The 144,179-nt window shown below is 40.6% G+C and overlaps 5 protein-coding genes and 3 non-coding genes across 10 annotated transcripts; 4 read left to right on the top strand and 4 right to left on the bottom strand.

The window, feature by feature from the left end:
- The first annotated feature begins 1,463 nt into the window (after positions 1-1,463).
- Positions 1,464-11,870, top strand: paip2b (poly(A) binding protein interacting protein 2B). Of its 2 annotated transcripts, none has more exons than XM_006802438.2 (4): positions 1,464-1,733; positions 10,009-10,175; positions 10,755-10,937; positions 11,026-11,870. In XM_006802438.2, exons 2-4 carry the CDS (start codon positions 10,020-10,022, stop codon positions 11,080-11,082), a joined length of 396 nt encoding a protein of 131 aa, XP_006802501.1. In that variant the 5' UTR covers positions 1,464-1,733; positions 10,009-10,019; the 3' UTR covers positions 11,083-11,870. The 2 variants fall into 2 exon arrangements, with proteins under 2 accessions (XP_006802501.1, XP_006802500.1); XM_006802437.3 differs by lacking the exon at positions 1,464-1,733 and adding an exon at positions 4,703-4,906.
- A 3,135-nt stretch (positions 11,871-15,005) lies between these two features.
- On the bottom strand, positions 15,006-18,674 carry LOC102780349 (uncharacterized). Of its 2 annotated transcripts, none has more exons than XM_006802435.2 (8): positions 18,526-18,674; positions 17,655-17,753; positions 17,269-17,464; positions 17,114-17,173; positions 16,771-16,902; positions 15,714-15,795; positions 15,444-15,618; positions 15,006-15,364 (listed from the first exon to the last, which is right to left on the bottom strand). In XM_006802435.2, exons 1-8 carry the CDS (start codon positions 18,547-18,549, stop codon positions 15,311-15,313), a joined length of 822 nt encoding a protein of 273 aa, XP_006802498.2. In that variant the 5' UTR covers positions 18,550-18,674; the 3' UTR covers positions 15,006-15,310. The 2 variants fall into 2 exon arrangements, with proteins under 2 accessions (XP_006802498.2, XP_006802499.2); XM_006802436.3 differs by lacking the exon at positions 18,526-18,674 and adding an exon at positions 17,927-18,433.
- An 815-nt stretch (positions 18,675-19,489) lies between these two features.
- Positions 19,490-22,186, bottom strand: nagk (N-acetylglucosamine kinase). Its single transcript, XM_006802434.3, has 10 exons — positions 22,134-22,186; positions 21,643-21,727; positions 21,352-21,450; positions 21,118-21,259; positions 20,688-20,798; positions 20,503-20,615; positions 20,335-20,422; positions 20,149-20,246; positions 19,987-20,065; positions 19,490-19,879 (listed from the first exon to the last, which is right to left on the bottom strand). Exons 1-10 carry the CDS (start codon positions 22,160-22,162, stop codon positions 19,677-19,679), a joined length of 1,047 nt encoding a protein of 348 aa, XP_006802497.2. The 5' UTR covers positions 22,163-22,186; the 3' UTR covers positions 19,490-19,676.
- Positions 22,187-24,009: 1,823 nt separating this feature from the next.
- dok1b (docking protein 1b) lies at positions 24,010-38,506 on the top strand. The gene is made up of 5 exons (XM_087837670.1): positions 24,010-24,358; positions 33,722-34,042; positions 35,196-35,295; positions 35,400-35,572; positions 36,174-38,506. Exons 1-5 carry the CDS (start codon positions 24,302-24,304, stop codon positions 37,539-37,541), a joined length of 2,019 nt encoding a protein of 672 aa, XP_087693796.1. The 5' UTR covers positions 24,010-24,301; the 3' UTR covers positions 37,542-38,506.
- An 8,225-nt stretch (positions 38,507-46,731) lies between these two features.
- m1ap (meiosis 1 associated protein) lies at positions 46,732-104,463 on the bottom strand. Its single transcript, XM_087837671.1, has 12 exons — positions 104,228-104,463; positions 101,767-102,030; positions 101,393-101,590; positions 96,691-96,865; positions 59,678-59,833; positions 58,533-58,692; positions 56,170-56,311; positions 53,118-53,187; positions 52,879-53,021; positions 51,105-51,220; positions 50,811-50,865; positions 46,732-49,182 (listed from the first exon to the last, which is right to left on the bottom strand). Exons 2-12 carry the CDS (start codon positions 102,022-102,024, stop codon positions 48,955-48,957), a joined length of 1,701 nt encoding a protein of 566 aa, XP_087693797.1. The 5' UTR covers positions 102,025-102,030; positions 104,228-104,463; the 3' UTR covers positions 46,732-48,954.
- On the top strand, positions 77,568-77,639 carry trnaa-ugc (transfer RNA alanine (anticodon UGC)). The gene has a single exon. It is a non-coding gene; the product is annotated as a tRNA-Ala (tRNA).
- trnaa-ugc (transfer RNA alanine (anticodon UGC)) lies at positions 78,018-78,089 on the bottom strand. The gene has a single exon. It is a non-coding gene; the product is annotated as a tRNA-Ala (tRNA).
- trnaa-cgc (transfer RNA alanine (anticodon CGC)) lies at positions 100,449-100,520 on the top strand. The gene has a single exon. It is a non-coding gene; the product is annotated as a tRNA-Ala (tRNA).
- Positions 104,464-144,179: the final 39,716 nt, after the last annotated feature.

Consider the following 144,179-nt stretch of genomic DNA (forward strand, 5'->3'; position numbering starts at 1 on the left):
GCGATGGCTGCTCTGAATAATCCAAATGGATAAAACATTCATTGCAGCAGCACTGTTTACCTCGTCGCTTTCAACACGCGCATCAGTTATACTGTAAGTGAACACAGGGAAAAAAGTTTTTTAGAAAGTCTATATTTATTATAGACTATAGACAGGGTATTATAGTGTTTACATTTGAATAAATAAGCTGTGTATTCAGTAATATCACACAAAGGAACAATGTTGCTGCGCACGTGTAGACTGACGCAAGCAAGTGACATTTAAAAACACAGCGTTTTCTGACTCACGACAGTCTCAGATCAATGTATTGCGTTCACTATTTTCCATTTCCACACAAAACACAGTTTACTGCTCTGAGGTCATTTCGTCCCTTAAACGTTGACCCCTGCAGAAACACGAATGAGGTCGGGGGTTGTCCTCTCCCCTGAAAAACACGTAAGCCACAGTCGCTCTGTGATTGATCTCTAGTCCTGGACGTGTTTATGAGACAAAGCTCGTGTTCAGACAAAGTTCAAGTTTATGTTTGTAAAGGGATGAAACAGCAGCCACGTTGTTAAATGTTATCTCCACAAGGCCGCATTTTGAGCCCTAAAACTTTTCTTTGTTTTCAGAGTTCACTCAGTTCACTCCAGCTATACACGGGAGTGGACAATTCCCAGTTAATGTCATTACATATGTTAATCTCACGCAATATGATCTGGAGTACAATATTTATTTACATATATATATATATATATATACACACACACACACACATATATAACACAGATAACGTCTGTGCAATATCACTATGTTTATATATATGTTACATCTTATAAATTAAGCCGTGCAATGTAGAAATATAGCTATCAGCTATACACTGACCTTCGTAGGAGGGTGTCACAGTCAATGGACAGCCCGCTGAGCACACTGAAACTCTGCTTCACTCTCAGCTCTGTGCGCAGCAGGCAGTCTGAGTTGAACTGGGAAGGCCGAGTTGGCCCTGATACCTTTGCCCTGTGCGAGGTGTCTCAAAGTGTAACGATTACAACACGGTGCAAAAAATGTAACTGACATTAACAATGACCTTTTTACAAGAGCTGTTGCCGAGAGTGCAGCCGAAATCGCGATAAATATAACATAACAGTTTTATAAAGATATTTTAAACGGACAAACAGGACTGGATCTATTAAAATATAGTCATAATAACATAAAGTCAGAATTACACGTGGAAAACAGGTAATTTCTTTATTTTATACATTATTGAATATATATTATAAATACAGCGAGCTTGTTAATTCAATATTAGGAAATGTTAATTACAAAAACAATGGTGGAAAGAAAATAAAAAAAGCTGTAATGTATTTTCTTTAGTCGCGTGAATGGCGAGGTAGGGGCGGGTGTTTCTACAATTATAGCCAATAGCGTCGTCAGGAGGCCTTGGTTGACGTAAACCTCAACCAATGGCTGAAGCGTGTAGCTGGACGAGCGCGACTACGACACTGTTTGTTTTTTCCTCTCAACGTGTTGGCAGAAAATTTGTGGATTTAACGGGATTTTTTTTCTTTTTTTGGTTAATAACGCAACCAAACCGAGCAAGGGGACAACCGCTGGTTTACCGAGTTGGAGTTTATAGGAAGATTTTCTTTACTGTGTGGTTTTCTTCTCACACCCAGGACCGGAAAAGAGCATTTTACCCCTCAAGACAGCTGGCTTGCGGCCCCCCCGCACCGATTTGCGCTTGAAGTTGAGTGGTGAGTGTTGGTGCGATAAAGGGGAAGCTACCTGTTTGCTTCATATCAAGAAATATAAAAAGAAAGCTAAACATGAAACAATGTTAACCTTACGTGGTTAATTTTTTAAGCTAAATTCTCACTAGGCTGGCACTTCCTGTCTTCATGAGCTTAGTCTAAAAAGGAGTGAGGGGGGTTGTTGTGAAGGTGGTAAAAACAAACTTCCACAGTAGTAACAGTGGCCTAACTACAATGTAGGGCAGCCAAGTTTATGAACATATGCAGTTTTCAAATAATTCTCTTTTTAAATCACGCTAATTGACACAACAGGCCTCATGTTGTCCATTATTAGATTATTTTGAGCCGCATAAAAGTCAGTTAAAGCGTGTCTTCCCGGAGTGAACCGCCAGAAGCGCGTTTCTCTCCGGAGCCACGCAGGCATTTGTCTCTGGGGTTAGTCAGGAGTACAGACAGAGGTGCTGTGACGGAGCTCGAGATGTTTGTGCACATGCTGCATTCAAGTGCTGCCCGATTTTTGATTGCCATCTATACTGTAGCTCTCAATGCTGACTAGCAAAATAGAACTAGCAGGTAGAATCTCAGTGTTGTGTTGCTTTTTTTTAAAATGTAAATCAGACATAGCTCCTCTATCATGTCACAAAGACTCACGTACCTCTGCAGCAACACCACCTTTCATGTCTAATGGAACTAATTCCATGTAGGGTTTATACATTTCCCTAACAAGTGTACTGTGTTTCCCAGGAGAAAACGCGAATCCCTTTTTGGGTTGTATCTGGAAGGGCATCCGGGGTTAAAATAATCTGTAGCTTCTTCTTTATGCTGTTTAACTTGATTAAATTACAGCAGATATTGTTAAAACTGTCTCCCCCAATCAGACTGTTAATGTTTAGATTTTTTTAACGAGTGTAAACTGCATTTGCATATACAGTACTCATTACTTAAAGCTGTGTATCAGTTACTTTTAATTACACACACTGTCAGTTACTTATCCCATTTATAGACTACTTTCAACTGCTCCCTATATCTCCTGTATCCCTTATCTCCTACTCTTCACACTTACATCAGGCTAATTTATTTTAAGTGGGTGCTTAGAAATATAACATCTCCCACATTCCCTTTACTAAATTTAATCAGTTTTTATTTGATTAGATATTTTTACTGCTGTCCACACTGTTAGCAGTTTGAGCCAAACTTTTGTTTCAGCCATTTATTCACTCTGAATTCCTGTTGTCCTTGTGTTTCTATTCCTTGGGCACTTTACATTTAGTTTACCGCTTTTCTCACCTGTTCACCTCTCATTTAAATTGTTACTCCTTAAATGTATAATTTCGGGGAAGCTGACTTCATTTTTACATATATCCTCTGGCTACTGCAAATATCTTCCCAGTGGTGACACTTGTACCTTTTTTCACTGCTTCCTGACAAAATTTTATTAAAAAAAATGTGAATTGAATTTGTTGATAATAAAGGATTTAAATTGCTTTTACAGCATGCCTGTTAATGTTCTGTTCATTGGCAGGCTAAGTGGTTTACACATACTTTTATTAAAAAAAACCACATGCATTTTTTTATTTTTGGAACCATTTTTTAACTGTTGTCAGCTGCTGTCACTCAATTAGCATAACGAACAGCAGGCCAAAGAAGAAAAGATGCCAGAGCTTGTCGTGACACTGGCAGTTCACTCAGTACGATGTGCTGAAAACAAGTCGCCCTTCACATTTGCTTGTTTCATTCTCAGGATTGACAGCAGAGCAGAGAGGCTCCATGATTTACTGTGTATTTCTGCTCAGAGTGAATCCGAGCTGGATTCTGTTCAGTCTTGGCATTCATCCTCTAATCACACACCATTAACCTCTGGGGGGAAAAGGAATGGAAACGCTGTGGTGGAATTTAACCAGATGTTGTAGCTGCTTGGATAGGCGAAGCAATCTGTTTTATTGTATTTCTGCAAATAGTTTTTTGGACGATAAACAAACACCAGTTTTTATGGTGGTGCTTTGTTTTTCTCTCCGCATCCCTGCTTACATTTGTTACTGGTTTCAAATGGAGATCAATTTGTGCTGAATGTCTCAGTTTACTCACTGACGTCAGCACTCAGACCTCTAAAGTTTAGCTGAAGTCATTACCATGGTATTAAAAGATATATTTACTAGCATCATTATAGGTTTTGTTGAAAGCAGTCAGCGGTATTTATGTGTTATGGATTGGAGTGAACCAATGCAATTCCTTTTCTCTCTTTTTTTTAACATAACTTATACAACTACAAAATCCCAATTTTCAAGCTCATGTGCAACATATTTATTGCATTTGCAGATTTATTATGTTGAAAAGTGAAAAGTGGAGCTGCATAAGAATTTAAACATAATCTTGTGATGATTAGTTGTTTTTCAAAGTGGAAAAAAAAGTATTTATCGACTTTTAACTTAAGTAAGATTTATATTCCTATTTAAGAAGCTTAATAGTACACAGGCTGCACCTAAGCAAATTAACTCATGTCAAACGGCACCATTTAGAATCATATACATGAAATTATTGGGTTATAGTTATTGATTTGTTTATGTGTATATATCTTTAATGTTAAAAGCTGTTGATCATTTTAATTAGATTTCTATTGCTCTGTAGCTTGAGCTGTAATAATGCAATTCATTTTCAAAATAATAAGCAACTAAAGCTTCTAAATTAAATAGTATATGGGGTATGAAGTGCAATAATTGCACTCACAATATAGAGTGCATTGAAATACTTAAAGTACAAGTACATTAAAGCTGATTAAAGTAAATGAGCAAATGTACTCATTGTTACATTCCTACTGATCCTATCTGTGCTCTCATCAAGTGGTAAAGAAGATTGCAAGATTAACAGTAGTCAACTCCAATAGCGTTGGTGGTGATGGGATTTACATTATTTACCCCGCCTCAGTTTTTATCTACTAGTTTGTCTGGTGTGAGTACAAATTCCCACATTCCTGGCAGTAGATGAACGCCTCATCAGACCACATAACCGACCCAGCTTTCTAACGTTAGCGAGGTGGCTAACAGGATTTAGCTGACTGGAGCTACGTTGCATCGCAGCGCGGAGAAATCCCCACAGAAGACACGACGAGCTCGCAGTTTACTGACAGTAACTTGGTGTTACCCTACGCGTTGAGACACACAGCAGGAGCACAATGCCAGGTAACGGCGACCCGCGAACGGTTACACGTTAGAGCTTCGTCGTGTGCGCCGCTGCTGTTGTTCCCGGAGCTCAGCCTTGTTTTGTTGACCTGCTTCAGTGATGCTGCCATGCTGTAGCTGCGTGCTAGCTCATAGCGGAGCACACTTTGTTTGGCCTCTAGCATTCAAATAGAGACGGGCTTTGCCCCAGATGCGTGCTTTACGTGTTCTAGTAGCTTATTGTATCTTTTTGTTTAATACGTGGTTCGCATTTAAGCCGTTTTAAGAAACCCACTTAATGACTTTAAAAGAAAAAAAGAGCTTTTCTTCCACCCAGCCTCTCTACCCTTTGTTGTTGGTGGGGTAGCTTTCACCTTAGGCCCGTTCACTGACAGCGCAGCTGTGCGTTTCTGTCTGTTTGCAGCCGCTGGGAACTAGCCACTTCGCATTACCTCGACTGAAACGACCAAATCCTTTAAACCAACTTCCCAGGTATGACCGGACACCTGGTTTAGAGCCGTTAGCAGGCTGTAAGCCACCGCGGCACAGCTCCTGTTACACACGGACTGTCAGGCTACACGGACCGCTATGAAGCGGGTTGTTTTTGCATATCAAAGTCTTCATTGTGCACAGTTGGAGCTGGACATGGCTGTAGGAGCTCCCCCCGCATTTGTCTCCCCGCAGGTTGGATGTCTCTGCTTGACATTCAGAGTTTATTTTTACACTTGCAGGTACACAAAGTATCCATTACAAACGGAGTCAAGAGGACTATTAAGCCAACATTTGGACATTTGAAAGGTTTCAGTGGTTATTTAGTTGCAGTTTCAGGGATCTGAAGGTGAATTTGAACGGCTGTTTCAGCTTGATTTTAAACCACTTTGAAAATGTAAAAATTAGTAACTAAACTTATACTTTTTCAGTTTGTTTTTCCAATTCGTTCCTTGTCTCAAGGGGGAAAAACTACTAAAAGTCTTTTAAATATGTGGAACCAGTAGCTATTGCGTTAATAGAATTTTCCAAAGCCCTTCTTTCCTTCAAAATATCCTAGTTTTACAGATCAGGACAAAAAAATCAAATTCAGTAATAATCTTCTCCTTTTTCTTCTTCTTTTTTTAATGACCTTTTCCCCCTCTGACACAGAACAAGATTTGCTTTGAAAATGTCAAATGGTCACTAATTTTGCATATTCCCACCCACTCAACACAAAGTACATATACAGTTTTCAGACTTAAGTTCTCACTATTACAACAAACAAGCCAGCAAAATGGTTTTTGTTTTGTTTTTTTAGCTCATAGGAAGAGTCAACCCCCCCCCCCCCCCCCTTAAAAAAAACAAAACAAACAACAACAACTTAGAAATATGACATTGAGTTTATCATCCAGTCCAAAAACTTCCATTGCAGCCGATGATGATTGCTGTTCCAAGATAAAGCTGCTTGGATTCAGAAGTCGAACGCTGTCCCCTCAAACTTTCTGTACATTTTTGTTTTTGACCCCTCCCGTGTCGCCGGATTGCAGAACAGCATTTTACATTTCTACAGCTTACCCCTCACCCTCGTAGGCACAGGGGAAGCACTGATCTAGGCTTGCCTAACTAAATATTACATGGTAACCACTACATGGTTATGCAATGTGAACATGTTAAGTGCTATGTGCAGCACATGCTGGCGAGGTCTTTGCACTCTTGTTAGTTATACTTCAGTGGGGGTGGGATGATGTCAGTGACTTGGCAACTTTTGGAAATTAATCTTAGAGGTGTTCTTACAAATTGAACTTTTTGGAGGTTTACATCATGCATTCAGTATACTTTTATAACCATTTGGCGTTTAATCTGAGAAGCTGGAAACATAACTTTCGTTTGATTGTGTGGGAAAAAAAGATCACCTGAGCTCTAACCTCCTGGCTTTTACCTGCTTTTAGCTGTCTGCTTGCATGCTCACACCCCTTCAGCGTCTCAACTGTGTTATTTTAAAGCTTTGGCTGATGGTAAGCCCGATTCATTACACAACACTTTATCGACTGCAGTAAAAGTGAATGTTGGCGGACTGGCACAGGCTTCAAATGTTCTGCAACCTCAGTCTTGTAAATTTTTCCCTTGTGTTTTTTTTTTTTCTTTTTTTTTTTCACCTTGTGCAAGTCGCTGCTCTGCATCGTTAGACGTCTTTATCGTCGCCCACGGTTGGGCAGAAACAGACACACCTCTTCTTCTTAGTCTACTGACCTACTTAGATTATGCTTGTTTGTGTGTGCTCTTCTGAGGAACAGCGTGTCCGTTCTGTCGCTGCGTTCGTTGAACGGCTGGCTGCTGCGGGTCACACTCTGCTTAAACGTGTTTGTTTTGTTGTGCTGAGGGAGACAGGGACTGCAGGCGCGGGTGTTGCAGAAATATTATGGGCTGATTTTTTTTTTTTTTTTTTTTTTTTTTTGAAATGGGTGAAGTTTCTTCGAAGTTGCAACACATTGCAATGAGTGAGTGAGTCTTCATCAGGATGACCTCCGGAGCTGTGAGCAGAGCTCGGTTGAGATCATCATTTTTCTATCCCCCCCTCCCCCCGCTGCAAGGCTGCAGTTGAGTCATGACAAGTCTGTTGCATCTGGCTGGCACTGAGGATTATGTCATGATTGGGCATGTCTCATCATAGTGGCAATCCTGTGTGCGCAGACGCAATCGCACATCATAAATCTCATCAACTCACTGTCTTTTCTTAATAGATTATTGGATACTTGTGATCTTGCCACTGGCTTCAAGCTTAAACAGTGCTTATGACTGCAGAATATTAGGCTTAATTAATGAATTTAATCTCATCTGTTTTAAGTATCCCATGGGAAAGAGGCTACACTCAGACACCCCTGTTGTTTTAGATGCCTGTTCACAGCATAACGGTGAAGCTGCACGTCTGAACCACAGACTACATACATTTTTACTGTTTAAGCAGGATTGCCATGCACAGATACAGATCTCTGTAGGAGCCAAGTAACAGGGAAATAAAATACTAGAGAGAGTCCGTTATGGACTAGAGAAAGATAGCGCTTTGGGAAAACTGTCAAAGTGGTCACACCCATTAACCCCTTTTTATTTTATTTATTTAAATGGTACAGTCTTTATGAAAGGACAGAGTATTAATAGAGTTGTTTTGGTGCCTGACTGTAAATATTGAGACATTGTGCTTTTAAAGCCATCCTTAAGTGGCCACTAGAGGAACTGCTGTTTTCGGCACATCTTCATTGGCTTCATTTTTAAGCCCCGGGTGTTGCCAATTGGTGTGGACACAAATTTAGCATTGTACTCAGTTGTTGTAATGAGAATTGTTTTATTCTGATAAAATTCAGGCCAGGTGTGGATGCCGTGTCCAGTCTCGAGCTTTAGATGTTGAGCTGGAAATTGCGTGGTTATCCAGGGGCTGCCCCTTTTTGAAGGAGAAGTAGGTATTTGGATGGAGGGGGAAAACCTGACGTGATGTCACAGTTTTTACTTTCACTTCCACAGTGCAGGTTTTCCCATTCAGTGAGGAAGAAGTGCACTCCTGCACGTTGAGTCTTTGTAATCATCTGCTAAAGATGTAGCTGGATGCTAGTACGTGTTCAGGGAATAGTTTTATTGCAGAGTATTGGGAAATTATTCTAACCCATTGGGATGTGATGATCAATAATAAAAAAAAAAAAGTATCATTACTTATTGCCAAAGGTGTGTACTGAACACAGATGTTAGCTGTTGTCTTTCTAATGACTCTTAAAGCAGCAGCACGGCTGTGTATTTTTACATTGCAAGATGCGGCCCTGTTACATGTGATGACTCGCTGCGTTTGGCTTGATTGAATCATGCGTAGGCCTTTGCTGACTGCAGAAAAATAACCACACACACGTTTGCGCTTCTTCTCCGATCACGTCACTTGGGTTTGGCTTTGCCTTGTTTATATGGGACTTCTTTAGATACGCTGAGATAGCGGTTTATAAAGTCCTCTCTTCTGTGGATTTGATGGGACAATACTTGCACTGTTTATTTTTGTATTCATTATTTTCTATATTTGCTGTTTGTTAATGATAAAATTTAAGAAAAAAAGAAGTGTTAAGAGTAAAGTTGTGTACTGGTTCCATCCAGGTGGTGGGGGAAGGGGCTTATCTAATCATCCATGACTGTAACCGTGCGTTTATCTTTCTTTTTAGCCCACAAATGCAAGTCTGTTTTAGTTTTCCACAATTGTTGTGAACTGTTGTCACTGTTGCTACTTTGGTGTTGACTGAGTGTAAGACTGGGGGTTAAATGATAGTTTTGAGTCTCATCTCATTACTGCGAAGTTAAAAAACATGCATCAGCATCTCTGAGTAAGGATTAGATGTTGGCACACAGCTGAGTTCTCTGATTCATGTCTCAGTGTTTATTTAACTCCTTTTTTTTTTTTAAGTAACGTTGAGTTTCAAACTTTAGACGTAAACCCTATGTGGCTAGACGTTTTGGTGAACAGCTGTATTTGGTGGGGAAATAGGATTGACTTTAACATTTGGCTGTATTTTCTCTTTCATTGGTCTAAACAAACCTGATTTAAAACTGGGTGTTTGTTTGGCTTGTGATAGTGCTGTATGTCTTACTGATGTCTCTCTGGACCCGTTGTGTGTTTCTGTGGCCTTTCACTGCAGCGCTGTAATTCACCCACCTGGAAAATAACTATTGATCAACGTCATAAAATGTCAAAGACTCTATTAAGCCTTCAGGCTCATTTGGGTGTTTGCAGAAGGATGTTTTAGACATCACCGAGTAGGATTAGTCCAGGCAGGTGTTGCCTTTCAGTCTGTTTCCTACTCATAACATGAGAGATGCAGAATTACTGTTCAATGGCTTTTTTTGTCTTTTCCTCCTTTATAAGCAGAGGGTCTCTAGTTACAGCTGGAAAACTGCTCCTACAATGCTGATTGAGATGCTGATGGTCAATTCGATTTGGAATCCCAGGCTTAAATAATGGAGCCTTGATTTTAAATATGATAATGTAAACTAACAAGAATGAGACCCAGCTGTGGGCTAGCGAACGGGAGTTATGCAGCTTTGCTCGTCTGATTGCGTGCATACTGTAGCAGGATGATCCAGACTGTTCGCTGACAGTCACACCTGTGCCTTCTTGTTTCACACAGAGCCAGCTGAGATGAGCGGTCCAGAGGTGGCTAAGACACCAGGAGGCGGAGCTCCAGAAAAGGAAGGGAAAGAGCCGGTTGCCAATGGCCATGCGGGAGAAAACAATGACGCCAACCCGTTTGCTGAATACATGTGGATGGAGAATGAGGAGGAGTATAACAGACAGGTACATGTGACAAAAACAGATACTTTAACTCCTGAAAGTCCAACTTTTTTTTTTCTTCTTTTCAGTCCATGTCCTGGTTGTTGTTGTTGTTGTTTTTGTTTTTTTGTTTTTTTTTTTGTTTTGTTGTTTTTTTAAACCTCACCATCCTGCAATCCCTCCACTCTTAATTTGAAAGTTTGATTCTGCCCTGAGCTGCTGGTGAAGTTGCTGTTGAGATAACATAATGCTTTATTCACCCTCAGGATGAGAGGCTCACCTGAGAACAGGTGGATTTATTGCCCATTTATTTGTCAACAGTACTTGAAAAACAATGTTTTTGGATGATATGCTAATAAAAGAATTATTAAAGATTAATTTAATGGTTAATTCTTGGCAGACTCGTACCCCTCTCCCCTGCCACCAATGAACTTTGATGCCTATCAGATACAAGGTTTCTTACCGAGAGTTCAGCATTTTTGTCAGCTTGTGGCTTAAGCGTGAACTTGTAACGTCTGAACATTTCCACGCCTTCACTTATTGTTCCACTTTACTGCTTATCTTATTATTTATCATTTCCTTTCCTGTGTCATTGTCTTGCAGGTAGAGGAGGAGCTGTTGGAGCAGGAATTCTTGGAGCGCTGCTTCCAGGAGATGTTGGAGGAGGAGGACCAGGATTGGTTCATCCCTTCGCGCGACCTCAACAACCAGGGGGTGGGGCAGCTGCAGCAGCAGCTCAACGGGCTGTCGGTCAGCGATCACCACAACAACCTGGAGGAAGTGGCGGTGAGTCAGATGCGTCTGATTGCGCTGCACTCACTCTGTCGGTTCTTGATAAAATGAGTAATTTTATTCTGTTTCCTTCTCTCTGCAGAGGAAGAGCATCTTGAATCCTGAAGCAAAGGAGTTTGTCCCGGGGAAGAAATACTAGGAGTCCCCCTCACCCCCATGGAGCCTCAGCACGCACGCACACACACATGCATACACAAACACACTCAGACACATGCACCAGTCCTCTCATATTCTCAGAGACTCTGGCGGCCACGGCCGCACACACACTGATCCCCACACGCAAGCATGCACACGCACACACTTGAAGTCAGTGGCGTGCTGCCAGGCCCGATTGGGGGGTGGGGGGTTTTCTTTTTTTTTTTTTCTTCTTCAATCTTTTTATTTCCTGTTTGTTTCTTGTAAACTGAGGGACATTGGGGATGGGTGGGAGAGGGGGTGTAGTACCAGCTCTGCCCTTCTGTGGGCGCTAGCTCATCATTGCATTTCACACCACGCTGTTGATGTTTACAGAGCATGCAGATCTCAGCAAGAGTCCCTTGAAAAATAGGCAGCTACTTGGGAGTGATGCCAAGACAAAGTCTAAATTCCAAAAGTTTAGTCTTTTTTTGTTTCAGTGTTAATTTGTGTCCAATTGGGTGAAAAAACAAACAAACACATTTCCAGCAGGTTGAAGGTTACTATGTTGCTGAGGTCAGAAGGATGAACATTTCAGGGGACTGCAGCGGGCTTCTGCCGTTGCTCTGTAAAGCCATCACAGTAACCCGTTAACGTTTGCTCCTATGATGTCCTGTGACATCACGGCTCATGTTTATCTAAACGATGGATGGTTATTTGTATCTGCAGCGGCTCTGTTCCAAACCACGTGCAAACCCCTCAGCCCTCCCTCCCTGCCGGTTGAATCGATCTGAACGCTCATGGACGGGTGGCGTCATGTCTTGTTTTCCCAATTTGTGTTGACATCCATGCTTATTTTTCATCAAGTATCCCAATCATGAGTTAAATAAAGGAGTTGAATAAAAATGTCAAACATCAAAGCTTTTTTTTAAATTTTTTTGTTTTTGTTTTTTTTAAATCTTTAAAAACTCAGTCATCTTTTTGTGTGTGCACAGCTTTAGTTCACGGCTCAGTTTTTGTAGGGTGTTCATCCTTCTTATGGGGGCGGGGGGTATTTGGTCTGGAACGCAGCCACTGCCTCTTTCTGTCAGCTTGGTTTGTTTAGGATCAGATCAAGTGTCCATATCCAAATCAGGTTTTTCAAATAGCATCTCATCCTTCCCCTTATTTTTCCTTCACATTTTTTGTTTTTGAGGATGAGGCTCTCTACTGGGTGTAGTAGCCTGTGGTGTCCATTTAGTCCTGTTGGTAGGAGGAAACAAGTAGGGAGAGGTGATCGTATCGCCATGGGGATGGCAGTATGGAGGATGTGGCGGTCAGTATTTAATCCTTGCCGGTCTTGTCCTACCCTAGGAATCTGACTTTTTGTTTTGAGGAAGTTCTACTTTAAATCTTTGTGGTCTAGAGTTCAAAGTGTCCCTGATGCGAGTATAATATCCATTAAAGCGTGAGCCAGTAGGAAAAAGTTATATATGTGACAATACTCTTCAGGAAATCCAGATTCCTATCACCAGTAATTCTGTTTCTTTTTTTCTCTGAATCTCAGCCATTTTGGCTTGAACATGGACGTAGTATTGTCCCAGGAAAAATAAGATCTTGTGTATTTTTGTGGTAAGCAGAGATTATTTACATTGTGTTTCAAAGTATCTGACAGGTAGTGCTTCTGTCCACTCATGCTGCTTTCCGAGGTTTCTGTGAGAGACGGTGAAGCGTGGGTTTAAAGGGGAACTTCCTCAGTGTTGGACCACAGATGTCAAATGACACCCTGGTGACGCCGTTAGGAATGTCCGCCAGGTGGATTGTACAACATGAAATCATTTTTGGTGATTTTCATTTTCTTTTCATTTTTTTTTTTTTTTTTTTTTTTGAGTTGTGTGATAGAAGCCGTTTAAAAAAATGAAAATAAATAAAAGTGTATGAATTTCAAGATAAACAAAAATGATGAAAAAAGTTGAATAAAGCAGCTAAAGACAAATGTTTTGTTTGCTTTTCTTTTTCTTTCCCCCTTTTCTCTTAATCTGTACACACATGTGACTTTTCCTGTGATGATTCTGAACAGTCCAAGAAAAGAAGTTCATTGTAAAGGTTCTTATTTGAAAGGTTCAGGACAATATTCACTTTCTTTTCAAGTCTGAGAGCGTGGAAGTTGGATCATAACACGGATTGATAAGTGAGGTCAACGTACGTGGCCAAGTTAATGGGAATGTGCCGATGAACTAAACACTCGAGAAGTCCGAGCTACAGGGAATACTGAATAAAACCAAGATTATTAAAGTTAGAATAACATTTCAGTGGGAATTCACAGATAGTTATCGCTTCAAATGTCCGCTTCGCTCTTGCTGTGAACTTCCTCAGGACGGCTCTGTGTGAGCTATCGTCCAAGATATTTATGAGTATTCGTATTCCTTCCCTCTGGAGCTTTGGATCATATCACAGGATCTTTTTCAGCACGTTGTTTTCATTATATTTCTGTTTCTAAGTCCAGCTGTAGACGGATACCGCTGAAAATGAGCAGATCCCAAATGTGCAGCGGTTGCTTGGTCAGCCACTATTAGCTTTTAATTGCTTAAAAATGATCATCTATCCAGACTGACTGTTTGGTAACAAATGGCCAGATTTTGGTTACATAAGCACAAACATTTCTACTAAAGCTGAGACGGCTTAAACAGCGCGACGCTCAACTCCAGAATATGTTTCACTGTCACTTACTCTCAATCGTTTAAGCTTGTCTTTTATTTTTTGCACAAAGTACCTTGTCTAAGCATATATTTGTTTTGTTTTCGCATTCGAGGAGGCGGCTCACCATCAGTCTGTTTAGCATCAGCTTGATAAACGGTCATCTGATTGTTGCGTAAAGCTGTGCATGCCATTTGGCCTCACTGGAGAACCTGATCTGCTGCCCTTAAAGCAGACTGTCTGAGATCACCCGGAGATAACCTTTCACTTATAAACACGAGGACGTGGAGAATGCTTGATGCTGACCTTTGGTGGGCAAAACCCATCTCAAATCACTCTGACCCCTGCAGGCGTTAGGCAGGTTTGCAACTAAAGAACAGCACAGAACAGTGATATCCAAGTAAATAAAAAATATAGATGCATAGGACGGTGCTACATTTCATCTTTGAATAAAGGGTTAATTCAACTAAAGTTCACAGTGTGGATCTGAAAGCAGACTGGAGGAGTGACATCAGGATTATGTCTGCAGAAAAAGAGAGGAAGGATTGGTTTTTGGTGACTATCCTGAAAATGAGCTCATGACTGTGTCGGTGCTCATTTCCAAAGCAAAACAGGAACAAAAGGAAGACAATCGAAATGTTAACAGACTAGAGGAGCCTGAAATCCAGAGATGTGAACGGCAAAGACTGCAAATCCCTCGATTTGTGTTCTGATATGAAGGAGCAGAGATATATGGCCCCTGAAGTCACCACACCCTCTACATACAGCACCCAGGTGGAACCAAGGTCATTGCACAGGGACACTACTGCAGCACTACGAGTATGAATCATAAGAATGAAAAAGAGCTTAATTGGACTGTGCAGCTAGTTTTGCACTTCACCTAACAAATCCTCCTCTCCAGACCACTTGAAGCCCCTCTGCTTTAATAAAGTGCGATCAGTGAAAGGAGCTATTTTCTTCACAACTGTCCATTTTTACACGCTCACACAGCAGAGATGGGAATCACTAGACACCCCACAAAATTGCTACAATAATTTACTCATGGAATGATATTACTGTGATGCTGAGCAGCCTTCCAGCTCTACAGGTGGGCCACAGGTTTTCAGGTTTCTTTCAGTTTGGGAATGGTTGCCTTAGGAACCCCAGGAGCTCCAATCAGAATCGTTAAATCTTATTCATCTCAGTAGAGACACTGACGTTAGCATGGGGAATGATGGTTCGAATTTTTGTGGCATTTGTTAACATTTATTTAACTTAAAAAAACTAAAAACTAAGTAAATCATCCACCACAGCCGTGTGAACACTTAAGCCTCTGCCCAGCACGAGGATGCCAGCAAGTTCACAGCTCGCCGTCTTCCTGCCAGCAGATGGTTTACTGCTACGTTGTGACTCAGCTTTTGTGTCCTCGGCGATAACCGAGACTCACGCACAAAAACCTTGACCGCTATCTCACTTTTCTGCGGAGGTGTTTGGACAAAACAGCTCTAAAACATTTCATACTAACATGCTGCACTTTAAGTCTAAATCAAAATACCAAAAATACATTTTTTTCTGAACGATCTGTATTGAGTCAAGATTCAGACTGTAGACCAGTGACAAGGTGGGCGATCGGAGAAGGCATCCTGCTGAGTCTAGGTGGAAATACACAAGACATGAGAACATAAACAGACTAAGCACAGGGCAAAAGCCTGCAAGTGTCAGGCTACTCACACAGAGCTTCCTTTGGCCACTCTGTATCTTAGAGCCATAGTTGAACTGGTACTCAGTTTGCGGCAGCTTCCTCCTAGTCTCTGTGCAGTAAGTTGCTGGCTGTACGTGGGCCTGAGGCAGGGCGCTGCTCTGACAGATGGTTTTCAGCTCAAAGCACTCAGGTCCCCTTGCACAGCTGGGAGTAAGAAGAAAGGGGAGAAAGTGTCTGAAAATAGCACAGAGAGCGTGAGAGGACACGATGAAAAGGTGGAATTTGTGTCTGTGCCTCACCGGCTGCCCTGAGCTAAAGGGTTCTGGACGGAGGAGGCGCTCAAACCCCACAAGAAGGCACTCTTATCACAGTGTTGGTCATCTAAATGGGAAGTTTCAAAGCACATTCATTCAAATACAGCTTCCTCTGCAATTTAGAGACTATATTTCACACCATGACTCAACAACAGTAACAACATTGTACTTCGATTTTGTCTTATTGTCTGCATATATATCATTTACCAGTCTAACTATAATAGCATATATGTAAATCTCTGGTTTTAGACTGGTTTAAAATACTATTTTAAACAGTTTTTTTTACCCTTGGGTATGCATGGTGTCATATAGCCCTGATTTGGTCGTCTCAGCCAAATGACCTGTTTGGGAGGGGCAGCCAATTAGAAGAAAGCTGGCTAAACGAGAGGGTGAAGGGAGATAAACCTTCCTGTTTCACACAGTAGATGAACTGAGAGGTTACATCAAGTCCATCGTAGCATAAAGAATGATCATTAGTAGTGGTGATGGAAAATAGCCTATTAGGCTAATTGTTTGTTTTAAATTGAATTTTGCTTGTACACTTAAGCCCACAAACTAAGTGGGTTATACTCACAAGCTTTCCTAAAAGCCCATGGTCCATATTAAATGACTTAAATATAAGGCACGGGAGCCTGAATCGGGCCGGCAAATACTCCAGTTCGGCCCACTGGATGGCTTTGGAAAATGTAGAGGAGAACATAAGTTTTGGACTTTTAACTGTATTTTCATGCATTTTAGAGCTTTTGCTACAGATACAGTAATAGATTTATGTAATTTTGCACATTTAATAGTTACAATTTGAGCCTAAAAAGTCGTGGTTACAAATTTCTTTCATTTGCTACAGAAGAAATTAATTATCACTTAAAAAAAACGGGGGCATGAAGTTGAAATTGCACTTCTTTACTTATATCGAAACCTCAGAGATTAAATGTGTAGTTAAGCTTCTGTACACTGACACAAAGCGCAGTTTGACTGGCCTGGCACACATAAGATCAAGGTGAGTTTCACATCCCTGATTTATGGTCATAAAAATCTGTTCTACCTTTGTTTGTGTCAACAGCAGACCAGCCTTGAGGAGAGCTGAGCAGGTGCTGCAGTCCACTTTCTCTCAGTAGATTTCTTAGAAAATCATTACAGCTGGGCGGACCATCGGTGGAAGACAGCACAACCACACCTGAATGTGCACAAACAGAGAAAGGTGAGTTTCACTACATTCAGCCACGGATTCGGCTGCAGTTTGAAAACTCTACGAAACACGAACACGTGGGCTATTTTAGAAACCAGAACAACAAAGGCTTTGGTTTGACGGGTTTGTTACCTGGAGCTCAAGCACACAAACACCACACGAATCAAATCAAACAACAACAAAAAAGAAGCAATCTAACCTCCCTTGTAGACAATCTCAGTCTTGGTATCGTTTGCCTCCTGCTGCTGCAACATGTTTGCTGTCAACAGAAGAAAGCTGAGTGTCTCTACACCTGCCGGCTACATGTTGAGTATGCATGCCTGGTTCAGAGAGAAACACACAAACAGTCCTTACCTTTTCCACCACATCTATCACAAACACGGCGCTGCTGACTTTCATCCTCTTGACCAAGGAAGAGCTCAGTCCCCCTGGCAACTCCTGCATCCTGCGTCCAGTGTACCGCCAGGGCAGGGCCAATGCCCTGATTTGCCACGGAAATGGAAGGTGTGAGGATGCCAAATGAAGACATGAAGGCAGAAGAAGGAGTAGGCTGGGGGACAAAGCACAGCACGTGAGGGCCAGTGGTGGTGTTACTGCTAATGGAAGGAGTTTTAAAACCAACGGCCGGCCCACGTGGCTTCAAGGTTATTCTTTCAAAACAACAAACAAAAGAAAATGGACCTGTCGTGTGTTCATACGTGCACAAATTCATGCAACCTGTAGTGAAGGAGCTCGCTCACCTCATCTCTGGAGTTCAGATGTGGGTAGCGCTCCCTGACGGGTCCATAGTCCTTCTTGTAAGTGGTGAGAAATCTCCCTGCACTGTTGAAACCATGAGTCTGGTCAGGGGAAAAAAACAAAACACAAACAGGCATTTTGGGGGGTTTAAATAGGAGTTTAGCTTGTTGTGATGGTCAGTCTGAGTGTATAATGTGAACAAACCTGACATCCTGACAGAAACAAGAGCTTGTTCAGCCACAGTATGCACGCTTCATATTTACTTTTTACTTACATAACCATGATGTCCTGAACTTGATGACCTCCAGGTGTTAAAAGTATTAAATCACCTCATCACTAGAACTGACGTGTGGTATTTTTATAGTATTGCACTGATAACCACTGATGCACTAATGTAGGTAGATGCTGATTTTTATTGTTTGTTTTAAATCATAACTCTGGATGCAACACTCCAAATTCGCCAAAAGATAAAGATAATAATTGTAGTTGCGCTTATATATCTCATAAACCTTATGCCAGCTTGTTTTGTTTTCACAGCTTGTTTGTGCTGCCCCCTGGTGGCCAAATAGCAGGACTGCAAGTGAGGATTTCAATGCGCGTTTCTCAATGTTATGAATTAAAAAACAAGGACAAAGCAGAAGCCTTGGTGGGGTTTTGCCACATTATTTAAAAGAAAAATAACTATTTGTTTGTCTGCTGTTTCCCACTGTTAGACAACTAACAGTGGGAAACTGTTAGGATCTTATTTCAAATTGAAATAAACGTTTTAGTCTAATTCTCCTTTTCTGTTTGACTTTTTTAAACCTGTGAATTTCAGTTGAACAACAACATGTTGCTGCTGCACTCCAACTCCCCATCAAGCTACATATTTACCTTCCGCTGCTCCGATGTAAGCATGCTTGATGGTTTTTTTGGTTCCTCCTCGAGTAATCTTAGCGCTTCATCACTGTATTAAAGCCAAACTGAAGACTAGAGACCGTCCAGCGTGTCTCTGAGTGAAAGCCAGCAAAATGTTTTTAATTGAATTTGTTTATTCCACTGAATTCTACTGTGGAATTACAGCCAATTGGTACAAACAGCTCCCTGCTTCAGGGGCTCAAATGTGAATGTATGTGACTGTAAGAAATTATTATTTGTTTAATACTTACTGTCACGTTTTAGGTCCTGTTTTTTTTAAAACTTTTCTTCTTCTATTGCTACATATTTGTCCTCAGGAGTTGAAATGCAGCTGGAGCTGGTTAAGCTGATCAAATCTGCAGCTCCCTAAAAAGTGGAATGCTCCACCTTTATATTAAAAAATCTTCTGGGTTGCTGTTTTGCATCTGCACTGTCACAAACAGGAACTCTTCCACCCCTGCTGCCTTCAGTGTCTGTGTTTTTTAATACTGCTGAGCTTGTCAATGCGCTTTTAAAAAAAAAAAAAAAAAAAATCAGGATGTACCTGTAACTGTAGGTCTGCCCTCAAAAAATGTTTGTTATTTGTTGGCCTGTTCCACTTTCATTGTGGTAGTTTCAGTTGTTGGTTTATAGCAACAGTTTCAAATTACACACTGGCATCGAAGTGCAGAGTGCAGAGGCCTCTCTGTGGAGCTTGTATGGTCTCCCAGTGTCTGCATGGGTTCTCTTGGGTAGTCAAAGTCTCTTCCAAAGACACCGTTCGGCTGTTGGTTGATGCTAGATTGGCTGTAGGTGAGAATGTGAGTGTGGTTGTTTGCCTCCAAGTGTGACCCGCCTCAGTGTTCTAAATGTGGCACTAAACTAGATGAAATTTAGGTAAACACGATGAAGGAAAGCCCACATCAATCAGTCTAAAATGATCCACAACAATGCAAAGATCTTCTATAAATTCAACCTCATTTTTATTATAAATCACAAATGCAAACGAGCATTAAAAGGTCTTTACACAGTACGATAAAATTAACATGAGCATACTGAGATCTGACTCTTTAGTGTCAAAATCAAGTGCAAAACAATCACATTAAAAAATTAAAAAACTAGCCGGCAAGTCTTCCCGCAACTCATTCTCATGCGCTGCTGCTGAAGGTGTGTTGATAGAAGACTTTGGCATTGGCGGCATAATCCATGGCTATGGTAGCACCTGAATGCTGCGCTCCGAGGCCGGCGCCACCGAGCGCCGAGGACCGCTGCAAAATCAGAAGGCTGTAGCTGCAGAAATGACCCTTGTGCTTGTCAGATGATGCCAGTTTATCCAAGACTTCAGTGAAACCTGGGGAGAGACGGAGAATCTCAGACTTCTTCAGGATAGAAGCTACTCAGGCAGAGGAAGTGGATAAGTTGGAGGGTTTCATGATGAGGGTCCAAGGAGACACTGACCTGGCTTCAGGAGCTCCCAGCTCTTCCACACCGAGCCCACGCACAGGATTGGCAGGCCGAGGTCGCCGCTCAATAGTGGCTGTCAGGAAAATAAAAGAAGACGCGATTCAGAGAAACGTGATCACAAACAGGTGACAGCACGTGACTGTGTGGGTGTGTTACCTCCTGCGCTGCAGGTAAGACTGCTTCTACATGTTTTGCCAGGACTCGTCCAGCTTGAGCAAACACATGCCGACAGAGAGCGTCCCCCGCCTCGGCACCTTCAACACACACACACAAAGTCTGACTTTTACCTTACCGATTAATCTTTCACATTTCAAAGCAGACCAGGGAGTTACACCCTCCTACCTTCAGCCACCTTCTTGCAGAACCCTGCAAAATGAGACTTCTGGAAGTTTCTGTAGAGATGTGGCAGCATACCCATCAGATCTGACACCTACAATAAACAGAGTTTTACCCATTAGACGGTATCGCTGTGCATGTCGACACATCTCTCCGAACTTTTGGGACTCTGACCTGGAAGTACTCCTCCATGGCTTTTCTAACATGCGTGGTGTCGTGAGGAGGAGCGACCAGTTTGTCTTTGCCGTCGAACACCGTCTTCACAGCCAGGTGAGCTATCCAGAAGGCTGGGAAGATGGACGGATAGCTCAGTCTGATCTATAAAGATATGAATGATTCACATATTCCGACATAGTTACCTGATCCTTCATCGCCCATCATGTGACCCCAGCCCCCACAGCCGACCTGCGAGCCATCAGGATTGACTAGTTTGCAGTTTGATCCGGTCCCTGATATCAGGACTATGCCCCCTGAAGACAAAGATCCTGATGATAACGCTGATATGCTGACACCATCAAGCCATAAAGCTCAGGGTCAGACAGTAAAGCTGATACATAGAGCCACACCTAAAACAGTAAAGTATTAAACTGCGACGTGCTGTAACATTTTAGGCTAAGAGCAGCTCTTAAACACAAGTTATGTCAAATATTTAACAATCATACTGCAGGACAGTATCGTAGGACAGTGTCATTGTGTTTGTTACATGAACACATTTATGGTTGGGGCAGCTCTGTCTTCCTGCTGAGGACTGGCTGCTGTATGAAGAGAGAACAGAAAATGGCAGCTTACCTCGATTGCTGGCCGTGGCCATGGCACCGATAGCGTCTGTGGTGATGAAGTAACGTTCGCTGAGGCTGGGGAACCGCTCCTTCATGAGAGCGATGAGTCTGTCGATGGCATCCTTCTGCTCGCCTCCGCTCAGAGACATGCCCTGCGTACGCAGATGCACACAAATCAGATGTTAGGGCTTACATTATTTCAATCAGCCATCAGCAACCTGCACCGGCACACAGCCAGACTGACCAGGGAGTATAACCGCGTGCCTGGATCCAGCCCCGCCTCGACCTTGGCTCTTTGGACCATGTCGTCGATCGTTGAGATACACTTGTCCACGCCGACCAGCTGTGAGAGACAAAAAGTGTTGCAAAATAACTGGAACTTGCTACAGTATAACACAATGTAACAATGTATTCACTCATAAGACAACTATAAAGACAGTCTATTTAATGTGCAAACCCCTCATCCGGCCACCATCTGCCCTCTCTTTCCCCTTTCCAAATTTCTCCACCTGCCTCCATCAGCACTTCCGCTCACCCAGTGGTTGGTGGATGGTCCCGACGTCTCTGCCAACACCTTCCCATCCGCTGACAACAACACTGCTTTGGAGTGCGTCCCTCCCCTAATAAGGAAGTGACAAATACATGAACGGAGCTGCCAACCACCAAAGCAACTAGACATCACTACAAGACCACTGTATGCATCTTCCCTGATAGAAACACACACACACACACAATTTAAATAGATGCACAAAAAAAGACCCCACAAAACTCATTTAGACAAATACGTATTTATAGCATACTTTAAAAAAAAACTAAATGATGACATTTTAACTGACAGAAACAGCCCACAAAAGAGGAGAAGTGATCACGAGACACACATACTCGCGCACAGCCGTTAAGAAAACTCTTCACTTTCTAAATGACCTAAAAACTTGAATAAATGCCTGTAATACACAGAAGCCTTGCGTGACACTTCATCACAATAAACTTGGAAGAGTTTTGCTGCTTATTTTAATTGATTCTCACCCCTCAACTCCGCCGAACACTCGCTCCATGTCTCAATTCCTGTTTTGGTCCGGGCAACTGCGTAGATATCGCGAGAGCAGAGGGTGAACGCCTCCAACCTGTAATTATGACTAATGACCAGTAGATGGCAGCAATGTCTTTCTATTTGAGAAATTCAGCAGCAGGCTACAATCATGAAACAAACCAGGGGCCTTCAAGGAGACAGATGAGAAAACAATATCAGGTAGAACACGAACAAACACGTGATGTACGCTACAATTAGATTCACTACAGAGACGTTAAAAATAACATTTAGCAACAGCTCTTATCTCCCTTTAACAGTTACACACGAGTGTTTGCATCCTGCAATAACTTACAGGACGGTACTATTAGAGAGAAGCTGCATTGGCCTGATAGTGGCATCATGCCTCTGTAATGGGTGCATAAAGAAAATATGCACTCCGCCAGCATGTGAGGCAGTCTGCTGAAGTTTAAATAATAAGATGCAATGCAGGAGTACAGGTTTTTTTTGACCTGTGAAGGAACACGAGCCAGCAAAAAAACCCATTTTGTGTCTGAGTCATGGTTTAAACATCACGATTGAGAGATTTAGCGCCATTTGGCTGAAAACTGGGGCGCTGTAAGCCAGCAGGAGGCATCTGCAAAGCATTAATTTTGGGGGCCAGCTTCTCCTGCCAGCATAGCCTGCATCACTCACAATTCCTGTGATGTTTATGTAATTTAAAGCTGGGTGGTTTGAAATGAACAGTAACAGTCGCTTGTAAATGTATTTATGAACGTTTTATGGGATTTAATTTTGAACCAAAACCCAAATTTGTGTAATTGCCAAAAAGACTCATCCCAAACTACTCATCTCACCATATGAGTTCATCATATTTTTAATGAGCCACTAAAGCTTTCTTTCACACATGTTACACAAGGTTGAGGAGGTGGGAGGAGAGAAGGAGAGGAGCGGCTCGGTGCGCGTACCACGCGCTGCTCACTCCTTCAGATGAAGGGAGTGAGCTGCGACAAGTATAACGCATTTAATACAATACCGGCTGTTACTTATTATTTCAAAATAAACGTGCGCTACGGGCGAAAAAACTCAGTTTAACAGTAAAACTCATTTTTTCCCCAAGTAAGAAAGCATGTATAAATATTCCCCGTGTTTTTCACACTTCCATGAATAATGATTCTTCATGGGTAATGTTGATCTTCCATGTTCACAATAATCGACTTTTACAGAGAAAGTTCATAAATTGAGAAGTGAAATTTCCTGACTACAGACATTCTAGAGTTTCTTTTTTTGGGAGCTGGTGGATATCACTTTTAGAGGATCCTGGAATAAACATTTCCCCATTCGGCGGTTTCAAATTCACGATCAACATAAAGCACATTGTGAACTGATATGACAGCAAGATTTTCAGTAAAGCCTACTGTCATAGGAATTCAGCTCGTTTGTTTTACTAAAATAAAACTGTTTTAATTTCAGAACAATAATCATTTACACTTCTAATGAAGTATTCAACAAATATCTGATGCACTGCAGTGGGGGGAGCTGATAAGGACACAACTGGGTTCATCAGGCTGTTCTCAAACAATTTTCACACTTTTAATTGCAAAAACAAAGAAATACAAAAAAAAAAAACCAAATGCAAAAAATTCCCCCCACCACCAACAGAAATGGTCTATATTTAATTATCTAAATATCTTTGGAACATTTTCCACCCGCTGGAGAAGCTACACACAACTACAGCAAACTTCTCTTGTGGTTTTTGCAACCATATGCATGAAGTCAAAAGACATTATCCAGCGCTTTTATTGTGAAACCGATACCCGGAAGTGACGCGTTGTCGTATAAGCGCGGCTTTTCATTGGTCCATTTCTACAGGAGGAGTGAGAAGCGACAGATAGTCAAAGCAGCCGACAACATTTGGACATTGTTTAAGTTTGTGAGGACTTCTCGGTGACAGTTTGGAACTTTTTCTTCTTCTGATATCACCATGACACTGTCACCCGCGCGCGAGCGTCGCGATAAACACGGTTTAAGGCCTGTGGAGCGGAAGTGAGAAAAGAGAGAAGTTGTTGAGGGGGTGAAAGAAGAAAAAAAGGTGATTTTCTTCTGTCAAGTTCAAGTCCAGTTTCATCTTTGTGGAGGACGGCGGGCTTTAGCGTTTTTGGGGGGCATGGACACCCACGTTAAGGAGGGACAGCTTTATGTGCAACACCAAAAGTTTGGAAAGGTAAGACCCAGGAATAGAAAAGAAAAGAAAAAAAACGCTGTTTTTATTGATAAAATGTTGCGTTCACAGAAATAAAGGAAGTGCGTGTAGCCACAGCCAGTGTTATATTACAGGCAAATGAAACGAAGTGGTGGTACTTTAAATAGAGCCTGTAATAAACAAGCCATAACTTCTCTCTCTTATCTCAGCAGATAATATCCCATGTAATTTATTCAGGGTCACTAAAAATAATGAGAGATCCGTGCAACCACACAAACGCCACTCTATACCAGTTTTGTGGATAGCTGCTGCTCATTATAGAGAAGCAAATAAAGCCTTTTAGGGGAAGAAAGAGGCACTAAAACTGCTCGTGACAGCATTATGTTGTCATATTTTGATTTTTTAAAAATCACAACTAAGTGATGTTAACTTTGTACTTCCACTAGACAGATCTTTTTTTTGTACCTCGTGGCAAGTAAACAGAGCACTGGTGCAATTACAGGCCAGTGGCTTCAAAGATAATGCTACTGTACCTGCAGAAGGAGGAAGTCAGTGGCTGTGCCTTCAGTGATCTGGCCTTTTTTTGGTGTTGTGGTTTAGAGTAAAGGTGATGTGCATCAGTGTGCATGCAAATTCATCTCTGGGCTAAATGCAAGAACACATGAAACTAAAGTGAACTCAAGCTCCCCGAGTACTGTCAGGAAGGGAAGTTTGGTTGTGTGTGCGTGTTAGTGACAAGCTTTATGTGACTTTCCACAACAACTCATGATAAAAATGTGTTAAACCATTAAAATAGAGTCGGAAACCAAATCTATTTCCTACAAAGATCGCAGTCTTTACTTTCACTTCAGCTCAGCTGTCTGTACTTGCTGTTTACACCATTTAAACTCGCTGTCAGCATGCAGACTTTATGTCATCTCGCAGCCACACACAACCAGCACAGCTACCTGTGTGTGTTTGTGTGCATGCTGGTGTCAGCGCTCGGCCTCAGAGCACCACTGCATAGGAGCTGGGTTACTCTTTAAGATTTGTAAGAGGGTCTTTGTCTCTCCGTCTCTCTGTGGTCATATGACATGGACCAACAAAACATTCTGGCTCCATTTCCTGCCCTGGAATCAACACTTCACAATGCATATTCACACGCCCAAAACATAGTTTCAATGCCTTTTATAGGCTGTTTTCAATAGAGCGTGATCAGACCTAAATCTTTCCATTTTCAAAAGTGAGGCGTTGTCTTTTACAGTGTCGAGGACCGAAGACCAGAAGTACCCCGAAGGGTATAAAGAAAGTATCAAAATTGAGCAGAATAGAACAGGAAGCAAAATGCTGGCTGATCTGAAAGTGTTGAAACTAGTGCGAGGTTTGGTGGGTGAATTATGCAATCGTTCGAGCTGTCAGTGGACAGGGTAGGACGTTCCCACGTGTATGGTCGGAAAATGTGACTTAAGAGTGAAGTGGCAGCGTCCAACCCAAGTTTCTGTTTCGCTCTGTTCTTCTTGTCAAACATGAAGTAGACAGTAGACTGCATTTTATATTTAGCTATCATCTAATCAGCTGTTTATTTCACTGATTAAATTAACTTGTTAATGTTTTTGGCCCATACGGTAAATACGTGCTAGAGATAAAGGATTGAAACAAACAAAGTATTTTTGTTTGAAGCTGACAGATGCTGATAGCTCCTGTTATCATCTGAGGGGTTTTTTCTGTCAACTTCAGAAAAAAACGTCTTCACAGAGAACAGCTGCTTCCACAGGCTGGCTCCCTGTGATGGGTAAAATTTAATTAGAGATAACTCTGCAGATCTGGCCCACTGTGGGCACTTTTGTTTGACCAGTGTTGTAGATGCTGTGATGGCATCATCTACAACACTCAGCCCCATTTGCTGATCTGGTTGAAACAAAATAGGTCACACAATGATTTTTGTTTGGTATTCATTCATTTTATCATCAGTGCCAAGTCTTTACCGGAAGTAGCCCACATCCACAAGATAACCAGAATGTGCATCATCCTTCTATAACTTACCCACAAGACAAATATTTCTGCGTTTCCTTTGATGCCACTCTGTGTCACAGCGGTATTCATAGGATCCAAAATATGACATATTGCTCTGTTTTAACCAATCAGAAGCACATTTGAGCAACGCACAGGTGTATAACAGGGCAAATATTTGGGGTGATGCACCTTTATGTACACTGTAAATATGGTTTATTGGAAAACCATGTTTGAGATAAATATTTGGATTTATAAATCTTGGACCTGCAGATTGCAGTCCACTTTCATGCTGGAGCGGCACAAAGCTTTGAGTTTAAAGAGTGCAGGTGTGGGCATGACGGCGCAGCTCTAAAGCCAGGAGCTAGCTGCCACTTGAACAGACGGGGTGTGTCAGAATGAAGTGGAATTACGTGCCCGGAAGCCGCTACATTTATCCAACAGTGATTCATGTCTGAAGGTCCTCGCAGTGGATTAATGGGTTTGTGTGTCAGATTGTCTGTATTTGCAGGTAGCACCTCAGTAGCTACATCACATTTCTCGGAAAAGAAACAACAAATCATTTGTAGTTTGTGGAAGTAGCATACAGGAAAGTGTGCAGTTTTCCTTGAATAGTCTGCAAGAACAGTACAAAGGATCATGATGGCGGTATTGAAAATCCCCATCGATGCATTAGATTTGATATTTTCCCCTCTTTGCATAAGGATTTACTTTCATGTCCTCCTGGTTTTACAAATACCTGATATGTTTGGACCGAACTCTGTAACTGTGAGTATTTTAAAGTGTTAGTTCTGTAAATTTTAGAGAAATTTACAAAACATTTACTGCACTTTACACTGGAAGACAGTGGGAGCAATTTCTTTGCGTACATTTTAATGTTGGCGTTTCCTGTTCTTATCAAGTCCTCGTTCCCATTCAATATCTACAGGCACAACAGTACTTCAGGGACTTTGGTTCATATCTTGGCATAAAAAACCCCAAACTAAAATCTTTTGTCACTCTCCCGATCACTCGGTTAGAACACAGAGAAAAGCTCAACGTCATTATACTGATTTATTTCCGGTGCACTTTTTCCCCTTTGCCGCCTTTAGTCAACAGGTCATCATGCTTCAGTGAGCATTAATACTTCTATACAGGTATCGTGTTACAGCACAGTGACATTTTCAGAATTGTTACCACCCCTAAAAATACGAATACTTGAAAACAGAACTACCCTTTTTGTCTTTTGACTAAAACTACCATTAAAATGAACTTTGTCATGGACTATGATATTACAGTAAAGCTTTTTAACTTTGTAATAAAAGTAAGCTAAACAGTTTACCGTATGAACATTTAGGCACGCACAAATGTGGCACACATTTGGCCCGTTCAAGCTAGCATTTACTAGCTAACATTCTGACTCTACGCATCAGAAATTTGTTACTCTTGCGGCTGGAAATGATTGATCATATTTGACAGACTTCCTCCGACACATAGATTTCAGAAAGTCTTCACATTTCGCAGAATTTGTCATTTGTTAATGTAAAGCCGATGCTGCACGTGCTCGCTGAAACAGAACTGAACATTCAGCGTCTTAATAAGGACCTCAATCGCATGTTTGCACACGCTGGTGATGGTTGAGCTGTCATGAAAGCTGGTAGCCATCCCTGTCAGGAGCGACTTGAGTAACATGTCATCACTGATGCGAAGCATTGAACCACAGACCAAAAAATCCAATGTTTCCAGCTTTCCAGGGAATGCTTGTTGGTTTAAAGTGAAAGTATTTGAGAGTTGTTGTTTTATCTGATTTTTAGTGCTAAGATAATGATGAGTTAACTGGTCACCAGAAATTTGTTAATAATAAGTCCTTTTTTATGCAGCAATTCCAACAAATCCACTGGTTCCAGGATCTTTCGATTTTCTGTTTGATCTTTTTAACTGCTTGTAATATTTCTTGACATTTACAGACCAAATGATGATCATAAAAATTCTCTGAGGATTAATCGGTAGTCAGAGTGCCTGTTCCTATTGGATCTGCTGGTCGATTTGGCTAAACTTAGACCTCAACTTCCACATTTTGCGACGACGTCATTGTTGAAAACCGTGTTGGCGCCGAGAGCGACCTCTTACCCGTGTTACCTGATTTCACAGACATTACTATCGCCCTTAAAATCTCCACTCCACACATAGCTGTTTTTCCATACGGCGTGTGCACAATGGTACCAGCCTCACCGTGTAGTAGCGCAAATATAATTTGAGTCAAATCAGCAGATCGTTTGGGAGCGAGTAACGGAAAGCGTAAATGAACCGAACAGGCAGTTATTGCGGTTTGCTCAAATGTTATTGTCTCACATTAGTTTCACTCAAATCTGAGCTCATTGTGATTCACGTTTGGTTTTTGGGTCGAGAGAATCTGCAAACAGTTGAGAAAAGCTCGAGTTTATAGACACCACAGAGGACTTAGGTTAGGGCAGCAGACCTGTGGTCAGAGCAGTTGGCCATCTCCTTTTCTCTTATAAAACGTCTTCCTCGTTTGTCTACCTTTTACATAAAGACACACATAAACAGAGAGCCCTCTGTTTTCCACCAGATTCCTTTTAGTGCATATTACCAACAACACACGGCATGATACAGACAAACACTTACGCTTAAAGAAACACACACACACACTGGCCCTGCATGTGCCACTGAGGTCTGTCTGCGGCCAGTAAGAGGATGGTGGAGTGGGTTATTACACTGGTTTATTACAGACAAAGAGCATCACGTGTTCATGCAGCGACAGACTGGTTAAATGTATATCTACCTGCCTGAAAGCATCTGTCTGTATGCAAACACTTATTGTAATGACAGTTGGAAGGACAAGCAAATGAAACCCAAAGTTTTGTAATCCTGACTGGAAGCACAGTGGAATCTGTGGCATATAAACAAACAAAGAGTTGAATATGTGTAAGAAGTGCAAAATTCATAATTTTTTTCCACCATTATGTTGAGTGCACAGCTACCTGAAGGAAAGAAGAAGAATTATATTATTATTATATTTCTTATACTACCCTAAAGTGGTAGTCAGTTGTGAAAATGCTAAAAAAAGGGGAAATCTTTTCAGTGAATGTGAAGGGGAATGATACCTTGCGAGTTTAGTGCGTCTTATTCATGACATGCAGATAAATATGGGCCATGTGCTTCTCTTCGATTCTTCCAACTCTTGCAAACAGACAGGACATCACTGAGGAAGTTTCGCTCCTTCGCTCAAATACATCTCTTTTGCATAATTTCCACTCTGTGTAATAGCGGCTGATAACGGCCGGTTGCCTTATATGGAGCAGCTGTTTCACAGACAGACATAATGCGCACACAGTCGCACACCCGCACATGCTTTAAAGTCTCACATCCTTTTCATGTACACCACTGAATTACATCACATTGTAAGAAGGGCTGATCGCGGTCTGTGTGTGTGCATTCGCTTGTATGGTCCACGGCAAACAGTTGGACATTCTCACACAGACCCACACACAAGCAAACACATATATACACTGACACAGACCAGGATTCACATGAAGGAAGCAAAGAGGATCCTGAGTAATGACAATCCCACACATTTCCTGTCTGTTTTGGCAGTTCATTTTAAAGGCTGCAGTGTGTGTCTGTGTGTGTGCGTGAAGGACTTTGGTAAAGCTGTCTTATTTAATGCGGGGACCTCTTTTATGGCTGCATTTGACCGGGATATTAAGACATTTATTATGAACACATTTACCTCAAGGCCTTCAGAGGTTATCCAGCTCAGCTTTAACAGGAAACCTCAGAAAGACCAACTAGGACCCTGTAGGTTGTAGATATACACAAACCCTGTTGCTATAGCTGTATCTGAAGCATCATGCAAATATCATAATTCCACCTTTACATACTGAGTCACACGTTGATGATTTTCATGCAGCGGATGATAATGAAAAAGCTGTCAGGGCTTATTCAGTACGGCAAACCGATGGTTGACAGTAAATACGGGCAGAGCATTTACTGACGTACAGTTTGGAAGTACTTCATTTTACTTGAGGTGCTCTATTTTATTTCTTCTTCTTTATCCTATTAGTCCTTTATTTGTCAGTTGCAGTTAAGTGTACTTCACCGGTATGTTATATACAAATATTTAGATGCAGCACCTACCGTTTTGAGAGCTTTTACTGGTCCTAACAAGCATTTCCACTACATTTCCTTAAGTATAGCATCCAAAGACTGTCTATTACAGTCTAATCAACGAATCCCAAAGAATCCACAAGCTGGAGTTGGCAAATTTCTTAGCTGACATGCAAATGATAGTTGTAATATGAACATTTCAATCTGACTGCTGGGCTAGTCTGCTGGCCTGGGCTCTATAGAGTCGAAATTATAACAATATAAACAATATTTAAATGGAATTTACTAAAATGTTTCTGACGATAAAGAAAAATAATATTTAACAGTGTTTTATTGATGTTTCCAGCTTGCAGGCAGCAAAATCAAATGAAGGACGGCATCCAGCTTGTGTGAGCTGCTGTCTAACTAATTCAAAGCGTGAATCTATTGTAACAAGGTAACAGAAGCTTCAGCGTTAGGGAGCAACAGTAGTGACACAACAGAAGTCAAAAGTAAACTAAAAGTATCTCGGGTCGAGTTTTTTAACCTGCTGATTAAAGTCTTCCTTTTCCTCACTGTGACCACATCAGGAGTTTCCATCCATCGTTTGCTTTTCCTGTCGTATAGAGTGCAGCTAGCAAGCGCTCCAGCGATGTTCAGTTGAGTTAATTACTTTGGCCCACACATCAGCTGGCTCTATATCTCCTCCTTGCATGCCTCCGTAGCCTGTTTGTGCTTGATGGTGACTTTTTGCCTCAATTTGTTGTTTCCGCCTTCAGCTGAAGCAGTTTTCTTGTTGAAGTTAGTTAAAGTAGCTCCTTTATTAGCCTTAGTGTCAGACATATCTGTGCATGCTGCATAAACGTAAACTTATATCATGTAAAACTATACTGGTTTCATTTCAAGACAATATGATATGCTATACCAACTGTTTTAGCAGGTTTTGGATAGCTAGGAGATGTCCAAGCTAACACGTCCTTTTCTTTGTTTGCTAACGCACACAAGTTCAAATTAAAGCTAAATTATCGTCAGAATAGAGCTGATTACATATTTGGCAAATGGAAACTATGTTTTTCCTACTTGCTGCTTGGTCAAGACACTCAGAATATGAGAAGACTAGAAAGAGAAACAATAAATAATAGCTAGCTATAGCGATTTAGCTTTAAAGGTCTTTGATGTGTCAGTAGGAAAAGCAGGTGTTAGTAAAATAGAAGCTGGCTGAATTCCTTTCAATCTCTTTAGCTGCTGGATCCTGTTATAATTCCCGTTGACTCACTCTCACACTTCTATGGAAGACAGCTGAATGGCATGAAGCCACTGTAAATGGTTTTAACCCTTGTGTGTCTCCCAACATGGCAAATGAATGTGCTGTGATAAAGTATTTTTGTTAAGTTGTATATATCATGTCATAATACCACTTTTTTTTAAAGCTTTAACCCTTTTAAACACACTGGGCTGTGGCTGCTGTTCCACTCAGCTTTCAGGTTCTTTGGGCTTTAATTTTCTGATGTACTTAATAATGTTTTCGCTTCTTATCAGTGAAGTAGAACCTTTCCTGCCGTTGTAATATTCATATTTCTCATTTACTTCTGTTCGCTGGATTTTCCCTGCTGGTCGAAGGACTTTAAAAACCCCCTGACCTTCCTGTTACAAACTCAGCTGTCTGTCAGGCCTCGCCGAGTGATTGAAGGGGAAACACATACACGCACTTTTTCAGGAGAAATGTCCACATATGACTAAAGAGTAAAAAGCTTGGAGGAATTTTCTAAATAAAATAAGTTATCAGCTTCATGACAAACACTACTTTAGTCTACACTGTGTTGACTACATGCAGCCGTACATGTCTTCATGTCTATTTTCAGCAGTGAACGCCGGGGCTCTTTTACACCTGCCGAGCTTCTCATTGTTCAGTGTCGGATCGCGTGCCACGTTGTTTGCTGCTGTCCCTGTTTGTGGAGGAAGCGATCATTGTTAGCTGTTGCTTCCTCGCCGCTGGCCTCGGGGTAGAAATGATAAACCTGTCACCAAATTTTGTCCGGGTCATTTTTTTTTATCCCGGGAGATAAAAGATAAAGCAGGCACATTTCTTTACACAGAAGACACGTAAACCCAAAACCTCCTCAATGAGATATTTATTTAATTTTTATCCTAAAGTGATGTACAGATGCAGTCAGAGCGGGAGTAGTTAGGTTAAAACGAACTAACTGTTAAACCTCAAAAACTCATAGAATTATTTTAATATACTAAATTAATCTATGTGTAAACTCAAGATGAGTAAATGCTTTTAAGATGCTTTTTCTGTATGAGCAATGATGACTAATGCTGAGGTCTGCAACTGCTGCTGATTGAATGTAAAGGAAACAATGGCTTGTGCAACAGATTTGAGTTAAACTGCACTGGAGTCATCACCACACGCCTCCTACATTAAGCCTCAGACAGCAGAGCAGTAGAGTAACAGAACAGCCTGGAAATCTCATTTTGACTCAGAATTTCTGAGCCTTAACTTTACTCTTCATCAGTTTTTAATCATTTGTGGACAATTTTGCGTCCCCCTCTACTGCTATCAGATCAAACCACACACTTTTAGCTCGTTCGACAGACATTACCAGGATAATGTAAATCATATCTCGTGTTTCAATTCAAATTCACCCTTTTCTATCCTTTCAGCCGGTCCACCCACTTAGGCAGCTTTCAGATTTAGTTTAAACTCAGCCTACTTGTCTGATCGCTACATGAAAAAACAAACTTGTGTTTCTAAAGACTGTAAAGTGAACAATATCAGTAAAACTTAAAAAATAAAAACTACGACAGAAATGTTCAGAAGAAAGTAAACATTACACACCCTGTACTTGAAATATGACCTAACCTAAGAATGTGTAACCTCCTCACATGTTTTGCAGTGATGATAATTTGCATTTGGAGTCATGCTTCTGTCCACATGGCAATATTTGTCAAAGTTTCCTGTTGCTACTGATTTGGTCTTCACAACTAATGCAAGAAATGCATGGTCAGAGTGTGCAGCAGCCTAATCAGCTGACCTGATTTATTAGTGGGTCAGTATTTTAGACCCATATTTCCCAGTCTGTGTCAGCATTTATAACCATCAGTAAATGAAAATTTAAAAAAGTAAAGAAAAGGCAGGAGAAACACCCTTCAACCATGTTATGAGTTTTTTGTGACATACTCTATCAGAGGGTACTCTGCAGCTTCCTTCTTTGTCACTGCAAATAAACAGGTGAAAGGTGCTAAGACGCTTCTCTCAGTTTTAGCTACAATAATGTTGAATGATTTTTCTCGTTACTTCCACAGAAATGGAAGAAGAACTGGTTCGTCCTCTACCCTGCCAGCCAAAATGGCATCGCCCGCCTCGAGTTCTTCGATGCTCCTGGTGGTGGAGGTGGAGGTGGCGGAGGCTCCGTAGGCGGGTCCAATGAGAAGACCAGGAAGCTGGACAAGAAGATCATTCGCTTGTCCGAGTGCATTTCCATCCTGCCTGCACTGACGGAGAGCTGCCCCAAAGACAACATGGCAGCGTTTTGTGTGGAAACAAACGATAAGACGCACGTGTTTTCAGCAGAAAAGGCTGTTGCCAAGGATTGGATGGATACCATGTGTGACATTGCATTTCAGGTATTTTTATAGTTTTTAAAGACTTGTACACCTGCTAATTAGTACTAAGTAATATACAAATAAAATACTGGACTTGACTAACCATACAGGTGTTATAGTCAAAAGCTCAGTCGTTCCTATAAGTGGCTTTGAAGCCTAGCAGACAGCTAGCAGCTAAAGTCACCTAGCCTCCAACACCTTTTTGTTGCAGGCCTCAAACGTTTCATTTGTCTTAAATGAACTTGGTCATTTTAGCATGGGCGCCTATGGGGGACCGACTCACTTTAGTAACCCATCTCATGTGGACGTTAGAAAGTTGTAGATTTTCGCCGGCTTTATTTTTCAGCGCCGTAGGCTGATGCTCGGTTTGCTATAGGAAGCAGAGTTTGCAGTGTGTGACTAATACCAGGGTGGATGTGTGTGTGTTTTTTAAGGCTTCCTGTGTGTGTGTTTAATGTCTTTATCTCTTGTTGTATCTACAATATGTTTCTTTGCACCTAGCTTCTCTGCTCTGTAGTCAAGCCTAAACATGACGACAAATATTTGCACAAATTTAATGAAAAAGCGGATTTAGTGCAATTCAGTAGCGACTGCAATGTGGACTTTTCTTTTTGTTTGTGCGTGAGTCTTCCAAATTTTCCCACATGCCCTTGGAGTCTCTATGTAGGCCGCAGCTTGCACCATGTGAGCGCCTACACACATATACACAAACATGAACGTAGCAGATATTTGCAGAAAGGAAGCCAGAGGGAGTTTCCAGGAGGAAGACTGCACACTCAGCCTCTCTAACGCTTTACTCTTTTCTCTTCTCACTCTTTTTACTTGGTCCTTCACGTCTGCTGTGTTTTTATGAAATTCCGTTTTATTTATATAGCACCAAATCACAACAATAGTCGCCTCAAGGTGCTTTACATTGTTGGGTAAAAACCAGACAGTCAGACAACTCACTGTGAGCAAGCACTTGGCGACAATAGGAAGAAAAAACTCCCTTTTAACAGGAAGAAACCCTCGGCAGAACCAGGGCAGGCAGGGGCGGCCATCTGCTGTGACCGGTTGAGGTTGATAAGAGGGAAACAGGACAAAATTCAGAGTGCAACACATAGCTTACATATGTTTGTGTGTACATGCTGCGAGTATCCTAATTCAGTGTCTGTTGTGCTTATGTGACCAACAGGGCGGAAGTGGCAGCAGTACCAGCGGTGCTGTAGACTCTAATGGAGGACCCCAGGACCTGCAGATGGCCGAGAACCTCATCTACTACTCCAGAGAGGAGGGTAAGTCACAAAGCAGTCCAGTCTTTTGGGCTCAGGGGTTAATCTAATCCAGACAGATATTTTCTGGAAGATTTATGAAAAAAATTGCTCTTATTTTGTTGCAGTGAACGAGTTCTGGGTAACCATTCAACGGACCGAGGCCTCAGAGCGTTGTGGGCTCGCGGGCAACTACTGGCTGAAAGCTGAAAGCGATGTTTTGATCTTGAAGGAGCCAAAGACCAAGAGGCAGGTTCTGGTGTGGCCCTACAAGCTGCTGAGGAGATACGGCAGGGACAGGGTGAGTGAAATATGTCTCTGATAGGCAGAAAAACGATCAGAGCAACAGAGAAATGGCTAAAATCTCCTCAGGTCATCAAAACATGTTGATCTCTGACAAACTTGGAAAGGATGTGTGTTGTCCTAAGTTTAAACGCACGGCACACGACTGATTATACGTAGGAAGTGAAAACAATGACAGCGCGTATACATGTGGTTTGAGCCTCAGCGTCACCAAATATATTTAAGGTTGGACTCTGTGGTTGTTTTGTGTCACTTAGATGCTTCAAAGCTCAAGATCAGGACTTAAAATTAGCAGATGACCTTTAAAAGAGGCTGTTTACTTTGTCTACTCATGATGTTTATGTTTAAGTATTGATGCCATCGCTGGTGCAGGTTGGAAGGGAAACAGATAATGACTTTCAACTTTCTGCCTCAGTTAGAATTTGGAAGTAAATTTATTATTCAGATCTAATCAGAAAACTTGAAAATGAAGCGAAGTTCACTGGAAAAAGGAAGTGCTGGGACTTCTGTTGCTTCTGTTTCATTTTGAAATTTGTTCAATCCCTTCTGTAACAGACACACTTAACTCTAAATTAACCTTTTTTTTTTTCTTTTTCCAGGTCATGTTTTCATTCGAGGCGGGCCGACGGTGCGACTCAGGCCCTGGCACCTTCACCTTTGAGACCAAACAAGGGAACGAGATCTTCATACTGGTCGACCAGGCGATCCAGTCACAGAAAGCTCTAGCTGAAGAGCGCCGCCTCAGCAGCCCTTTGAACTCTGAATCAGACTGCCCAGCATCGCTTCAACATCTCCGCAATACCATTTCTGCCAGCATGGCGACGGGAAGCGGCGACAGCAGCAGCTGCAGCAGTCGCGAGGCCGACGGGGATTCGGGCGGGAGCAAACCAGGCTCGGCTGACGGCGTGCTCGGAAAGAGAGACGGAGGAGACGGAGGAAGGGTGCAAGGAGGTGGAACGGGACTTAAAGGGAGGAGTTTACCAGAGCCTCCAGGGATGTTGGGGGTGTTGGGAGGTGCAGGGACACCTCCGCGGTCTCCCAAAGGACATGTGGGCAAAGGTGTGTGCTTAGCTGATGAAAGCACAGGCCTTTATTCTGAACCAGCTGATTCAGTCCGTTTGCCTCTGCAAAGCGCTGATTGTCTCTATTCTGACCCGGTGGACAGCATCAAGGGTCAGAACCAAACCAGCAGCCCATCCACAGCCACCGCTCCAGTGCCCACTCCACGCCAACGACCAGTAGGCGACGATTCTGTGGGAGCGGGCGTCCAGGGGGATCACCCGTCAGGCAGTAACCACAGGAAGCACCCAGATCTGTACTCGCATGTGTACGATCAGATCACTATGGATCTGAACGCACTGAGTCTGAACGGGGGTGTAGGGAAAGGACGAGGGGGAGGACGGGCGGTGAACAATAGCAGGCGACCCCCAGGAGGTAACGCAGAAGGAGCTCCGTCACCTCCCGCCTCTTCCCAGGAGCACATATATGACGAACCAGAGGGTTGTGCAAAAGGAAGCATACCCGCTAGCTTAGGAATGCTTTTTTATGACAAAGCTCACACGGAGCCTCACAGCCAGAGGAGACAAGAGGAGACGGTGACCCCGTCAGGACAGGAGGGGAAGCAGCCTCAGAGACAATCCCCTCCCCAGTTTGGCCAGGGCCGTGGCACGCCACAGCCTCCGACGCCGCGGTTCCCCAAGCCCCTTACCGCTCCCAAGCCAGGCAGGGGTGGTTTCGCTCGTAAGGAGCCGGTTCCTCTGCCCCCTGGAAAACATGGAGGTCCCGCCAATAATGTGAACAACAACAACAACATTTGGGGTGGTGGTGATAGTGGAGACAGGGGGAAAGTGGTGTACAGCAAAGTATCAAAATCGAAGGCTCCAGCTACTACTATGTGGTACAGCCAGCACCAACAAGCACGGCTGAGAGCACCCGACATTATTTATGACAACCTGGGAGATATTTGACACGAATCGCTTTTTTCAAAGAGGTAAGATGACGCTGAAAGACACATTTTTGGTCAGTGCCTGCGGGCTTTTCCAAAGGACTGAGTGCATTTCGCATTTCTTCCGGCGGCAGACTGGAATAATGATTTGAGACAGCGGATTAGCTCACAGCCACGAGAAAACCACAACATGGCTGTATTTTTTGAAACATGCTGTGCAGCTATAGCAGGGCCACCCTGCGCTTGTGTGTGTTCCAGAAAGAGAGAGTGAGTGTTTGCCTGGTCAAACCCATAATTGGCGTACCCAAGCCGCAGTGTGGGCAAAGCCAGCCACTTCATTTGAACGAACACACGCACACGCACACATAAAGGAGCCGAATGGATGTGCCAACAAGAGTCTCTGCTTACGGGCTTGACTTGAAGATGCTGGGAGAGTGGCTTGGCTCTTCTTTTCTCAACCGCTGTAGCTGCGAAGTGACCGAAGAACATGTTTTTTTGCACTGCTGCTTTCTCCGTTTCTCTGAAATGCGTGACGGACACAAGTCATTGTTTGACAGTGAGACGAGGGACACACCAAAAGGAACCAGTCATTGTCTGTTTATGTTTTCCGGGCTGATATATTCTCTCAAATCTCACCAAAATGGGAAGATGGATTTTTTCAGGCCAGGACACTAATATGAGATGTGGTCGCACTGGAAGAGCCGCTGTTTAAAAAGGACAAAAAATAGCAGCTGGTTTAGTGAAGCCTGAAAAGTGGAACTGTTAAGACGGCTTCAGAATCACTGAAACAATCTCGTGGCCATTAAATCACAACTTCCTGCACAAGTTTAATATTTGGTAAAATCCTGTATATTTCTGTGTTTTCACAAACTAAATATGAAACTAATCAGTCCTCCGCAGTGTAATAAGTATGTGTGTGTATGTGTCCAAAAAAGCTGTGCTGTCTGTAAATATAACTAATAATAAAAGTGGCTCTACAAATTTAAACGATTTCTTCAAAGTCACTTCTTTAAACAAGTTTCTCAATTACCACCCCGCTCTCGTTGTCCTGCCAGGAGCCAATCAGACGCTTAAAAGACTTTTCTGTTCTGGACCAAAACAGGACAGCGAAGCAGTCTGACCTCATCCTCCGCTTCTCTCCTGCTGCCACGCTCTGTTTTTGTTGTTTCTGTCGGTTTCCAGCCACTTAATCACACCATTAAAGCCCAGCCTAAAAAAAAAAAAACGTAAGAGAAGCACAAAGACGTCCTTTCTTACTTTCTTCCTTCCTTTCTCCATCTCTGCTTTAATTCTGTTGTCCGGTTGCTCTGGTGACAGTTAAAACGGTGGCTGGTTTGTGTCAGACACGCTGTGCATTTTAACTCCTGAGAGATACCGTAAGAGGACGGTGGGCACACGAGATGGGAATGGGAAGATGTGAGGGTTTCTGAGCTGAGGGTGACAAAACAGTCGGGACAAAGAGATTTAAAGACGGAGGGGAAAAAAAGAAACGCTGACATGATGAATGCTGGCTGGGATGAGCCAAGTTGTGTCTGGTTGGCTTGCAAACAGGTACAGGCTGTTCTTTTTGCAGCCACTGCTGCTATTTATCCCCATCATCCCTCTTTATCCCTCTTTTTTTTATTCTCTCACGCTGCTGGAGTAATTGGATTACATATTGAAAGTAAATTTCCCAACTTCTCTAACACTTCTTCTTCTTTCAGACAGAACGAGGGAAGAAAAACAAAGTACAAGAGCGGCAGTGAGCTTCTGTCTTTCTCATTAAACTCTCAGTGAACCAATTGCGAGAAAAAAAATGCTGGGGAAAGGGCACAACACACACACACACACATTACGGCACTGTTTTCATGGAGTCAACATTTTCTTTTATTCGGTTCAGCACTTCCTCTTTGGAATATCCAAAACAAGCTGTTTACACATTTACAGTGTCTGTTTCCAGAGAAGACTTTGCCCAAATTCTGGCCATAAAGCAAACTGCACAAACTTTTATGCTGAGTTCGGTTTCAATGCGTTCTTTATCTCATGTGACTCCACTTGTTCGAGCTTTAAAAAAAGCTACAGTTTTGCACATTTCAGTTTAGCATTTTAGGCGCGCAACTGACTCTTTTTACTTTTTTGAAATACTTTGATACTCAGGCAACCGTGTCATTTACCAAAACAGGAACTGTGATTTAATTTTTTTGTCTGTGTAAATGTGTAGACCACGAGTGACATAAAAAGTTTTGTTTTTCTCTCTTTGCAGTGTCTTGGGTAATAAAGTGACAGACATTTTATTTCTTTCATGTTATTGTCAGTGAGAGATCATTTTTAAAAACAGTCGCATAAAAAGTCCCCGGAGCTAAATGCGAACGATTATGTGGTAAGCAAAGAAATGTGAAGATGTTAGTGTGACCAGATTAAAAACATCCAGTTACACTATGTATTCATTCATTCTTTGTTTAAAACAGAAGACACTGGACTTTTTCATGTAATCCGAGCTAATCCTTTCAGTTACGCCTAAACAAAGACCATCTTTCTCCGTTTTCTCTGTTTCAGTATAATAACAACAACACCAACAACAACATCAGTGTTACTGAGCACAGAGTTATGAGCGTCTCCTGGATAAATGCGCAATCCAAACATCCGGGCCCGGTACTTTGAAACAACTTCAATAAATGCAGGATATCCATCCGTTATCTGGATTCATTCAGGGATTCAGCAGTTACACAAAGCTGGTTATCGACTCACTAAATCAACTCAGAGTTTCCCCTGTGTGTTCACAGGAAAAGGATGGTGTTAGCGGCATCTGGCCAATCACGGATAAGTGCTGCAGCTGGCAACAGACTGGCTAATTAGTATAGTTTAGTATCGCTTTATGTTGCCTGACGATAAATCTATACGGTGGGAAAACTAATACAGATGGAAAGCAACACAATGTGTAAAGGGAAAAGCTCTGCACAATAGTGTAGCACTAAAAGTCCTCAATGAATGTGTCTGTTTAAGCGTTTTGGTCAGTAAAACTGGAAAAGAGCTACTATATTATTAGTATTTAGGCTATTTAAAGTTAGTGAAGATAATCAACATAAATTCAGTGCAAGTTGATAGACTTAGGCTGGTATAGCTCACTGGGTTGAGCAGGTGACCCATATGTCACATGGCCTTGGCCCTATGGAGATGTCAGCCATGCTGTCGTATCTCAAAAGTCTTGAGCCACCCTCTTTATATTTTGCCATGAAAATGGAAAATTGGTGCAGAAATTTGGGGGAAAGCCATCTAATGAATGATAGTGCTCCACTGCTGAATACTTTTACTGCACTGGTGGTGTAATTACTGTCATGCATGCTGTCAATGAAGCCTTTTTTAATCCTACACTTTCCAGATGGTATTGCACGATGGATGAATATCTGATTGTACTTTTGTGTATTCATATTTCCAGTTTTTATGAGATCTCCAACACCACTGGCCAAATTTTAGCCCCAAATCATGGCAAATCATTAGCTGTACTTTTTATGCTTTACTGATTCTCAGGTCAATCATTAACAGAAAAAAACAAACAGAAAAAAACCTCTGAAAATGTCAGGTACAAATGTCCAGACCTTCAGAAAGCCTGGAGAACTATTGTTCAAGACCACTTAATTAAAAAATCTATAAGCAAAATACAAAAAATGGAGGGTTAGGGTTAGCACTGTACTTGTATATCAGCTTTCTTGCATAGACGTGTATCTTATGCATGAAAGCACAATTTCATGCATATATCTCCCTTTCAAATGCTGCTTCAACCAGCAGCCAGTTAACAACTTTGAGCTACCGTCACTTTTGAAGCTCACCCAGTGACGCACTTAAATGCTCAATGTGTTCAAAAAGCAGTGTGCTAAAATATCAGCTTGTGGTTTTACAGGTTTTTATGTGCTGGGCTATTAAGCCTGTTTTGGTCATGTGCATTTCATAAAGTGTGAAGCAGTTGCAGAGCAGCCTCGCAATGAACTCCACGACAAGCTGTAAAGCTAAACTGCCTCTTAACAGGTATGCAGAAGAGGGCTAGGCTATCACAACTAAATCTGCATGTATCCCGCCAACATATGCTCAACAACAAACTGATGGATTTATCCGTTATCACCAGCTAAGATTCAGATCTTATTTCGACGTTACAGAAAGCACCCCGCTCATCTCTCACCTCCTCTTCATTTTTGTTCTTCACACTTTGCTCTTCATCTGTTTGACCTTTCACACATCTGCAACGGGCAAGGTGCACGAACACGTATGAACAACTTGATACTGATGTGTATCAGGGTGTTATTTGCATCTGCATGGATTCCACCATTTGTCCCTTGTTGTGTACATTGTTGTGTCTTGTATGTGTGTGTGTGGTAGCCTCATACTGAAAGGCTTTATCAGACTTCACTTCACAGTTTCAGATCAACTTCTGTCTTTCTCACTGAAAAATGGAGAAAAATGACAAGTTCAAGAGTGAGCACTCTGCTGCAGGTTATGTGACACCAAAAGCATCGAAGTTAAGATGCTGTGAATGATCAACAGCAGAAACATATAGAGGCTTTACTCTACCAGACATGACACCAGTTGTATGTGTGTGGGTGTGTTTGCACCATTTCTAGACACACGAGTCTATCTCTGGCCAGACAGTTTTATCTGCAGCTTTGAGGTCTATGTGTTACTTACTGCATGTCTACACAAACACACAAACTCACACATACTATATTAACTATTATCATGTCAGTCACAGCCTTCCTGTTCTTTTCACTGTCTATTCTCAACACTGCGTGACTGTCTTCTTCCCACCAAGGCCTCCTGCTCGTCCTCTTTAGTCAAAGGTCACGTCAGAGTTTAGTTTCGGAAAGAGAAAAGGACCAGCCCAACAACAAGAGGCACTGAAACTTGTTTTTTCACAAACACGTGCTTCTGTGGAAAGAGAGAAGGAAAAAAAACTCCTTTCCAAAAGGCTTCATATTGAAGGGCAGTAGGTGCTTGGCCAACAGGGCAGTGCCCTATGATACGCAAATGTGCAACCAAATGAATCATAAAAATATGTAATAGATAATATATACATAGCTCACTGTAATGGTTTTTCTCTGTCCCTGTACGACAGAACACAAACCAGCAAAAAGAAATGAAACTGCACTCACATTATCCTAACTTTCCAAAGATGAGAGAAAAACTGAGGAGAGGAAAACATCTGTCCCTGATGTCTGAGAAACAAAACAGAAATCCATCCATCCATAGTTTAGCTAGTTAGCTAGCGCACAGCTAGCATGTTTGCAGTTAGGACACAACAAAGTCAGGATACTTTTCGGTATAGTAACCTCAAATTGATGTAGTCCCTGGGTTCTGTGCCTAATTTAGAATTGTGTATTCTTATTTAATGGGTGGATGGGTTTTATTTCTAGTTGCATTTATGATTGTTCCAGGGGCTTGTGATCCTTTTGGGTTCTGGGTAACGAGGGAAGTGGGAACGGCTGGCGATAAAGGCACACAGGGGGTCATATTAAGATAATCAGAGCAGGGAGGGAAGAAAACACAAGACAGTGTGAACAATGAACTACCAAAATAAGACAAAAAAGCTTTTACTTTTTATGCAATGTCCCTGATTATGCTTTGCCATGACCCTCGTATTTCTTTCCCTGATTACCCTTCTTTGTATAAACGGTCCTGTTGTGTCTGTAGTCTTTGTTGGATTCCCTACTGTGGTGCTTCCCTTGTCTTGTTAATTTTTTTAGATTTCAAACTATGATATAAAGTCTTTCCTACCCTACACACCAGTTAGTTCTTGTTTTCATTCCCCATCCACTTGTCATCTATTCTCAAAGGCCCAGGAGCTGCTGAACAAGGCCTTCCAGACTGAAGCTGCTAGCCTAGCTCATTGCTTCTGAAATATCTGTCCACTTCATTATTAGTCAATTGCTTGGCTATCTGCAAATTGCATAAAACTGTGTGATTGTGGACAGTTGTGGTTACAGATTATCTCACCACCTCCATGCATTAGTACTTAAAGTTTACCTAATTTGCTAAAACGCACAAAACACAATATACAAAGGTCTACATATGGTCTCTACTCTGTGTTAGTGCTGAAGCTTGTGAACTGACTCAACTGCATCAAGTGAAGCTCTAAAAGGAAAATAATGAGCCAAAAGATTTACTGATGCATAGCTAATGACACTATTGATAGTGCAGCTTTGATGTAATCAGAGGAAACTTCATCCGGGAGATTCATCAGGTCAGGAATCCCAATAGCCTCTTAATGATGTAGTTACTCTACTGAATAAATGAATAACAACAGTATTGTCAGGCTATGGCTTCAAATGTTAAGATCTGTGCAAATGCCATTTTTTATGTCAGACATGGCTGCGGTTTTTTTGGTCTTGTGAAAACTTGACACCTGTGAGCTGCGCCTCTTAATATAAAAACGACTTTGAGCATCGTTTCCTCATTCTGTTTCAACTTTCGCGATGTGCAGCATATGACACACTCCTGTCGTGGGCATCTGACAAGAAGTTAGTGCTTTCTGACACGAGACACACATGAAACTGTCCGGTTTCCTCTCGTGTTTGACTTGGTCGACCACCAGCGCTCTATTTTTGGCTTTGCGTGGGCAAACCAATTCAGTCATGTGTGTCTGAAATAGAGGTTCATTCACTCTCGCTCTCTTTCAGTGCTACCTAAAGGAAATGTCAGTTTCTCATTCATGCTGCTTCATTTGCAAAACCTCAATGATTATCTGCACAAAGGTTAGGTGTGGTGAAGAAGTGATTTTTCTCAGCGAGCTTCAGTGGACCACACTTCAGGTTCAGGTTCTCTAGTTTCTGTGCTTTCCATGATGATAATCACTGGGGCGCATGCTCTTCAGAGATTTGTGCTCCTGACTTTATGTCACACATGTGCACATGTGCATGCATTTCAGACATGTAGGAGTAGAGACCTTTCAAGATTTCTCTTACGGGTTTCCAATTCAGGTTCTGTAACCTTCTGACTTCACCTCCTCACTTCCTCCTCACAGAGATGAACTTCCTCTTTCAATTCTCGCTCAGCGTTGCTGGTAAGACAGATAATTATTCTCTGCCTGTGTATGAACTGTGACTCCTGTGCTTATTCTTCCATGTGTATAGTATCAGAGTCCTGTGGCAAGTCAGGACAATCGCAGGAAAGAGACAATGCGTTACAGTCTGTGGGACAGACAGAGAGTCTGATGCATGTTTTTTTTTTGTGCTCTGCAGATTGCAGCAAAAAAGGAAATGGAACATTGAGCATAAAGCAGGAAGTCAAAGCACTAATATTATCCTGACTCAGATATAGATGGCACAAAAAAGAATACAACCGCATTTTTAGACAGCTGAACCACAAAAGCCTTTTTACGCGGCTCAGAATTATCGAGTTTAGTTCGATGCACAGACACGTGTGCGAAACGAAAGGTTACCTCTCCACACCTCAGGAAACTGTGCATCAAAACTGAAAAAGTAGGAAACAAACTGTCCCCTGCTCAGCAGTGACCGATGCATCGTACAACTGCCTCATCTGTTTGCTTTTTTTGGCTACGAAGAATGATCCGAACAGTTGGTAAACAGGAGCTTAATTACAAGATTCTCAGTTTAATTATTGTTAGAGTTTGGTGCATCTCTTATCCGACCCCCCCAAAAAACCCCAAACCAAAACAAAACACCACCCTTTTAGAAGTTATTAGAATGAATAACTTGGACATGAAGTTTTCCAATATGGTTTCTGCAAGGTGACGATGCATTGCTAATGACACTATTGATGGTGCCGCTTTGACGTGAAAACAAATAAAAGCTAACATTTTATTTTATAACTTTAACCTATACTTCTGGAGAATTCCATCTTGTCTATATTTATCTTGCTAAAAACAATGATTTAGTCTGTTCTTGAGCAATAAGCGTTACCAAAAAGGTTAAATAGACACTACTAAAAATAATAGTGGCAGAAAGTAGCTTCCTACGCTTAAAAAAAACAAATAAATAAATTAAGCTTACAAAAGCAACACAGAGACTTGCACACACCATCGCTTCTCAAAATATCACTTCGTGCTCGGTAACAAATAGAGAAGTTTTACTTTGCTGAATGTTTGTCAGTTCCTATACAATCTCTGTCTTTTCTCTTCACAGTAACAGTCTGTGAGAGATGTCAGCGTGTATGATTATTAGTCTGAAGAAAATAACAGAATGTGGGAATTAACCACCAAACCCAACAATTATTCTCTGCAGACCAAAGTTCATTCTTTGTGTGGAGCGTTAACAGCTTAGGTCTAAAGACGCTTGTGTGTGTGTTGAAATAAATATGCTAACCAGTTAACTCCAGTAACTAACCACGTGTAACGCTAGTTTGTAGCTAAAAGTGTTTTACAAGGTCTTGAATAATCAGGCCCCATCTTAACAACCTCACAGCACCACATCACCACATAGCATATATTTAGGCCTGGACCAGGTGATACTGTGTCCTCCCTTAGTTACACTGCAATAGGCCTAAGTTGCTTCCCATGATGCACTAAATATTTCTTCTTCACCTGTTTTCACACTCTGTGTTTTAGTTTTCTCCCTTACCTCCTTACCTGAGGGGCAGTCATGGCGGCCCCTCCTTGAGCCTGGTTCTGCTGGAGGTTTCTTCCTGTTAAAAAGGAGTTTTTCCTTCCCACTATCACCACATGTTGCTCATAAGGGGTCAGCTGATTCTTGGGGTTTTCTCTGTATTATTGTAGGGTCTTTACCTTACAATATAAAGTGCCTAGCACTGAAAATTGTTTTGATTTATGTTGAACAGTGCCCACTGTGTGCCCATGTATATGGTGTTGGAGAAAAGATGGTGAAAGAAATGATGGTAAAAGAAGTATTTGTAGTTGTGGTTGCTCGTTTTCCTTTTGTTTTGCTTTGTTTGTTGGTCTCTTTTTAATTCTGTGTTGTTGTACATTTTCAACATGTTCAACATAAAGATTCAAACAATCAATCAATCAATCAAACGATGGGTAAAGCTCCTGACAACAGACCACTTGAGAGCAGGATTTAGGCAGGATTGGTTTATTGCTTAGCACACTATTTTCAATGTCCTGTTCTCGCCTACTAGTGAAGTCTGGTGATGGTAGACAAAAAACCCAGCTGCTTCATTTGTCCACATACCACAGAAATTAAAGAAATGCTCACTAGAAAACAAAAGTAGCACCAGTTAGGATCCAGAGCTACACTTTTAAAAAGGTTAATTTCAATAGGTTCATGGCTTAAAACGAAAAGCGTTTTTAAGGTTTTAGTTACACACTGGATGCACTTAATTGTGCGGTGGAGTTTTTTTTTAAGCGATAATGATGAAGATGACAAAGAGAATCAATCATTAAATATGCAACAGTTTCATATTTATACGCCTTTTCATTCTGCTCTCATCCTTGGGAAACTCAATAATGTTATTAATGTGCAGGGAAACCTGTGGGAGGTAAAAGGTTAAAGGTGGTTAGGTGCCCTTCTTCTACTATCAGCACCTTATGCTACAGAAATGTTACCGCAATCATCCGCCCACAAACTGGTATTTTATTATTCCACAGCAGATGAACAGATCAGATACAGGTTTATACATGTGTGTATATATATATATATACACCTCATATATATGAAAGAAAGCTGAACGGGAACACGATTGAATTAACACTGTGAGATGAGGAAAAAAAGAACAACAACAAATGCAAAACATTTTTCAGAGAAGACCTTTTGCTTTAGAGCAAAAAATCGAAAAAGTCACCTGACAAGCGGGACACTGTTAAACTTCCTGCAATTTCAAAAACAATTGAACTTTTGTCAGTTTCTGGTAATATCACATTTATCTGTAACAGTTGTGACATTTAATGAGGAGTGTGTCTAACAGTGTGCAGGTCACGCAGAAGAGCTCCGGCTCTAGCCTTCTGACCTCTCCGGGGACAGAGGGACTGCTGTCGTTGCATCTGAACAAATTTATGAAATTCGCACCAGTTGACTCAGCTCTCCAGCACTCGTGAGAATCAAAAAGAAAGTGAAGAGCGAGAGTGAAGAAGCGACGGGAGAGAGAGGGGGAAGTGGGGAAAATGTTAGCGGCTAGTTTTGAAAGTCCGGGTGAATTCTTTTCAGAGACAAAAGCATCGTTGTCGTCGCAATTCGTGAATGAGGAAGTAGTGTGACATCACAACGTCGTGAAGTCACTGGCCGCTGGGATGTGCCAAATGTTATAAGGTTCAATAAGGGGGTGGAATGGCGGGAGACTCATTAAACCTGTGTGTGACAAGGCTCATTCACGGGAAATGAATTCATAACAGTGACGACGGACAAACGTAACTAATGTGTGAATGTGAATCACTGTCGGAGTGTAAATATAAAACTGTGCACAAACCAGCAGTGATGTGATAGCTTCAAATCGCCTCACACACACACTCACTCGCAGACACAACGGAGTGTTTTTTTCCAATGCAAAGTTGTCATATTCACTTTTTCACAGAACACACTGGAGATTTTATCAGTTTTCTTCCATCCACCCTCCTCCCCCTCACGCTGCCTTTAAACCCTCGCAGAGAGAGATGGCGGCGGGGGTAAAGGCGAGCAGTGAGGCCTCTCTGTCTCTGGCTCGTTGAAACAGTGAAGCTGTGTTCGAACGGGAGCTTAAGGGCGACGCGAAGATGGAATGTGCATGTGTGCGCGCTATAAGTCTTTATACAGCACGTCTCGTTTATTATGCATCAATTGTAGTTTTGTAGCTAGTTTCCTTTTGACTTAAAGCTGTGCGTGCCAGCGTGCGTGCTGTAGCGCACAGACACTGCTTTTTATACATCCATCAGCTTTTAATCTCCCTCTGATCTCCCACACACCACCCACGTTTGTTCTTTTTTTTTTTGCAACTTCTTATTACTTCCCTCCATTTTTTTTGGGTGACTGTTTAAGGCTTTCATTGTCCTGCCGCTTCCCTTCTTTTCATCTTTTATCCTGCTTTTTTCTTTTTCATTGTTTACGGTGTGTGATTTTGACGTTTTGCTAACTCAGCAATCTGCACATGGCAGCGAGCTGAAACTTTCCTTTCTCACATTCACGCTCGCACACATACACGCACATGCTTGCAAATGCAGCGACGGAGGCTTGTTAAATTCAGATCTAACTAATATTGTTTGAGCGAGCGGTGAGAATAAATAGAGATGAAAGAAAGTGTCAGAAGAACCACCCAGAGTGCAGTGCAGAGTAAGTGTGCTCACAGCGTGTTGCACTGCCTCCTGTGTGCATTTACGTGCAAATTAGCTTGTCTCTTCCTTTCTTTAAAGCCTTTATGAGCTGCCTGATTGCTCACCAGCTTTACAGTGGAGACCAATTAGCCAAATATGTGTGTGTGTGTGTGAGGGCCTATATATTTGCAGGTGCGCTGATTCCACTGGAACCCCTTTGAAGTGTGCAACAATGGACTTTTCCTCACTTTCTGCTACTAACCCTGCAGCACTCTTACTGTATTAGCACAGAGTTATCATCATCATCGCTTCCCTCTTGCCGGGTAGGGGCCCGACTGCTGCCACTGCTGCTGCTGCTGAGGAAGTTCAGAGCTGGGCGGGAGGCCTTGCTGGGAGGAGGTCCCAGCGAGGAGGAAGAGGAGGCGGCGGAGGAGGAGGGTAGCGGAGCAACGGTGGCCCTGACCTTGTTGTTCATTCCCAGTTGGCGACTGTAGTTTTGTAGCTGAATGGAGGCGACACACACACACACACACACACACACACATTCTGAATTTCAAAGATCACTTTCTTGTAGAAAACGGGAGATGAAAGAGTGGAAGAGGAGGATGTGAAGGAGTTGGGAGGAAGGACATGTGAACGCAGCAAAAAAGAACATTATGTTTGGACTTTAAGTCTGAGGTCAGCTGGAGCGAGAGCTCGCCACAGAACAGAGCGAATAAACACTTTCCCTGCGTTTTCCCGCTGAAGTGAACTATTTGCATGTGAGCAGCCTTATCAGCCCCGATGAGTCACCCTGCCAACAGCTATACACCCTCAGGACACAGCAGGCCTCAGTTGATGGGAATACATAAAAAACAAATTAGGGTGAAAGTTCACGAGCGATACACTGCCTGTGAAATCCACAGGAAATACTACACTCTACTAGAAAATACTCGGAATATACTCCGAAGCACTGAATATTGGTCTGGAATTACACTAAAAACCCCAATAGGATGCCACCACAGCAGCGATACATTCAAAACACTCGACAAACCTCGAGCCGAATGATCTTCTGGAAAGTCTGAACCTTTTAGAAGAATCCCTTGTGATATAAAACCACTTCATCTCAAAAGTGCTATCTTTGAAAACATTAGAGTATCAGAAAGCACCACAGCACAGACTGTGCGCTCGTTTAATCAGAGTTTATGACTCACTTTGAAAACTCTAAAATAAAACTGAAGAATGATTCACTGCACTATCGTTGTTTCACATCAGAAACGCAGTAATCCTCAGACTCAATGAGGTAACTTAACCACTTCCTAAAATAAAATTTTACTTTTAGGTTTTAACTAAACTTCTGACTTCATCTGCATCCAAAATGATTCTTGTGATACTTTAGGCACTGAAGCTGCTTAAATGGGTATTTCGCAAACTTTTATCTGGCACTTTTAGTTTATAGTTTCTTTCCAGGACATGATAAGATTATAAAACACAAAGCACCATTAAAGATTAACCACAAGTTCACTTTTTGGCCTCCTTTAAAAACCTGTGATTGTTTTTACTTAGTATTCTCACATTATCTGACAGCTTTCATACATCTCTCAGATGCTCCCATTCAAACAAAACTGCTGACATCACACAACAGTTTACAAAAACAATACCCTCAGAGTGTCTGAGACTGGCTGACCTCTAGTTTACGACTACCTGGCTACAAACTGAGCAGTTAAAACTAGTTCCAGCTCAACCGAGTGCACCAATAATGCCCGATTATCTAAACTGCCTCCGGATGGCACGCTCAGACAACACCTTTATCTGTCTGCTTTAACTCGGACATCTGCTCATCCTCAACCACAACAATGTGGTTGTTTTATTGGATTATGTTGCTTTACTTCACATTTTTCATTCTCATGTTTATTTTCATGTTTTTGTCCAAAAGGCTTGTTTGTGTCTGACTGCAGCGAGTGCTGCCATCTAGTGATCAAACGAGGACACGAGGCTGAAGGGCATTACTAAAGCACACGCTCCATAGAAAGATGTTTAATGTGGTTAATCAGAATGCGGTCAAATGGCTCTTGAATCATAAACTTCCCCCGTGTTATATATAAGCATCGCAGAGTGACCTTCAGACTGTCATAAAGCTGCTGTGTTTACCTGCCGTGGCTGTCTGCTGCCTGTGCTTTTAGGGCCCTCCTGTGGTGGCTGAATCCTGGGAACAAACAGCTTAGCTCCTCAATATCATCTCCATAACATATATCTATAACCTTAACATAATCTTCTTAATAAGCTTCTTTATCACTGGCAAATGGCTTGTGGTTACGATCACCTTCACTTAGCTACATCTTCACTAACGGCACTGATCACGTCATTCTTTAAAGTAGAGCTTTGATCATCTCTATAAATATAAATATCATCACAGACTCATCATGATCCTCCCGTGTTGCTGACCTGTATGGGTATCGTGGCTGGGAGAGCAGGCCTCGGCTCCTGAGGTGCTGGTAGAGGTTACTGCTCAGGCAGAGAGGGTTTAAAACAAACTCCTCATCCAGCTGAGTGAGACAGCTCTGACAGAGACAGAAGGCACACGAGTATCATTTGAATATTTCAACTGCGACCTGTTTCGACCTTTAGCGAGTACTCAGAATAAAAAAGTGAGTCACAGTAAATGACGAGGCACTGCGTTCCAAAACAGAATTGTAGTAATGTCCTGTCAAAAATACACATGACGCCTAATACTGTCATCATCACATTCACAGAAGCTTCATCCTGAGACGTCATCGAAACTTTGCGTGCTTCTCCTTCGCGATGATGAGTGTGCAGTTTAAGTAAAGGTCATAATATCAGGGCGCAAGTGATAATGTGAGGAAAGTGTTCGAGTGAACAGGGAGAGGAAGAAAGTAGACAGGAATAGTGGGAGTATACGGCAAAGAGAAAGGTGGCAAAGGAAAAGGAAAATGCTTACAGTGAGTTGTTTAGGAGACTAGATGCTAAAAGAAGGAAAAAAGAGGGACTTTGTTGGTTATAGAGAGACCGAGGTGGAATAAAGATAAAGATGGAAATGTGCTAATGAGTGAAGAGAGTGTGTTGACAAGATGGAAGAAGTAATTTTGAGGAACTGATGGGTGTAGGAAATGTAAGAGAGAGGAAGACAGTTCGTCATAAAGTGCAGATTAGAAAGGAGGAAGTGAGGGCAGCTATGAAGAGAATGAGGAGTGGAAAGGTGGTTGGTCCAGAAGACCTACCTGTCAAGGTGGAGATGTCTATGAAAGAGAGCAGGAAACTTTTTAACTAGATTGTTTAACATGATTTTTAGGGTACAAAATATTTAGAATTTTGGAGAGAAGCAAGCAATGGTGAGGGTGGTGTACGGCATGAGGACAGTGAGACAATGCTGATGTGGATGGAGCTGCCCGGCAGGAGGAAATGAGGAAACCCTCAGAGAAGATTCATGGATGTGGTGAAGGAGGACATGAAGAAGGTTGGAGTGACGCAAGAGGATGCTAGAGAAAGTGATTGATGGGTATGTGATCCAACAGGGGAAAGAAGAAGAAGAAGAAGAAGAAGACATATAAACACATGGTGTGGTCCTTAGTTCCAAGTATATACAATTAGAATTGTATGATGATTTCATGGTTCAGTCTTTTAAAGGTTAACTGGTCATTCAAGTGTTAACACGATGCCGAAATCCTCCATTGAGGGGACGTTGCAGCAAATCCACCTGAAGAAGATGCAACTCTTAGAGCTACATCAGAATCTATGGGCCTGTGTTAGCATGATAAATGTTAAAGTTCATGATAGTACAATTAGAAAAGACTGAACAAGTGCGGCTTATTTGTAAAGGCTGTCATAAGAAGGCATTTTCTACCTAAAAAGAACAGCACAGCTTTGGACAGGTGAGAAGCAAGTGGAGAGGCACAGTGTCCCCCTCATATCAGCTTTCACCATGGAGATGGAGGGGTGATGATTTAGGCTCGCTTTGCAGGCACAAGACCCGGGCAGCTTGCAATCACAGAGTTGACCATGAACACCTCTGTATGCCAGAGCATTGTAGATTCAGATGTGAGGATATCTGTCTAACTTGGCTCACAGCTTGCCTTGTATTAATGTAAAGGTAGCCAGTGCTGATAGATTACTGAAGTTGGATCATCAACTTCTGCTTTGAGGTTCTCAGTGTCTCTATTTACTTCTCTAAATTGTTTAGAGCAACCAGAGGTCATCTAACCTGTATAGTCTGCATGGCGTGATGTGCAGGGTCCTGAGCCGAGACCAGCTGTGAGCACGGCAGCAGCAGCTCTCTGGAGACCACAGGCTTCAGCAGCAGGGAGAGAGATGGAGATGGCTGGAGGATGTAGTGGGAATACACACCTGTGTTGGACACATAAACGCGGCCTATGATTGCTCACGAATGAACTTGATAAACAGTCAGCTCTCTCACATATAAACATAAACACAAATACACACATGGACCTGAGGCTCCAGCTGCAGACTTCTGAGCCGGCTCCACCTGCAGCAGCAGGAACAGGTCACGACTCTGAAAGAGAGAAATCAAAAACTTTTCGAACCGTGGAGGGATATGCAGAATCTTGCAAGGCTGACAAGCTAAACTGAAAAGACAATCAAACGGTCCAAACAATTTGATGCTATGTTATTACTGCAGAAACACTGGGATGCTGTGTAAAATGTAAACATATCTTAAACACATCAAATGTTCAAACTGGGACATTTGACTATTTCATAAAAAAAACAACAGAGAACATTTGGATTTAATGGCAGCAACACATCTCAAAAATGGGGCAACATAAAAACTGGAAAAGTGTTACTGAAAAACAGCTGGAGGAACATTTTGGAACTATTTATATTAACTAGAAACAGAGAAAGAGCACGTTAGAGAGCCTGAGTTTCTTAGATGTAAAGATAGGCAAATGTTCACCTTTCTGCAAAAAACCTGCATCTACAAAGCCGGGATTGCTTTCAGAATAACATGCCTCAGCATTAAAATTGGGAAGTCTTTGAACATCTCATCAATAATATACAGTACATTATATCATCAAATGATTCGGAGAATCTGGAGAAATCTCTGTGTGCAAGTGACCAGGCTGAAAATCCACATTGTATGCCTGTGATCTTTGGGCTCTTGGGTAGCACTGTGTTAAAAACAGAAGCAGAAGCAGATACATTAACTTCAGTAGTGTATTAGCACCAGTTACATTAATATAAGGAACCAAAGAAGTATTAAAGTTGAGGGATATAAGCCATTATATCTGAGGTTGGAATCCAAATACAGAAAAAGGCTCAATGTGGCTCTTATTTACAGATACTCAGACTCATGTAAATATAAAGTACACAGTTTCATTTCTGAGCTTTTATGCATTAGGACGTACCAGCTCTTTATGATTCTGTTTGACTACATGGGCTTAGGGACACTTCCAGAAAGTTCACTGAGTCGTCCACAAATTCCCTTCCTGTCTCTATCATGCAGAGAAGAAGTTGTGCAGTATGTGAACACGATCCAGAAACGTCTTCTCTGGGTTAAAGCTGAAATGGACAACTGTTGTGTGGTCAGATGAATTTACTGTGAAATTCCTTTTGGGAAAAAAAGCTACATCCTTCAGACTAAAGAGCAGAGAGACCTGACAGCTTGTTATCATTTAAAAAGTCTTGCATATTTCAGTCATATTTTCAGCCAATGTTAAATCACATGCTGCAGCTAATCCAACAGCATGGCTTCGCAGCAGAAGAGTCCGGGTGCTGAACTGCCTTGCCACCAGTCCAGACCTTTCACCAGTTGAAAACATGAAACGAAAATACAACAAGAAGACGTGGGACTGCTGAGTAGCTAGAATCCTTTATCAGACAAGAACGGGACAACATTCCTCTCGAATGTAGTGGTGCAACGGATCAAAAATCTCACGGCTCAGATCGGATCACGGTTTTAAGTCACGGATCGGATCAATTTTCGGATCAGCAAAAACAGAAAAAAGACAAAAATTGAACATTTAATTATTTACTTATTGAAGTATTTTTGCCTGTTAAAGTCATTCAACTCTAGACTCATTCCACGCAATTATTAAAAAAAATGGTACAATATAGGGCAGTACAGTCTTTGTATCTACCACTCAATTCAATTTTATTTATAAAGTGCCAAATCACATCAACAGTCGCCTCAAGGTGCTTTATATTGTAAGGTAGGCCCTACAATAATACATACTGCTCATTATATCGCACTCCGCTGTGATATAATGAGCTGTCACGATCACGTAGCTTTCCGTTGCCCTGGAGCTCCACCCATTTGTAGTAGTTAGGGCAACAGAAGATGCCTGGGACAGTTCAGCCACAACTTAAATCTTTTCCTGCTCATACATGCTTGGAACGATCTTGCCACTAAAGTGGATGCGAATGGGATATCATAGCGTGGCTCAAGCACGTTCATCATAGTTTGTACGGGAGTACGGCCTCCCGTCTGCAGCTAAACACCCCAATAGCTTTTGTAATAGCTTTAGCCCGGTCGGATTGGGCAGCAAAGGGCTGCTTAAATACCGAAAACTCCTCTGCTCCTCCACTTGGACCGCTAGCGCTGGCCATAACTATCGCTTGACAGACCCACCACGCCACCAAAAACATACTTTTTTTTTCTTTTTCGAATCTTCGGATCACGTGCGTCCCAAACCGTGGAGTGGGATCGGTTCGGATTACGGCTCAACCGTGATCCGTTGCACAACTACTCAAATGTGAAGCAACCGGTCTCTGCAGCTCGCAGACAGTTAAAATACCTGCCACTTCTAACCCTAGATGCACCTTTGGTAACAATTAAAAATTCTAGATGATTTTCAGAAAAGTTGACCTCTGACCTCTAACATGTCTGAGATTTTTAAGTAGATCCACCTGAGGTATCAATTTGAAAGTCCTCTGTCACCTCGTTCTTAAGTTATTACATTCAAGAAATCGCATTTTCAGAAAATGTGACCTCTGCACACCCGCCCAGCAGACTGATGTCAATACTCCATCAGCCCTTTATAGCCGAGGGGTAAAAAACCTGTTGTTAAACAAATAGGAGATGCTTTTTAGTACTGAACATGGAGCTGTCCCAATTTGTTGAGATGTGTTACTACCATAAACCACAAGATTATTTAATACTGTTCTTAAACTGGCACATTTTCTCTGTTTGATATGTTTACTATGTTCTGCTGTAAACAAAATATGGATTTATGAAATTTACAAACCACTGCATTTTATTTTTACTTGAATTCGCACAACTTTCCAGTGTTTTTGGTGTTGGTTTCTATGAGTTGAGAATCACAACCGTCAAACAAAAGCACAAACATGAATATTTGCTCTATTCTACCATGACTCCCACGTTCCCACCTTCGCTAAAACGGGAACCAGATTTGCATTATGCAAATTCTTTCATGTAGACTGGTCAAATGGGTTTTACTTCTGCATCACATGCGGTCATAAAATGTCAGTTTCTCTTAATAAAGACAATTGTCACAAGATGAAAAAACAGAAACTACACCCTGAGTGTGTGGCAGAGGGCATGGAACAAGTTCTGGTTGTTCTCCATTTCATCCCAGTCCAGCTGCCAGCAGGTGGTTGGGCGGATCACCAGCGGAAGGCCGTACAACACACTCTCACACACTCCGTCTGCGCGCAGAACTCTGAAAGACACACACACACACACACACACACACACACACACACACACACACACACACACACACAATGGAAAAAACAATGAAATCCTTTTCATTTCTGAAACTAGCTCCAGCAGAAAACTGTAAGTATGCAAATATATGGAAAACATCATGAGCAGAGAGAATGACATCATCCCTGCTGAGGTGCGTTTGCAGTGTGACCCATTTTCTGACTCAAGTACATAAACAGCACAATTTTCCAACCGTCTGGCATGCAAAACGAATGCCCATTCGTTCACACAAACGCACATTACTTCCTACTGTAGGTCCTGAAAATGTAAAACAAATGCAAATCCAGTTTCTACCTCAGCGCCTGCTTTCTATCGTTAGCGTGTGTGTAGCATGTGTGTGCGCATTTAGGGAAAAATTACATCAGCTGTTGGAAATAAATTCAGCATTACCTCAACTGCATGAAAACATTACCACCCCACATAGCAGGCAGGTCTGGCCCGGATTTGGTATCAAGCTGGAACTGCTGGTTGACTTCTGGCATGATAAGATGTATGTCATCCAGATATGGGCCAGCCCCGGCATAGATGGCAATGTCTATGTGATGGCATGCCATATCTGGCTTGATTGTGGTTTGGTTTATGTGGCCCAGGCTCATAGAAAACAAGTCTGGGCCAGACTTGGCAACAAGCTGGCACTTCTGACTGACCGGTGTTATGGCAGGGTGTATGTCAACCAGATGTGGGCCAGGTCTGGCAATGATGACACTATTTATGTGATGGCATGCCATATCTGGCCCGATTGTGGTTTGGTGTATGTGGCCCAGGCCCATAGAAAACAGGCCTTCCCCTGATCCGGGATCAAGCTGGCACTTCTGACTGACTGGTGTCATGGCAGGGTGTATGTCAATCCAGATGTGGGCCATGTCTGGCAATGATGACACTATTTATTTCCTATTTTAGTTAGAAGAACCAAATGCCATGTTGCAATACTGCTATAGTAGCCAATGTTTCAAAATAAGGTTTGACAGGTTTGTGAGTGTACACTTTATCCAAAACCTAGTGACGGTTTACTCATCTTTGCCAGTGGGTGGCTGTAGCTCAGGAGGTAGAGCAGGTCACCTACTGATCGAAAGGTTAGTGGTTTGATCCCTGGCTCCTCCAGTCCGCATGTCAAGAGTGTGAATGTGTATGAATGCAGTTAGGAAGCACTCAGTTTAGAGAAAGTGTGTGAATGTGGCATGTTGTATAGAGCACTTTGAGTAATCTGGGAGAGTAGAAAAGCACTATGAAAGAGTCAGTACATTCACTGTCTAAACAGGGTTTTTTCATGTTACTTTTGCACTATTATGTTCCGGCACATGTTGTTATTACATGACTTGATTAAGGTACACATTAGGCTGACATGTGGGCCAGCACAGGGCCAGCAGTGTGTCTGCAACTGGCCCGTGGCTGCACACAACTTACACATGGATCACATACCACAAAGAGCGACGGCCCTTTGGTGGTCCAGATCAGGTTTGCAGAGGTGGCCCACACATGGGCCAGCACAGGACCACCAGTGTGTCTGCAACTGGCCTTGTGCTGGCCCATGAGACAATCTTCAGTGCGCTGCATGAGTTTGTGAGAAAAAAAATGGCACGTACACATTCCTCTACTGACAGGTAGGAAAGAGAAGAAAGTGAAAATGTACTGCGCTACATTCAGTTCATGTGTCCACAATCCCTGTGAGGTTTAAAATAACATGAAGAGTTTGTTTTGTAGGAAGCAAATGTAGCTCATTTTTTGTATGACACTGTCCACAGAGGCTATTTTTGACCTACAAGCTCGTAAAACTCTCCATATTTGTTTTGTGATTGGTATGAAAGATTTTATTCATTTGTCAGACTTTTACGATGAGCATTTTCCTGTCCTCTGGAATATATTTTATCTTCTGGTTTCCTCGTCCATCATGCTGATTGTACATTTACGAGGCCAACAAAATTCCTAACAAAAGCGACTGAACTTTGTGCTCATGTTGCTTTTACAGCGTCGGAGCAGTAACTCCAGCAGAACAAAGTGCACTCAGATGCTCCCAAGTCAAACAAAGGAGCTGTGCATACAGAGAGCGTGTTATTGGATCTTGCACACACAAGTCTTCTCTTCCTTTCTCCTAACAAAGTGATGGTGAGCTGATCCTAAAAACTTTTATTTGTGCTTATAGTTCGAAGGCCCTCAGCATCGATGCCCAGGCTTACTTGATCACTTTCAATGTCTGCGGTGCTGGGCTTTGATTGGCCGAGCCCTTAGGGCCAGGCAGGAAGTCCCGAATGCTCTCAGTCTTCACTCCCAGGTTGGGGGTCAGTGGGATGAGCGCCGGGCTTATCATGCGCTCCTGCATGTCGCACTTCACGCACACTGCACATGCAACAGAAACATGCAGTCATGTTAAAAACAAAGTACACGTCATGATTCAGTAGTTTGTAGAACTTAGAACTGTAGAAATTCTAAAAAGTGAAAGTGAGTGCAAATGGTTTGTCTCTGTGTGACAGACTGGTGACCAGTCTAGGGTGTTTGTTGATGAATGGCCAACTCTTCTTTATAATGTTGCTTCAGTTCATTGAGGTTTATGGATATTTGTTTCTAAACTGCTCTCGGGTCGGGTTGAGGCCTTTAAAAACTTTAAATCTTGTCTTTTTCAGCTATTCTGCTGTAGATCATATTGGACTCTAGAATACTTCTGTATTCAGAGGAGTTCGTGGTCAACTCAGTAACTATAAGGTGCCCAGACATCTCCACTTTAGTCTCATTTGTCCAAAGGACACTGATCCAAGAGTCACACTGTTCAGATGTAGATTTACAAACCTAAGCCATGCTGCCATGTTCTTTTTAGAAAGAAGAGGCTTTCTCCTGGCAACCCACAGTTTTTTAGGCTTTCTCTAATTGTACTGCCATGAACTTTAACATTTAACACGCTAACTGAGGTCTGTAGAGTCTGAGATGTAGCTCTTGGATTTTATGCAGTTCTTCTGAGCACTTTGGAGATGCTGGGATATCTACTACTGGGAAGATGGCTTGAAGGGTTTTCCACAGAAGAAACAATTGCTTCTGCTGCCAAAACCTCTGCTCCTAATGAGATGCTCACACTTGCTTATGATCAGGTAACAAAGTGCATTTGATTAGCAGCATCTGGCTGCAACTTACTCTCTTAATTTCTATGGAAGCTGTAAATTTGTACTTTTTCACGACTACACAGAGTCATGTGAAAACTGTGTTTGTCATGTAGCTGTATTTATGTGCATTAAAATGTCTTTGTTAAAGTCATAAACTGTCATTCTAATGCATTTCTGACTTCCTAAAACATCAGTGTGTTCACGTCCTGTGTGTGGCTGCAGATTTTAACCTGGAATGAGGTTATCCATGGGGCTTGGTAGCAAGAGGTGAAGGTGCTCTCTGTCTCCACCCTGTTCTTGAAGCCATGACTTGAACACAGTCTCTATGGCAAACACAGTGTTCTCCACCTGCTGCAGGTCGACCTCTGTCCCCAGCATCAGAGAGTCTGCAAACACACATGCACATACATAGTGTTAAAAAGCTGTATCAGTCTGTCTGAGGCTCTGTATGTGATAAATGCATTGTTCTAAAGATTTTAACCTCTTTCATTAGTTTGACATATGTTAATTAAACAATGTCAATTAGAACAAACTGACACTAACATTCTCTTTGACCTGTATTTTGACATTTTTAACATTTTTATAAACTTGTTCAACAACTCCCCAACTTTCAAAGAAGGATTTTTTTAGCCACTAGATGGCAGCAACATATGATAAATCCAAAGTACAGTAGCAAACGGCCTCGGTGAACTTATCAGTACAAGGGTTCAGTGTTTGTGGATTATCTGAAAGCCTTCTTCAGCCTGTCTGATTAAGAATGAATAAAAGCCTCCAAGACTGAAGATGGTTATATTTTGAAGCTTTTTATGCAAACAAATGTGCTTCTGTTCTGCTTCTGAGCGTTTTCTTCATCCCAAAGGACACAACATACTAAAAGGCCTAACTTGTCTTCCTTTTTTGCCACTCATCATCAGACGAGGAAAAGAGACCCCACGGACTTGCTCCACCCTCATCTCCTGCTTTCTCGCTTATCTCATCCCCTGATATCCATTACCAAATGACTATAGGCAAGCCTTACAGAATGCCCCTCTCCTCTCTTTCCCTCGTTCTGCTCTTTAATAGTTAATGAGCCATCAGGACATGACTAATGGGACTGACGGGAGAGCAGGAGATCAGGAAGGACGGAGGAGAAGGTTGACAGAAGGGAAGATGGAGAAGAGTAGGCAAAGTGCTTAATCTCATCCTGTGAGGAGCACTGCGGAGAAAATAAGAAAGTTGAAATTCCTAGACTAAAATATGCCGATGCTTCTTTCATCTGTCAGATGGAACTACAGCACAGAAGATATTCTTGGTTCTTGGCCAAAGTTTGCAAAAGTGCCTTATCTAGAAATAAGTACATCCTCTGAGGGTGGGGGAGAAGGGGGGGAGATTAGGTTTGCTACTTTTTTGCTGATGGACACTTGCGGTAGGATTCCTGCTGTGTGAAGCCGAGAGGGATGAAGGCTGAGAGGGAGGATTTAGAGGATAACAAAACATGCACTAACGACACTTTAGCTTTACAAGTTGTCCTTTTATGTGTCAGGGAAAGCACACTGTCCTGACAGTTGCTCTTGCTCTGAAAACGGATAAAGACGTTTTGGAAATTCTCTGGTACTCGGGGCGAGCTGTGCATCCCACTTTACAACACTGCAATGTTACTGAGCAAAAACCCAGCGACTGCAGAGAAAGAGTCTAAAAGAACAAGGAGACAAATACGGAGAAAGAATGGTGTATACAGAAGAGACAGGGGAGAAAGTATAAATACAGAAATACCAAGACCAGGAGGAGGAAGGAGGAGGAGGCAGATGAAGACAAGATGAGTTAGGGAAGAGACGGGTGGGTGTGGTGGGTGATGGATGGTAGACCACACTAGCTGTGTGGTCCATCCAGAAGGAAAAAGGAAAGAGAAAATGAGGTGTATTCCTTTTCACTGCGGCATAAATAATTCGAGATGCACCCTTTGTGTCTGCTCTTTGCTGAGCAATACACTGAAGACCGAAGAGAATAGGTGAAAGTAGTTAACCCTGATATATGTGTCTGTGTGCGTGTTTGGAGAGATGGCAATGAGCTGAAGTAATGATGCTCTCTGTTTCTCTTTGGCAGGATTATCAGCGTTCATGAAGAATGTGTTTACACTGCTAAATCCTCACACAGATCTCCCTCTGCTCGGTTCACCAAGTGTGTGTGTTTATTGCAAGAGTGCGAGATCAAAAAAATCAATTATGTGTTATCGTTAAATCCTCCTATCGCTATCTCTTCTCGCTCCCTCTGTTTCTGTTCTCTGTGATCTGTTGGTATGAGACACCAAGACGCCATTAAATTGTGAGTCAGAGCAAGTGACCCATCCCGCTGATCTACAAGTCTAATAGTGCTCCTGAATTTCATTAGCATTTGCTTGTGTGTGTGTGTGTGTGTACCTGAGAAGATAAACCTTGACATGCATGCTGAGGTAAGCATGCAGGGTGGCAGTCGAATCTCATTAAGTGTGTGTGTGTCTCTATCACATGTCAGAAAGTCAGGGTGGTCACGAAGGGATGTATGATTGCTCCCCTCTTACACTAAGCACTGCACTGTAACCGTAGTGTTTAAATCCAGCAAAAAGACTAAAAATGTGACTAATAAATGATCTACAGTAAGTGATGTGAAGATGTCAAAATAAACAGTTTCTGTGTCAGCTGTAAAATTCATAAACAGGAAATTTAAACGTTCATTTGACTTTTCAGTGCACTGCAACTTTATATATTTGCAGATCATGCTCATTTTTAACACAAAACTATTTATTTGCAAAAGCATAACACACAATTGTGTGTTGAATAAACCTCAATACTACATATGGATGACATCACGTTTCAAAATGTGGCACTTAAAGAAAGAATTATGAAGCTCTATTTAAGAAACACAATAAAACAGCATCCATACTCACATTTTCATTAAGGCTTACAACCTGCCTTAGTATGAGAAATGCGTATCTAGTTAGGGTGTGGTTTCTCCTCCAAAGAGCCCGTCATGTGTTTTTACATTAGCACAGATCATTTCTGTGTTTTTAAATGATAATAACTGTAGATTCTCTTACAAAAATATACAAAAACACTCCGAATCTAAGTTTAATAAAGGCTCAGTTATATCCACTCATCATGGACATCACTTTAATGGTAACTTTGGGCTTTTAATCACTTCTTTGAACTGTTCTTTTCTCCAGGGTGGAATGATTACACAGCAGACATCTTTAATGGGCACACAACTAATCCACACAGGGTCAAAAGTATACCTAAACCTCCACTTCTATTTGGCCAACTGTCCCATAGCAAGTTGCTCTTTGATCAGATGCTTTTGCACATCAACAAGTATAATTCTTTCTCAACTCATTATTATGGTATTAAAACTTTGGGTATATACTCACTAACCTGTTCCCAGCAGCTACAGAAAGCTGATGTGACTGAAAAAGGTGCTTTAAGCCCATTGCACACTTGCTCCTTGCACCAAATACCAGACAGACAAACAGCCACTTATTTTCCCTGGTAAAGTAATAAACAAACATTAAATGTGTCTCTACTTTATACTGAGCAGCATCCCACAGCAGCTGTATCCCTCTCAGTCTTGTAGTCTCTATGCATTTGTTAAATAAGATTGCACAAATAGCAGAAACTCGGTTTCTTTAAGATAAGTTGCACATTAGCTGATGAATCTGATGCTGACTTATCAAACGCAGTCAAGTGCAAGATGGCTTCCTTTTACATTAGTGTTCCTCTCTGATACCATATCCTCCTGACTCATGTGATTAAATACCAAATAGATGAAACTAAGTTGCATCCGATGACATCTTAGAGGTATGTAATTTCTTTTAAAATGATCACACAAACACACAGACACACATATATATATACACAAGCAAAAAGAGTCGAATAATTCATCAGTTGAAAATTAAATTAATTCAGATTTTGCTGTAATTTCCCACAAGACTGTTTTCAGAAAAGGGCGGGAGGAGAAATCATTTTGAGTTTGACCAACAGTTTTTTGCAAGATGCCAAGACAGGGAGAAATCTGTCCAAGTGATTTGGCCACCTGCAACACCAAACACATTGGTGTATCTTTACTAATGCACTAATGCAACTATTTCCTTTTGCTTTTCATCTTGGTCATGTATGAGATTACTAACCTGCTGACTCTATGTGTGCGCTTCTTCTAAATCTCCACTCCACGTCCAGTAAAACGTCCTTTTACTCTGTGCATTAGGAAGAGCACATCATTGTCATGACCACTGACCAGTGCAACATTAGCTTGTGAGTTCAAATTAATGACACTAATGCTCAATTAGAAGAGAAAGCTGAGCTCTTCCATGGAGCCCTGTTTTTACCCCTTCATAGAGATATGGATCAGCATGATGGACACTGTGGCCTGTAATGCAATGAAAGTTTCTGACAGTTATTTTCTAATTCCAGAGAGCTCATGGAAATGGGTTTTTTTAAAGTATGCTACTATGCACATCAATAGTTTGGAATTATGTCCTGTATATTTAGCCATTTAAATTCCTTTAATGCAATCACAACATATATATGAACATTTATATGCAACATTTTAAATTTTATGCAAAACATGCCATTTAACTTCCCCACCACTAAAGAACAGGACACAAATTTTATAACCTGGATCTTAATTTTGTAGATGTGGTCTATAATTTTAGAAGTCTTAGTCATCTGTTAGATATGGTTATATCACTTAAAGTACATTTATCAAATTATTATCCCATATTCCCAAACATAGACAATTCTTTGCTTCAAAAACAATGACTGCAGCAAAATAACCAACACAGAGATATCATCTCTGGAGTCAAGTTGAGAGTTTTTTTTAAACTTAATCATTTACCAGATAATTACCTGATGCTTGTGTGTTCTACTGTGGTTAATAGCTGTTATGTCTGCTTTTTTCAGCCAAGCATCAGAATGGGGAAGAAAGAAGATTTAAATAACTTTAAATGTGGTACGGTTGTTGGTGTCAGCTAGGCTAGGCTGAGTATTTCAGAAAGTGCTGATCTACAGGGATTTTCCAACATAAACCATCTCTACAGTCCAGAGAGAACGGTCTGAAATGGTCCAAAAGAGAGAAAATGTCAACTAATTGAGTGAATGGCCAGATTGCTTTGGACTGATAGGAAGAAAACGATAACTCAAAGCTATGTGCTACAGCTAGGTATGCAAAAGAGCATCTCTGAACCCACAATAGGAATGAAGCAGAAGCTACAGCAGCAGAAGGCTACATCAGCACCTGTTAGCTAAAGAAACTGAGGCTACAGCTCACACGGGCTCATTAAAACCTGGACAACAGAAGATTGAAAAAACATTGTTTGGGTTGATGAGTCTCGATTCTGCTGTGACATTCGGGTAGTAGGATCAGAATTTGGCATAAACATTATGAAAGCATGTCATGTATGAATGGTTTAGGTTGTTTTTGGAGGTTTAACCATCTTGGCACATTTTGGGCCATTTAGTGTAACTGACAGTGATTTAATTTCACGTTCTTTGTTTTATATTTGTTGGAAACACTTTTGTGATTTTGAATGAGCCGCTTATTGTGAGGTATGAAGTGCAGCTTCCAAGATGAACATGCTTTCCTGTTTGGCTACAGCAGTCAATGAGGTGCGTTCAATGTGTCTCTGTTAATTTGAGTTTCCATGTAAAACATGTACACTTATATTTGCTGGATTTATCTTGCCATCAGTGTTTTTTGGAAACCCTGTCACACATAATGGTTTCAATCATTTCATTTTCACTGGATATATGAGACAAGCTAAAAGAGAATTATCGTTTTATGTTTAAGAAACTGATGTTTCTAAATATAATTGCTTTATTTTAATAGTTCTCACGATGACAATGCTGAGTGATCCTGTTGGTGAGCTTGGAATAAGCCATCTGTAAACAAAGAACTTGTCCGCATGGTGACTGGCGGGAGTAACACTTCGGTACCGACTAAACACCATTTAAACACCACAGGCTATCTGAGTGTTGGTGCTGACCATCTCCTTCATATTATGAGCACAATGTACCAATCTACTTTGAACTGCTTTTATCTTTAAAGTTGTGCCTTCTGCTTTTTATTTCTTTGTGAATACTTTGTATGTTGGTAACTCCCCACTACTTACAGTTATAAGCAGTTAAAGAAGTTAAATGGCCTGGTTCTTACATGGCACTTTTCTACACTACATAAGCACTCAAAGCTCTTTATACCAGCGGTCCCCAACCCCCGGGCCTCGGACTGGTACCGGTGAGTCATTTGGTACCGGGCCGCGAGAGTTGAGGCTCAGGTGTGAAATGTATAGTTTTCAGGGTTTTTATCGGTTTCCAGCGTTATTTTGTTGTCGTTTTTATCGTTTACTCGGTTTTCCTGGGTCTTTTCACGTGTGTTATGAATAGATTTTCTTTTTTTCGGTACTGGTACTAGTTTTATTTTGTTGTATTTATCCGCGACACCTTAAAGGCTGGTCCATGAAAATATTGTCGGGCATAAACCGGTCCGTGGCGCTAAAAAGGTTGGGGACCGCTGCTTTATAAAACACATCTCATTCAGACAAGCACTTTCCCCCCCTATTTTTTCTATTTCTTTTCTATTTCTATTTCTAACATTCACACTCCAGCAAATGCATCAAGAGCAACGTGTGGTTCAATATCTTGCCGAAGGATACTTTGGCATGCAGACTGAGCAGCAGTGATTGGTAGATTACCTGCTCGACCTCCTGAGCCACAGCCACTACTTTTAATAAATAATAAGCTTTGAATAAGTAATTTCATTCGTTTAACAGTTACATACAAATAACAGTAACATAGTTATCACACAGTTACCTCTATTAATTTGTTTCCTTCAAAATTATATTAAGTAAGCAATAATTTTCATTTAACTCGAAAGTATGTTTTGTTTGAACTCTTATCAAATTAATATAGAGAGGAGGCATTACAGCTATGAGCAAGAACCTGAAATGAACTCTGATAAATGTACATAAACATAAAGGAAGAGTCTGTGGAATTTCCCTCTGACATCCTTGTTTCACTTATACAGTGACAGCACCCACTCTGTCCTCTGTCAGTACGTCTGTGTGAGCGTTAATGATGAATACTTCACTGATGTACTTTGAGACTGGGACAAATAGGACATTGATCATATGGTCTGAAACACGGGCATCCAACAAACCAGCCGCTGTGTGACCCAGTTGCCTCACAGACATTTGTGTTAAAGCCATGCGGTCATGGGGGCAATTAAAGGAGACAGACACTTGAAGAGTACAAGAGGATGAGGGGGAAGAACAGCCCTGTTATCTAGCTGTCATCTTAAGAGGAAGAACAAAGGGAGAGAAAAAAGGGAGCGCCAGAACAAGAAATACTACAGAGCTGGTTGAATAATAGGACTATTCATATTTGATGGCTGATTGGGTGTGTTACAAGATTCTGGAGAATTTATTTGCAAGTGGATGTAACATGAAAAATATTTGAACAAAACATGCTACATTAATTAGCACCAAGATATACTTAAGTCAGATGGAGCTACCACAGAAAAAACAAACTTATAGTTTGGGCACTTAAAGCCTATGAATCTTAGCAGTGAAGTCAGTGTTAAAGCCTGCAAACTTTCCACTGGCAACCAGAGGGAGACTTGTCAGGTTGCAAAAACACCCCCAACTGCTCACTTACTATAAAGTAAATACTTTGACGATATAGGCTTAGTTTGTGTTGAATAAATAACACAATGCGGTGTGCTATCTGATGTTGTATTTACTTAATTTTAAGCCATGCTCAGGACCAGATTATTTTTATTAAGTCCTGATACACAAAACCTTAGAATTGAAAAAGGGTGCATTTTGTTTTTACCATGACTGTAAGGTCTCTTAAGAGATTTGTTCCCATCCCAGTTCAATAAATCTGAGAACCAGAATCAAATTGAAACCAAGGATATTATTCACAGCTATGTAAACCAGGGGATACGTCTATGAATGACATAGAAAACTACAAACTTTAGTTTTATTTCCAAACCAGACATGGTACACTGAAGATGGCCAATGGATGGAAATAAAGTGAGGCAAAAGATCAACTGCCTCACTACAAGCAGAATCTGGAAATAGCAGGTGGTTAGTTGGAAGAGAAAGACACAGAAAGCCAGAGAGGATGGCAGCTGGGTGACTTCTTTGAAGCACTTGAAAAAGACAAGAGGACAGAGGAGAGGAAGCACTCTGCAGACTGCACTTCATGGAGGCACATAAGAGAGAAGAGGGTTAGAGGAAATGAAAGGAAACCAGAAAAGATGATGCACCAAATAATCTCCTTCAAAGCATACTTTTTATAAGACCTAAAAATGACAACAGCTAATCACGAGTAAAAAAACACTAAAAAGCTCCAAGAATCAAAAAACTGCTTTTGTTTTTTGTGTGCATGTGTCAAAGTGATGTCATTCTGTCAATCTGTTCCTTGCTGGTTTCGGTGAGATGCACCTGACAGTGATTGAGGGAGTAAAAGTGCATGCACAACATTTGCCATAGGGGCTAAAGACCGATGGACCTTGTGGAACCCGTAGCATTGACCCCAAATAAGTATAACCACACGAACATTTAGTTTGTGCATCTCACCCTGTTTTCATATAGTGAATCTGTCAAATAGAGTGCAGCAGGCAGAAGACAACAGAAATATTCTCACTACAAAAAAAAAAACTTGATCTCAGACAAGAAGCTGCTATTTGTGTTCTCATATACAATTATGCATAGGAACAACAAGAAAGGTCAACCTGTGTATGTGCTGCACAGTGCTGCAGGGTGTGAGAGCGCTGTGCTTACCCTTGCACACAAGCTGAGAGACAGAGACCTCACTTTTGTCCGAAGCTGCCCTTTTATACACACAGCACACAACAGGAAGCTGACCCTTACAGATGCTTTTTCATTACTGGAAATACTTTGTTCGGTTCAGGCGAGGGTGTTCTTTGGATGGACTGTGCAGGGGGCGGGATATATGACTGCAAATTTTCTGGACAACTCCCTGCTCTATTGTTATATGGATTCCAACTGATATTAAGCTGACTCTGTCCATGGGACTTGGAAGGAGTATCACTGCTTAATGTCCAATCTGGCACAATTTATGCTGGGTAATGTCTCAAAAAACTCAGGCGTGAATGTTGGAAACAACCATCTATTAATATTACTGCAAATTAGAAACAAATTGGGCAGGATAAATGTTGTTATGTAGATGGTATTTCTGTTTAGGGAATTCTCCAGATTCTCAGTGAGCTACTCACAAACAGCTTGAGAGACATGTGCAGTGGTAATCTTGTGCGTGCCTGCTGTTGTGACTTGTACAGAAAAATGACCAGGGTGCTCAGTCAGACATGAAACCAGCCCGTTTAGATTGCATGAATGCATGTCTGAAAGAGGCTCAGTGACACCCACACACTTCTGTCCTCAAACCATAGAGGACCAGAAGCACATGTGGCTTCATGTGAAAGAAAACAGGCAGGAAAAAATATGGGGCGACAGAGCAGACCTACACAACAGGCTAAAAAAAGAAGAAAATAACACGATCCTTTACTTTGCCTTATATTTTTCACCACAATCAGAATTTTAAGTGTGGTTATGCACCCTTCTGCCTCCAGTCCTGATGGAGCTGAAGGCAGAAGAGAGATGTGACTGATGGAGCAGGACAGTGACAGACAGTGGCAGGTAGATAGAGGATGGTGTTTAATTGCTGTGAACCACTTTGAGTAACCTTGTTTTTTTCTTTCTCTGCTCACTCTTTTGACATTCTTTTTTCCAACTTTGTGTGAACCCCAGAAAGAAAGAAAGAAAGAAAGAAAGAAAGAAAGAAAGAAAGAATGAGGGAAGATAACTGAAACTGCTTCTTTTGGCTGCCAAAATACTGCACGTGTCTGCAAACCACAACTACAGGAAAACGATATGGGACCCTACCCTATGTTTTACCAGAGGCTTCCTTTCATGAATAAAAACTGTAGATTTATTTTCTCAAACAGGTGGGGCTAAAATGATTTAAAAAGATCTAGAAGAATGAAGACACAAGTGTTAGGAGAGATTAGATAAATGATTTTTTGTATTTTAGCGTGACCATGAACCTGAGCAACCAGCCAATCTCAGCAAGATACTAATAGACACCATATACTGGTGTGAACGGTGATACCATTCTCCATCTGTGAGGCCACCTGCTGCTCTGCTAATACAGTGGTGTGAACCGCCTGACCTTGCCGATGTCTGTGTGTAGTGAAATGAAAAATACGGATTCTGATTTTCAGACAATAAAAAAAAGGTTTCTCTCTCCTTCTGTCCTCTGTACGCATTTTAAGACACAATTATCTAAGCATGTGCTTTCTCTCTTGGTGAAAGCTTTGCGATGGCTACAGTGTGTGTGTCTCTCAGGAGGTCTGGGTGGGGTTTCCTTTGGAGGACCTCTGTGCACATTTAGCCACAATGCACTAAACTGAACTAGCTGACTATGATGGAAAATGAACTGAATGGGAGAGACGGGGAGAAACTGAAGAAAAAAGTTTGTGAGGGAGAAAAGACCCTCGGGTGAAAGACTGCAGGTATGTTGATATAGTAGCTGAGAAGGAAACGGTTTGGTGGAAAGTTGTTTTCACACAGAGCCAACTACACAAAAGTGTAGAAATGGTGTTTATTAACACCTCAGAGTTGAGCTGGAGTGAGCTGTATGAGGTTCAAGAAGTGACCCGATCAGAAATACCTTCACTGTTCAGTTTCCTTGTTGAGGTGCTTTGGTGGAAAAAATTAATTTATACCAGACTCTCACATTTGACTCTGTAGTGCAGCATTAAATAGAACTGAGTGGCGTGGTTTGTATGCCTCAAGTGGAGTTGTATCTGTAATTGATCAACATGTCTTTTAGACCCCATTCCTACAAAACTGCTCAAAGAAGTCCTGCCATTAATTAATGCTTCAATCTTAAATATGATCAACCTATCTCTAATAATTGGCTATTTACCACAGGCTTTCAAGCTGGCTGTAGTTAAACCTTTACTCAAAAAGCCATCTCTAGACCCAGCAGTCTTAGCTAATTATAGGCCAATCTCCAACCTTTCATATCAAAAATCCTTGAAAGAGTAGTTGTCAAACAGCTAACAGATCATCTGCAGAGGAATGGTTTATTTGAAGAGTTTCAGTCAGGTTTCAGAGTTCATCACAGCACAGAAACAGCTTTAGTGAAGGTTACAAATGATCTTCTTATGGCCTCTGACAGTGGACTCATCTCTGTGCTTGTCCTGCTAGACCTTAGTGCAACATTCGATACTGTTGACCATAACATCCTATTAGAGCGATTAGAACATGCTGTAGGTATTACAGTTACTGTGCTACAGTGGTTTGTATCATATCTATCTAATAGACTCCAATTTGTACATGTAAATGGAGAGTCCTCTTCACACACTGAGGTTAATTATGGAGTTCCACAGGGTTCAGTGCTAGGACCAGTTCTGTTTACATGGACCAGTTCATGTTATACATGCTTCTCCTAGGCAGTATCATTAGAAGACATAGCATACATTTTCACTGCTATACAGATGACACCCAACTCTATCTGTCCATGAAGCCAGATAACACACACCAATTAGTTAAACTGCAGGAATGTCTTAAAGACATAAAGACCTGGATGGCTGCTAACTTTCTGCTTCTTAATGTATTCTGTATTCACATCGCTTATGTTAATGAAAGTGTGGGGAGTGAGTTGGAGGGCGGGGTGGGCTGGGCTGCTTTTAACCATGTAAAGCACTTTGTGCTACATTTTTTTTGTATGAAAAGTGCTTTATAAATAAAGATTGATTGATTGATTGATTAATTCAGACAAAACTGAGGTTATTGTACTCGGCCCTGAAAATCTTAGAAATATGGTATCTAACCAGATTCTTACTCTGGATGGCATTACCTTGGCCTCCAGTAACACTGTGAGGAACCTTGGAGTCATTTTTGACCAAGATATGTCCTTCAATACACATATTAAACTTTTTAAATGAGTCAAAAATACACAACATTGGCAGTGAAGTTTTACTACTGTTTACATTCAGTTCCGCCATCTTGGATTGTTTTATATTGGTCTGCTCTTTATAAGTGGCCTATACATTTCTCATTGGGAGCTTCCAGTTGGAAATTTTCAACTTTCGACCTCTTGAATAAGTACAATTACAGTACAACCCAGTAATGGTGTCGCAGCCTACAACTTTTGAGAAATAGAAATATGAATATTACTTTTTTTCAAAGTTAAACACTAAAAGAAAGACTGTATGTTTTCCTTCATTAGGATACAGATTTGTGCCAGCCAGTGTATGGGACTGTAGCCTAAGCTTTCATTAACATCGAGATCCTAACTTTGCTGTCTCTGCAGAGAACATCTGAAGCTTTCTGAATGACGTTTAGATCCCTAGTCAACTTCCTAACCACCTTTATACATAATGACAAAATGATAACAGTGCCCTAGCGTCTGTCAGTGACAGAATACCAAATTATGTTTTCATTAAAAAAAAATAATTCTGGCTACCTGCCCAACTAGAACTCCTTCATGTGACCTAACATATAGCATCAGGATGAAGGGACGACATTCTTCACAACTCCAAATGACCAGAGTTAACATAGCCTCATCTCCAAGCATCATTTCTGGCAAAACATCTCCAAGCATCGATTTAGCTAAGGCATCGATAGAAAAGCTCACAGGTTTCTTTTATATTAGTATTAACTTCTTGTACAGAGGAAGCCAACTGAGGGGAGTAGTCGCCTCTGGGGATCGATGAAGTTTCATATTATCATTGTAATGTAATACAAGAAATATGACTCATTGTGAGCCCTGAGGATGAAGTCTTGCCTTACTCTTTTTATAATTCTTGACTGTGGGCCAGTGGATTATAATCCTCCTCTCAAGGGACAAAAATTTTCACAGTTATTATTCTTGCGACTCGAAATGGATTTGTGGGATGTGTGCTGATCCAAGTGCAACTGTGTGGGGTGTGGAAATGGCTTAAGTGTTCTGAAGGAGGCAAATAAGGAGAAGGAAAACACTTCTAAACAAAAAGAGCATTTCTTATCCGAGGTGGCAGCCACAACGATAACAAGGCATACAGCACATACTCCAGGCACTGTAACAGTTAATGTGATTACACAATACAGAACACCCACCACAGTTCGTGAAACGAAGATATGGAACCCAAATTCTTCTAAACAGTTTCCTTGAGGAATGGAGCAGGCAGGTCAGATATTCAACAGGAAAGTATTCCATAAGAATTATGTACCAGATTGTTTTGCTGGGGGTTTGTCATTTATCCAAGATAGAAAAATGTTTTCCTTATAGCATATGCAGGGATATCGTAAAGTCTATTAAAGATGCCATCAGTAATATTATCCCGACTCGGATGTCCCAACAGCAGAGATACAGTGTCCACTTTCAAGTATTATTTCCATATCATGCAAAATATCTATCCAATCGGATTAATTATTTTGGCATGACCAAACACAGTGTATGTAGGTTTCGATTGAAGTCTTACACTTCAGTACGAAAGTTGATGATTCATCTGGTACCTTTTATTGTGAGAAATTGATCAATGGCCATGAGTACCATTCACAGATAGTTAGAGAAAAGCTGTAAGCACAGCATTGTAAGATGGTGAAAGATGTACCCTTAGATGTACCCTTAGGCCCCCTCCTCGATTCAGAGATGGTCTTTCCCCTTGACTCAAGATAAGATAAGATAAGATATACCTTTATTAGTCCCACGAGTGGGACCGCTAAAACCAGCATCCCTTCCTTGTCCAGGATGTGTACATCCTCATCACTGAAAGAGTGTCCACTGGCTTGTATGTGTAAATAGAAGACGAAGTCGTGACCTGACGAGTTAGCTCGTCTGTGTTTTGCCATCCTCTTAGTGTAAAAATGTATTCCCACGTATAAATCATGGGAATCCTCCTGGAACTTAACAGCATACACCATATTACTCTGTTTGTGCCGGGGCTGGACCAGTTTTTGGTGCGCGTATTTTGGTATTTGAAAGCCGCAGAGACGCGTGTGTAGAAGGTTTGTCACATTCAACATATCAGATTGATTCAACACATTGTAAAAATGTGATATGGCGTTTTTGGTTGGGAAAAGGAGAAGCGAATTGCTCTACTACTGCTAACGTGCCAATAGAGTTAAAAGCATTTTTTTTTTTTTAGTAATGAAGTCCCTAACATTAAGGTATCTGAAGTTTTTCTATTTTTTGAGCATTACTTTCTGTAAAATTGCTGTAGATAGTTTGTTTTAGGCTTGCCACTTCTTTTGTCCTCCACTTGTTTACTTTCTTCAGTTTTTTTTAAGGACACACCATGTTGAGATATGTGACTAATGAGCTAATAACTCTTTGGGAATTACCTAGTTGGCGCAAAAAATATTCTTTTATTGCTGTCAAACTGTGTTTTCTTTAGTATTTTTCATAGATGCAACTAACAAAATGGGAAAAAATTATATGCTTTTGCAACCGGCTACTAGTAACAAAGTGCCTAAAGATAAAATTTAAAATTGGTTCTTTGCTAAGTTGTCTGTTTTATGTAGATCCCTGGAGTTATCTCTCTTTTTTATGTTTGAATGATTTATAGCTCAGTGTTAAGTGTCTTAGAAATTTAAAAAAACATTCCTCTGAAAATGGTCAAGTACAAGGACATTATATAATTGTAATCTGATGCAGAATGTATAGACTGCGGACAGGATTCCCTGACTGCATACATGCTGCCCGACTTCTCTTTTTGTAGCATTAATATGCTGATCATTTCATCCTGTCATGCACAAAGTGCAGAATTCCCTTGCAGCTTATCTTCCACAGTTATAGACTGAAAGTAGCGTTTTGCTGAAAGGAGTTTAGTTTTAATCTAAGCAGACCCACTTTTTGAAAAATCACAGATGGTTAAGGCAGAGAGGCACAATAAATCTAGGTTAATACATCGTAAATCTATGGTAATACAAGAGAGATAAAGTGAAAGAAGATAAAAAGAAAGAAGAAATGGAATACTTCACAGAAGTATCCCATTTCACAGAAAGCAAAAAGTATGAGGGAGGGGCAACAGTTAGAGACAAAACTTTCTCCTCCAAAAAAGAACGGGAAAGAGAAAAAGGGAGGTGGTAAGGAGGAGAAAGTAATTAGGTAGTTGGAGAAAGAAGAGAAGAAATGAGGCAAAAAGTCCTATCATCTTTCTGTTACGCTTTGACAGAGCAAGGCAGAAGGGTATGATTAAAAGAAAAGTGAAAATTAACACTGGGAAGGACCACACATGCTTGTAATATATATAAATACGTGCACACACACACACACACAGACTGGAGAAAGGTTCAAAGAAAGACTCATGAGTCATTTAGACATATTTGCACATAGGACACACAAAAGTGTATGATGATTCATAAGCAAATCTAAAAATAAAAAAGCAACAACACAACCTGCAAAAACTGAGACATATAAACAGAATTACAAACGCACACAGTTCTGTGTTCCTTTAGGCCTAAAAACAAGAACTGTCATCTGTCCCCCATAAAAGCTTCTTATCACTTGTACAAACTGGACAGACAGCAAAAGAAAACAAAAATCTGGAGGGGAAAAGACTGAGCTGTAGCACTGTGGTTTATGAACAGTGAGAAAGATATGAAAAGGACAGGGGAGTGAGAGATGGTAAGAAAAAGAGAGAGCGGATTAGGGGAGATATAATGGGCTATAATCCTTTTCTATTGAGAGATGGATCCCAGAATCGCTGACAGGGTGTCAGTTTGAAAGAGCTATTTGCCCAAGATATGAGACTGCTTTGAGACTGCTTCTACCTTCAGCTCTGAGGTCTTAGGAAAAAAACCCAACAACCCCAAAACACAAAAGCACAAAGAGACCAATCTATTTAACTTAATGCTTTTTAAATGAATTGTCTTAATTTAGTAATAATTTTCATTACTATAATCGAACATATACATTAGTAATAGTCATATTAGTGTTTTTAAGAAGGAACTATAGGAAATTCAAACATTGAAACAAAGTCTAATTTATTTTGCTTATGATCAGTAAGCTGTCAACACTATAGATGTAAAATTACATGTATTTATGTGATGATTTGACAAGGTGAAGAAAATCCCCAGCCATGTAACAGGCTTTTTATCGCTACAACTCAAGACTCCCTGTACTAACAAGGAGATGGAAAAGTCTGGTGTGAAATGGTTTTCTTACATTTTAGAGAAAGGCAAAAAAATATATTTTTAATATGCGTCAGTCAGAATGATTTTTCTTTTCTCTGATCCGTGACTGTCAAAACATGGGGAAGCAAAAACAAAAATGACATATTCTGATTGCCTTGGGTTAGAAAAAGGTTAGGGTTAAGGTTATCACCTAACATAACAATACCAGGGCTAATGATAAAAAAAATATTAGTGACCATTTTCTTAATGAGTTTCTGCTCCTCAGTGGTGAGTTGGTAATGGTCGTACTAATAGTCTCTTTGAGAATGACATGAAAATGATTTATTGAGAAGAATGTGTCTCTTGCATCACTGCACAGTAGACAGTCATGAAAACTATGTGGGTATACAGTCGTTTGTTCCAGAAGACTGCTTCTACAAAGGTTTGTCAAAGACTGGGTCCTTCTCAGGAGCTCAGTTAATTCCAGGGTGGTACTATGGTAGGATGCCACTAGTCCAGCTGTAAAATTTCCTTGTTATGAATATTCCATAGTCAGTTAATGGTATTTTAACAAAGTGCCACAAGATGGTAGGCCACCTGAGGTGCATAGTGCGCATAGGTCGCTGTACAGTGCAGCGAGGAATGCCCAGACCTCTACATTGGAGAGACCAAACAGCCACTTCACAAGCGCATGGCACAACATAGAAGAGCCACCTCCACAGGACAAGACTCAGCTGTCCATCTGCATCTTAAGGATAAAGGACACTCTTTCGAGGATGCCAATGTTCACATTTTGGACAGAGAGGACAGATGGTTTGAAAGAGGAGTGAAAGAAGCCATCTATGTCCACTGTAAGCGACCATCTTTGAACAGAGGTGGTGGTTTACAACACCAACTGTCTGCCATCTATAATCCAGTTTTGAGTTCCTCAAAACATCCTGGGCCATCTGACCTCAGGAATTGATAAGGTGGGGCCAGGTTTCACAAAGAGCTCACCCGAAACCCTGGCTGATTGGGATCCACACCCAGTTTCACACCTTGGCTCAGGCGATTAGGGGATCATCAGGGGGTCCTTTTGTTCCTCTGAGGGGGGATACTCCCACTAGGTTTATATCTGGGACTCCCCACCATTTGACCTTAGAACTGAAGAAGCTTCTCGGATGAGAGGTGAAACGTCTTCAAGCAACTTAAAGAAGTCCAGACGCTTTTCTTTGCAAGCTCCTTTGACCCCAGAGTCAATTACTACAGATGTCCAAATTTCACATGGTCTTCAGATTAGCTCAAGAACAGTGCATAGAGAGCATCATGGAATGTGTTTCCATGGCCAAGCAGCTGCATCCAAGCCTTACATCACCACGTTCATCGCAAAGTGTTTGATCCAGTGATAAAAGCTACTGGACTCTAGAGCAGTGGAGATGTGTTCTTTGAAGTGATGAATCACGCTTCTTCATCTGGCAATCGGATAGACGATTCTGGGTTTGGCGGTTGCTTTTGTGGGATTATGGTTTTTGGTTGCTTGTTAGGAGCTGGACTCAGCCCCTTTGTTCCAGTGAAAAGAACTCTTTAATGTTTAAGCATACCAAGACATTTTGGACAATTTTATGCTCCCAGATTAGTGGGAACAGTTTGGGGATGGCTCGTTCCTATTCCAACTCAACTGCACACCAAATGCATAAAGGAAGGCCCATAAAGACATGGATGAACCAATCTGGTGTGGAAAAACTCGACTGGCCTGCACCGAGTCCTTACCTCAACCATATAGAACACCTTTTGGATGAATTAGAGCGGAGACTTTGAGCCAGGACTTCTGGAAGAACAGTCAAAAATACAAAATAAGTATCACCTGTTCATCTTCAGTTACTGGACATCCAGACTAGTTATTTGTAGTCCAAAGAATAAAAGACAGTTTAACCTCTTGTATGACCATCTCACAAGCAACCAAAGGCTAAACAGTGGGATAATATTATGGGGTGAGGTACCTGCTACAAGGGGATGTAGCTCAGTGGTAGAGCGCATGCTTTGCATGTATGAGGTCCTGGGTTCAATCCCCAGCATCTCCAACTTTTTAATGCTGTAAGTAGCTTTGGATTGACATTACTGTGATAAACTCTATGTTAGGCCTGCTTTGTAGTAATATAGGACCAACACAGTATACTGATTGGCACGACATGCTAATGAAGTTGGTGTTCTCTATTTCTTAATTCTGCATTTTATTAAAAAGAACTGTTGTTAAAAGGTACTTAGGTAGTGACTGCCTTAACATTTGGGTCTCACAAATTATTGTAATTTATTAGACCTCAGCCTCAGGTCATACTATAAGAGAATCAACTTATATTTGGTAGTTATGATGACGATTCATGTTGTATTGCTTTAAGCCCGGTGAATATGAAAATTATATATATTTTGACAGTCTAAAGCTGATTAAAGGATTGAAAAGCTGGAGATGCTGGGGATTGAACCCAGGGCCTCATACATGCGAAGCATGCGCTCTACCACTGAGCTACATCCCCTTTGTCTTGCTTTTGTTATGGCAGCTTTTATGTCAAAGACTTTTTGTCTTCTCAAATCCTGAGTTTGATTTTTTTAAGTGAACCCCCCACAAAAATAATAATAAAGTATCAATTTTGAATCTTATTGTCACCACTGTTATATCTAGGGATAGGAATTGATAAGAATTTAGCAATTTTGATTCCATTATCGATATCACTCATTGATTCGATTCCTTATCGATTGTCATTGCGTTCTCACTGGCTCTGTTGTGAGTCACCACCTTTGCTAAGCAGCAATAAATAAATTACAAATAATAAATTATTTCCTCCCTTAGTTGTGATCAGTCTTCACTCAAAAGTCATTATCACAAATATTACCCATATTACACATTACTTCAAAGTAATGTAGTATGTTTCTTAATTACTCCCGGGAAAAAGTAATATGTTATACTACTCAATGTATTACTTTCATGTTACTATTTAAAATAGCTGAAACACAGTCTCATTATCACCATTTAACACGATAAAACCTGAGGCTACAAGCCCAGACACCAACACAAATCCCTAATGAGGACACAAATCTAAGAGCTTCCTCCTAGAAGAATACAAAGCTGACCGCACAAAGCAAAGATAACAAAAAAAACAAGCACAAAAAAGTGATCGCCACAGTGATTCTGCTTTTGAAACGTGAACAGGTAGGGAGGCTGCAGACTTACTGCTCATCTGCTTGTTACCTGTTGAAGGTCCGGGTCTGGCTGCTGGGGTCGGCTTTTACTCTGGGTTCTTGGCTAGCTTAGCATTAGCACGCTGTCTTGGCAGATGCTTGCAAAGAAACAAAGTTGTGTTAGCAGCATCCAGTTTGTTTCTATGCTGGATGCAGTTTGGGGTGCTAGTGTTTGTTAACAGTCTGAAGGGCCCAGGGAAAGAAGCTGTTAGTGAGTCTGGAGGTGTGGGACCTGACTGACCTGAGGGCAGTGGGTGAAAGAGGTGGTGCGTGGGGTGCAAGGGGTCAACTGTGATGGTCCCTTGTGTGTGTTTTTTCTGAGACAGGAGGATCTGGCAATGACCTTCAGGTGTGGCAGAGGGCAGCCAATGATTTTTTGGGTGGTGTTAATTACCCTCTGCACAGCCTTCCTGTTCTCAGTTGTGGCCCCTGCAAACCAAACAACCAGGAAGTAGGAGAGCACGCTCTCCACTGAGGAACAGCGTCTGGTCCAAGTTGTTCTTCCTCAGGACACGGAGGAAGTGCAGCTGCTGCTGGGCATTCTTTACCAGGGTGATGTTTTTTTTAATATACATGTATATATTTCTCTGTAATACTTGATATACATAAAATAATGCATTTCTGTTTTTTTTTTTTCATTAAGAAATGAAAATAACAAAAACAACAAAAAACATTAACAGCATAATAAAAACTAATAAGTAAATGGTTAAAATTTCTGAAGCATCTGAACAGTTAAAATCAGGAATAAAGGTTGTAAAAACTCATAAAATAATGTTAATTTATACAATTTTGACATTTTTTCCCTCACTGACACCACAACTATATATTTTAAAGTGATAGGGTTATGTGCTCCTTGCTGAACCTGGGTGCAGGCCTGGGAGTCTGTGTGAGAAAATAGGTTTTCCTCCAAGCCACAGCAGAGAAGCAATAAAGAGGCTTATTGATGTGAGACTAATGTATGGAGGGATGGAGGATAGATCAATGACGGGATAATACACAACCACCACAATCCATAACAAACACACTGTGGATGGTGTTTTAGTTGAATAAAGGCTGTCACTTGAAAGCTGGATTTTGGGACTAAATGTGGGTGAAATGGTTGTTTTGTCACTTCGAGAAGCATTTGGAAATTCTATATTTGAATAAGATAAATGCCCTGACAAAGCCCAGAAGTGATGTGCAAAAGACTAGAACTGTTTGAATGAGTATTTTGTCAAAATATGACGATAAGGAAACGCATTTTGTCAGCCATTTGAAAGGGATTTTCAGAGAAGCTCAAGAAGCCTGCGTCATATGGATTTTCATAAGACTGAACTCTATTATCAGGCAAATTGTAAATGAGAAAAGATGTTAAAATCTGACACACGCACAAGCACAGTTTGGTATGCCGATTTAAATGACTAGTGTAAAAGCAACACAAAAGTTGTGTTCAGTCACATAAACAAAACAGCTACACAATATTTGTGTGAATGCATTACCTTTATATAGAGCATTTATCAGCCACAGTTCTTAGCTGAGAAATAAATGTGGAGGTTAAAACTTCAAAAAGTTCAAAAAACAGGCTACAAAAATAAAATACTGCTTCTATGGTTAAAACACAGCTATTCCCTGGTATATGCTAATTTACTACGACTGTGGCATTGAATAAAAAGTGTAGACTGGAGGTGAAGGAGGAGTGCTTGTGTCAGTGTTTATCTAGTATCTTTCAAAAGAATTTTCAGCTCCACACTTCACCTTCTTCGCTGAAAGCACAGTGCCTCTCAGTGCTGCCAACTTGGTGGTAACTAGCGTGGTGAACACAGACAAGTGTGCCTGAAAAAATTTAGGCCAGTTACTGCACAAGTGAGTATCGTGACCACTGAAAAATAGCTTGTCAAACGCTTTTGCAACATTCCTGTAAGCTAAAAAGTGAAGCTCAGGACAAAGAGACATTGAGTCTATGCGGAGTTGGGGATGTAGCTCAGCGATAGAGCGCATCCTTTGCATGTATGAGGTCCTGGTTTCGGTGCCCAGCATCTCCAACCTCATTGCTTTTAAATGTGAACAGAAGAGCTTGGCAGCAGCTTAGTGCAGGTAGACATGCTCAAGAAAACCTGCTGAAGCTCAAACTGAGTATCAGAATGGGAAAGAAGATGTCGATTATGAATATGGTATGGTTGTTGGTGCCCGAGGGGCTCATCTGAGTATTTTAAGAAACTGCTGCTCAATCCACCATTTCACAAAACTCAGGCTGAAACTGCTTTCTACAGTGAATTCACTGTACTCAAACGGCCTCCATAGTCAGCAGATCTCAATCCAATCGAGCAAATCTGGGATGTGGTGGAGCGAGAGATTTGTATCATGATTGCAGCTGCCAAATCTGCAGCAACTGTGTGATGCTATCATGTCAATATGAGCCAAAATCTTTCAGGCATGTTTCCAGCACCTTGTTGAATCTGTGAAGAATTAAAACAAAGAAAAGATGAACAACCTGGCACTGGTAAATTCTAAGTTATGAAGTGGCTGGTAAGTGTATGCTGCCCTCGTCACTTTCCAGATAATTCACTAATATACAACAGAAGCATTAACAATGACCCAACCAGTCTCTGCTGTTGAACATGTTGCAATGGATTTTAAGGTCTAAAAATCAGCACTGCATTGTAATTCAGATGTTTTTAGCGATAGCTGAATGGCTCTGCCCTGCAAAGGAGCAAAATGTTGCTGTTTTTTTATTTTTATAACTTCTGAAACATGGTTAAATTTAGATATGATGTCACTCCCAGATGCAAACATCCAACTTTGGAGGAAAAAGGATCACAACATACGTGTTCTTGCATTAAACATCCTGCTGCGCTGATAGAGACACATCTGTCAAGCTCTAGGAAGCGCACACTCGTCGAGCATCTTTGATTTGCAATTAAAAAGGCGAGAAACTACTCATGGGGTTAACAACTCAGTAAAATAAATATCACAAATGATAATGTCACTAACTCAATAGACAGGCTGGAAAAAGAGACATATATATTAGAGTTGGATGTCTCGAGACCAGTCTTTTACACGGTCTTGATCTTGTCTTGGTCTCGCTGTTTCGGTCTTGCTGTCTCAGATCGACATAGTGGTCGGGAGATTTGGAGTCAACAGTATCCTGACACACAATGTAACGTTCGATAATGTGTCATGCGCAAAAGCATCAGCTCTAAGAGCCGTGCTTAGAGAGTGCTTTGTAGTGAATCAGAAGAGTCGACTCCCATTGAGCGAGAGCCGGCTCCTCACTTAATTTCCTTTCGCTGCTCAGCTCTCACACAGTGGCTCAGCTACGCTCCAATCCCTCTATATTGTGGCCAATCACATGCGATCATATAGGGTAATATCATTATGTGAAAAACAGAGAGGGTGAGCGACGCGACAGTCAAGTGGAGCGTCCGTCTGTCCTCTCAGTAAGTGAGTGAGACAGTAGACAGCGGTGAGGAGGGCTGTGCAAATGCATCGCAAAAACACGTAAATATGCCTGACACCTGTAAACGAAGCAGCATCTGGCTGCAGTTTAAAGACTTTTTTGTCTCGGTCTTGGTCTCGTCTCGATTTTGTCTTGGTCTTGACTCAGTCTGTCTTGGTCTTGGTCTTTTCTGGGTCTCGATACCCTCTGGTCTTGGTATTGTCTCTGTCTTGGTTTAGGCGGTCTTGACTACAAATCTAATACATATATATATATATATATATATATATATATATATATATATATATATATATATATATATATATATATATATAATCAGCAAGGAAAACAGTGAAATTCACCCTGTTGTTCACTAATATTTAAAGCTTTCAGCATCTGTTAAGTTAAATTAATTACACAATTAGTTGAATCAGTCTCCAGCATATCAAGCTTCAATTTATTGTCTTCTTTTTGGTCTGCTTTGCAGACGAGGGAAGGAAACACTACCCAGCAAAGACATGTGGCACAAGGGGGCAGCAGTGACAGAGTGTGCTTGTTGTATGAGGCATGGGGAACAATCTCCAGCATCTAAATTTCTTTTAATCACATATTTAAAAACAGGCTTTAATCACCTCACCAATGCCGAACTAAAAACACTTAAAAAACAAAAGCATAATTAATCACTGTGCATGCATAATGGCAGCCCCTCATCAGGGTGCTGTCACACAATCAGAGGCTGACAGACGCTTATGTATGTGGCTATAATTGCAATATTAAGAAATGCATGTCTATGTAATAATAAGTCCGTGTTCACTCTCTGAATGTAGTGTCTTGCTGAGCACAGTTAGCAAAACGCTCTCTCCGGTGAGAATCTTAAAAAGTAAAAAGGCTCTGCTGGGATTCCCTGAGGAACAGCAGACTATCAACAGCAGGAGATGAGCTGTTCAGAATCATTATGTGAGACTATAAAATACCAAATGATGACATTTTCAGTGGGGAAAAGGTGTCACATTACATTACGGGAGTTTTAAAGTGTATTTAGTTTAACAAGCCAATAGTTGCAAGCTATTGCATAGAGATACTTCAGATAGGAGAAGAAACTCAGTAGAAGTACAAACTGTTTGTCAGGTGCGTATTTTTTTTTCCAAAGAAAACTATACAATTGGAAATGTCTATTTTTGAGTCAAGCCATTCATGTGCCAGCTAACTCCGTGATTCACTGAGAGGTGCAATTTATTTATTTATTTTTTTTTTATCTGGGCTACATTCTTTTACTCAGTGTCTTTATGCTTCAGAAGACAGACTCAGCACAGCTCTGAAATGCTGTAAAGAAGTCATACTGTGTCTCACAGCAAATCACCATTACATAACAGACCCGTAACACTGTTACAGTTTCGTAAAGCCAAAAATCAGCAGAACAGCAGCAAACTCCTTTTCCTATAAAGCTAAGACTGCTCCAGTCAGTTGATTTGTGTTATTCAGCTTAGTTTTTAGTTTCAGATATACATATATTTTATGTAATGACGCATACAGACTTTAGTTTAGACATAACTAAAAGTGTACCAGAATCAAAGATATGCTAAATTATGTCAACAGCTGCTCCAATCAAGATTTTATGTACCCCGTAGAAAAACAGCAAGAAAAACACAGACTGAGATGTTAGTAAGATACAGCACAACACATCAAGTTTTGAAGCCTGTTATTTGTTCTAGTCCCACTGCATTTGCATTTAGGTTATTTGCACAGGGCCACACAAAACCGCACCTGGCACTAAATGCAGCAGAAGAGAGAGACGGAGGGAACATTTGGCTAATATTATATTCAGGTTTGGTGTAAAGCTGACTGACAAAACAAATCAGATTTTTTACTTTACTTTTTATTAATCTGTGTACAGAATCACCCTGATGTAGTTGCCAATGATTTTGCTGAGTTAAGTTAGAGTCATTCATGAAGCTGTGCTTTGAAGACCCTCTTAGTGCTGGATTCCCTAGATCGCACAGGTGTAATAGGCTATTACCTTCACTACTGCTATGAAGTAAATATATTCTTTAAATCTGAAGCTGGAGGCTTATAGTGTCTCATTAAGTCTTTCAGGGACTAAGTTAAATCCAACAGAGTCTCGAGGTAGTTGAGAAATGGAAAATTGAATCTTTCCAGTCTAGATTGACTGTTGGTGACCTGGCAGCCTATCCCAGATATTCTGTTATACACATACACAAACATATAGAAGAGGTAAGGTAGAGAAGTTGTACTGAAATTTTCTAGTCAAAAAACAACTATATTGTTAAGGACAGAGCAGGATCTCATACTATTTACAATTTAAAGTGTTTCATGACTACTAAAAAAGTTCAACAAAGACTGTTCTTTTTAAGGAAAATGAAATCTTTTAATGTCTCATCTGAGATGTTGTCTTTGTTTTATAGAGGTTTTATCGAATCTGTGATGTCTTTTTGTATCGCTGCCTGGTTTGGTAACCTGACGGTGAAGAATAAGAATCGGTTGGGACTTCTGGTAAAAACTGCTAGCAAAATTTCAGGGCCCTGGCAAGATGGACTTTTGGCCATTTACAATAGAAATGTGCTTAGAAAGGCTCATTCTATTATTAATTGTTTGAACGATCCACTTCACAGTGAGTTTGAGTTGTTGCCTTCCGGCCGCCGTTTTAGAGTACCTGTGAGGAAGACGAAAAGACTCCAGGTCTCTTTTATCCCCACTGCATCTTGTCTCCTCAATGGCAAATAACTGTCCTAGGACTTTCTATCAGTATTATTGTCATTATTATTTTATAGTATTGTTCTGTTTATTTATATCCTGCTGCTAAACTAATTTCCCCTTGTGGGACAATAAAGAAATTGAAATTGAAATCATGATACTTCATCTTGGCACTCTCGATTGGTGTTCCTGTAATTTAACTCTTGCATTGCGTCTACGACACAGAAGCCACACAAACTTCCCTTCAGTATCTTACAGTATTTATAGAAACAAGCCTGCAGCAAAGCAGTTATTTTGATCTAATATGTATGTATTGACTTAATCTCAGTGGTCAAATAAAGAATGCATGTATATATTTCCACTGAAATCTGACAGCAACACTTACATTTTTCTCTTTATTCTCCAATAAATTTAAATGCAGGAATCTTAAAGTGCCATTTCTCTCTCTTATAATATGTCTGTTTATAGCCGGTGCTTTTATGCCTGTTGTCTAAGCACTGCATGATAACATGCACGCTATGCAAGCAGTAACAGTAACAGATGACAACACATAGGCACTTTACAACTAGTGCTAATAGTCTTTGGGTAACCAACTAAATGCGGGAGATTAAATCCTCTATGCAATCATACTGTTTGTGATTAAACAGGCCCAGAAACAGAAAGAGAGAGAGAGACAGAAAGATGGAGCTCAGATGACAAAGGTCCAGGTGTTCATAAGAGACAGATGGTAATAATCTGTCAGTCTAGCTGCTCCAGATGGTGTTTTTGAGTGACTATGGGTATCTTTCACAGAGGTGGCCTCCAGTGGCAACAGTGACTTTGCAAAAAACACTAAAGCATTTTACTTTTCTCATGAATCCCGATCACGATCAAGACTCGTGTATAGAAGTTGCACTGCGCTGAAAACAACACTTAATATTAAAGTGTGAATAGAAACTGTTGAATGGGCTGTATGTAACAGACTGAACATGCACCTGCACGTTCTTTTCCTGAGGAACTAAGAAACAGCAACAGATGGACGAAGTCTGAGAGCTGCAGAAGAGTTCATATTTCTCCAGTCTGAAGGGAGGAAAGTGTTACCCTGTTAAAGCTGGCAGAAACATGATTTGGCATGCTGAATTCATCTTGGATCCAGTCCATCATATTATCTACTCCTAACTTTTAGCAAACACATCCCAATTGTCTTTGCTTTTGTCTGCCACAGACCCTTACGATAATCAGTATTTTTAAACTACTGGGGACATTTGTATTTCATTATAAAACTACTAATTGCAGCTGTTTAGTAATGGATTACCCTGCTTTGCTCATCTACGACCAGCTTAATGGCAAAACAAAACAACAACAACAAAAATCCCAGACTGGTGTGGAAAAGCAGACAGACTCAAAAATTAACTTCATTTCCTGAACACAGGGATTTTTTTTTTTTATCTCATACTCTCTTTTTTTGGTGACAATCTCTTTATATAATTGAGCCCCATATGGTGTGAACCAGTCACATATACATCTACTATCTATCTATAGTTTAAATAGGCGTGCTAACAATAGTTTTGAGGTAAAGAAAGCTTTGCATATATGATGTATAGATGCATTTCCTTAGCATTTCCAGGCTATGGAAAATAACAGACACAGAGAAACACATACAATTTACAGGTCAAGTTATCCTGTGTGATATCTGTTACATTAAATAATTACATGAAATAATTATTAGGTAAGCATAAGGTGAGGGTTCCACCTCTACCTTGGTTGGAGTTTCTTTTTTCCAGAGGAATCTTTGACTGGTCTCTCCTGCTTCTCACACAAAGGATGTAGTATAAACTGCAAAAGGCTTTTTGGATTATAGTCAGTCAGCCTCCAGTGACCCCAATGTATTGACTTCAATCAGGTAAAAAGCAAGAGGCTATCTGCCTACCTACTGATACCATTATCAACACCTGTCAGTCAAAATGTGGTCTTTTTTTCCTGTTTCCTTCTTCGTCTTCTTTTTTCTGAAATCAGGCCTTTATCACCCTTTGTACTGTACTTCTATATATACCATCGCCTCCTCCCCTCTTATTGGTGGAACTATTGCAAAGCAAAAATCTAATTATGTGTTGCTGTATGGAAATGTGTTTATTATTTTTGGTGGGATTGCTGCAAAGAAAACATTCTCACTAATTGTTGTGTTCGGTAAAAATCTGTAAAATTTTTCTCGTACCAAATCAGCATCCTTGGTATTAAGATGGACTGCCATTAGGGATGGGCGATATAGCCTCTAAATTCAATTTAATCAAAAGACTAATAACAGTGAAAACTACATTTCTAACAATACAGAAAACTGTTTTTTTCAGTGCTTGCAGCTTGCATTTATAGCCATAAGTAAATGAAGGCTATTTTCCAACCTTCTTTACGAATTACTTGTCAGGAGCTGCACAGTACTGTCACATGCTTTGTGGCCTGGATGACTCAGCGATGTGTTTTTGCCTTAAGTGGTGCAAAGTTTGTTGTTATCAAAGTATTGTGCTTTTACAAGGTTTTTAAGTAGCCTCCTTTTTAGGTACTAAACGTCATTGGAGACAAGCGCAGGCTCTTCTCGTTCCTGCACACATTCGGGAACATAGATGGTGTTGCTATAGCAATGGTATTACGATGTAACAATTATATAGTACGTTAAAAAATTATTCTGGTATTATCGTGGATGACATGATGATTTTTTTACTAAACAAAAATGTGTTTTCTCTTAAACAACGTTGTTCACAAAGCCAACATCCTGAGCCTTTTGCTCTGCAGGCACTTGAGTGAGAGGAGTGCCATCTAACATCTTTATGTAGACCCATTATAATTTGATCAAGGCTTTTTAGCTTTTACCTTGCATCTGTGACATGTTTTTAAAGCTAGGAACACAAACAGAAACACCCCACAGGTCTATAGAGCAACTTTCTCAGGACAGTTTTTGTAGATACAATGTGCTCCTCTAACTTTACAATCAGTATCTTGCGGGTAGTGCTGGAGCAATTTACCAAGATTTTGCTGTCAGTTACACAGAATGCAATCAACATGGTAACTTTAGCTGCCAATTCATTTAATCTTTACATCTAATTGGTTGATTTGAATCTTCTCTCTTGTAATTGGTTGTTACTTGTTGTGTGTTCACATGAGCTTTGCTAAAAAGCAGTTTAGATAAAATAGTATGGTTTTTTTACTATTTTCATCTCACCGTATATTCACGCCTGGTAAGCGATTTGAGTTATGAGCTAAATGCAGTGATCTGATTGGATTCGGATCTAAAAAAATCATTCAAATCCGGCTTGGTTCGCAAAACTAAATGCTGCTAATTCGTGCAATAAAAATACATGGTCAGTTCGAACTACTACATTAAGAAAGGTGAGTGCGAAAAATCCTTTAAACACACAAAATATTCACAGGGATTTGTTGTGGTAGGTGTGTGAAGGCCTTACACTTGAAACTGAAATGGATTTACATACATTTTCTCCTTTGCAAAGCTATTCATACATCTGTCTGTTAGTGCCTCTAATAATTCATAATGTGAAAATTACAATTTCAGCTCAGCCAAACTGGAGGATATCTGCTCTGCTGCCAAAGAGGCATTTAGATCAACTGGCATCTGGACACCCAACCAAAATACATGCTTGAGTCTTGGTAGAGGGAGTCCTGTACAATACTGTACTAGCAAACATGTTTTTTAAAACATGTCACATACTATATTATTTTGGCAGACTTCAGCCTCCTCCTCAGACTTTCCCTCTACTGAAACCTCTTTGAATGGTCAGTTGTAACCCATATTCTACAAGATACCACCATTCTACTTCTCTCTCTGTGTAGTTGCAGTGGTGTATGATACTGCAAAAAATACAATTTGGTTATCACAGATACTCCTACTTGTAAGTTATAAAAGCAGTGTATGCAGGGGAGAGCAGTGGGCCATGATTTATGAAGTCTGCATCATCAATATACTTCATGTGGATATATTTTAATGACAAGTAGATGCCTGAATTTTGTTTTCTACTGCGAGTGTGTTTTGCTGTATTAATGTGTTTGCATGAAAAGCACTTTAGATCAACTTCTAATGTGCTACATAAATAAAAATAACTTGACAGTCACCATAAAAGTGTATTATATTCAGACATATTTATACTTCAAGTTTGAAGTATTTTTCTTTTTGATTCAATTTCATTAAAATCATTCATGCAGTATGTTTCATATGGGTTGAATATATTATTTTAATTTCTGACTGCACTTTTTTTTTTTAATAGGTAGTCAGTCTGGTAAAGTAACAGTTATGATGACCAATAACACTGTGGTAACTAACCTTAACTAATGTTGAAGAGTCATGATTGAAACATTACTTTTGCCACTAAATGAGCTACCTGGATATTCTGTGTATCTCTGACAGGACTCTGTCAGTGACCTCTGACCTCTGTGTGGAGGTTTAGGTGTGTCTAAAGCATTTCCCTCTTCCTTTGTTTCTTTTGTGGCCTGTTTTGGGGAAAATAAAAATGTATTTAATAAATCAGTAGTGTTGACAAAGTATGAAATTTCTTTCATACTGTCACGGACCCGGCTCTGGGGACTCGGGGTCTGTGAGCAGTGGGGACTGTTGTTGTTATTATTATTATTATTATTATAATTATTATTATTATTATTATCGTTATTATCATTTGGTGTGTCGTCTGCACTGCCTCTGATCTCTGTCCACATCTGTATGTGGGCAGGTGTGTGTGTTGCTGTTTTCTGTGGCCAAGTTACAGGCACCTTCAGGCCTGAGGGGCGTGGCCTGGCTTGAGGACTGGCCACACCCGAAGTCCTTGCCACACACCTGCTCCTCATCTGGGCTCATCGGGGGAGCTATTTAGAAGAGCGATGGAGCTTCCACTGACGCTGGATTATTGCGTTTGACTTCACGGCAGTCTTCTAGCATTGTCGGAAAGTGTGAGTGTATGCCTGCTGGGATATAGTGTGTTAACGGCTGCCTCTATTGTTTTCCCTCAGGAGGAATGTGGAACGAGAGAGAGCAGTGAGCACGGGGAGTGCAGAGACACTGGAGCAGAGAGCACTACACTGGGACTTTTTGGGAAGAAGACACGACACGGGAGTCTGGGACACTAGGGGATTTATTGTTGCTTACTTCACCACGTTGTAAATAAACACTGTTTGCACTGAAGAGTCCGGCGTTTGGGTCCTATTTCCCTGCTGACACAGACACATACATATATTGCTGTTTGCACTGTTTTCATTAACAGCTGTAAAGTCTCTCCACACAATGCTCCTCTTTCTCACTCTGCAGCCCACATGTGTTTTGTCAGTGCAGCTGAGCGACCGGACATCAGCAAAACACGTCGGAGCCGGAAGGAGGGGGCGGAGCATAAAGTGCCAGCATGAGAGGAGCAGTGTTTGCACAGACAAAGCTACTTTTTCATGAAACGCAAACAATGTATTGAAACATTGAAACAAACTAAACCATCAAGCTGTTAGTGCACGTTAGTACTGATTCGACACCAATACCAATGTTGGCATCGATATTACTGACATTTGGATCAATCTGTCCATGACTAGCATGCAGCTTGATCAAAAATCCAACTATAAGAATCAATTGCAGGAAGAGTATGTAGCCAGGCATGTGTCCAGGTCTTTTATAGATAGAAACTTCAATAGAAAAAAATGACAATCTTTCATATTTCAAAGGCAGACAGTAGAGGAAAAAAGCGTAATGCATATAAATGAGACAGTGTCGCAGGCTAGCAGAGTAGTGCTAATGCACTAGTAACTAGAAAACAGAGATAAGACACAAACAGCAGTGTGCTTTCAACCCAGTATGACAGCAAAACATGTAATAGACACACCGGTCCACCGTGTTCTTTTCACGCTTTGCTTTTCTAAAACGTGAAAAGGACACGCGTGCAGAAGTTGCAGTAAGCTGCAGTAACAGTAAAGGAAAAAATATTTTTATTTCAAGCCAAAATTAAAATAACCACAGGAAAGCTTTAAACAGACATTAAGAACACATTTATGTGTAAATACATATTAGTCATCTAGCTTAATCATTTCTGGTGATTAAGGATCCTGGAATGTACTTCAGACCTTCGTGGCTTTAAATATATCGTCTCCCCCTGCTGGTACTGCGACTTCTGCACGTATATTACACGCTGTCTCAGTCGGGGGTTTCCTTCTCTTACAAGAAATTTCACAACCTGACAGCATCGCAGCTCAAATTCAGTGAACAACAACCCATTCTTTCACAGATGCTTGTAAAGGCTAGGTACTCGATTTACACCTGTGGAAATTGGATTGAATGGACACTGTCAAGCTACACTATATTGTCAATGCACCATTTCGCTCAAGTACAGCTTCAGTGAGTACAATTGTAGTTTTAAATTGTTGAATGGAGGTTAAATTGATGAGTGATATAAATTAGGATACTTTCATCAAATTCTGACGTCAGTATTATAATGAAGTATAACAAAAAGGCCATTTTAGACTGTTTATGAGTGAATGAAGTGATTAAAAAAAGCAGCCTTTCAAAAGGGAAACAACCATCTGACTTTGGTTTCATTATCCTGTGTATGTACTTTGAAAATGCAGCTGGAAATATGGTTTGCAGAAAATGTCAACTCAAATGTCAAGTTTACAATTACAATCATATTTAATAAAAATTAGATTGATACTACCAATGATAAACACCTTTTCGTGTTTCAATCTAAAACACACACTTCACTAGATTTTAATGTAATGCATAACATTTATAATAAATTGACATCTGACATCACAAAATAGTGCATCAGATTGATGTGCTATTTTGCAGAGACAAATGACAAAGGATGAGATGTGTTTGAATACAGCTAAACAATGCCATATAATTTTTCGCTCATCAATCAGCACAGAAATAATTAGTTTTCACGCCTGACTATCTCTGACTATCCCTTAGGAGCAGCTGCATTCAGAGTGGGACAGCTTGTTGACTCTGTTTCAGTCAACAATGTTGCTGTTTAGTTGTGAAGAGGAAACCAAAACCACTGGTGCCATAATCATCCCTGTCTCTGTCTCACTCCGTGACCCATTTCTGTATTGTCTCCCTGATGCTCAGTTGTAAAATTACAGAACAGACCTAACATTTAAGGACACATTGGTGGAGTTTCAACAAAAAACCGGATGCTTGTCAAGGCGTTGGCTTACAGACACTCACATATCCATACTTTCATTTTTGTGAGGACCGTTAACTCGCCCTCTCCTAACCTTGACTGTAAAACCAAATTAAAAAGTGCTCGTAAGAGAGATTCAAACAAAATCTGGAACACTTAAAAATCGTGTTTGAAATTGAGTGTCAAGGTGAGAAATCTTAACAACTCCATTAAGAGCTGATTTTACAGCTGTAAGGTCAGATATAATAATAACAAATACTGCTTCTCAGGCACACACACAAATGCACACAGACAGAAAATGACAGTATAAATCTGCCGCATGCCCTTTCAGACATGATATAAGACAACAAGTTAGAATGACAAGCAAAACAGAGACAGAGGGAAAAAATAGTTATGGTTTTTGTTTTACTTTGTACAAAAGAAAAATGGATATCCCACCCACTTCCTGCACTATGCCTCACTCTGTGGAATAAATAACTGACACACACACACACAAACAGAGCTAAACCAAATTGTCTGGTGTTGAATGATGCGCCCAGATTCAAGAGTATATACACCGCTTCCAAAAATGTTTGTGAAGCGGGGCCGGTGACTAGCCGCACACTGCTTTTTGTAACTGAAAGTGGAGAAATGACAAAAGAAATCGACTAATAACTGAAAAGGTACAGCAGCAGTATCTCTCTGTGTGTCACGTCTGAGCAGCTCTGCATTTACTACTGCGGGTTAGACCCCATCAAAGGCGTCAGAGCAGCAATCAACCTGTCACACTTCCACTAGGGTGTTCAACGGAGTGACTAAACACAATTTGGACCTCTTAGAGCATCCAGTGAATGTGAGTTGAATTCATGCTGGCTAGACACTCAGACTTCTTATGTCTTGATTAAAGCCTGCTTTGGTTTTTCAGCCAGATGAACTCTGAGGTCAGTGTAGCTCTTGGATGAAGCACTGACCCCATTCCCTTTTCTGTGCTGGCTGACTCTTATCCAAAACATTTGAGGTTTTCCTGTTAGTAAGAGACTAAAATGTAACACATTCATGACAAAGTTTATCACACAAATAGAGCATGTGATGTATTATAATCTCTCTCTTGCTTTATTTAGATAAATTAGTGTACTGTATGTTCTGTTACAATAGATGTTCATATTAAATTTGGCTGGAGTCTCAAATAATGAGGTCAGGCTCAAAAATCTCTGGTCTTCTCCTACTGGATCGATATGATGTCATTTACAGCACATATCCCTAATATGGTCGCGTCAGGCACGTAAGCTCCACCTGCTGTTCTAATCTTCTTGTTTATGACGAGCAGCCAATCAAAAGAATTCTGGTCTAAAAGGCAGCTGAAGGGTGTTAAAACAACTTATTTAAGACAGAGGATGAAGTAAGAGGATGCACCAAGGCACAGTATAAGATATATAAAGATTATTTCTAAATGAATCATGGAAATCTACTCTAGTCGAGTCTAAGAATAAAGATATGGAACTGTTGAATGAGCTGGGAATTACAAGCCCCTTTCAAGTTCTTTAATTAAAACAAATAAAATAAATCAAACATTGCTCTTTAAGCGTGATTGCACAACAATCGACAAGCACAGAAGAGTGGAACCAATAACTCTGTGTGCAGACATTAGGGTTTCAACAATCCTGCCCACTCTACTATGGAAAGAATGAATGCTAACAGCTTTTTGTGGGACATCAAAGGTCTAGGAGGACCACTGGTACTGATATATCTCTGATGATGGAAGCCGTAGTATCATCAAGTTAGAGTGACTGTCATGTTTCAAACACTCTGTGCTATAAACACTTGAACAACACTGCGGAGGAACACAGTGATGTATTCCCAGTGGCATCCTCATCAAAGTCAATCATCAGACTGCAGTAACTACAAAACCACATCTCCAAGGCTCTTTCCAAACATCTCTATGTTGAATGGCATTGCTGTTTGATTAGATACAGGAGAGAGATCGGAATGAGTGCCCCCGCATATTGATCTACAAATACAATAACACAAAAACACAAAAAAATGTGTACTTGAGGCACTGATTCAGGGACACTTATCTTGTGTTTCCTCAATATTTTATTCTAAATACTTTTAATTCTAAAAAACTCACATGTAACACACTATCCTCTCTTTCACCTGACTGCCTGTGCAAGGACTAAGTACCTCTGTTTTTTAAAGGCCGCTTCTCGCTAACGTTGACTCCATGGGGAGCAAAGGCCTCACGAGGACTAATGGAACAAAGCAACAATGTTTTTCCTTAGATATTATATAAAAGCTGTAGCAGGGGATCAGGTATAAGAGCAGTTTTGCAGGCAGCATTGCATAACTGATACAACTGTCTCGGATGAGTTAAAGGGTATGTATAACACTGTACACGTTTACAAAAAGTTACATTTCGCATGCCAGTATAACATGTATAAGTCAAAATCTTGTTTTTGGTAAACAAGATTTTTTTCTATATCCAACTTCCATCAATATCATGGGATATATCCTAGTTTTGAATATCAAGTACAAATTTATTTCTAAAGTAAGAATAAAATAGGAAGTACAGAATTTTGTTTCAGCCCTGAATACCATGAGGAACTCTGAAAATGTTAAAAATATGAAGGTTGAATTTCTCTCTATCCTGTAGCTTGAGGATCCTGTGCAGTATCTCAGCTGTTCCTAGGACTACGCTCTTCTGAACAGAGATTTCTGGGAGTCCTAGTGTTCCGCTTCCCACTGGGACCACTGTTACCTTCACCCTCCACATCTTCTCCAGCTCTTCTCCGAGCCCTTGGTACTACACGAGCTTCTTGTGTTCCTTCTTCATAATGTTGCTGTCATTCAGTATGGCTACATCTATCACTATGGCCGTCTTCTTCTGTTTGCCTAACACCGCTATGTCCGGTTGGTTAGCCGTCCCCATTTAGTCCGTCTGTATCTTGAAGTCCCACAGGATCTTAGCTCAATTATTCTCAACCATTCTCTCCCATTTTGACCTCGGGAGATGTTTCTGTATACTATGCTGAACACTTGGTTATGACGATCCATGTATGCCTTGCCTGCTAGCATCTTGCACCCTGTTGTTATGTGCTGGATTGTCTCAGGGGCATCTTTACACAGCTTGCACCTGGGGTCTTGCCAGGTGTGATAGACCCCAGCTTCTATGGATCTTGTGCTCAGAGCTTGTTCCTGTGCTGCCATGATTAGTGCCTCTGTACTGTCTTTCAGTCCAGCTTTGTCCAGCCACTGGTAGGATTTCTGGATGTCAGCCACTTCCTCTATCTGTCGGTGGTACATACCGTGCACGGGCCTGTCCTTCCATGATGGTTTGCACTAAGTTTTTTATCTTGTGGTATTACAGGTAATTTAAGGCTATAAAACTGATTATGATTCAGACAGATGATTGTCAACATGATGTTTTCTATGCTATCCATTCTTAACATCTTGCAACATGCTTTCTGTTGCAAATTACAGTTGAAAGTCAAAAATTACACCTTCCTTCTCCAATTTTTACACTCTGCAAATCCACCCAGAGGGCCAGACTCTACTCTTTGATGGGTTAGTTCAGACCTGCAGGCTGTATGTTCAACAAAGTTAACAGAACACTACTCCAGCAAGAAAATAACAATGGCGAACTGCATCTGCTTATTTATGATTTAAGAGCTCTCTTTGGCAGCCAGGAGCTGTGGTTATCCCCTTTTAACGTTAAAAGCCGCTCAAAATCCGAATGGCTCATTCAGAGACACATATTCTGATCTATGGAGAAAGCAAAGAAACTTTCTCATGACTTCTGAGCCTCTAGACACAGTGGGGACACTTAATTATGTTCAAGAACAATGAGAGTGGATTTTGCATAATACAGTTTGTCTCCTCTGAAACATCATTAGTATAATGTTTCCAGCATCTCTCTCACACACACACACACACTTCTGAGAAAAAAACAACCCAATCTTAAAGTCTGCTAAGTCATTTTCTCCACAGATACAAATAACTATTTATGATCAAGGAATAAACAGACGATGCACAAACAGTTTTATATGAAACGCCTCAGTCCTCATTATTTGCTCCCACTTGGATGTTTCTTTCTCACTTTCAGTTCTTCTCCCTTTTCACCCCTTCATTCCTACCCAGCCCTCACTGCACCCTCTACTTACTCAAACCAAACCACATCACTTGAACCTTCGTGTAATTAAAAACATGACATGTGATTATGAAATCAGGCTCTCTAAGAGAGGACTGGCAAATGTTTGGATTGTAGCCAATGTATACAAACCGTGACATATGTGATGAGTGTGGCGCGCAGATATGCTGAAAACAGTAAAAAAATAGTAAAAGTAGGGTGTTATAAATGGGTCAGTGCTACACAGCTCCGCAGAGCATGATTAAGAAAGCACGGGGGGGGGGGGGGGGAGATATGTGGAAAGTGCGGAGGAGTCAAGTCTGCTTTGGAAATAGATAACAGACTTCATGAGGACTGAGTGTTTGTTAATGCTTTTTGCTTGTTGTTTTAAACTGAGTTACATGCACTCCTGGTTAGCCTGCAGTAACAGCTGACAGCCTGTCTCCTCTTTAATGACCCTACAGTCTCAATTTGTGTGGGTCTGAGTGTGTGTGCATGGTCCAGTCTTGTGTTTTGTGTGTATTTGTATTTCCTACCTTCAGTCTCTGAGAGTGCGGCGGCCTCAGGTGAGAGAGCGTCTTGGCCCCAGTCTCCTGTACTGTAGATCTGCACTACCAGGAGTCGCTTCAGTGAAACCAGGTCAGCATCTTTGAGCCCCATCTCCAGCTGATGAACAATGCTACGGCCTGGCTGGCTGGTCACCAGAGTAACCTGGGGAAGCAGCATAAATATTAAGACAAATAAGAAAGCTCCCAGGAGCACAGACATAGACATTTAATTAGGTTTCCAATGTCAAGGGGCAAGCTGACCTCAATGTGACACAGTGCAAAAAAGTCATCAGGCTCAAAAAGAACTGAGAGGTGCCCTCTTAATACTTCTTTAAACCACACTGCACAATATTCTGGCCACTACTTGTTTTATGCGCTGACTGATGAGAATGACATCCATGCCATTCAAACTACTTCAACTCAAGTGTGCTGCAATTAATCTGTGATGTCTTGCGATGATGTAACCCATCTGCTGCTCTTCCACAACCACACTATCACTTTTCATTAGCAAGCCACATCGATGCTCTTTGCCACAACTCTTTTCCAAAACCTTTCTCTATTTGAAGTGTTCCAGCTGGTTTTATGAAGGATTATATCAGAGTCACAGGACACGGCAACACCACACCAAAGCATTCTTTATGTCTGACAGTGCTGTGTCTGTTGGGAGTTTGGGGACATGACATGCAGTAAATTACAGTTACTAAAATGAACATGTGATGTCACAACCACTAGATACAAAATAATGTCAGCCCAAAAGGAAAGTGGTACATGCAATTTAAAGACACTCTAAAGGTGTATGACTTTTTTCCTGTCTTTAGTTCTCTTTCTTGGTTTAGATTATTTTATGTTAAATATGCCCAGTTTTGGAGATATTGTAAAGATGTGCATCTTTCTGGATTTTAACTGACCTAAAAGGCATCTCTAAGTACTGTATCTCTCGTTTTTGTTTTAATTTGATAAGCCTCTTGACACTCATTCAAGCATATAAAGGCAGTTAACTCAAGAGCTGAAGAGATACATCTGGTCCTTGTGTTATTCGATCTACAATTCACTGAAGCCTCATACGAACTAATTTCAGTGGAAGAGTGGCTGTCAAGAAGCCAATCCTAATTTAAGGAAGGGAAACAGCTAGAAAAGACTTAGATATGCTAAATTACACATAAACTGGTTTGAAGATAAGAAGCAACAGCTGATGAATCCACATGTTTGGTTCAAACTATCGTCAATATTTCAGAAGAAGGATAATGATACAATAGTGCCTACATTATAGGTAAAAACATACCTTGATGGAAAAACATAAAACTACTACTATGGACTACTATCAGTGATGGATTAGCATACACAGAGCCTGAACCTCAACATTATTGAGGCAGTGCTGGAAAGAACAGAACAAAAAGAAGACTTTTGAACGTCCTTTAAAAACCTTGGAAAAGTATTCCTGAAGACTACTTCAAGAAACTGCAGTAACACAGTTCACACTGTGTTACAGAACAAAGATGGTCACATCACATACTGACTTTCAAGTTGTTAGAGTTGCATTTCTGTATCTCTATTTGCATGTTTCAGTAAACTACCTCGCATTTGTTTTACAAAAACACAAAGAAATGAGGGCAGCTTAACATTTTTGCATAATACTGTACCGTGACAAAAAATATTTTAAAAACTGTCTCTTTGCAGAAGTCCTGAGCTAGTCACTCATCTGGGTTTATTAATGGCTTTTCATTTGAAGATGATGTGAAGATTAATGGCTTCCCCTTTGAATGACCTGTAATGTTGGGTTCTGTATTGAACAGCTCTTAACAAGGTTTGAGGGTCTTTGTGAGTAACTGGGTTACTCAAGATTTCTAGAGAGCGACATTACTGCTGAGATTTCCAAATGTATTTGAGCACTAAAGCAGATGCCTTCAGGTCCTGTTATATTCACGGGAAGGCGGTATTCTACAGCAGATAAAACTGGAAAACACAACAAAACAATCTAAACAGATAAACAGCATCACAGCCCAAGAGGGAAAATATGTCAACTCGATTTGGGAACGAGCTAGCCCTTTAATTTCTTTTTTTCTGTAACTGAGCTCTCATTATCTGTAAATGAACAAAACTACTGGTAATACATTTTAAAATGCTTTTACTCATCCGTTATCTTTTTAATAATGAAGATTTCTGCCAAACATTTGGACTAAAGACAGCAACTTAAAATAAGCAGAAAAATGTGATCATGGGAAGAGATGAAATTAGTTTTCTGTGTCATTTACATGCCTAATGGGGGAAAAAAGATAAAATAATGCTAGGCTGACATTTAGCATTCTACTGAATCACATTAACAGTAGCAGGAAATGATGATTGTATTTCGGTTATTGATGAGAGCTGCTCTTGGCTTCCGGCTGTTTAGAAAAAGTGGATGGAAACTGCTGCTCAAGGAGAATACATGCATGCATTAAGCGTCATGTATCTGAATGAAAACATGCATTGTATTGGTGGCCTAGCAAGGCACACACAGACACACATGCAAAGGGCCATGCTTCTGTTTTTTCCTTTGCTGTCTCCTAACAGCGTTATTCATATATCCTACTCTTGAAAGCAGTGGGTCTTAGTGCAATCATCTGTCCAGAGCCTCATAAAAAGCTGGCTGGAATTTACAAAATCTCGTCAACAACCTACAGCCTGGTGTCCCGAGGACACAATGTTCAGCAGCTACCACAGTTCTTACTGGCTGACTGCCGGCCTGACCCGTACATTTAAAAAATTAGATGTTTTCAGTGAGCTGAAAGCATCTAATTTGTTAAAGTGAGAGTGAACACATGCCATAAACGATCACTTGGTGACACCAAAAATGTTTTCTGCGGTGCGTTATGAGCCTGCATGTTTTTGCATACCATTAGCAAACAACACCACACAACATTAATAGAATTGAACGGATCTATGAACTGTGCTGCTTCAGCAGCAGATATGAGCTTTTAGTGAAACTTGTAACGTTACACTTAACTGTTCAATAATGAGTTGATACAACAGGATACAAGAGGATTTACTTTTTGAAACTGACTGCACGAAGCTCACTAAGGAAACTGGCTTCACTATTTCGTACACTGGCGTTAAGTAGCGATACCTGATCCGATTTCCCCTTCAAATGGGGAAACACTGAAACTACTAAAGCTTTTTGCGATGTCCTCTTTCTACAGAGATGGTTCACTAGCAGATAAATAGTAGCTCTTTTGCTCCATTTCATATGTGGACAGGCTTATTTTAAGTGCACTGTTTCATATAAAACATGAAGAGCCATTACCAGAGGGCTGTTAACAGAGACATGCTAATGAGATTGCCTTGTTCAGTCTGTTTTTTGCAGCTGCTTAATACACTGAATTGGACCTGAGGACAGCTCATTTAATAGGTATGAGTGGAACCTCTTCTCTATCTTGAATATCCAAAGGGGATCTATTTAGCGTGAGCTGGTCTGCAGCTGAAAAGATGATCCTTGATCATGAAAATGAAGATAAAGTTTAAAAAAAAAAAAAAATCCAGTGACAGCAACTGCAGAGAAAGAAAAATATGTAAATGAAAAAACATGAAAAACTGTGCCTATTATTCTCCTCACAGATCTAATTGACAGTTCAGGGGATGGAAAGAAGTAATTTACCTGCCGCAGGTAATGCTTCGGTTTTGATGGAAATTTCTCAATGTGTTCTCCTACTTAGAAAGCGCTGATGAATCTCATAAAGCTTTTATGATCAACATGCTCCCTGTGTTTCATAGGGGATGTAGCTCAGTGGTAGAGTGCATGCTTCGCACGTATGAGGTCCTGGGTTCAATCCCCAGCATCTCCACTTCTGTTGCCATTTAGAACTATTTAGACTCAGTTCAGAGGTCTGTGCTACAAAGTGGAATTTGAGGACAAGAAACAAGATTATGGTTTAATGCTTTGTATTTACTGTAACAGTTACCAGGGTACTCTTATACCACAGATCTAACTGGCTCTCAAGCAGTGTGTGTTCAGTATAATAAGATAAGATAAGATAAGATAAGATAAGATAACTCTTTATTGTCATTGCACAGTCATACATAGTACAGTAGTACAATGAAATTGGAAAACTGTCCTACGTCGGCACTACATATAACACAACGACACGATATGACACATCACAACGCAACACAAACAACACAACACAGTATAAGTTAGTAATAAAAAGAAGAAGAAGAAGTGTATTTGTATTGCACACTGTTATTATTGCACATTAATTATTATTGCACCTTGTTATAAATATAAATATTAGATTATATTAGATATAATCGATCAGCACTTACAAACCTACTAAGCAATTTGTGCAGATAGTTAGAGGCTTTATATGTGTTTATTACTCCACTAACCATCAGCAAAGTTAAACAGGCTGTGTGTGACACCCTTTCTAAAAGCTGTTTGCCAACTGTAAATGAAAACCAAAGTTAAATTATTCACTAAAAGTTACAGAAGTGTGTACGGTGTTTGTGTCTTCTTTCACTATAAAGACAGAGCTTTCACACATGTGTGTTTCTTTGGAAGCTGATCAGGATAGTTGCTCTCTGCTTTGTACTGTGGGGCTGATTCCTAAGTCAATGGTAAGAGTGGACTCTGAGAGGAGCTCGCTACCCAGTCCCTGTGACTTGTACGAATGTGCAGTTTTACATAGAAATTCATTTCTTGTGAAGTGTCGCTTCTCACCTCCACAGAGATGTTGCTGCCGGCCTGACTGCCAGCGCTGGTGTGTCTGATGTACTGTTTAAACTGCTGCAGACTGTCCAGCACTGCCTGTCGCAGCAGATCAGCTCCCGCGGCTGCTCCTCTGATACAACCTTCACTTGGAATAGACCTCAGCTCTTCAACGCAGGAATGCAGCCTGGCGAAGTTACCACGAACTTGCTAAAACAAAAAAGGTGACAGGGAATGAAAAATGGATAAAAATGGGAGATAATGTGGGTGACAGAATGCAAAGCAGGAAAAGGGCTGATATTTATGTATGAAAGAAAAAGCAATTATAGAGAGAAATAATGTGTTTTGCACTGCTTTCAGGAATATTACACTTTTATCCATCTTACCACAAGTGGCAATAGACATTCCCGCTGCCTGCTGACGGCATACAGGCTCAGTAGAGGTATCCTACAGGGCCCATCCAGACTAGAGGCCAGAGACAAGAAGTTGTCCAGAGCATCGCAAAGAACCGTGCGGGTTTCTGACCATCGGGGCGGCAGCGCCTCCACAATTAGGACCCTGGCTGGTTGTCGTGGGAACGATGAGGACCAGAAAACCAAACTTGGAGAGTTGGAAGAAGCTGCTGCCCTCTTTCTGCTCTCCATGATAGCCTGCAAACCACAAACACAATGCTGAAGGAACACATAAAGTACACAAAGACAACAAAAGAAAAATGTAAGGACTCTTCCCCTGTAATGACAATCACCCTTAGGAATTAACAAGATTCATTAAATAAGTACATTATCTGCAGTCCTAATCATCAGTAGGGAAACTAGAACAGAACAAAATAAACAGAATAAATGAGTTATGCTGCATATGAAAATATGTAGCGAGAAACTAGGTTATAAATCAGTCCATTCTTACATAACTCAGGGCTTTCCTTTAGATCTGAGGAGGATGGTGGGAAAAGAAGTAGTTGAACACTGAAAACATAAGAATATAATCTGAAACGATAACACAGCCAGCTCTACTGCTCTCAAATGTTCACTTAATCAGAATGATGTTACTATGCTGGAATAAATCATAAATGAAAATATGTAAAACCAAAATGGACAAAATGGAGCATATAAAGAAGACTAAAGTAAGCAATGCTAATGTGTCGAATGCTCCAAATACTGATCAATTTTATCACTGCTGTTTTAAAGATATGATACTGGCAACATGTTTAATATTTTAGAACCTTTAAATTGTCTGTTTTGTATAACCAGCAATCCAAAATGCAAAAAACCCCCCATTATAATATGAAATGTAGAAAAGCAAAGTAGTAATTGACAGCTGGGAAATGGGTCTTTGTGAGGGTGACTATGCACGTAAGCACAATTCCATGCTTGAGAAAATAAAACCCACTTAAAAAACGGACTACAACACATTTGAAAAATATCAGTACCTCATTATTTCTTTTTCATCCGCATTTGGGGAAAACCCCAAAACATATCCTTTCACTATTTCCTGTAGATTTCAGAGGAGTATATGACTGAACAGTCTCAACATATATATTTTGTAAGAAGGGCCATCTGTGTGGCTGTCAAAAGGAAGCAATCAGTCATCCATCACACAGGATGTGCCCAAAGGGTTAAAGAGGGGAACCCCCGAATCTTTCTATAAACAGTTACTCCATCGGAAACCGTCATTATATCTATATATATATCTGCAGCATCGTTGTCTCCCTTTACTGACACACAGCTATTCAGCTGGTTGTTTAATTTCCACAGCTTGTTGAGTGCAGCTGATGGCATTTTGTTGTGTAGTTTACACATAAGGGACTGTGACGTGAATTCCATTTTAAGCAAATAACTGATTAAATTGCTGAATTAATTGCTGTCTGTCAAATATGAAGATTTGATCATTTTTTCAATTCATTGTAAACAGAATATCCTTTGGTATGGGACTGATTGTTATAGCAATTAAGCTTTGACTGGGATGTGCAAATTAGCACACTATTTGACTGATATGTTACAAAATGAAATTGCTGATGAAAATCATAATTACTCTGAGACATAGGATATATCATGTCTATGTAAAACACACTATATAACCTGAAATAGTAAAGGCAAGTCATAGGCCTGACTCAAGGCTAAAAACAGAAGCAAATACAACCAATTTAGAGCCATTACTAGAGAGCTTGGAGTGGACTTATCAGGGCAAAACCATTGACAGAAATAATCCCTCAAAGGCTGAGCTCCGAGCACTCTTTATCATCCCAGGTCTTTTAATCCTGTATCTCCAGGCCCTGCTCTATTGTTGTCTTCAATATAAAGGGCACATTGTGTAAATATGTGCATTGTTTGATTGTGTGCCCTTTTCATCTACCTCTGACTCAGTTCTCCCCTTCTAAGCCAAATTCTGTGCTTCCCACCACCCAGATCAAATATCTTTCACCTTCACACCTTGATCTTGCATCACCTCTAAGACTACACTCTGTTCAAAGGCAAATAAATGTAATCAGATTCAACCCAGTAGCTAAAAAAAATGAATCCTTTTGCCACAGGGGTTTTGGGTTGGTTATTCACTGACCTAAAAAATATTTCAGGCATTACTTAGTGGTGTGAATTTAACATCACACTACAGTGACACACACACACACATCTCTTTTTGTGCAGCTTTAATAAGCCAAGCAATCCATACTGCCTGTGGTCATGTCTTTAATTAAATGATTTTGACACAAATAATAGATGGCAAGAAACATTAATTTATTAGTATTTAAAAACTAAACACATGTAAATTAGATTATTCTTATATTAGAAAGCTGTTATATAAATTTTAGCTAGGATTAGCAATTTATACCTTGCAAAGTTTAGCTAACATTACCTTGCTGAGGTTAAGTTCCAACTTCTCTGAAAATAGCTTCTGCTGGACGGTCTGTTATGTCAAGTAGACGGGTTAATAAAAGTATATAGAAAAGCCCCCCAGAGAAAATCAACAAACTGTTGTGATACAACATGCACAGGCTCTGCTTCTTATCAACAAAATAGCTAACCTAGACCTGATAGTTAGTCGGTTAGCATGCTAACGTTAGCTAGCTAACAGTAGGCCTGTAAATTCATTTTGTAACCTGAATCCAGAACAGCTTCAATACAAAAGGGCATAAATAACATAATAGAGGCACAGCCCCAATAATGTTACACTGGGAGGTAACTTAACTTACTTTGAAACAATTTCTAGTTTACTCTGCTAATTTATTAATGCTGAATAAAACTGACATATGTGGGGAATTTTGCATGTATATAAAACTGATAATTCATTTTTAGAGAATTTCATCTACATTTTAATATTATTTAAATTAAACATCTGTAATAGATGGTAGAGAGTTGTTGTTTTTTTAATTCAAGACAAACTGATTTTTATTAAGTTAATACATTGTGGCATTATCTTCTCAGAACAACCACCTTGCGGTCTGCCTCTGACATCCTCTGTTGTATGGAAACTGGCCTTCAATTTGGAGATGTACTATGGCTCACTCCAAATGACACTACAACTTGGTTTTGCAGAACAAATGCTTGAAGTTTCTCTGTGCACAAGCCCTATCCAGATCAGTCAAACATGGCATGCTTGGAGCAGACACTGCTGTAGCAGGTTCTGTTAATCAGGTACCAGTCAGGCACCTGATTGTTAGCTCCAGGGGTACCAAAAGCTCAAAACAAAAGTCAGTATCAGAATAACCTGTTTGGCATTGACAGAGAAGATTTGGCAAGTTTTTCACAGGCATCTTACATATTCAACTATGCAGCTGAACCCACAATTGTATTTTTCTTGCAAATGCAGTACCACTTAAGAGGACATAAACAGGCTTTCCAATGGTAAAAGATTTATATCAAAAAAGCATTGTTACAGCAATGAAATACACAACCAAACACACATTTCCTTACCTGTTGAGCTAAGTTTATATTAAAGAATAAAAAAATCCCCATAACTTTTTTCAAAATGTTAATTCAAAAACCTCATTTGCATCTTGTTCTGTCCCGCTTCTGTGTTTATTTCTATTCATCATTTGTAGATGAATACAGAAAAAGATCAATGAGAGGCAAAGTGCAGGGACAGAATAAAAGGCATGGAAATGTGTTCCTGATTGCTGGTTTGCTTGATTCAAGTGCTTTCTTGGACTTTGTGGCTGTTTATATGTGAGAGAGCCAGACGGTCCGAGCTGTGAAGGTGCAATCAAGATGTGAAGGGAGCTGCAGTCTTGGAAAATGGAATACAAGGTTTTTGATGAATGCGTGTGTATGTGTGGATGAAGGGGCTTTGTAAAGGGGTCTGCATATAAGGCTTTGGTGAGAGCTCTGTCGTGAAATGAGAGTTGCTGCAATCGTGCACAGTCATACTCGCCGTCTCTCCCTCGCTCCCTGTCACTCTCTCTCAGGCACACACAAATGCTCCCAGTGAAACATGTCACTGCCAGGGTATATGAGTTTGTCATGAAGAAACTGGAACATGCACATCTGTTTAAGGGAGATAAGAGGTATGTGTGTTTTTTGGTGGAAAAAAGGAAAAAAATAAAATAAACTTAACTTCTGCCAACCCACTGCACCTGGCAAAACCATTTGCCATTTGCCAGGATGAATATGATGTCCTGATGTGAAAACACACTCTGTCTTTCTGTGCGTATATCTACGTGTGTGTTTGTGTGTCAGCAGCTGATTAGGGCTTAATGTCACCCATTGGGCGGTGGCTTCTTGAAGGCACTGGCAGTTCTCCATCTTGCCTTTTTCTTTTTTGGCTAAACTTTTCATATCCCACGCACCTGCACCATCTTCCAGGTTTTTTTTTTCCAGTCACTCTTTATACCTCCTGTCAACATCCCACTTGCCTGCCCTTGCTCAAAGCTCTATTTTTATCCTAAATGTATATGTTGTGCATCCTGTTGCAGGGACTTCACTGTGAGGAGCTTGACTGGGATGGATGTTGAGCAGTCAGTCTGAACTATGAGGGTCTGTGTAAAGGGATTAGGTGCACTGATATGATTGGAGCTTAATCAGACTTACACAAAGAGCACACACACACACACACACACACGTGCACAAAATGCACACATGAATTTGCTTCCCAATTTTGTTGTGATGAACGCACACACTTCTAGGTCAATAGGAGCTTTGCACCAACATACTAATCCGCTGTGTCTTTTTGATTTACTCCTGGGGATCAGGCAAAGTTTGCCCGGTGGTTTTTAGCACTTTTCGTGCACACTAGTTGCTCTTTTCGCTCGTTTTTGCCCAGTTTTGAATTTCACTTCCGTCGTAGTTTTATTCACTGAGCAACTGAGGTTAAATGAACGTTAAGTCGGTTCTGAAGTTGTTTGCTTCCTTGAGAGGTTTTAGTTAAATTCCCTAAGATGGGAACAAGAGCATGAAATTAGAAAATCCTCTACATCCTAGCAGTTTTGGCGGAAGGGGGTCAGATGGAAGCTGTTGACAGAAGCTATTTTCATAACTTAGGTTTTTAATTATCTAAAAAAAGGCACTGGGACAAATCACATTATTTTTGGAAACAGCTTAAATTATACCTGTTTTAGTTCCACACCCCTATCAATGTTTAGCCCATTTATATTATACTCTTCAAAATATGGCTGCACACATATATTTCTGGAAGTATCAGTTTGCCTAGACTCAGATGAGGATATTTATATTTGTATGATGTCTGTGCACAGAATATAAAGCTAAAGTCAGCAGAGCATAAAGACTTGTAGACTGTAAATAAAAGATGGATGTAGCCCTGTGGTATCATGCATTAGTGAAGTCTGAAGTGTTTTCAGATGTGAATTTAGATGTGATGAGCAATAGGTGGGTCTGACAGAGAATCCAAGGGATTCTGCCTTTTGTATTGTAATGTAATTTCTTTATGTAACATCCACTAGGGAGCTCCCTAGCTGCAAGCTCAGCCGCAGTCTTTCTTCATTTATAGCTAGCTGAACCACTTCATCTACGTAGAGAAGTAAGTATATAAGCTAAAAATTAAATGTAGGATATAAACGCATTTAATTTGTAACCAAAAACTAAAAGGTGGAGATTGACAGACAGATTGCTGCAGTATCTACAGCAGAGGTTCCCAATCCCAGTCCTCGAGAGCTACCGTCCTGCAGCTTTTAGATGCATCCTTGTTCCGACACACCTGAATCAAATGAATGGCTTGTTATCAGGCCTTTGCCAAACTTGATGGCATGCTGACGAGGTAATCAAACCATTTGATTCAGCTGTGTTGGAATGCATCTAGCTCTCGAGGACTGGGATTGGTCACCCCTGATCTACAGCGATGCAGATGTTGTACTGGTCCGTCATGAAGTTTTTAACTTTTTCCTCGTTTTTTTGGTCTATATACGTCCCTACCCTTATCGATGGTTATGAACTCTGGGTAATGATCGAAAGAATGACATCTTGAGCTTTCTCTGAAGGGTTCCTGGGCTCAGCCTTAGAGATAGGGTGAGATGTTCAGTCATCCAGGTAGGACTCGAAATAGACCCGTTGACTCCTCCTCGAAAGGAGCCAACTAAAGTGTTTCAGGCATTTGATTAGGCTTGCTTCCTAGGCACCTCCTGGGCAAGATGTTTCAGGCATGTTCTATCTTGAGCAGAGAGTGGTCTGTCGTGCAATAATTAACATCTGCCGACAGGTGTGATTTGGATGACTAACAGCTGCATGACATGTCAGGAGGAGAAAAATGGTTGCCCAAACCAATGATATCATCAAAAAGGGCACAGCCTTATTGGGTGAAAGAATGAATCAGGATGAAAACTGAAGAAGAAAAATGTGCACAGAATAATCATATAAGGTTGTATAATCCACCTTCTATACCTATTATATACTTATTGGATTATATTCCCTTTGGATTAAGCCAGGGAAGCCATTTTTGCACTCTTCTTCTTCTTCTTCTTCTTCTTCTTTGAAAAGAAGAAGGAGACATGAAGGGCACCAGTCCTTTCTTCTAAGTGTTGGCAAAAAGTAAATGAGAGAATTTCTTAAACAACTATATTTTAAAGAATAATTTTTAATACTTGGTTACAGCTGGACACCAAAAACCCTCAGCCGCTGCAATTATTACACTGAAAGATTTCAGTGTACAAATGAAAAGCATGCTTCAGCATGTTATGCGTTGCATTAAATAAAAACAAGTAATCAGGAACCGTGAAATCTGCTTGTTTATATTATTAGAACAGCATATCAATCACGCATCCTTGATTGCACAAGACAGACTTCCACTGAACTACTGCAGGTATTTTCTTGTAGACTCAGGCGATATAATCTCACAGTGAGACTTCACAGATTTGATTTTGTTTTGTTGAAACTAGATTGTCTTCCTCGAGGGCACGAAAGACATGAGAGGGAGGTAATCATAATTCTGAAAGATTTCGTCAGAATATTTCCCGAGAATATAAAGACGTGCGCTCAAATGCACAGCAGGGTCGCGTGGGATGCCATTTACAGTAAGAGCAGCAAAATGCTACCCGACATGTAGAACACATGTGTGTAAACGTACGAGTATGGAAGCATAATTGTGGAAGGAATTTACATAAAGCACCTACAGGCATTTGCCCTCAGAAGAAACTGGGACTGACTTGCAAAAGAATAGCATTCTTACATTAACGTTAACTCAGGATGACGGTATTCTCTCTCTAAGCCTTTCAGGTCATAAAATATATCATATATCAGGAAGAAATAAATATATCACTGGGCGTTTTGAGGGAATCATTAATATACTAATCTTCTGCTTTTTCTCAGAAGTACCACTAAGGACAAGTCAAGCTGCTCTTTTATTTGCATGAGTACTATTTTGGAGCCAATCCAGTCCTATTGTTACTTGACAAGCATTATTGGAATTGCTGTTCTAGTATATGTGTGTGTGTGTGTGTGTGCTTGGAGCTTAGAGATGGTAAGCTTTAATTCTTTGAGCATTTGCACTAATCTCAGTGGGAAAGCAAGTTCATTTGGTATCCTTCTTGGCCATGTGTGGAGCACAAAGCCAGAGCTGCTTACCGTGTGTGTGTTTTTGTAACTGTGGTTAGCTCTGACTGTATATGCTCTCTGGATAAGCTTAAGTGGTGCATAACTACCTGGATGGGAATGTTTTCAAAAAGGGCTAATGGAAATTCAGCTTTCTTTGAGGAGGAGAGGGCCATTATCATGTGGGAGACAGTTGTTCTCTAGTTTAGTTCGAAACAAACGAGCTCAGATGTTTTCAACAGAAGACAAAAGCATGAGCAATCTCAGAGCACAGTTTATGTTACCAGTAGGTCACCATGGACTACTAATGTCTTTGTAAGTGCTACCAAGTGCTGCCTTCAGCACTCTTTCCAGAGCTTTACGTAACCTGAAGGCTTTAAGAGCTATGACAGTGGTGGCTATACAGAGGTCAAAGAGCACAAATCCCAGACCTCCTAGCTCAGAAACAGCTGCTGCGATTAAAGGACTCTAGAGTCATTCCATCTCGAGTCGGCAAATCTTTAGAATATTTTCTGCTGTAATTTGTGATCCAAAGTTTGAACATATATACTGAGTGCTGTGAAATTTAGCAAGTTTTCAACATATATTCTTTTGAAATCTCATCCATCGACCAAGTTTCAGGTGTGAACTTGAGTTCGAGCACTTTTAAAGAGAAAGCCTGAAATTTTCACTGATTTTTCTCATCATCAACATGAATTGTGATCTGTAATGTGGGACACATATATAGAAAAAATGAGTATTGGATGGTTTAAAGAAAAAGGCCCACATTTCAGCCCTCATATGGCAAAAGACAACTAGTGAGTATGTCTGAGTAGTATACAGTTCAATTTCACAATACTGCAAAATATGGAAAATATTTGACCATGAAATTTTAAATCAAAAAATGAAGCAAATGCAATTTTTTTTAGCAAGTTTTGTTCATCACGAAAACAAAAATATCAGCTTAGAACAAAATTCTGGAGTTTCAGGAATATTCTAATTTTGGGATATTACAAGGTAGTAGTCATGTGCCGCAGCTTTGAATCGCAAATACACTGAGGCCGACAATCAATCAAAAATGCAAATACGTGTGCAAACAAACATGGAAATGTCATACTATTGTGAACAATAGCAGCTTTAAAACAGAAGAAAACCCTGAGCCACATTTCAAAGAAATACATTCAAACTTGATGAAAATCACAACTTAATAAAACGGCTCGTGGCACACTTTGTCTATTTTTAGCCGCCCACTCGTGCTTGAAACAGACTGCTCCTGTGAGATTTGAGTACTATGGGATCCCAGTCCCAATGCAGGACTGTACTTTGGACGGTAAAATTTTTATGCAAATCGGAGACACGTGGCTCATAAGTTCACCCTTAAAAGGTAAGGATCAGTGCTGCCTGTACAGATAGTGTGCTTGACTCTAAGTGGACAAACAATATTCTTTTCCCATGTTTAATTTAGGTTTAATGTTGGCTGATTAAACCAGTGTTTAAACCTTTGTTTGTCACTTTCTCTCCTTCTTGTGCATAATGGACTTAATGTGTACTTTGGTTGGTAAAATACTAAAAAGGCTGGAGCAGTGAATTCTGCAGCTCTCCACCTGCTTCTTCAGCATGTAACTGATACCATTAAAAACGCTGCTAAATGCAATTATCCATTACATATCAAGCAGCAATCTAATTTGTTCTTGAAAATCTGGGGACACCCCCCCCCTTCTAATGGGATGATGGATGGAGAGCTTTAGCTGATCTGCTACCAGAGGCTGGTAATGATAAAAGCTGTTTTTACAGCCTCTTCTTTCCCGTTATTGTTGTTATTTTAACAACTTGCTTATCATCCTCTGGGCTGTACTGGAACAGATTCATGACGTCTGTTTCCACTGGCAGGAGCTCATTTCAGAGGGCACTGTGTCAGCGCTGTGAAAAGATGGCGGGGAAACAGGCTGTCTGCTGAATACAGGGAGCTCCTGATGATCCTGTGACTGGAGCCTCATCAATAAGTTAGTGTTCCTAATGCACCACATGAACAGGAGTGATGCTCTCTGGAGTTAAACTCCTGAGTGAGTTCAACGTGGATGACTCATCTTTGACTGAACATAAACATCTCCAGGGCTGATGACGTGAGTTACATGACGTCATTCTTATCAGGTCATCTTTCTCATTTCTATTCGTTTTAAGTGTATTATTACCACATTACTTCTAACATAACCATTATATCAAAGTTTTGACTTCTAAGCTAACAAAGGCTATTCCCCTATCACATTTCTCCCATCGGGGTCCTCCCTACCCCTATCTTTGAAAAACACCTCAGTCTGGACCTTTAACTTTTTGTCCAATCATATTTCCCCTGAAGAAAAAAGTGGTTCAAAAATCTTTTGTAAAAAAATAATGTACTTGCTAGTATTTAAAAATAGCAATTCATACATTCATTTAATCTTTGTTACATCACTGGAGTGCTCTTGTGCATTATGCAGCAAAGCCTCACTAAGCCTCAGATGTAGAAACTCATAAGCAAGTCCAGCAGGAGAGAAAACATCTGAGTGGTTTTAAAGTCACTTCACTATAGATCCCAGATTGTTGTGGAGCTGACTTTAAAATTGTATTGCTTACTTTTGATGTGATAATACAGCTTCAAGATATATTGCTGATCTTCTGACCTCCTGCCCACTGGGTTTCAAACATTTAAAGTAGAAAAGTCTTCGTTTTGCAGCACGTTTGCACGGTGGTTAGCACTGTTGTCGCACAGCAAGAAGATCCTGAGTTCAATTCCACCATCAGGCCGGGGTCTTTCTGTGTGGAGTTTGCATGTTCTCCCCGTGTTTGCGTGGGTTCCTCGGGGTACTCCGGCTTCCTCCCACCCTCCAAAGACATGCAGTTTGTGGGGATAGGTTAATTGATTCATCTAAATTGCCCATAGAAGTGAATGTGAGTGTGAATGGTTGTCTGTCTCTGTGTGTTAGCCCTGCAAAAGACTGGTAACCTGTCCAAGGTGTACCCCGCCTCTTGCCCTATGACAGCTGGGATAGGCTCCAGCGCCCCCGTGATGGATGGATCGTTGGACGGTTGGATGGATGGATATATATGTTCCTTTTTTCAGTGATCACACAGTGGCTGATCTGTTCCAACTCTGGTTAGAAAGTCTATTCTACACTTCATATGTTAAAGGCACAAGGTTATAAGGAAAGCTTACTAGAAGAAGAGATGTTAAGATCAGTGAGGCTCAGTATAATTTCATGCCAGGAAAAAATAGTACTAATCGGAGAACTCTACAGGAGGATAGAAAAGGCCAGAAGGAGTTGGTCTGTTGTTGTGGGCTTAGAGAGAGCACATGACAGAGTGCAGAGAGACGAGGCGCAGCATCACAGAAAAGAATTCAGCTGACAGAGAAGCAGATAAGAGCGCTGCAGGATATGGACGAAGACAGTCAGACAGTGGTGAGGTGTGCAGTAGGAGTGACAGATGGGTTCAAGGTGGAGGGGGGATTACACGGGGGGTTGCCTGTAAGCCCTCTCTGTTTGCCAGGGTGATAGACAGGTTGAAGTCAGCCAGGAATCTCTGTGGATTATAATGTTTGTTTTAATGATCGCTGGAGTGAGTAGGAAACAGGTTTAGGAGAGCCTGGAAAGAATAGTAATGAAAGTCAGAAAGAGGATGGTTGGGTTTCAAGGACTAAATGTGGTGAAGGGGTGAAGCATCCATAGCAACAGGTTGTGAGAGGGAGGTGAAGACAAGTACTTCACCAGTAAGTGAGACCAGTAAGAGTAAAGGACGAGGTTTTCAACATGTTAGTGAGTACAGTTACATTAAATGGGTGCATAGGTATAGACAACTGAGCTAAAGATGTCTAGATTTGTAATTACAAACCTGGGATTTATACTTTAGTAGGAAATCTACATCATAGCTATGTTGTAACCACAAAACCCACTGAAACTGATGTAACCTACAACGTACACCTGCCTTGAAATGTAACTACAGATTGGGCCTGTTCAGTGTCACAAAATCCTCCTTACGTATCTGTGACAGAATAACAATCGTCCTCCCAATATAAGGACCAAGATATTCCTTGGAGGAAAAATATTGGAATAGTCAAAAAACAAAAATATGTATCCACGAAAAAACTTAGAAGGAAAAAAGTGCCAGTGTTTTATTTTCTTCCTATTGGCTGTGACCATATATAAAACACTGGGACATGACCACACAGTAATAAACATGTAATGCACGGACACACCAATAACTCTCGCCAACTACGTCAGCCGCATACGTAGGTTACGTCATGGGATCTGCAAAAATTCACCACAGAAGTTTATAGATGCACGATTTGTAATAGAAATCTGTTGTATGTGGTGAAATGACAACAATCAGAGCACACCGTTCTCTCTGTTGTTGATGTAGGCAACAAATGCACGCTGATGTTCTTTGTGTCTCGCGTGTAATGCTGAGATGTCCGGAAACACTTCCATCTCATCTCTGCAGAGGGACAGTATGTACAGTATAGCTCTGTACAGTAACAGTAACAGCACTGCATCTTCCCTTTTAATCTCCTGATGGGTCATGTGACTCTGGAACAATCCACTCTGTTGTTGCTCTTAACTCTGCATTACACACTCAGAATGGGAAGCAGCAGCAGAAGCAGCATAGACAGGCCCAGCTGTGCTAATGTGACGAGCAAATACATTAAAACTAATGGATTTGCTTTCGGCGTCACACAGTACATTATTGACTTATTGGAGAAAATAGCAGTAAATCTGCTGATCAATGCATTTGTTGATCAATGCAAGACTTGGTAATTAGTTAGAAAGGAGATTAAAAAAAATAAAAAAGGACATTTATGAGATTTATTAACAAATGTGAGGTGAACCACTAAGTGTAAAGTGGGTTTCTTGTTAATTAAAAGCACAACTTGTTCATCTGATGGCACAAGGCCTTGTTTAATTTCCCATCAGTGTTTGCCTGCTCTCTCTCGTGTGCGCGAGCTAAAGGTTGATACTGGAGCTGAGTGCATCATGGCGGCGATGTCGCTGCTCTCTGTGTTTCATCAGGTCATTGTCCGTTTAGATGGATGCATCCATAGTGCCCTGAGGGGGTTTCTTTGTTAACACAATTATGAATCTTGTTCCTCTGATGGCCATAATTTGATGATTCATGTTGTACGCATGCATATCGCAAACATGCAACATTCTTCATCTTAAATTCTCCTATTTTACACAAATGAATAATTGTTTCCCGTTTTCTTTTCCCGGAGCAATGAACCGATGCACTGTATTCAAAAATGTCAACGCACTACTCAAGGGAGCAAGAAGTTTCCCTTAGTCACTGTTTCGGTGATAGATGTGCATTTTAAGTCACTGTCTAACGTTAAGTCTAATGTGGAAGTTACAGGATGTACTGACATAGAAATATTTCCTATGAAAAAGTGTCTACAGGTTGGATACACTTAAAAGAAAAACACAGATGTTTTAAGATGAACATAACCCGCTTGCTATCTTCAAAATCTGCTCAAATACAGCTAATTGAAGAGCAGCTGCAGCCTGGTGGCAAACAAAACTGATCATCTCAGAAGACCCCGGTGTGAATGACACACTTCACATCTTCTTAATCTGCAGGTTCGGTGTCATGAAAGAACCACGGCAAAGGTAAGAGAAGTGTTTTTGCAAATGTAAAAATAAAATTAACACACGTATAAAACTAGTTATACACTTTATGAGGAGTGACTGACAATTTGCCCTGGAGAAAACCGCATGCAACGTGCTCACACAAAGCGATTCTGCTCTCTGGCTCAGCTTTGAAAAGCGGCTATGAAAGTAGGAGGCGATCCTTCTGTCGTCGCAAGATTAGGCGAAGCAAAGGAAACAAATTTTGAATGTCAAGGTGTTTCTATAACCTGCCTCCAGTCTCCTCCAGGTTCACGAAGCATCCCTAAAATTACTTTTTGCAGCTGAGAATTCTTCATGGTCGTGTTCGTGTTTGAGGCAAGAAACGTGTTTTTCTTCCATCTCCCACCCACCTGGAATCATTCCTTTCAGCACACATGTGGCAACGCTACATGTTGCACAAAGACTCATGCTCACGTGTAAATACACCTTATTAATCTGGATATTTTAGACATGAAAGTGGAAAATAAAAAGATAATTAAAGCCAAATCACACTGTCTTCACATTTATCTGCTAAAGAGGGAAGCCAGCAACTGTATCACATGAAATTCATAACCTAATACACAGATTTATGTCACTTATAATGTAGTGTGATGAGAATAAATGTGTGGATGTAGTGCTTTTGATTTTTTTCCCCAACTGAAAAACAATCTTTGCCATTTTTATTCATTTTATCCCTCTTTTATTGTTGGATCATGGCACAAATTTCATAATTCTGGCTATTCATGTTAATAGTCTTGTTTTCTTCTTCTTACATTAGAACTAAAATCAAACAACAATCAGGATGCAATCAAAGCGCAGACTCCTCACATTAATTCAAGGTTCTGAGCACAAAATATTGCAATAACCATTGAACAATTACAGCCGTTTTCATGCACAGTCACTTATTTTCAAGGGACCAGACAAAATTACCATGAACAAAATGAAATGTTATTTTTTTTTATACTTTTATACTGCCTGAAGCCATGAAAATTGCTAGAAAAAAAAGGGTTTACTCCTTTGTAATGCTTTCCTAGGCTGTTACCGGAGCTGTCTTCTGTTGTTTGCTTGTGGGTCTTTCTGCTTTTACGTTTTTTCAGTAGCTCACGAAATGCGACTTGATACTGGATTGACTTCAGGGGACTGACTCAGTCGCTGTGGAATATTTCACTTCTTTGTATTATAAAAACTCCTGGGTCGCTTTGCCAAGATGTTTCGGGTCATTGTCAGCATGCGCAATAAAGTGCCATAGCAAAACTGTTCATGCGCTCCGAATGCTCCTGCTATTCCTCTAATAGATTGGTTTTTGAGCCCTCGAGCTTGATGATTTATTGCACGGCATTAAGTCTACAGTTTAGCAGTGTAGTGTATCCTATTCTGTAACACACAAAAAAAGCTACATGTTGTGGGTAGACTGCATGATACTGCGATTTGTCCATTTGTTAGTGTTAGGCCATGTTAGCGGTCCCCAACCTTTTTCGCGCCACCGACAATATTTTCACGGACCGGCCTGTAAGATGCTGCGGATAAATACAACAAAATAAAACCAGTACCGATACCAAAAAAATAAGATTCATTCATAGCACACAGGAAAAGACCCAGGCTAACCAAGTTTACGATAAAAACGATTAAAAAAAATAAGGACAAAAACTGATAAAAACCCTGAAAAACATAAATTCGTACTTGAACCTAATCTCGCGGCCCGTTACCAAATAACTCGTGGGGTTGGCCCGGGGGTTGAGGACTGCTGGATTAGCACAACAATTCACTGTAACTCTGTCTAGAGTGCTCATAGTATTTATATTGCACAAACATTGCACAATATGCTCTCTTTCTGACAGGGACTAGAAAGAGAGCATATTTCTCCTGTTTTGGCTTCCCTTCATTGGCTTCCTGTTAAATCCAGAATTGAATTCAAAATCCTGCTCCTCACATACAAGGTCTTAAATAATCAGGCCCCATCTTATCTTAATGACCTTGTAGTACCATATCACCCTATTAGAGCACTTCGCTCCCGCTCTGCAGGCCTACTTGTTGTTCCTAGAGTATTTAAAAGTAGAATGGGAGGGAGAGCCTTCAGTTTTCAGGCCCCTCTTCTGTGGAACCAGCTTCCAGTTTGGATTCAGGAGACAGACACTATCTCTACTTTTAAGATTAGGCTTAAAACTTTCCTTTTTGCTAAAGCATATAGTTAGGGCTGGACCAGGTGACCCTGAATCCTCCCTTAGTTATGCTGCAATAGATGTAGGCTGCCGGGGGATTCCCATGATGCATTGAGTTTTTCCTTTCCAGTCTCCTTTCTCACTCACTATGTGTTAATAGACCTCTCTGTATTGAATCATATATGTTATTAATCTCTGTCTCTCTTCCACAGCATGTCTTTATCCTGTCTTCCTTCTCTCACCCCAACCGGTCGCAGCAGATGGCCGCCCCTCCCTGAGCCTGGTTCTGCCGGAGGTTTCTTCCTGTTAAAAGGGAGTTTTTCCTTCCCACTGTCGCCAAAGTGCTTGCTCATAGGGGGTCATATGATTGTTGGGTTTTTCTCTGTATCTATGAAGCGCCTTGAGGCGACTTTTGTTGTGATTTGGCGCTATATAAATAAAATTGAATTGAATTGAACATGTGAAAAAGATGACTTTCTCTATGCAGTCTTGAAAAAATGAAAACACCTCATGATTGAGTTGCTTATAGAACTACTTTTAGCAGCAACGACTTGTATTTTGTACAGCTTTATTGGCCTCGCACATTGTTGTGAAAGAATTTTGGCCCACTCTTCTTCATAGCCTTGCTTCAGTTCATTGAGGTTTGCAGGAATTCTTTTAATGCACAGTTCAAAACAGCGGTTCAATCGGTGCTGCTGTGCATGGGATCATTGTCCTGTTGGATTCAGCCAAGCTTTAGCTGTTAGACAGATGTCCTCACTCACTCTGAATACCTTGGCATTCAGAGGAGTTTGTGGTTCTGAGGTTCTGCAAAACAAGCCCACATCATCACCACTCCACCACTGTACTTCACAGCTGGTATGAGGTGCTGATATGCTGTTTGGTTTTTGCCAAATGTGGTGCATTATGGCAAAAAATCTCCACCGAGGTCTCGTTTGTGCAAAGGCAGCTTGTTTAGATGCAACTTTGCAAACCTGAAGCTGTGCAGTTGTTCCTAAGGAGTCTTTTTCCTGGCAGCCCTTCCTATCCACTCACGTGTTGAAAGAATAAAAAAACACGTATCCGTGAAACAGCTTTTAAATTATTTTCCAATTAAATTTAACAGAGAAAGGGGACCGGTGTGATTATTTTCTTTTTTTTTTGAAATCTTCTTTTGGTGTCACACGGAGGGTAGATTATGAAAGTTGTGTCACCGTCCAAACATTTCTGGTCATATCTAAAAAACATTTTAACACAGAAAACAATCAAGACACGGGAAATGAGCCAGCAGCGTTATTAAATTGCACTGAAACCGAAGACACAGAGGCCAGTGAACAGTGCACACCAGTGTGAGGTTAATGTCATTTGCTCTTCATTTTAGGCTTCTTAACCGACAAAGAGTTGCTTCACATTTTACAGTTTTCTCCTCTACCCTTTCCCCCTCTTCCTGCCCATCTTCCCTCTTCTGTTTATCTTTCTTCACTTTGTTTATATCATACCGCTGCATACATTTACATCCGCATTATAGGGCTTTACCTGTTTTCCATAGTGACTTACAGTGAGAGAAGATGTGGGGGTGAAGCGATATTTGCCAGGATCATTACCCATTCCCTCGTTCTTCCCTTGATCCTTCCAGCCGACCCAAATTCTCCCATCTCCACCCCCGTCCTCTCCTCCTTCCCTTCGCTCTTAAGTGCTCCTCTGATTCAAGGTGCTCTGACAATTGCTCTGGCATGACAGTTTTTCACCCTAATCCTCAGACCTGTTGTCATGGAAATTGGGCTCTCCAAATAGCACCCCGTCACATTCAACCCCCTCTCACATGAAACATGAATGATGGATTTGAAGTTTTGTGTGCATGTGTGTGTCCCTGAATGTGCGCGAGGGGAGGCCAGTGGACGGATTTCAGCAGTTAATCACTCTCTTAGTCATTTCTTGACAAGAGCGGAAAAGAAGAAGAAGCAAACGATGCAGTGAATGGAGGCCGGAAGGTAAAAAAAAAAAAAAAAAAAAATCTCCTCAGTGCTGGTTTTTTTTTTTTCTTGTTCATTCATTGCATTCGCTGACAGAGCTAGTGGGTTTGTTTAATTGCTCTGGGCTCAAAACTGCTCAGTCCACAAAGAAAAACTAGGCTAGGCGCTTCAAGATAGATAGAGCTGAATGCCTGAGTCTGATTGGTGCTGATGTGAATTGCCCAGTTTTAATAACCCTTCTGACTGAAATATGGAGAGTGAGTGTGCAGCGATAAGACTGATTCAGCTGATTTATGCTTTCGAATTCCTCCACACACGATGTACTAGATTCACTTTCCTTCACTTCAAGTCATTTTTTATTATATTCTATGTTTCATTTATTTATTCTTTAATGTTTCTGTTCTTGCTGTATTTTCTGATGATATTTATTATCTTATTTATAGAGGGGAACAGTTCTAAAACAGTATTATTGAATAGTATTATATTATTATTTGCCACACACACACACACACACACACACAGACAGACGGAGAATAAATCAGAGGGAGGGTATAGACTATGATGCCTGTTAGTCTATTAAATATTTATTGCTACTGTCAATGCAATGTTTATTGAATAAAATTATGAATTTTGGACTAAATGAGGTTAAAATGTACACACTGCAATCACAATTATCTGTCTTTTCTCTGTCTTTTAAAAAATTAAATACACTAACTTATCTGATATTCTCATGTTTCGACTTTTTCTCTTGCAGTCAGAGTAGAATCAGTACAACAGGCTAACTGCTATTTTACCACACCTTCTTCACAGCACCACCCTCGCCACTTACAGTAAGTTGAATACTTAATATAAAAAAATAACCTCAGCCAAAAACGTTATGTTTTTGGTAACATTTGCGTGTGTGTCATTCTGTGTGTAAACACAATAGCTGGAAAAGTTTCAAATGAATTCTGCTAAAAACTTTGTGGGGGTCTAAAGTCGGGTCATGTTAACAAGCCATTGAAATGTGGCTTACACCCACCAGGGTCTTCAAGGTCAACTGAATGATTTATAGCTGGAAAACTGACAAAAAGCATAACTTTTCTTTTCTTTAAACAGTTCTCATAAATGTGGTGCGCATTGTGAATATATAGAAAGTACTATGTAAAGACAATAAATGTGATCTGTCCAGGATGTACCCCACATCTGGCCCAGTGCCAGCTGGGAAAGGTCCCACACACTGTGACCCTGAGTCTGACAACATAATTGGTGGATGGATGGTTGTCACAGGCAGCAGCTCCACTATGGTTCAATAAGCTGTAATATGACGTTGCAGATGTCATACTTTTGAGACTAATGCAAACACATCTCACTGATAACAGATTTTATTCATGCACCTGTTGAACAGACTGATTTGTTGCATGTTTTCATCACTAAACATTTAAAAAATATCTCAAGGTCGGCTATTTAGGACAGTTCTGGGCATGTAACAACTCGTCAAAAATGCACACTGAACTGAAAGAGTGCCAGAGAGAGGCAGAAAGGTGGCTTGAATATTTCGTATAATTTTTTGTGTTTATTAAATCGTTAGAGTGCTCATTTTGCTCTGATTAACAGTGGAAGAGGCAGGTCATAGTGGACGTCATTATGGAGCAGTCTTCTCTGTTAATCAAATGTTGAATGAGGTTCGGTAGGTCTGTTACCATAGAAACAAAAAATGAATAGACCCAATCAGTTGGTTGGACATATAGTTGTTCCAGCCATTAATGGAAAACTAATAGGGCACTTTGTCTTAATTACAGGAACATGGAAATGAGTGTGTCAAGTTTGAGTGAGTGTGTATGCGTGTGGGCCTCTGTGTGTGTGTATGTGCGGGTTGGCTGATACACAGTCCTGTAATTTTTCAATCAGCACCATCAACCTACATTTCAACTTTCTGTTCAGTGTTTCTTCTTGTTTCTGGTGGGTGATGTGCAGCACCCACCAGCACAGCAGCACTAGAAAATAATATGCATGTAGTGAGTAGCTTTATACTTTAATGGACAAAATTTGACAGGATTCACACTGAGCAGAAATCCTGCAAACAAGACCAAACCAAGCAAACAAGAATCCAGAGAAGAAAGTAAAATTATAAAATGAAATATTCAATATTATTCCTACATCTTAAAGTTTTTTCTGTGCCTTCTTTGTAGCTCACATAGTTGAGACATTATAAATATATGAAAAAAAGCTGCAGAGAGTGTAAATGTGCATGGCTTCGTTAAATGGTAAATGGTAAATGGCCTGTATTTGTATAGCGCTTTTTGTTAAATACATGAAAGCTACTATACAAACAAAATCAGCTGATTCTGGTGGGGTTAGGTTGGAACTTTTTTCTGCTTTGGTTGACTTTGCATTAAATGACACATCACTGACTTATTGACGTTAACACGTATCGGCCCTTGAATGTGTTCTGCATTCCTAAAAGAAAATAGAGCCAAAAATGCATATCAAGCAAACTGAGAAGTTGTTGTAAAATTTCTGTTAAGACTTTTTAAAAAAGCGCAGTGCATACAAAATTACAGCTGCAGGCATCACTGATATTGCTCCATCCCAACATCTGTAACATCTGTAAAGCTGGGAAATACACTGTGATTTACTTTTGCTTGCGATTTCATTATAAACACAACTTAACTGAGATAAAACAATTACTGTGACACATTCTATTTCACAGTCGTGCATTTTACTCACAAATTAATTACACAGTCATTACTACCACGAATAATTACAACACATACAATGACTGTGATCTCAATAAGCAAGTAGTGAAGGCTGCTTGAAACTCATTTTAATAAACTTTAATTATAAAATGTTAATTTACAATTTAATATACATAAATTTGAATGTTATTACTTTTATCATTATTTCTGTTTATGTTGATGCATGTGTTTGGTAAAATTTGTTTCAATTTTAATAATAAAGATCAAGTTAAAAATGGTTTTGATCCCAAATTGAATCGCCTGTGAATGCCATCCCAACATCTTTGAAAACCTGTTGTTATTTTAAATAGCTCTGGATTGCTTTATTATCACTTTTACATTCAGATCAATCTATTGACCTTGAAGGAGAAGTCAGAGGTCAAATGTGATGCAATACTTGCAATATTTACATGCTAATTTCTATATGTTGTGATTAAAATGTAACTTTGAGTCTTCACCATGCAGTCAGTGAGGGGACCAACATTCATTTGGAAGTTTCTTCTATAAAGCTGATGAGAGCGTGATGTGTCTGTAAGCCCGAATCTGCAGTCAAATGCAGTATGCGGCTCTTTAGCCAGCAGCAAATCATAGTGAACGTTAAATTTAAGCATGAGACACTAGAGTATTGTGAAGAATGCAGTAAAATTAATTTAAATTGACTTGCCAGCAAAAAGGCTAACAGTGACATCGACTGCAAAGTATCTTAATCAATAATTATCTTCTTCCTGTGTGTTGAAAAAAGAAGGCCTGTCCCTGTGACTCATGCTATCTCCGGTGAACTGTGGTCCTGCTGATGCAGCTCAAATATTATTGCAGCTGTGTTCCCTGTCATATGATGTTGTTTTCTTTCGTGGTGCCTTTGATTTCTGTCAAGAGGAGGCTGTTCTAATTACCGTTCAGTGAACCCTGTGTTCCCTTTTAACTTCATGAAACATCATCTGTTGTGCCAGAAGCTTTACTCCATCTCTGTTTGTGGGTTGCAAAGACGTGGAGTTATCATATGACAAACGTGTGATTCAGATTTGGACTTTTTTGTGCGTGTTTAAAAAAAATAAATAATTGGATTATATAAAAGTTCTCATGCGTCTTAAGAACACATCCAACTTCCCAGTTTCCTGTTCATCAAATGATCTTCCACCTCATGACAGGGAGCATGCTGCCTGTGCTTGCCCTTACCAGTGTTTAATGGCTGAAGCAAGTCTGTCAGTTGCAGTTTTACATCTCACCATTCATTACCTGATAACATCAGGAAATAAGAATCCACTTCAGTTTCTCCTCCGTTATGTGATATGCTGCATTGGCAAAATGCACGGATTTCTGGAATGAGCACAAAAGATGAATTCATGTCTTCTATTGAATTTTGGAGCAGATCCATCGTCTAAGTAGATGATTGCCAAACAAATACCATAATTGTGTTGGATTCTTGTAACAGAAAACAGGAGGTTAAATGTTTGTTTTCATGTCATTTACAAGCGACGAATAAAGCTTCATTAACTTATTTAATGCGTCTTGTTTTATTTAGTGTGCGATGTGGAAGTGTGCTTTTAAGAAATATGAATAAAACATCTGAATTTTGATCATTTTAATTATGGACTAAAACAAGAATAATGGATGTCAGTGAATAATAAAACAGAATATCAAGGTTTGGCAATATAAGATACTGGTTATACTGGACCAGGTAAGGCAATGTACCCACAATGTACCCATTAGAACAGGGGTGGGCAACTCCGGGCCTCGAGGGCCGGTGTCCTGCAGGTTTTAGATATCACCCTGGGTCAACACACCTGAATCAAATGATTAGTTCATTACCAGGCTTCTGGAGAACTGCAAGACATGTTGAGGAGGTTGTTTAGCCATTTAAATCAGCTGTGTTGGATCAAGGACACATCTAAAACCTGCAGGACACCGGCTCTTGAGGCCTGGAGTTCCCTACACCTGCATTAGAAGATGGGTTGTCATAAAGGGATGGACACGGTCAGCAGGAATGCTCAGTAGGCTGTAGTGTTTAAACAATGCTTAATTGGTATTAGGGGATCAAGTGTGGCAATATCCTCCACATTATAAGACCACCACCTGCCACCAAACGCAGCAGGATGGACCCATGTTTTCATGTTGTTATGCCAAATTTCTGACCCTAGCACCTGAATGTCACAGTAGAAATGAAGACTCGTCAGACCAGGTATTATTTTTCCAGTTTCCTTCTTGCAGTTTCAATGAAAAAAATAAAAATAAAAAATCAATTGCAGCCTCAGTTTCTTGTTCTTAGCTGACAGGAGTGGCACTCCTATGGTCTCTTCATGCTGAAGTCCATCTGCTTCAAGGTTAAACGTGTTGTGCATTCAGAGATGCTCTTCTGCATGGTTTTGTTGAATGGTTATTTGAGTTACTGTTGCCCTCCTATCAGCATAAAACAACCTGGCCATTCTCCTTTGACCTCATCATTATAGGTATTTTCACACAGAGAACTGCTGCTCAGTGGATATTTTCTCTTTTTTGGATCATCCTCTGTAAACCCTTACAGATGGTTGTGAGGAAAAGTTCCAGTGGATTACCAGTTTCTGTAATACTCAGACCAGCTCCAACAACCATGACACATTCAAAGAACTCAAATCACCTTTATGATCTGCTTAGTTTGAACTTCTGCGGCTCATCTTGACCATGTCTGCATCTCTAAATGCACTGAGATGTTGCCATGTAGTTACCTAATTAGTTCTAATGGTTGTTAAAACTTAAACCCTATTTACTCAGGCACAGTAGTGATCTGTTATGTGTGAAAATCATCAGTAAAATCATGCATTTGAGTTTTATGAAACCTTTCAATTTCAAAGCAACACTATTCAACCCAAAATAAAAGGTTAGAAGTGTGTCTTGTACAAACCTGCAGTCATGTAGTTTTCCATTGACAGGGTTTCTGTGCAAAACAGGAATCAGAAGCGAGATATGATTGCAAGATGTGACGGTTGAGCTACAATCAACTCACAGACTTAGATGCCAAAAGAGGAGTTGAGGGTAAATTTTTACTGCTTAAAAAATTAAGGATTCAAGAAAAAAAAGTGTGATCTGGGTAATGTGGAGCCTGTGCCCCAACAAAGGTTTAACATAATAGTTACAGTGGGGCAAAAAAGTATTTAGTCAGCCACCGATTGTGCAAGTTCCCCCACTTAAAATGATGACAGAGGTCAGTAATTTGCACCAGAGGTACACTTCAACTGTGAGAGACAGAATGTGAAAAAAAAATCCATGAATTCACATGGTAGGATTTGTAAAGAATTTATTCGTAAATCAGGGTGGAAAATAAGTATTTGGTCAATAACAAAAATACAACTCAATACTTTGTAACATAACCTTTGTTGACAATAACAGAGGTCAAACGTTTACTATAGGTCTTTACCAGGTTTGCACACACAGTAGCTGGTATTTTGGCCCATTCCTCCATGCAGATCTTCTCAAGAGCAGTGATGTTTTGGGGCTGTCGCCGAGCAACACGGACTTTCAACTCCCGCCACAGATTTTCTATGGGGTTGAGGTCTGGAGACTGGCTAGGCCACTCCAGGACTTTCAAATGCTTCTTACGGAGCCACTCCTTTGTTGCCCGGGCGGTGTGTTTTGGATCATTGTCATGTTGGAAGACCCAGCCTCGTTTTATCTTCAAAGTTCTCACTGATGGAAGGAGGTTTTGGCTCAAAATCTCACGATACTTGGCCCCATTCATTCTGTCCTTAACACGGATCAGTCGTCCTGTCCCCTTGGCAGAAAAACAGCCCCATAGCATGATGTTTCCACCCCCATGCTTCACAGTAGGTATGGTGTTCTTGGGATGCAACTCAGTATTCTTCTTCCTCCAAACACGACGAGTTGAGTTTATACCAAAAAGTTCTACTTTGGTTTCATCTGACCACATGACATTCTCCCAATCCTCTGCTGTATCATCCATGTGCTCTCTGGCAAACTTCAGACGGGCCTGGACATGCACTGGCTTCAGCGGCGGAACACGTCTGGCACTGCGGGATTTGATTCCCTGCCGTTGTAGTGTGTTACTGATGGTGACCTTTGTTACTTTGGTCCCAGCTCTCTGCAGGTCATTCACCAGGTCCCCCCGTGTGGTTCTGGGATCTTTGCTCACCGTTCTCATGATCATTTTGACCCCACGGGATGAGATCTTGCGTGGAGCCCCAGATCGAGGGAGATTATCAGTGGTCTTGTATGTCTTCCATTTTCTGATGATTACTCCCACAGTTGATTTTTTCACACCAAGCTGCTTGCCTATTGTAGATTCACTCTTCCCAGTCTGGTGCAGGTCTACAATTCTTTTCCTGGTGTCCTTCGAAAGCTCTTTGGTCTTGGCCATGGCGGAATTTGGAGTCTGACTGGTTGAGGCTGTGGACAGGTGTCTTTTATACAGATGATGAGGTCAAACAGGTGCCATTCATACAGGTAACGAGTGGGGGACAGAAAAGCTTCTTACAGAAGACGTTACAGGTCTGTGAGAGCCAGGGATTTTCCTTGTTTGAGGTGACCAAATACTTATTTTCCACCCTGATTTACGAATAAATTCTTTACAAATCCTACCATGTGAATTCATGGATTTTTTTTTCACATTCTGTCTCTCACAGTTGAAGTGTACCTCTGGTGCAAATTACTGACCTCTGTCATCATTTTAAGTGGGGGAACTTGCACAATCGGTGGCTGACTAAATACTTTTTTGCCCCACTGTATGTGGTGTAGGCCTAATTGTACGCACATCAAAATTATGGTAGTGAAACACCCTGCAATGACATTAAATGAGAGATCTGCAAATGTATATTTCCTACAGTAGGCAAATGAAATCAACAAAGACCAAACAGGGTTTGAAAACAGTACTTTTATTTCTAAATAGATATACTTGTAGGTTCAGGTTGACCATGATCTGCTCTCAGTTTTGAGATTTTCCAAAGTAACTGTTATGGCTACAGTAGGTATCAGGGAAGCAAGCAAAGTGAATTAATCAACTTCAGCTCACCCTATTTTAACACTGAAAAATGAAGAAGCACCTGCCTCTCCAGTCTCTGCTTAGCAAAGAGGGAAAAATTATTGGGAGTTGCCAGAGAGGTCAACAAAAAAACTTTATGTTAGAGAAAGCTAACAACAAGTATCAACAACATGTACAAATGAGTCTTTAAAAAGCAAGTTCATGTTTGTGTCTTTCAAGCTGATGTCGTACGAGATTAAGAAAGTTTGCTGGAGGTGACAGCCCTTGAAAAAGCCATTACCGAAAACATGAATCCAAGAGCCACAAACTGCAAATGTTTGTAATGCGTGCAAGTGGATTAGAATAGTCTTTGAAAGTGTGTTTTGACAATGCCATCTTCCCAGTGAAAACAACCCCATAGGTCATTTGTGAAAGTGTTTATTCTGACTCATAACTGTGTTTTGAAGTTAAAAAACTTTTCTGTGATGAAAACGTGCTAAACCAAATAACAACTTGCTCGCAAATGAAAAGTAGACTCTGTCTCTTAAAATGAGTTTTTGCAAACCGATACAAATAACAGTTTCAGTCTGTACAACCAATTTACCTCAGGGAGAGAACAATTGAGGGAACAGCCACTTTTGACAGATGGCTAGGTATCGACTCAGCTAACTGGAGTAAGCATTAAAGAAGTCTGTGGCCCAGTTTTAATTTTGATAAAATTATAGCACCATTTTAATTATTTATTTGCACAAATTAACAGATAATAAGTGGTAATTAGCTTTGTGTACTGTACATATAAAATCTAGCAAACCAAATTGCTAGCATTAGCTTTAAATTAGTTTTATTCAATGCTAGTCTCCCACTATACAAAAATAAACAAAACCGCTCAATTACTTTTAGAAATATTAGGAGCATTGATCTATCAGCTCTTTCCCATGGCATTAATAACTTACCTACCATTGATGCCTCAGCTTCCAGACAACCTGGTATCTCACTATAACAATGAACTTATCAACCTCTTAGATACCTTGGCTCTCCCAAAAAACTCGAACTGTTTCTTTCTCTCGCTCTGCGCCATGGTACTCATCTGAACTTCGCCAACTTAAAGCTACTGGACGCCGCCTAGAACGTCTCTCCAGGAAAACAGGACTTACTATTCACAAGGACATGTATCTCAGTCATATACAACACTATAAAGAAGCTATTCATCATGCTAAATCTGCTTACTACACCTCTGTTATTGAATCTGCTGAAGGAAACACTCGCACTTTGTTTTCTACATTGCATAATATTGTTAAACCCCCAGATACCTTTGCCATACATACACACTCTGCCACAGTTTGCAACAAATTTATGGATTTTTTAACTCCAAGAATCTTCATCAACAATTGCCCTCGTCCTGTGAAATGGTCAATTGTTCTATCTGCATTTTTTGTCCTTCTCAGCTGTCATCCTCTCTATCCAGTTTTGAACTTCCCACAATATCTCAGCTATCTTCCATAATTACTAACTTAAAGTCATCATCATGTAAACTTGATCCACTGCCGACAAATCTTGTCAAACTCTCATTCCCGTCTCTTGCCCCACTGATTGCTAATATCGTACACTCCTCTCTTATATCTGGTTCTGTTCCTTTTCTTAAAACTGCAATAATAACTCCAATAATGAAACAGAATGGTTATGATCCCTCTAATCTAAATAATTTCAGGCCAATTTCAAATCTCCCTTTCCTAGCAAAAATTCTTGAAAAGATAGTGGCTGCACAGGTTCATCATCATCTCATTGGAAATAACTTGTATGAACAGTTTCAGTCCGGCTTCCGTTCATGTTACAGTACAGAAACAGCCCTAGTAAAAATCACCAATGATCTTTTGCTTGCAGCTGATTCTGGACTTATATCCATCCTCATTCTCCTTGACCTATCTCCCACCGCATCCTCCTTCACAGATTAGCATCTATTGGCATCAATGGTAAAGTACTCGCCTGGTTTACTTCTTATCTCTCTGGCTGCTCACAGTTTGTTCAATTACTCCCTCACAGATCAGTATCTACTCCAGTTAATTCCGGTGTACCCCAAGGCTCTGTTCTGGGTCCTTTACTTTTTATCATCTATCTCCTACCCCTAGGTAATATTTTTAGGAAGCATAACATCCAGTTTCACTGCTACGCAGATGACACCCAGCTCTACCTATCCTTCAAACCCACAGCTACTCTCCCACCCACATCCATTTCTGACTGTTTAAGTGAAATCAAGGTCTGGTTTACTCACAACTTTCTTAAACTTAATGGCAATAAAACAGAATTCATTTTAATAGGCACCAGATCAAAACTGACTACATTTCCAACCAGTCTTTCGTTATCCATTGATAACTCTGTTGTCACACCCTCCCCTCAGGTTAAGAGTCTTGGTGTCAACCTCGATAGCACTCTGTCCTCCACAGCACATATAAATAATATCACTCGGTCTTCCTACTTTCACCTCCGTAATATGAACCGTCTTCGTCCCTCACTCACACCACACAGTACCACCATACTTGTCAATGCTCTTGTCACATCTCGTCTGGATTACTGTAATTCTCTTCTCTATGGTTTACCTCATAAATGCCTCCATAAACTGCAGTTGGTTCAAAATACAGCTGCTCGTATTATTTCCAGAACTAGATCCACTGAACATATAACACCTGTTCTTAAACAGCTCCATTGGCTCCCAACTCACCTCCGTGTCAATTTCAAGATCCTGCTTCTCACTTTCAACGCGCTTCATAACCTCGCTCCTCCATATCTATCCGATCTTCTCCATACATACTCGCCCCTTCGTACACTCCGCTCTTCTTCAGCTTCCCTTCTGTCAGTTCCACCTGCTCGCCTGACTACCATGGGACTCAGAGCCTTTAGTTGTTCTGCCCCGAGACTTTGGAATCCACTTCCACTTGCTCTACGGACCACACACTGTCTCACCTTCTGAATTCTAACCTTCTGGTTGATAGTAAGTTTTATTCCTTTAAATAAGAAACACTCCAGAGCAGAGCTCACATGTTTTTTCTTTTGATAAGATCATGTCATCGGAGGACATGTTGAATTTCACGGCTTGTGTGCATGTGTCAGGAAACGACTTTGACAGAGTTCTCTGCTGTTTGTTCCACCTGTTATCTTCTCCTCTCTCCACATGCCGCCAACATCCAACGCAATAATTAGCAATCAGTCTCGCCCCAACAGTTCCATTCACTGACCTGGTACACACACACACATACACACACGCACACACACACTAGCTTGCTTAATGGACAGCCTCGTTATAGCAAAGGTTTCTTATCTACTTGTGTCTGCAGAATGTTTTTATCTACTTTGTCGAGTCCTTGTAGGCTGCAGCTTTGGGGCAGGAAGGCAAAACAGCACTAGCTGTTCTTCTCCCTTGTGACAAAAAGCACGGCAGAGACGCAAGATAATTACAAAGAGGAGAGAGTCATCACAAATGAAATTAGATTACAGAAAGCAAGAGCACACGGAAAGAGGGTCAGACGGTATAAAGACAAAGAATAAAACAAGGTTAAAGCAAAAACATATTGAAATGAAACAGGATAATGGATAAGTAGGGCACGTACTTGTTCAAGAAAATCTCCAAAGATAATACCAAATGAAGAGATACTTTTAGCAATAGGTTCATTTGCATTATAATCAGCTTTCCGTCTCATTTGGATGCATCAAAACGAAGAAACACCAGAGCCATTAAAGTGTTATCAACCAAAAAAATTATATTCTTGTGCTGCAGTGGAAAAAGAAAGAGCATCCGACTACTTTACTTCTTTGGGGAAGATCAGCTAAGAAAAGGGAAATATCTCCTGACAAGTGAGCTTTTAGGATTCTGACAGCAGAAAGTGAGCAGCTCTTGCAGACTCGAATGTAGTGGAAGAAAGGCAATCACGCCACCAGAGCAGGAAAAAAAAGTAGTCAACAGGAACAATGAACTTCTTTGTACTTTTGCAACTTCTTTCACACCTGAACCCCAGACAGTGTCAGGTCAACAACAGTCCTCAAACACAGCACACAACATTCAAACAACTAGGCTGTGTAGGGCATGCAGATTTAAAGCAGGACACATGAAACTCAGTGGCTTGCTAAGAATTTACCTGCCTGTTATCTTTCCAACTCTTAATTATGTGCAACTGAGATTACTCAGACTTGGTCCCAGGGAGTTTGCAGGTTAATAACTGTTAAATGTCAGATTAACCCAGTCAGATATGTGCGATCTCAAGTACAGTTCAGCCAGGTAATGAAAAGTAAGGCTCGGAATTGGAGAAGGTCTCTTTCATCTTGCATGTGCTGGGAAATCATTTTGAATTCTGCTTCCTTTGTGCAGTGAACATCAAGCCTGCAATACTGTGCGATCAATAAATAAGAAAAGAACAGCAAGAACAACCATTAAATAGATATGCGATACATTTAGTTGCTCCTTCGAGTGTCAGCTTTCAGAACAAAATACATGAGCAACTGTTGGTTCGATGAGGCTCAGGGCTGACAAATAGTTCTTTGAAAATTGGTGGGATCGCTTCTTATCTGGAGCCATAAACGCGTCAGACTTTTGTCCGTTGCTGTAATTTATGTCTGCAACAGTCTTGTTTTCCTTGAGCGTTCCAGCCTCACAGTGAAGCCTGAAACCTGATTTGAAAAAAGAAAAAAAATGCTTTAATGAGCAGGTAACTAAAGAAACAAACAAACTTGCATCTCGAGCCTTTCCCTAACTCGAGTGGAACAATCACTGCAGCCTTCTCCCGCTGTGAAATATTCTCCCGGCCAGACTAATCAGCTTCACTTTCATCAGAGGTTGAAAGACCTAAAGCTTCAACTTCTGCAGCCGCCCGCTGACCGAGTTGAATAAGTCAAAAAAAAGAGGTGCGGAAAATGAGAGGGCGGGCGAGGGAGCACCTGATGAAAGGACACAACGATCTCGTAAAAAGAAGTAGAAGAAAAAACACACACAAGGACAGTCTGCGCCCTCTGGTGCCTTTGTCCTATTGGCTAAGGGCCCACCCGGTGCTGGCGGCAACCGATGACATCACTGTATGAAACACTGCGGGGGAGGGCGGGGCCTCTGCTGCCTCCTGTCACCTTGGCAACAGGTTCATTTGTGTGTCTGTGTGCGCGCGCTTGTTAAGAGTTATGCAGTCACTAATTCACTTCTGCCAATAAGTGTGCTGCCAGTTCTCTTTCAGTCTCCCCTTCCCGTCTTTCTCGATGCCCTCCCTTTATTCTTTTCTGCTGAAGTGAAGTTGGGTTTTATCCCCTAAAAAGTGTGTGCGCCCTTTAAAACACAAAGCACAATTCATCTTCACTAACTTTCCTCCTTAACTCATATCCACTTTCCTTTTTTTTTTGCTCACTCCTTCGTTCTTGTCCATGTCTTCTCGAGTCCACTTCTTCCCTCCTCGTTCCCCCCTTTTCACTCTTTTCAGTATTCAGCCGAGTCTATCGTAAGTGGATTGGTGGTGTGCCCACTTAAAAGGAGTGGAAGAATCACACCACTAATCCCATTGTGACAGAACAAGAGGCGAGGCAGTCCAATATGTGTGTGTGAGAGTCCGAGTGTGAGCGACATTATTCCTGTATGGAGAAAATGTGTTTGATAAAGGAAGAGAGAGGGATATCCTACAGAAGGGGAAGGAAGGAGAGGTAGAGGACTCTTTGTGTGTGCCCTGTTAAATCAGGCATGTGACGCCAGCTTTTATTGGAGAGCCTCTCTAGACTCCCGTGATAAGTGGCGGGCTCTTCTGATCTGAACATGAAAGACTTGGTGCAAGAAAGGGAGAGGGAGAAAGAGAAGGTGGAGAGGAGAGAGGGGGCAAATAGAAAGAAGAACAATGTAGAAATGAGAGATTCGAGGACGAGTGTGGTCTCTCCATTGAAAATGCCATTTTTCCACTTTCTGTGGAGCTCCGCACTTTACCGAGGACAAAAATGACGAGGCCTTGCATTCAATTAATTTATTCATTTCAATGAAAGCAGCAGGTCCTCCAAAATAAATGAAAACAGAAATTCTTTCAAAAAAAACTTTTTAGCAAACTGTTATTACAGTTAAATACTTCACAGACATGGAGCCATATCGCCAATTATTTGTAGCGTTGTTTTTGGAAAGTGTCATATTTTCCTCTCCCTTTTGCTTTTCGTCAAACCTGAGTCTTTTCTATCAAATGATCAACTGAGTAGCAAATTTTTTTGGCCGTGTGTTAGTTATTTAGTATGAGCAAATAAATAAACTGCATCATGTATCAACATGTATCAATTTGGTTTTTTTATCACTAAATATACATTTTATAAATCTAAAAGTACTCGCATGGCCACAAAATCCTATTAATCTTAATATAGCATATTGTGCCCTCACTCATACTGAATCATATACTTTTTAAAACTTGGATTACTGGTAATGACCAGTTTGTTAATATGTACATGACTTTAATGTGGCTTTAATGTTGGAGGTATTTTAATTACTTCTACACTTCTGGGTAGCTTTGCCTAAAATAATACAAGATCATATATTAGTAGGTATAGTAACTAGAGCTTTAGTATTCAAAAGTTAGCAGCATACAGGTAGAACGTAAAACTAAAATACTAGAATAAAACTGTATTCAGTAAAGTACTTGAGTTACTCGTCCTCTCCATCCTCTCATCTTATGTGCACTGTAATATTGACAGTAATTGAGTCTAATGGCAACAGTGAAAATGTTGGTGCCACTTCTTGAGGCTTTTGTAGATACACCCCTGTACATACCTGCAAACTTCAGTAAACTTAATCTTACATGGTTAAAACTTTCAAGATCAATAACTCATAACCAAGATGCTGTTACACATTTGATGCTTCTTTCTAACTGACTTTAGAACACTTATTGTGTACTAAAATACACGATAAACCAGTGTTTCCCAACCACTGTGCCATGAGAAATGATCAGGTGTGCTGTGGAAGATTATCTCGTTCCACCTGATTGGTACTCTAAGCCAGCGGTCCCCAACCTTTTTTGCGCCACGGACCGGTTTATGCCCGACAATATTTTCATGGACCGGCCTTTAAGGTGTCGCGGATAAATACAACAAAATAAAACTAGTACCGGTACCGAAAAAAAGAAAATTTATTTATAACACACCTGAAAAGACCAAGGAAAACCGAGTAAACGATAAAAACGATAATAAAATAACGCTGAAAACCGATAAAAACCCTGAAAACTATACATTTCACACCTGACTCACGGACCGGGAACCGGTCTGAGGCCCAGGGGTTGGGGACCGCTGCTCTAAGCGATCGGTGCGAGTAACACGCAGAACATTTACATTCTCTTCCACTAGAGGGCAGTACTACTACCTGCTCTAATTAAATCGGATGTCAACTGCTAGTAAAATAGAACAAGAAAAAGAAGAAATTACGTAATAATCATGCTGTGAGACGACACAGCGCGTAATAGCAATACATAAATATTTGAAAAGAAAAAGTAGTCAATCTGACCCAGATGAAGGCCCTAGCATGAGTAGTGGTCAGACGAAAGCAAACAAGGTATACTGGGGACAAACCGACCCACACACCATATTGATCAACATGCTTTTTGTGACATTTTTGTTTGGTGGTGTGCTGTGTGATTTTTCTAATGTGAAATATGTGCCGTGACTCCAAAAGGTTGGGAAACACTGCAATGAACTACAACCTAGTTTTCATCAAAACAAGCCAAGGATAATTAACACTTTTGTGCACCCAGCTGTGAAATGAATGCAAAGTGAAGTGTAATACAAAAAAAAAAAAGAAAAAAAAAGATGACTACAAAATTATACAGCAACTTCACTTTTACATGATTAAAAGATCACTATCAAAATAACCTCCATGGTCTCCTCTTTATTATAATACTTTAATTAATTAGTGAAAGAGGCTTTGTGTAATTTTGAGGAAAAAATCGTGACGTACTGTCTGTTGAACTAAGGTCACTAAAACTCAAATAATGATAATATTACACATCTATAAACCAGAGATCCTCAGAGATCAACACTAGAGATGGAATCGAGAACCAGTTCTTGTAGACAACCTGTTCTCATTGGTTCAATTTCTTGTATCAGTATCAGTTGCACTTCACTTCACTTCACTTCAGCTGTTTTCAGTTTGTGTGGCAGAGGAGGAAAGTAGTGCTACACTCTACAGCGTGGATATCGATGTTACTATTATTTTTATTGCACAAAAGGAAGAGCGCGATGGTAAAGTGCAAACTGCATCCAGGACAGAAACAGCTGCGTTATGCTGCTAACACAACTTTGGCTCTTTTCAAGCACTTGCATAGGTAGCATGCTAATGCTAAGCTAGCCAAGAATCCAGAGTGATGCTTGTTGTGTTAATGCTGACCCCAGCCCAGCAGCCAGACCCTGAACGTCAACAGGCAACAATAGAAGTGATGAGCAGTCAGGCTGTAGCCTCTGTGTCTTCCTGTTAATGTTTCTAAAGTAGAATCACTGTGGCGACCGAACAAAGAGACTTCGAAGTCTCTCTGTTCTGGTTTTCATGTTTGCTTTGTGTCGTCGGCTTTGTTTTCATACCTAAACACTAAGAGAAAGATAATAGTGATGTTGCAACCTGATATCAAAGCATAAAACAGACACTGTGTGCAAATCATCCTTTGCCTCAGATATTCATGTAGAAATTGCAGTAAGCTGTGGTACCAGCAAAGAAAGATATTTTATTTCAGCCAACATGAAAATAATCACAGAAAAGACATTTGCATGTAAATACATATTATCCACCTAGCTTAATCATTTCAGGCATAGAAGGAGCCTGGAATGTACTTCATACCTTCCCTGGTCAAAAGCGACTTCTTGGCTTTAAATATATTACCGCCCCCTGCTTGTACTGAAATTACTGCATTTCACGCTTTGCCTCTCCAAAGCGTGAAATGGACACGGTGGACTGGCGTGTCTATTCCACACTTATACGTGATACTGGGTTGGATGGTGATGACTCTCACAGCCAATGAAAACCCAATGAATTTCCATAAGAGAATTAAGAAGGAATCGACTCGATAAGTGATATCGATAATGGAGTTAGACTCGCTAAATTCTTATCAACGTCCATCTCTAGTAAACACAACATGACCTCGTAAAACACACGTAATAAATACAGGAAAATCCAGAGATCCTTAGAGTGAGCACAGATCACAGGGACACTTCTCTGATCCACTTTTCCTTTGAGACAGCTCGCATCATGCCAACAAACCACTTCTTTTTTTCGTCACCCCCCCCCCCCCCCCCCTTTTCTGTACCCTCTCATACTCGTCGGCCAACAGGCGCAGACACTCTTGTCTTTCATTTCTGACACTCCTGCTTTCTTCTCTGTGCTCCCACCACTGCTCGCCCTGTGGGAGGTAGAAAGAGATTTATAGAGGCTGAAGTGATATCATTGTTAGCGCTTGTCTTCTGAGCTTCCCTTTGAAACACAGACGCACACACATGCAAGCAGAAATAATGAGGGATCAAACGCATGCAGGTGACTGAGCAAGCCACAGAAGGACACACACACACAAAAACATTTAGCCTCACATATCCTCCTTAGCACTCTCCTGTTTGCTGTCAGGAGCGCTTGTTCCCACGCTGTGGGGAGTGTGTCCTGTGACTAGCTTGTGTGTATTGGAGTGTTTATCGGGACACCAGGGGCTCCCTCTGGGGATTAAATGTCAGTTTTGAGGTCAGAGAGTGACCTCGGGACAGACTTATCTGAAATCAAATGTCCGATAAATCAAATTAGCTGATTTTAGAAGCAATATGGTGTGTGTGTAAGCTAATATTCTTGCAGTGAAGTGACCACATGGCTTCCACTAAGAAGCATCTATCATCCAAGAGTGTCAGCTGTTGTACTAATGTGAATCACTGAGTTTTTAAATAACTTTATAACGTTGATATGATGTTGGTTTCACCTTTTTATTTCTTAAAGTAGTGTAGTTATTTAAAACCAAGAACATAATTGTTTACCGTAAATATTTTCCAGTGCATAAATGGTTAGGTTAGCTGTGACTATTGGATGGATGCTCATGCTCTATATTGTACAGGGCTGCTCTTTCCTCTGTTTTTAAATAGTATTGCTTTTGGTGATCACTTGAGTTTTTAATCTTTTTGGTATTTTTGTACTAATTATTTTATTTCTTCCTGTTGAATTTTGAAATTCACTGACTTATATTTCCTTGTTTGTTTTCTTTCGTTCTTGATTATGAGTTGTTTTTCTCTCTGCCATCTCTTGTCCTTTGCTGGATTGTTACACTTTTGCACTATCATCAACAACCAATTACTGCTGTCCAATTATCTAGAGAACTATATCAATATCTATGTGAGTTTTGAGTGTATGGTTTCCCAGACCTCCCAGGCAGCCAGAACCAGGTAAATGGACCCAAGCAGACACAGCACGAAGGCGAGGTTAAAAACTTTATTAATGAAAAGCAACTGTGAACTGAAGTGTTGCAAACATGAATAACAAGATCAAAACAGGAACTATGAACTGAAATGTCAGACGGGGCTGTGAACTATACAGAAGGAGCAAAAGGGAGTCTCAGGGAGAGGGTCGTGGCTTAGGCAGTGGAGGTCAGAGATACAAGAACACAAAGAGAGAAATGTCAGAGGTGCCCATGATTCATCAGGTAGAGACAGGTGAGTTACTTTGACTGTCTTACAGTCTTTGCAGGTGAAAGCCGGTGTGGAGGGGAAAGCAGTCAAAGTGGTGTGGGTGAGTTTCCACAGGCAGGGAGTCCAGAAAGGAGCGTGGTTCTTAAATCTTTTTGCTGTGGCAGGGAGGCAGGCAGGTAAACAGACAATTAAACTGAGCTTGGGCTGTGACTGTGATTCCTACGGAAGAGGATTAGGGCCACTGGGGAAAAAAAAGTTGGCACGTCTTTTTTTTTTTTTCTTTTCCTGAATCCTGAAAAAAAGTCAGAATTCTGACTGACTTTAATCTCAGAATTCCGACTTTTTTCTCAGAATTCTGACTTTAATCTCAGAATTCTGACTTTTTTTCCTCAGAATTCAAACTTTTTTCTCAGAATTCTGACTTTTTTTCTCAGATTTTTTTTCTAGTGGCCCTAATCCTCTTCCGTAGATTCCAGAGAAGACCAACATCCAGAGAGGAGTGATTATTACCTAGAGTGAGATGAGGAACCAGAGGATGCCTAGAAATCACACGGAGAAAACACCAGGTAAGCATAAGCAGTAAGCTGTGACACACAAGAACAACCTGGTGGCCTCACACTAATGCTAGGTTAACAGAAGATCTGGTGGGGACCCATTGAAAGCGCTAGTCTCATATACTGGCCTACTAGCCCATATTGCCCACAGGTGTAGATCGTGTTAGGAATGAGGTAGTTCAATGAAAAAACACCACCACTCACCTGGACCATGACACAAGACTTACTAACTCGAAGTATATTATGAGATCTATTTTAACATTTTTCATTTTTATATTTGGGTAATTTAACTCCTGTTTTGAAAGTTCAGTCACTGCTAACTAGCTAAGTTATGTTTCCTCGCCTACACGTTGATCCATCTGGAGTTCAGCAGAGTTATTCAGACTCCAACCCCACCATCATGGACTGCATGTTGGTGCTCTGCAGTGGAAATTTGCTATGAGCGAACCTGCAGCAGGTGATTTATGTGCTGTTAATATACCTGCAGTTAAAGGTGGTGTTTGTGGGAGAGGGACTGACTGGAGAGGCAGGCGATTATCACTCCATTATTTATTGTCAGAAAGTTTATACAGAATATATTATTAATTAGTCATTTGTTTCAGAAAGCTTGGGCCCGCCTCCTTTTGCATGTACAAGCATATTCACACATGCATGTGTGGGCTCCGCTACCACTACAAACACAGTCTAATTCTATGGGAAACACTTGCTCATTAAACCTTGGCCTGATCTCACCTCTACTCTGACCCTAATGGCACAGCTAGAAAATAAAACTATATTAGTTTTGCTTTAATGCTGGACAAAGCTGAAATCATATTTTTCCAGATAAGTAGCATAAATCACACTGCCTGTTACAAGAAACCAAAAGATTCAACATTAATACACATAAAGTCCAGACTACTGCTAGTTTCAGACTGAAGGTCTTTCAGAGCAGCTGGCCAGCTGCTGTATCCTGTTTAGTCTCTCCTAAGAGCGTGAAGGTGTGATGGGAACCATAAGGCTGGAAAGTAAATTGTTGAATGTTTTTGTCTTTTCAAGATATGAGTCCTCTATCCACACCAAAGCTGTAATTCTGCTTCCTCGGAGCTCAATTTATGACTGAACTTTCTGCAGCAGTACATCTCGTTAAAATGTGATATCCACACAGGTCTTTTTAAAATCCGATTTCTGTTTGGATCTCCATAAAAAAAACAAAAACACAGATATTCCTCAGTGCTTTTTGTAAATAAAAAGCCAACAACACTATTTATTTAAGCCACTAACATGTTGCAGGGTGAGACACAAAGCAGTGTCTTTTGTCAATTTGGATGTCAGCTCCATGATTCAGCCTACACAGTGTAATCTTCTGTACCTTTGATTTTATTGTTGTTCTTCGAGCATCCTGTTTCCTCCCACTCCTCATCCTTACATGACCTTGGCTTCGAATGTGTTATTTGGATGGTATCATTAACATCTAAATTAGCATCAGTTACAAATATTGAGTGCCCTGACTGAGAATTAAATCAGCCCCATTGATCCGATCTGAGCCACGACAGATACAACTGGGACTTGAGGGGGATGATTCAATGTCTAAACAAAAAGTAATAGGCTCAGATGGATTACACAGCCAGTGCTTGAATAATGAAATTAGGAGAGTATTGTAAATTGTGCAAGCGCACTGAAATTTTCCTTAAAGAAAATCAGCTGCATGCGCTGAATGATAAACAATAGCGCTGATCCACCTTTCATTCCCAACTCTCATAGATTTGATTTTCTTTAAAGGAGCACACACATTTTTAATAGTGAACTTTAATTAAGAGCCCCAGTCTTGTGACTTAAGCTGATTATTTGGGAAGTGTTTTGGGGGTGAATAGATGAAGAGGATTATACAAAGGGATAGAAGGGTTGGAAGGCTGTTTTTGAACACGGGTATTATCCTGTTCCAATCCCACTGTTGTGAGACGACGAGGCTTTAAGGCATCGGTGTTCTTCAGTTGGCTGGTTCTGGCGTGTCGCTGTGTTTTGGTGTGATCCTGCGACCGTCTAGACAGATGACATTTGCTGCAATATGTTTATTTGTGTCAAATGCTCTAATACCCCAAAGTCAGTTGTTATGTCTTTGAGACGGGAAGAAGATGTGTGCGGTTACCTTGTTTACATTTTAGTAGTCTTTTCATTTCCCGAGCCTATTCCAATTACATTTTATTCGTTCCGGTCTGCCTGGAGAATTTGTCTCTTTCGTTCAGTGAATGAATTTTCCTTCTTCTGATAGAATCAATGTTCAAACAAAGTTTTTAAGACTTTCCAGTGCAACATTTCTTTTTCTTTCTAATTCATTTCAAGTTCATTATTGCTGGTGGTAGTTCAGGTGAATGGGCTATGCAGCAAAATCAAGACTGTCATTAAATACTATCAGGAGGGATATCCTTTAGCAGTGGTGCTATCCGGTCGTTAAGTGTTGACGTGACGAATCCTACTTCCGGGTCTAAAGTAGTCTGCGTTTAATATGGCCTTTGTGTTGTTAACATGTTTAATGTTTTGTATTTTCTTCTAATAATCTCAAAAAGCTCCTAAAACAGTCAGTGATCACTGTTGACCTCTCTCGGCTTTTATTACCGGTAATCATTTATTTAAGCTCAGTTTTTAAAACCTTAGGATGTAACTACAGCCCAGCCCATGCAGCAGTATATGAATGACTAACCTCGTATTGTGGATGGATTATCTCAGTTGTTCTCCTGGCTGAAGTTTGGTCCTTTTACAGCATCCTGCCATGCGATTACATTTGTTCCTGACCACCGAGAACACTCACATTAACTTTTATCGAGTGGAAAAAAAGTTAGCTTGTTTATATAATGCTAACATAGCTGTGTCGCTAGCGGTCACGTAGCACATCTTATATACCAGCTAGCCAAACTTCAGTAACCCTACAAACGTCACTGCTGTTTAGTTTTCTGTCTTCATTTATGTTGGAAGTGATAACAGAGCTGTACGTTTTAATTTGTTTCCAAAACCCCGCAGTCAGGACATGCTATATTGTATTTAGATAGAAGCTAGCGAGCTAACTTCCTGCTAACTTCTAACTCCGTTAAATGTCATAAATTCCCTTTTCATGGATGCCTGGATGTTAAACTCAATTGTTACACCTGGTAGAGCAGAACGCTGATCATTTTATTAAAGATGAAAGACTTTAGACAGTTTTTCAACTCTCAGTAATGCCATAGTGATCGTTTGATATATGGACCTGCAGCGGAGTTTAGGCCCAGACACGGCTAGTGACGTCAGACTTAACGACCGGATAGTAATATTCTACACCCAGAGCTAACTGTCCTGTTTGCAAGCACAACAAAGCTCATATAAGACATCTTGTGCATTTCCCTTTGACCAAGCTGCACTTTGACCCGCCAGCAGTCTTACAGCAGTTTGATTTAATCCATTGTTTTAAGTTTGTAGACACAAACTTCTTTTTTTCATGTACAGTGCACACTGAATAAATCTCTGCTAAACACTCTGAGGGCTGTTAACAAAACAAACATGACATTTTCTTTGTGTGTGTCTTCACAGCTAGAATACACATAAAGCATGGAAGAAGCTTTGGGGTTACAAAAAGAAGAAAATTACTCTTCTATTCACTTGATCTATGACCTCAGTAGACACTTTGTTGATGAGTTCGTGGTCTCAATTATCAGCTCCACATCTTATTGTATAGAAAATGGTCTTATTTTGTAAATTATAATGCCTGTGATGATGTGAAAGCATAATAAAGCACATTAAATCAAACCTACCTACTTTGTTAGATTTAGGCAACAAAATAACTACTTATTTGGGTTTGGAAAAAAATCATTTTGGCTAAAATATGCCGACTGTTTATACATTTATACACACATCTTGCCGTGAGACTGGACTGGGCACCATGGGATTGAAAATGGGCTTTAACATCAGAGTCCAGGGTTTGCTTGATGACTTATAAAGGCCTCAGTCACGCAGGCCTAGTGACCCCCTGGGATCCTGCAGTTGCTAGGAAGAATTTGCATTCCCCAGTCAGTTGGAGAGTGGTTAAAATTTACTCTCCAGGCTGTAGTAAGACTAAACCAAGTTTTTTTCAAGGTGAACATTCTCTGTTTCTAATTTGTATCGCACTTTTTCAACCTGCACTGCAACTTGGTGAGAAACATCTTTTGTGGAATTTACCTTTCAACCTGCACCTAGCAACCAAGGCGGTTTCTAGGGGCAGGTGTTTGGTGCAGCACCATATACATGTACCAGTTTCACTTAGTTACTGCCTGCAACCTTCAGCTACCACTCACCATCAGGCTGTGGAAGGCACACTTTTTCCTAGGAACCTGGGGTTGCCACGGGGTCACTGACTGATCACTAGGCCTGTGTGATTGTAGACAGAAGGCAAGAAAGCTAGAAAATAATATGGTTTTGATAACATCTTTATAGTTGCAGTGTATTTCATTTCACTGATGACTTTCACTGTATTCTATGATGATACTTAATCCTAAACAAGAGTGAGGATGTCCTAAGGAAAAACACCAAAAAACTGTCACATAAATATTGGATGTATATAATCTGAATCAAGATTTTTGAAACTAGCACAGAAATGAATAAAAAGCATCTCCGGGTGAGGTTAATTGTAAATGTAACTCATTTTACCTTCATTTCAATTCAAAATTTATTTGTTGTTGCAAATCAGTTGTAAATAAGTTCACTTCGAGGGGGGTGTGCATGGCTAGAAGGGAAAAAGGCTTGATATAAACTGCCTCAAATGGACTCTGCACTCTGACTTCCCTCTGATTAGTGCACTCAACCCCAGAGCACATCCTAACCTTTTACCGGACAGTCTTCTAAGAGTGTGTGGTTTCCCCTTTGGCAAGTGAAAGACTCCTTGTAAGAGCATTCAAGCAGGTCTGTACAGTAAAAAATGTGAATGTCTGTCAAGCTGTGGAAGGTGTGCTCTTTTCCCTTTTTGATTTTTGCCATAACATTCGATATTCCCCGTTATGTCAGTTTCATTTACATGTCACAGATAAAAATATCTGTGACATTAATGATTAATCGATCACTTGGCACAAAGTTAAAGCGATCACTGATTAATTTAAACCGCCCCAAAAGCACAATAAATATCCTTTGTTTTGTGCTATAAACTGGAGAACATTTGCAATAAAGCCCATGGAAACATACTGCCAGCTGTCACTGTGGCACTTGAAAAAGCATCTTCTCAGAGCCCACCGTGACAGCATTAATGATCTTGACTGATGACAGAAGTGGCTTTTACAGTGCTGCAGTTAGACAGATATTCAATCATGCTGCTCTATAATTTGTTGCGAGTCTTTGGTGGTGGAAACACGTTGTTTGCGTGCTACCAAAGTGAGACAAAAAGAAGGAAACGGGAGGGCGTGTTTGGTCCAAACATTTTAAATGACCTTCCAGGATATGCCCGGTCACTTAATCCACAGGATGCCACACAATGTCACAAGCTGGTCAATTTGTGCACTTCTGTGAAAGTGTTAATTAGAAAACAACTCAGTGTTCATGTTGATAGTGTTGCCTCTACACTGTTACAATGTATTGATTATTTGGAAAGGCCTGCTCAATTTTCCAATAGGTCATTTATGGTAAAACGTTTCAGAGTCAAGTGTTATGCTCTTTCATTGCACGTACCCACAGAGAGTATCTCTTTGTTTTTTTGCATTTGATTTTTGTATGGTTTAAGATGATAGCCTTCACTGTGAAAATGCTGTCAGCCCTTTGTCCTCAGTATGTTGCGATAGATTTGTATTGATTTTGGCAGTGGACATGCGGCGCTTTTATTATGTGTAATCACAGGGTTTCTCTGTTTCAAACTACACTTACCAATACATACACATAGTACAGGTGCTTTTGAAGTCATGAAGAGTTTTTTTTAATGGTTGAAAAATAACTTTCTAAATTCCAAAACCTCGTAATCCCGAAATTAGCGAGTGGAAGTCATTTTTTTTACCCTTTTGGAAAATTTTAAATATACTACAAATACTGCGAGGCTTTGTCACTTTCACAATTTAAATTTGTACTTTGATGGATGTGAGCAGGGGCTGGTTAGAACAGGTGTACTGTATCTGCTGCTGGGTTGCTCGTTCATGCAATAAGATGCATGCGCATCCTCTTGTACATGCTCACACACACACACACATATACCCCTCCCCCTCTAAATGTCAGAAAGCATTGATTGTAAGTTTGTGAACAGGAGCCTAGGAGCAATTTAAGATTTTGTTTGTCTCTCAACAAAGATATATATAAAAA

Source organism: Neolamprologus brichardi, chromosome 3 (assembly GCF_056152115.1).
Source record: "Neolamprologus brichardi isolate AB-2024 chromosome 3, ASM5615211v1, whole genome shotgun sequence".
In the NCBI taxonomy this organism is placed as follows: Eukaryota; Metazoa; Chordata; class Actinopteri; order Cichliformes; family Cichlidae; genus Neolamprologus; species Neolamprologus brichardi.

Excerpts from the sequence above, each read along its gene's own strand:
- m1ap (XM_087837671.1), bottom strand. The coding sequence starts at position 102,024 with ATGGAGAGCAGAAAGAGGGCAGCAGCTTCTTCCAACTCTCCAAGTTTG. Across the intron at positions 59,834-96,690 it reads CGCACTCTCAGAGACTGAAG|ACTCTCTGATGCTGGGGACA; the intron begins GTAGGAAATACA and ends GTGTGTTTGCAG. Across the intron at positions 56,312-58,532 it reads CAGACATTGAAAGTGATCAA|AGTTCTGCGCGCAGACGGAG; the intron begins GTAAGCCTGGGC and ends TGTGTCTTTCAG.
- nagk (XM_006802434.3), bottom strand. The coding sequence starts at position 22,162 with ATGGAGCGAGTGTTCGGCGGAGTTGAGGG. Across the intron at positions 20,066-20,148 it reads TCTTACCTGCAGCGCAGGAG|CCACTATTGAGCGGCGACCT; the intron begins GTAACACACCCA and ends TTTTCCTGACAG. Across the intron at positions 19,880-19,986 it reads CTGGGAGCTCCTGAAGCCAG|GTTTCACTGAAGTCTTGGAT; the intron begins GTCAGTGTCTCC and ends GTCTCTCCCCAG.
- LOC102780349 (XM_006802435.2), bottom strand. The coding sequence starts at position 18,549 with ATGCTTACATCGGAGCAGCGGAAG. Across the intron at positions 17,174-17,268 it reads TGATAGATGTGGTGGAAAAG|CAAACATGTTGCAGCAGCAG; the intron begins GTAAGGACTGTT and ends TTCTGTTGACAG. Across the intron at positions 15,796-16,770 it reads TGCTGTTGACACAAACAAAG|ATGACCAACACTGTGATAAG; the intron begins GTAGAACAGATT and ends CTTCCCATTTAG.
- dok1b (XM_087837670.1), top strand. The coding sequence starts at position 24,302 with ATGGACACCCACGTTAAGGAGGGACAGCTTTATGTGCAACACCAAAAG. Across the intron at positions 34,043-35,195 it reads TGTGTGACATTGCATTTCAG|GGCGGAAGTGGCAGCAGTAC; the intron begins GTATTTTTATAG and ends TGTGACCAACAG. Across the intron at positions 35,573-36,173 it reads GGAGATACGGCAGGGACAGG|GTCATGTTTTCATTCGAGGC; the intron begins GTGAGTGAAATA and ends TTCTTTTTCCAG.
- paip2b (XM_006802437.3), top strand. Across the intron at positions 10,176-10,754 it reads AGGAGGAGTATAACAGACAG|GTAGAGGAGGAGCTGTTGGA; the intron begins GTACATGTGACA and ends ATTGTCTTGCAG. Across the intron at positions 10,938-11,025 it reads ACAACCTGGAGGAAGTGGCG|AGGAAGAGCATCTTGAATCC; the intron begins GTGAGTCAGATG and ends TTCTCTCTGCAG.